Below are 127,870 nucleotides of genomic sequence, written 5' to 3' on the forward strand. Positions count from 1 at the left end.
CTAATGCTAGCTACCTTGTTTAGCAATCTTGCATCATAGACTGTACAGGTGATTCATAAACTATACGGGTTAATCATATCCGCATACATATCTGCTAATTAGCACTAGTTACATTTTTTTTAGACAGGCAGTAGCTCACAACAGTACCAATAGCACAAACACGGACGATATCAATGCCAGTCTATCCGGTCTGTAACTTTTTAACATGTTTTTAAAATGTTTTAATGTTTTGTATCTTGTTCTATTTAATCTCAACAAGCCCCTAAAAACAGTCAGTGATCACAGTTGGCTTCTCTTGGTATTTATTACTGCTAATCATTTTAAAGCTCAGTTTTTAAACCCTTACGATGCAACTACAGCCCAGCCCATGCAGCAGTATATGAATGACTAACCTCGTATTGTGGATGGATTATCTCAGTTGTTCTCCTGAATGAAGTTTGGTCCGTTTACAGCATCCTGCCATGCGATTGCATTTGTCCCCAACCATCGGGAACCCTCACGTTAACTTTTATCGAGTGGAAAAAAGTTAGCATCATCCTCCAGCTTTACTGTTTGTTATGCTAACGTAGTTGTGTGGCTAGCGATCACGTAGCACATCATTATATACCAGCTAGCCCAACTTCAGTAACCCTACAAACGTCACTGCTGTTTACTTTCCTGTCATCATTTACGTTGGAAGTGATAACAGAGCTGTACATTTGAATTTGTTTCATAAATCTCTCAGTCAGAACATGCTATATTATACTTAGAGGGAAGCTAGCGAGCTAACTCCCTGCTAACTTCTAACTCCGTTAAATGTCATAAATTCCATATTCATGGATGCCTGGATGTTAAACTTAATTGTTACACCTGGTAGAGCAGCCAAAGTGATCCTTTTATTACAGATGAAAGAATTTAGACAGTTTTTCAACTCTCAGTAATGCTGCAGTGATTATTTGAGTTTGGGCCCAGACATGGCTAATGACGTCCGACTTAAAGACCGGATAGGAGTTTACTTAGTTTGTAGCCATTCAAATAATCAAAGAGAAACACCCCAGCACTCAATAACTGCTGTGTAGACACACACTCAGGATCTCACAAGTGAAATGTCAGATTAAAAAGAACCACGTCTAACATTAACCTGCTGGACGTGTATTCCAACAAAGACACAAGTAGTAAAGAAAACAGCTCAAACTGCTTAAATCAGTTAGGCTCCTCTGTAATCTGAGGGAGATGCCCCAAGTTTAATTCTGTTACCACCTCTCTCTCAGATGTTACTCATGTTAAAAGCTTTGCAACTTGGCAGGAGGAAGATGAGATTTGCCCTTAAATCCAAGGCCTGGGTGCTTTTAGGTTGTGCTGTGTCTACACGGGCTGATGAAAAATAAAATGCAATTCAGAACTCCATCACAGGATATGTTCAGGTAAAATACCACTGTTTAGGTGAGGAGAATGTGAACTCCAAAATTACAGCAGAGTCACAGCAGGTCTCTTTAGAAGAATAAATCACTACATGATGGCTCAAAACCCAGGTGTAAATACGAAGGGAAGCGTTATAGACAGGCTGAAGTTGCTCCTATTAGATGATGTCTTATTAACACAATGTAAGTGCATCTGCCTCTGAATATGCACACATATTTGACAACTCTTCTCTGAGTGAAATTAACCACTAATTTCTATTTGTCAGCTTCCCAACACTTAAACTGTTGAGATATGGATATTTTAGGTACAAAATTCAAAACGTGTAAATCTGTGTAAAAATGTGTAAGAAAATACTGTAAATATGTTTAAAGACTGTTGACATAGTGCTTTTCACCTCGTGAAAGTATTGCCAGCGATTGTCCCACTGATGAACACTGCAGCGTTAAACCCGTCAAGTGCAAACGAGCTGTTCTGCCTGTAGCTTGTGGCTGACTGCAATCGGGTTGGAGCAGCCTAAACATTTCACAACAGATGAACTGACAAGGCTTTGTTTTCTGTTTTTGTAAGCAAGGCAATCAGAAACTGCTTCACGTTATTTGCAACAATGGACTAATTTTCTTCTTCCCGGGACTTTTGCCCTGCCATTGAAATGCCAGACACAAAGTACTGGAGGAGCTTTAGGCTCTGGAAAAATTTCTGGACAAAATTCAAAAGCTATGAAGTTTCTAAAGAAGCCGAGTAAAGTGAGTAAAGTTTCCAGCTTTCGAATCATCTTCGCAGTTCTTATGGAGGGATTTTAAAATACTACATGAGATGTAAACAATCATCAGATTAATTCAAAAAGTAAACGAACAATTCTGCTGGATAAACTGCTGATGAGTATAGAGGACTAAAAAATGTATCGGAATGAGTCCCTAGAGCAGTGGTTCTTAACCTTGTTGGAGGTACCGAACCCCACCAGTTTCATATGTGAATTCACTGAACCCCTCTTTAGTGAAAAATAAAATATGATTTTTTTCAAATTCAAAATGTAGATATGTTTTTTACTGGTGCACAAAATGAGCCGTGCATGTCACGGCGGAGGCTCTGCCCAAACCCCTGAGACCGAACCCCTAGGGTTTGATCGAACCCAGGTTAAGAACCACTGCCCTAGAGGAACATGAACCACATTTCTTGGTAATCCAGCCATCCTTTCATACTTGCTACCATGAAGTGGGATAGAAGTTAGTACCTCAAAGCTGTACCTCAAGAATTATTACCTCAAAGTTATCTGGAAAAAGAGCAGAATGAGTTTGAGAAGACGTTATTAATGAGCATCCTCTGAAGGGTCCTCTGAACTCGTCCTTGGATAAAGTGTGAGAGGATGAACTGCTTCGATCCGGAGGACGTGGTTTGAGTGTCTGACCAAGTTGCTTCCACAGCTTAGGTAATGTGTTTTGGGAGCGTCCATCTAGCAAGTGGTTAGGATATGCCTCAATGTCCACCCTGAAGAAATTTAGGCGATGGTTAGAGAGATCCACAGATGCCCAGACTGTCACAATTTTACATGAAAAAAATCACCCAAGAAAGTTTGAACCACAGTCCATCAAAACTTTCTTTCATTTGAGGCTTGACTGAAGACACTGCTCAATTGTCTGTAATATCTCTTCACCTACACAGCCACCACAGTCCTTAATAACTCTGTATATCGTTAAGTAAGTAAAAGTCTGTAAGTCAAGGTAAAAGATCTAACTTGATTTTTAATAAGGTAAGTTTCTACACTCTGAGTCATTTCTCAGAGCGTCTAATGTCTGATTGTGTCCACACAGGCTGACCTTCAGCTGTAGTGGCCTCATTAGACAAAACTCTTCAGGACTTTACCCAAAACAGCTCGGGAGACCTTCCGACTCTCAAACAGGAAGTTTAACAAGACATGGTAGCTTGCCTTCAGACTGGTTATGACAGATCCCCCGATGTGAACTTTGGCAGAGGGAAGAGGGAAGAGATGAAGCGGGGATTTGACATCTGGAACAGGTGTGTGTGCTGAGATCTGATACATCACCGGTGTGTGTGGCAGCTAACTGAGCGAGCGCGTCTGTCAGCAGATCAGCAGTTTGATCTCCTTCAGCTGTTGAGTCTGGGTGTAATAAGGCTCCATCAAACTGTCCAATATGTGACCTTTTTAATCGGAGGATCAGTGTCTGTGTGCACTTGTGTGTGTTTGTGTAATGAGGCTCTGGGAAACTGTTGACTGTACATTAGACGGGCTCTAATGGACCAGTTTAGACATGCTTGAAAGAATAACATCCTTTTCGCTGACTCTTATCAGCACCGAGGTTGTAGTATGTTAATGGGATCCACTGCTTTGACCTCGCTAATTTAAAATACGTCACTTGTGTTACAGCCAGAGAAGATGCAAAATTACCGGATATGCACCACGTGGGCATTATTGGGTCTACAGCTGTGGCTGAGATTCGGCATCTGCAATTGCTGTTTGCACAAATATAAGTCCTGACATCTCAGCCATATAAAATCACAACAAATCTAACTATATGTGAGGCGTTGCTGATACATTTTATACTGGTAATTAACTTTTTTTTTTTTTTTAGCAATAAACAATTAAATGATGATTGTTTACTGATCATTAGTAATGTTAACATTTACATTAGACAAGGAAGTCTTTGTGAAAACTGTCGGCCTCTGAAAGCTAAACTGATTAGGCTCCAACAATCTGAGGCTAAATCCAAAGCTCTGTTTTTGCTCTAGTGACACGCTATCATCTGAACCACTAAATTTGGGCTCTCTGATGAGCATTTTGAAACTGAACCCTCATTAATTTGATCTCTAGGCTTACAGAGACTTTGATGTTTGCCTTAGCAAGTTGGCCAACGGCTCATTTATTTCCTGTGCTTGAGTTTCCCGAGTCAGCTTTATTGACCAAGTATGTGTACACATACAAGGAACTAGGCTCTGATTTCTTCTTTCAGTACACTTCCTGGGAGACTGTGGCTTCTAAAAACCTCAATATCAGACGCAGTGATGTTGAGTGAGGTGAGCGTGGCAGTGGAGAGGAGCTCCACCTTAAGTCCACAGTTTTGACCATATTCAGCATGTTGTCATATTTCATGTTCAACTTCTTCCCTTACTATACCTGCTGCTTAGTCAGCATATTAGTAAATGCTAAGGTGTTTGGACCACACTCTTTGCCTAATTTTGAGATGTGCTGATATTTTTTCTGTCAGATTTAACCTGAATGTAACAGACGACCGTTTTTCAAGCTTCCTCTATGTGATACTGAGATTTTTAACCAGCCACCTTTCATTTGTGTCTCTGAACATCAAGATAGTGGAGAACACGTCCAATCCTAAACCTGTCTGTCTCAGAAAGTGTGTTTTTTTAGCCATTTAAATGTGGAGACTGTTCACTATCAGCAGATATGATGAAACTGTCCATATAAATGAAAACAGGGAGGGGTGATTGTGCCCACGAACTGCTGGGAGACAATGTTATGGTAAATGGTAAATGGCCTGTATTTATATAGCGCTTTTACTCGTCCCTAAGAACCACAAAGCACTTTACACATCCAGTCATCCACCCATTCACACACTGGTGATGGCAGCTACATTGTAGCCACAGCCACCCTGGGGCAGTGTTGCCAACTCCTCAGTAAGGAAAATCGCTATTGGTTGTCATAGAAGTCGCTAGAAGTCGCTAAATGACGTCATCACCTAATTTGCATAATTGGTCATGCTAATGTAATTGTAACCTATGTTGTTGGAGAGAGAAATAACATTGTGGAAGAGACATAAAGTGAGTAAAAAACGTCCTAAATGCAGTTAGAGTTTATTTAGAACTACAAATTAAATTTCTTTTAGCAATTATTGTTTTTAATTATGTCACAATTCCAACCCTGCTCCTTTATCCGGGCTTGGACCGGCAAAAGTGACCCGAAATAGGCAGTCTGGTGGAGTTACTTTGTGTGTGTGTGTTTATAAGTAGTTTTAAACCTTGTGATCCACAAAACAGCATAAGAGTAAAAGAGTAAAAGAAGAACTGACTGCGTTACAGCACCCGCTGCTTGTTGAGAGTAAAAGCGACTTTTTTGCTAGGGGGTCTGAAAACTCGCTAAATATAGCAACAAAGTCGCTAAGTTGGCAACACTGCCCTGGGGCGCACTGACAGAGGCGAGGCTGCTGGACACTGGCGCCACCGGGCCCTCTGACCACCACCAGTAGGCAACAGGTGAAGTGTCTTGTCCAAGGACACAACGACCAAGACTGTCCAAGCCGGGGCTCGAACCGGCAACCTTCCGATTACAAGGCGAACTCCCAACTCTTGAGCCACGATCACCACATGTTGGAGCATGCAAACACAAATAGAGAGGTATGAAGGACCTTCATCATAAGGTTTCAAATATATGTTAAATGATTCATATCATCTTTCTCTCCTACTTTGCTTTAATGTCACATTTTGCTGTTGTACTGTGTAAACCTCTGTCTGCTCAGCTGATTAAGCTCCAACTATCCGAGGTTAAATCCAAAGCTCTTTTTTCCACTTTAGTGAGTCATTATTATCTGAACCAGTAAATCTGGGCTGTCTAATAAGTGTGCCGGTGGTCATTTTGAAAATGAATCCTCATTAATTCGATCTGCAGGCTTACAGAGGCTTTGATATATGCTTCAGTAAGTGAAAACAGGCTGATTGTGTCCACGAACTGCTGAGAGACTTTGTTGGACCATAAACACACACAGAGACAAGCCTACTTGGTCAGGAAGGACCTTCACCCTGAGGTTTGTATACAAATGCAAATATGTGTTGCATAATTCATGAAACTCTAACACATACCAACTTTTTTCTCCTACTTTGCCTTCTGTGTCACATCTTGCTATTGTGCTCTGCTCACCATAGTATCAGCTCATACTGGAAATAATGCCTTGTCCTTTCCCAAAGCTCCGTCAGGCAGAAGCCAAAAAGAACTGAAAGGACTTTGCTGGCCTTAAGCTATAACTCCCAGTATAGTTTAAGTAAGGTAAATAAATGGTTTCGGAAATTAGGTCCACAACCTTGTTAATCTGCCGCTGCAGGTTATAAATCTCTGTGCTGAGAAACTGGAGGGCCTGAAACTGCAATCTCATCCGAACGCCTCCCTCTGTCTGTGGTCCAGTTGCTGTGGTCGTTAGATATGGAGGATTGTGGGTTCAATGACCACGGGCACTAACAACATAATGACCAACATATGGTGTGCAGGGACGGAGGGAAAGACGAGAGACAGATGGAGGGAGATTGGATGGATTCAGTGGCTCCAGACTGGGACACACCGAGCAACAATGAAAACCTGTCATCCTCCATTAACGCTGAAACACAAATTCATGATAATTGCAACAGTTTTGGTCCTCTTTGTATCAGCGGAGACATCATTTTACAGTTATTAAAAGACAATCATGTGCTGTGCCATAAAGTTTTATATGCATTAACTAGGAGGTAATAGTAGAGTAAATGAGATTTTGTTCATTTCTTAATATGTGATGATGTTGTTAATAAAAAACAATTTGATTTAATATCCATTTCAATAATCTGTTTTTTCTGTTTCCTGTTTTTTATTTAAAACACAAACACTTTGCAATGACGCCTACGAAGGCCACGAGCACGCTGGTCAGCTGATAAAGCCGCGTCGCTGGAGTCTAAATAATCTGTTCACTGACAGGATGTTTTCCCCCAGGATCCAGTCATGGAGCCAAAGTTCAGAGTAACTCGAGCCGAACCAACCAAGTGGCGGTTTTGAACAAGAACAACAGCGCGTGCAGGTGCAGCGACGCGTCTTTCGTGAGTTAACAAACGTGCAAAGAGATAATTATTAAGATATCGTGCCAGATGATCAGGAACCAGTCACAGACCAGTGGTTCCCAAACGCTGTGCGCTGTGAGGCATGTCCAGGTGTGTGATTTGTGTCAATCAGGCAACAAAAATGTTTTTATACCTTCTGTGAAAAGGAACTCGAGTCGGCTCTCTTAGCTGTGAAATGGTGGGAATTATTATAGCGTGATAAAAGTGTGCAACGAAGCGTTGAAAGCAGCCTTTGGCTCACAGGGAGCACCTGTAGCTGACCCTGTTATTTGAAACTCCAGCTATGTTTGATGTAAGTTCACAAATTATGTGAAAGCTGGTAAAGAAGATAAATAAGTTCACCTGAACACGACTGAGGAAACTGTTCAGTTGTGTAGAAACGTGTTTGAAGGTAACAGATTTAACAGAAGATTCATGCAACATGATGCAACAGCCTGCATGAGGTGAGAAGATTAACTGTGGCAGGGATGGTCGTCCTGTAATCAACAGATAAATAACATGAAGGTGTACAAAGTTTACTTTTCAACATCGTGTCTGCATATTTAACCCAACCTTTGTGTTTCATTTTAGCCTCGTGCTAAATTTTCAGGAAGTAGAAGATGGTAGATTTCCAATAAAGTTTGTTCCTGTTAGAGCTTTTTAACTTCAACGGTCCAAACAGGCACAAATTAAGAAAAAGGTGTTGATGTTAACTCCAACCTTAACTCAGTTTACAATGTTATGCTTTTGTGTCAGATTTAATATTTAATATCCTTTCAAGAGTTCGGCTAACAGCTAGTCCCGTTTGCATGCAGCTAGCCAATGACGTCGAGCCGCGTATGAGACGGAGCGCGACGGTGGAGCCTCGGTTTCTTAACATAAAACTCATTGTTGCACCCGGGGCGGCAACAAGGTGATGATTTTTAGTTTTAGTGTCCTTATTTTCCTCTCAGTTATGTCACTGGTTTGCTAACACAAGCTAATGTAAGTCTACAGCGGCAACCAATCAACCAACCAACCAACCAACCAACCAACCAACCATGTGACGTCACATTTCGTGTTGAACATGTTTTTAAAACTTTAACTTTAAGCACTTATATTTAATATCTAGCTTCACAGACAGAGTTACATCTATTTTTGAGCGCAGGGCTCCATGATGTAAATTATGGATATGTGCGTGTTACATGTCCCCTTTAAACGTGTGTCTGAATTTCCACACCTGAACATCTACCGGGGTCCACTGGAATCTAACTGATTTAAATTTTATTATTTATTTATTATTTAAATTTTATTTATGCTTTTGTGTCAGATTTAATTGGTTCTAATTATTCATATGGAAACTCAGACAGTTAACATGTTTCAAGTCCTGCGAGCGGTTACGTGGCTGCTGAATCTAATTTAACCTGGTCTGAAAACTGAACACAAATACACTGAAAATCAGGCAACACAGTCTTTGGCAAATGGACACACAGGAGCAGAAACACATAGGCAGTCTGTGTAGCCTGAAAATATTATCCTAATATAGATTTTTAAAGTGAAAATGCATCACTAAGAAAAAAACTGCATAATCATAAAACAGAATCAATCATTTTAACAGATGTGGAATCAATAAATTGGTTTTTAGGACAAACTAGCCTGAGACGTTTTATATCCAACAGTCTGAATTCATCACTTGCAACAGGTCCCCACAGGTAACAGGGTGTGTGTGTCTGCCTGTGTGTGTTGCCTGTGTGAGGGTGGGCGGTTAAGTCCAGGTTCACGGCACTCCCTGAATAACAAATCAATGTCTGCTGAGTCACCCGAAGCCCACGCACACCCTGCACAGCTCTGTGCATGTGTGCACAGCTTTGTGCCATTTGTGCGTGAGCCAAAGCACACCTGCCAGGACCCGACACCGGGGCAGACAAATAAAGCACAAGCACACACAGACAGACACACACAAACTGGAAAATATGTATCTGGAGATAAAAACAATGTCTTTGCAATTAAAATGACGAGCTATGCAAAATCATCGCTCCAGGCTTCTGAGTCAGAGCTGAGACTCGACACAAAATGACAAAACTTATATCGTTTTTATAAGTTTTTATCACAGCAACTTTTTAGTAGTTTCATTTTGAAGCTGAGATCATCATCTGAGCTCACCGGCTGTATCTGGCCACATGTGCTGAATCACAGAAGTACTGGGTGTTTGGATGCTACGAGTGCAAGACGGGGATTATGCTCTGTTGTTGACAGCGACACAGACAGCTGCAGACACCGTGGGTCAGCAGCCATTCTCGTTATACTTAATAATGAAAACCGCTTGAAGTCTGCCTGAAGGGGCATAGCTGGTGCATTTTAATGCAAAGTCTCCACAGATGAGTCTGATCTGACGGTAAAATATAAATCAGTTAGATTCCAGAGGACCCCGGTAGATGTTCAGGTGTGGAAATTCAGACACACGTTTAAAGGGGACATGTAACACGCACATATCCATAATTTACATCATGGAGCCCTGCGCTCAAAAATAGATGTAAAATAGATGTAACTCTGTCTGTGAAGCTAGATTTTAAATATAAGTGCTTAAAGTTAAAGTTTTAAAAACATGTTCAACACGAAATGTGACGTCACATGGTTGGTTGATTGGTTGGTTGGTTGGTTGGTTGGTTGCCGCTGTAGACTTACATTAGCTTATGTTAGCAAACTCGTGACATAACTGAGAGGAAAATAAGGACACTAAAACTAAAAATCATCACCTTTGTGCCGCCCCGGGTGCAACAATAAGTTTTATGTTAAGAAACCGAGGCTCCGCCGTCACGCTCCGTCTCATACGTGGCTCAACGTTATTGGCTAGCTGCATGCAAACGGGACTAGCTGTTAGCCGAACTCAGGCTCCTAATGGCTGAATGGTATCAAGTAGGAAGTGATAACAGGAACAACAAAGGAGTCTTGTCCCAATGTTCAGTGTGATTATTTTCACCCTCTTAGCTCATCTGTCATTTGTTTTGCGCGCTTGTTTCTCTTCATTTAAGTGCTTGGCTTAAGGCTCGTCTTTGACCTTGAAATAATTGTTTTACTGATTATAACGTTTCATCAGGCAGTCCAAAATATAAAGTCTCTAATTCTTACTTATTTTGCTTAATTATGGCACTTTGTGGAAAATATGTTGTTTCAGTAAACACAGCCCAAGTAATATTTATGCTGTGTTATTATTGCAGCCTGTTTTCACTTCAAAACATCCACAAATTAAGTCAGTGAGCGCTACCAAACTGAAGGCAGAGCTGCCTGACCTGAGGCTCTTTGGATCAGATACTACTGGGAGAATCTTTGAAATACATAAATCTCCTAATGCACAACATCACAGTGGAATGAGAAAACATTTCTGCCAGATGACATTTAACAGCTTTATAACAATGAGTCAGGAAAAGAGTTGTTATTTAACCAGTTTTCAGAAAGTTTACTGCAGCAGAAATCAAGTTCAACAAAAACTACATCCGTCGTCACATTTTATTTTATTCCTTTGAATCATTAAACATTCCTTTAATCTCACTAAATAAATATGGAAACAAACTATGTGGTAAATAAAGATCCTTCAACACAAAGTACCCGTGTTTAGGGCTTCAGTAGTCGTAGAAATTAACACGAGAAATGTTTTTGTGGGATGTTGTCCCCCTTTTGTGGGATACCATTGTGACACACAACCTTTGGCAATGGTCCCAAAATTGGTGGCAGCATCAGCTCCACAGACAAGCTAGCTTTAGCTCAGTTGGCAGAGAAGGTCACCTGCAAACCAGAAGGTTGGTGGTTTGATCCCATCTGCTCCAGTCTGCACCCTCAGGGAAGATACTACCTGCAAGTTTCTCGTATGAGTTAGGAAAGCGCTCTACACAAACCAGTCCATTTACACATAACGGAGCCATGCCAGTGGCTTTGACTAACATAACCTGAAGACTGGATTAAGTGATGCTAAATGAAATAGTTGCAGGGCTTTGCTATTCTGGTTTATTTACCTGTTCTGAATGCAGTATTGTTTGGTTTTCTGCATATAATCCATATTTCCATAAACAGTGCTGCTGCAGCATGCAGGCTAAGCTCAGTTGCTCATATGTTTGTTTTTCTCTTCACCACACTGGCTCTGATATTCTTCCAAAACCTGTTTGAAGATATTGATGAAGATAGAAAGAAACAAAGCAATCGAGCTCTTTGTTTTAGGGGATTGGAGCACCGTCTTATTAAAACCGATTAAACTGATGGCATTACTTGGAACTGGACTCAGTGATTTCTGCAGAATTACTCATATTACCTCACCCGTAAATAAGCCCCCGGAGCACAAACAGTGTCGGCATGAGTCAAATCACTAATGCAACCCGTAACAAACATTGTAAAATGAGTTTCTTCTGCTGCGTCTGTCCACCTAACCCGTCTACATCACCAGCCTCCTACCTGTGTGCTCACCTCTTTCAACGAGGCAGCTCTCTGCAGTCATTCAATAATAGATGAAGGTCTTTTCTTCTAAAGCCAGAACCTGAAAAAGCAGGAATGGACCAGCACAGCAGGAGGGAGTATTTTACATACACACACATACAGTCCTCAGAGCCAATGAACTAATGGCTTCCTCGGGGACCAGGCTTATCAATATCCCAGTGGATGCAAGAGAGAAAAGAAAGAGGATGAAAGGTCGAACAATTTAAGGTGCAGCGCAAACACAAGTGTGGAGCTAAAGTGTTTTCTGTCTGCATACAAACTGAAGCGCAGTCGAGCTGGAACTGAGTTTCCTGATTCACCGTTTTTGGGATGAAAACGTAGAAACAGGAATTTTACATTAAAAACGATGTCAGCTCTGCTCACCTTAGGGTGACTTTTTTATAATGGTGTAATTATGTATAACTGCAGAGACAGCCAGCGTCACTGCGACAGCAACACAAACGTCTACAAACCAGCAGAATGTTTCAGTTCCAAGTTGTTGAAGTATCAGGACACACACACTGTTTGTCTTGTCTGTGTCACAAAGACCCCGCCCACATTTTTATGGGTCTCACATTCTTTGTGTAGGGGGAACCACACGGGCATCTAACGTGAGGCCCACTTAGGTCCACACAGGACGATTCCACACACATGTGGGTTCTAGCTGGTTCATTACAGGAGACCTGCTACTTTTTGTCGTCATCTCCAAATGTTCATTCTTCAACTCTAAATAAATCTTTTTGGAATTTACAGTTGAGTTTGATCATATTTATCTTGAACTGTCCCTGCACTATGTAAGGCCAACTACTCTACTGTCCCAGTGGATCCACGATGGTGCCCACATTAAAACATGTCCCTGGTTTGATCCCTGCCGCAGACATAAATCACTTGGCTGTCTAAAAATTTGCCAAATTAAATATTTAGAGCTACCTGCTGTGGTGACCCCTTCTGAAAAGGGAGCAGCCAAAGGTAGCTTTTAAGCTACACGGGGCCTTTTTGCAGAGCCTCCTGCTTAATTGTTCTTTTTACCTCAAACGTGTGATAATATTGCGAGTGTGGTACAGCTTTAGCCTCTTCAGATTTGTTTGTGCACCTTGGTGTCAGGCAGAGTTGTGGACCCACAGTGCTGACTCGCAGGCTGCACTGTGCTCGGACATGGATTTATTGCTGGTTTTACAGAAACAACAAAACCTGAAGGCTAACTGGCAAACAGCAATAGACAGGTTCAAACAGAGAATTACTATCAAAGTAAAACAGGAAGTACTGGAAACACACACACTGAGACGCAGACTGACAAAACCCAGGGAACAGAGGGAGGATAGAGAAGGCGAGGGAGCGAGGGACAGAAAAACACACAGAGACGAGACAAAAACACGAACGGGACCGATTAACAACCAAGGAAACCTAAACCAGAAATACTGAAAAATTCAAGAGCCCAAGTGAACTGAACTAGAAAACGACACACAGAGAACCTAATAATGAATAAATAAGACTCAAAACTCAAAACACTCGGCCAACGATCCAGGTGACCCAACTATAGTTGTGTCTCCAAACTCTGTTTCTACAAAAGACTTGAAACTTGTGACTGAGGCCATAAACTCGTGAGGTAAGTGTTTACTGTGGTTATTAATGACTTGTACCAACAGTAACAGACGTCTATAAAACTAAAGGTCTTTGTAAACCACACGGTCGTCTCCTGCTGGCCATAAGAGAGATCGTAACTATGTTTATATACAGACTGAAGCACACATCTGTCGGTGAGTGTCAAAGGTCAGTGGTTGTAGAAGCTCGTGGAGGCTTTAGATGCTGGATGAACAACTGCCTGACAGTTTGTGCCTCTCCATCTGTTGTAGAAGAAAACTGCCGCTGCTATTGTCCCGTCCTCACGGCAGCTAAATGCTTTCATCCAACCAATAATCTCTGTATGTGTATCCCTCACAAGCAAGAGGAAAACGCAGAAGAAGGAACGCTTCTATGGAAGTTTGTTTTGTCCTTCGATGGAGAAGAATCTGTGTGCTGCTGACGGTCAGCAGTCCAGCAAACACCCACTCCAGCATCAAGCTGCTGTCTTGTTTTTATTGAATCTATTCATATAAAAAATATATTTGGGTGAAGATTTGAGGCTAGCATTCTAAGTGTTTCTGTCCTGACGGAGCTTTAACTTCATGTCAGAGCACTTCAAACTGTTCGGCTTCAAAGGCTTCCATTAGAAGTCGGCTTCAAATATTAATAACTGCAGCCAGCAGGCTCGCTTTTTAATCAATACCTCTGACTTGCACACGCACAAACACATCGATGCATCGCTACATGGCAACGAGGGCTACACAGTCACATCCACACGCACACACGAGTTGTTGTCCTCGCAGCTGCGCCGCTACACAACTGAGTCTAAATCAGCGTTTTTCTACCATTTACTTTGCTCCGAAGGGAAAATGTCAACACACGGTTTCTCCCTCTTATAGAAAACGTCCTGAGAGAACAAACTGTCCGTGGAGTCTGAATGTGATGCAGCACAATGTGCACATGATTCACTATTTGCTTCCTTTTGTTTGTTATTTCACAGTTAAAAAACGCAAACAGCAGCTTTAGAGCCGGCTGGTGTGCTTTAGGTACAGACCACATACTTCTCTCTCTAAATCTGCATTTAGATGCTTTCCACTGTCAAACTTCGAATATGTTTGACTTAAGATTTCCTCCAAAACAGTCTTTTTACTGTCCTGCAGTCATGCTTCAGATGAGAGGCGAGTGGAGCTGATAAAAATGTTGATATGCTCGTCGAGATCGATTTTAATGAGTGCAGCACTCACAGCAATTAAGCTTTATGAGTAGCACAAGACCTTCAGAGATGTTATTTGCCCCTGCCAATCTGCAGTAACACAAATAGTTGTTTAGCCAATCGAATGGCAACTGAGTGCATTTAGTCCTATAGACACAGTCAAGACGACCTGCTGCTGTTCAAACTGAGCATCAGACGAGGGAAGAAGGGTGATTTAATGGCTTTGAACATGTCGTGGTTGTTTCTACCTACAGAGAGGTCCAAAACAGAGAAACTATCCAGTGAGCAGCTGTTCTCTGACTGAAAATGTCGTGATGTGAGAGGAAATAGTAAAAAGTTTATTATAACCAAGGTATGCAGAAGCCCATCTTTGAAGACACAGCACGTCAAAGCTCAAAGCAGGTGGGTTCTGGCAGCAGAAGACCACTCCAGGTACCGCCTCTCTCAGCTAGCAGGAAACTCAGGCTACAATACACACAAGCAACAACAACAACAACAACAATCTTTATTTATAGAGCACATTTAAAAACCAGCGGTATACCAAAGTGCTTAACATAAGAGACAGAGAAGTAACACGAGTATTATAAGGCCTAGCAAAGTATCAAATATACTCACAGGTCAATGCCACTAATACACAGGGGTAATATAAAATGCATATAAAAACATAATAAAAGCACAAGCCATGAAAAATATGTATAAGGAAAAATAGAGTACGTCTAAGAGTGCGAGCATTAACAAGCAGGAAAGGCGAGATTAAATAGGTTTTTAACCGTGATTTAAAAGATCACAGTAGGAAGGTTATTCCACAGCTGTGGTGCAGCCAGACGCCCGGTCGCCTCTAGACTTCAGCCGAGATCTAGGCTGCACCAAGAGTAACTGAGGAGATGATCTTAATGCTCTGGCAGGAACCTATGATTTAAGGAGTTTAGTTACAAGTAACGCGTTACTGCCCATCTCTGGTCTGCAGTCTATGAAGGAGGGCAGAATGAAGACCAAAATAAAGTGAGTTGCAGTAATCCAGCCTTGAGGTCACAAAGGCGTGGATGAGCTTTTCCAGGTCCTTATGCAGAACATACTGCCTAGCCTTAGTCCTAGCCTTACCAAAGTAAGACAACAGTTCAGGCCGGTGGTGGTGGAACACACTTCAGCTCCTTAGTACCAACAGAGCATTGTTTAAACACCACCGCCAACCCGAATATTGTTGCTGACTACATTCATTACTCTGTTCTACAAAGACGTAAGGCAGGGCTCCAACCCTGTACTAGCAAGACGTAGCTAAGAAACTGAATCTAGATTTGCTCAATATTAAGATGCTAGTGGCCAAACCTAAATCAGACATGCAGGAGTGTAGAAATACACAAGGGCAGCTCAGCTGGTCAGTTCATACTTCATAATTAGGGTACCAGTATCCGGTGTTCTGACATAAACGGTAGTAACCAGACCGAAAAGCAGCGCACATTTCGGTGCTTTTTTTTCCTGAGCTGTGATACACTTTAGATTCTAGCCAATCATTTTACGTTTCCGAGGATAGTAGGCGGGTCCAGGTACGTACGTTCTTTTAGAGCAGAGCTACAGATTAAAAATGTCCAAGGAGAAGCGGTCAAAGTCTGGCTGTACTTCACAGCAAAAGATGCAAACTCAGCAGCTGCAGCAAGTGCTTTAAGCTGATACTGTGATACTGTCAAAGGAGGTAACACCTCAAATCCGATGAAACACCTGGCGACGCATAGCGTTTTTTTAAAAGCCGAGAAATGCGCCGTATTTGATAGCTTGCTGCGAGACCTCACACCAAGCACATCTACTGCGGGTGTGGTGCCTGTTATCGACCCGGAGTTAGCAACATCCCCCAAAAACCCGAAGAGGAGAGTCCTGGCCCCTAGCCCTGCCAGTGTAGCAGAAATGATGAGGATGATGATGCAGCAGCAGCCGTTCTTCTCTGCGTGAGTAGCTTCATGTTGTTCGTGTGTAATTTACGTTGAGTAGGCTAACCACGTTATTACATTAATGCATGTAAGGTGAACTAGCAAACATCATCATAGCTACATGCGGCTGTCTTCTTGTTTGATGGCAGATACTCCCTTCACCCTGGCCAAAAAGGCTAAAATGACCAAAGAAAAAGTGGAAAACAGTTAAACATGAGAGGTTTTTGGACAAAGTTTGTGTTTTTTCCATTGTTTAAGCTGCTTCCAGCCAAGAGTGATACCATATATGCCCCATAGCTGCAGAAAAGGCTAACATTGTTATCTTTTTACAAAAAAACAGCTGAACATGAGAAGTTTTTGGACCAATTTTGTGTTCTCCATTCTTTAAGCACCGGTTTGAGCACCGTTTAAGCACCGGCACCGTTTCAAAAGTACCGGTTTGGCACCGGTATCGGATAAAACCTAAACGATACCCATCCCTATTCATAATAAACAATATAATAGGAGTACTGCAATGAATACAACACACTGAATTTTTATTTTATCTGAAAGCCAAAAAGTCATTTACATAATAGTGTCTAAGATAAATAAATAGAAATACAGTCATTCAGAAACATGAGAATAACCGTGCTGTAATCAAGTATCAAATATATAAGGATTTTAAAGCAACTAACTTATATTGTGAACATGTTTTGAACCTTCGTGCCAGGGTTGGTTTGTTGAATGCATCTAATGGACTAATATTAGTTTATGTTCGCTAACTAGCACGACTGGAACCACAAACTCAGGACACTAGAAGCAGTCTAAGACAGTCACGGTTGTTCTGCCCGTGGATGCTGTGAGGCTAGCTGCTGTTTTTTATTCCTACACTATGCGGCGCTATTTAAGATGCATTTAAACTGTATGCACTTGTAATGTCTCTGGATTCACTTACTAGCATTAATACCTCACCTTCTTATCCCAATATGATCACTTCTGGTACAAAAGCCAAGGTGGTTGTTGCTAAATTACAGGGTTTAAAACAGGATTTAACAAACCAGTAGGTAATACAACCGTGACGACATTCACAGGGATTCAAACCAACCAGGGTGAGCTAAAGCTGTTATGGAAACAGTCCAATAAGCTCAACACGTCATTGTTTATACTCGTTGCATTAATAAGGTAGGAAGGAGGACACAGGAGCAAAAACAAGTCTCGGATCATATCTGTGACGGTTTCACGTCCATCACGAGTCCAACAGAGAGTTACAGCACAAACCGCCACCACAATAGCACAGTGTCCCGGCGCTGCCACGCCCGAGTGGAGCACAGCCATTATTAGCTACAGATGCCAAGTCAAAATGTTCACAGTGGGATGTGAATGGGACCGTTGTTGTTCCTGGGTTGGGCACAAAATTCCTTTGCTGACTTTTTTTGCCAAACCAAACAGAAAACGCAGGTTAGTGCAAGTTAAAGTAGTGAACACAAGTCTGCCCTCTAATTACACAGGGATTCACGGGAGGAGTGTATCTGTTGGTTTTCTGCCAACTGAGGACTTTATGCTGCATTTTCCCAGAATAAAACAAAGCCCAGATTAAACCTCGGACCTGATCATGGCTTCTCTTAAAATAACCGAATTTAATTCCTTCCACATTACTTAATCGCTCTGATTTTGGTGTCTGAGGAGGGAGGGAAAGAAGATATGACCACAACAACTGTCGTATAGAATATAACAGAATGCCTTCATTGGTCGTTCTACAGGTTTACAACAAAAACGTCATACTACTGCTGTTTGGCAGGTTTTTCATGCACGCAACTCACAAACTCTGCTGCTCAACTCTGGGGCCCATTTAAGGGGAAATGAACAACAATCAATCAACACAAATTTCTATATTTTTTTTGCAAAGTTTTTATGCAACACATGCACACAGGCAGGTCCTACAAAGGACATATGCACATATCGTTTCTACAGACCATAGTGATAGAGATAAACACTTTGATGGGATTTGAATACAGGTTCTGTAGTCTGGAGCAGTGTTGGTCAAGTTACTTGAAAAAAGTAATCAGTAACTAATTACCTATTACTTCCCCAAAAAAGTAATCCCGTTACTTTACTGATTATTTATTTTCAAAATTAATTAGTTACTTAGTTACTTTTTAAAAACACGATTTACAACCTGAATAGGTGATAAAGTGATAGATCTTTCAGCCCAATTCTACTTTTTCTACATAATCATCATACAAAATGTAATCAAATAGAAAAGTCTCTTTTTAAAACTTGTTTTATTAGTTTTAATCTTTTAACTTTATGCATCAAGCAAAAATTAAATTATCTGCAACATTCTCTGACTTGAAGAAATTAGTTTAACATTTAAACCTATTTTCTGCACATTCCAGCACATAAAATAAAATATTTTGTGTGTTTACACTCAGTCTTTCAAATAGATGCAAGTAAAACACAGCAGAAAATAAATAAAGTCAAAGACTAGCGGTCCTGTTGCTCTATTTTCACCTGTAAAGCAGGAGTGGGGTAGGCGGAGGGTTACCCTGGTGCAGGTGTGCAGCGGTCAGTGGAAGAATCCGCGAGTTTCTCTGTGAGTTTCCCATTACGTCGTAGCTACTCGGTGCTTGTTTGGAAGTTTAGGGGTTTTTTCACTGTAAAAAGAAGTTTTCTTCCCACGCACAGCGGACACTAATGTTTTTGTCACTTTTTATGGAATCAAACTCAAAGTAAGGTCAGTACTTCCACGCTTTAAACGCTGCACGCTCATACTCTCTCTGCACTCGATATATGATCCATTGTTGATCTGCACACAGCTGTTGTCACGAACGTCGCACTCGCTTACGTCACTGTCATGAGACATTCTCGCAAAAAATCACGGTTTTAGTAACGCAGTAACGCAGCGTTCCTACGGGAAAGTAACAGTAATCTAATTACCATTTTTGCAATAGTAATCCCTTACTTTACTCGTTACCTGAAAAAGGTAATCAGTAGCGCTACTGCCCATCTCTGGTCTGGAGGTACAGAGATGATCAATCTGTGGCACCTTTCCGAAGGCAAAGGAGTGAAAAGGTGGCAGTCAGGATGAGAAGAGGCCTTGATGTAGATCTGGTCAAGTGAAGGTAGCAGAGTGTTGGTGGTCCTCTGTGCTGGTTTGATGAATCCTCTGATGAAGAGCCTCAATGGAGTTAACATGCCACAGTCTCTTTAAGACGTAGAGCCACAATGTCTCTGCCTGTGTATGATGGAACATTTTTCTGTCTCCTGAAGCTGATCAGCTCTTTTGTCTTGGAGACATTGATTGCCAGGTTAATGATGGAGGACCATTGGGACGGTCAGCAGGCTTCCTCCCTGTAGGCAGACTCATCACCATGGTGCATTAATCCAATTACAGTGGTCCTATCTGCAAACTCGATGTCTAAGTTGGTGTTGTGGGTTTGTGTGCAGTCATTGGTTATTTTAGAGACTAGAGGGGAGCAAGTGCGATGGTGGAAGACTCGAGGCATTTAGGCCTGTGCAATGTGACAATGAAAGGTGAAACATCTCCTGAGCAGCCTCTCCATCAGGACCTGTAGCGTTCCCAGGGCTGCATGTTGGTAAGTGTCATTTTGCAGGTGAGTCTTCTTTCTAAGCTCCTGATTTCAGGACTTTTATACAGCAGAGTCACATAAAAACACCAGTTAGTTCAAATGATCAGACGTTCTGCCTTTTTTCATTTGTTTAACCCACAAATTCACAAAATATTTAAATCAATTGAATAACCTGTGTTGATAATGATCCATATTAATTTTCTCATTTGATATGCATCTGAATGCATCATTGTTACTCAGCAGTTTTCCCCTTTGTTACCACACTATGAGAATTATTGTTATAACTATTCGTCCTGGATTTTTGAGTCATGCATGGGCCACTGTGACTGACAGATCTAACTGATCTATGTCTACAACTATCTGACACATAATCTAATAATGTGTGCCGCAGCTCAACAAGTTTAAGGGTTGTGTGCTTCAGTTACGGTGGGTTATATTTTAGCATGTTATTACTTACACATACTGTCATATGTGTTTTTGTGCATTGCATCTGCAGTCTTGCTAAGTTAGCTGATAGCTTAGCTCGCTTCTCTTCAAAGCAAACACTAATGCTGCATCGTGGTGGCGACGTCTATCAGTCCAAACATTTTCAGTGCAGAACTTTATTTAATCTGTCTGAAAATAAAATACCATCCACAATTTACTGGTGGACACTAAAGTGCAGTCCTGGGTCTTTCTCATTTTGTGTTTTCTATTCCGGCTCATTTGCTGGGTGGACTGCTCCTGTAGCTGTAGGATGGAATATAACTCCGTCGTCTTCGAGTGCAGATGGCAAAGGGGGTCCCAGAGGCTGCAGCCATCTGCAGTCCAAGATTGTTGATTTGGGGTGCATCCAAAGGGCAAGAGGATCAGTGGAAAGGAAACTGATTACTACATTATGATTATTGCCAATAGCTTTGTTATAATGATTCTTTAAGAAAGTTTGTATCTATACACAGACTATCAGCAGAAAGTGTAGCGGTGTGTCTGAGTGAAATGCAATTAAACACAGATTGGAAGGTGTATAAGTGTCAATAATTTAAAAATAGCTGTGTGTCCTAGTGGCGCTATTTAAAGTCTAAATGAGGTTGTGCTGAATGACAGATTTGCACTGTGGGACTTGTAACATTCGCCTGAGGGAAGGAGATGATATCGTCAGAGGAGCCTGGGTGGAGATGGTGTGTTTAATGGCTCACTGTTCACACAACGGTTGAAGGGACTGATGTTCTTATCAACTCATGACCTTCATGAACCAGAGAAATGACCAAAGCGAGTCGATTGCACGTATTTGTCGTCACACTTTAATGCAAACATGAGTCTTATTTTTAAAGTTGCAACTTTTTGATTTCAATCCAAATTCCCTGAACTCGAGCCCACACACAGTGACCACAGTCACGTGCATGAGAGTTGAAAAGGGTTTCTGATAACTCAGAGCCAACATGACACGAGCCACTGATAAGTTTATTCAAGCCATTGTTACGGAAGGAAGGTTAAAAAGTTAATTTGGTGGAAAAAATCTGCTAGAATTCTGCAAAAGTGCGACATAAACCACCATCACCGGAGCAGACACGAGGTGGCTCCCTAATTTATGACTCAGTGAACAAAACATCCTGAAAAATGCACCATTTGGACTTTTTACAGTGCCAATAAAGTGAAACGAAACCTTATCAGAAATATGTCAACAGAAAAAGAAATATTAACATGAACGACAAGATAAAGAGAGTTTATGACCTCTGCTGCTACCAGGCAGCAACACCACATCAAACGATACCACTTCTCCACCTGAGCAACACCAATACAGCAACATCAGATCTATATATCATCTTTATCTATACAGATGTTCCTTATAGACGAGTCATCACAGGAGATACAGATGGGCTGAAAAATGTGACGTACTGAGTCAACCTGAGTATGAGGAAAACGTCATTAAGCTTTAACTCTTTAAGACCTACCATAGAACCAAGTCCAGAGCTTATATTATATGTTTACATGCTGTGGAGCCATTTTTGGGAGCATTTCAAGTTGATATACATCAATACAACCATTACAGCCTAAATTATAATAATATGTCTGCATTAAGTGCATAATAATTACATAAATTGCAAAAAAGTGCAATAAACTACAAAAAAAATTGAAAATCGTTTTTGTTTTTTTAACATATATTTCTAGTTAGAGAAATTTAAGAGGCTTATCCCTCAAAACTGTAAATACAAAAAAGTTGCACAAAATAGTTTCCCACCACAGGAAATTTATTTTGAGTGTCTTCATAGTTTTATTTTTGAAATACACCAATTTTTATACACTGCAGGAAAAACGAAAATAAATATTATAATGCAAATTTGCAAAAAAGCAGCATATGCATCAAAATAAACTATTTCCAGCAGTGCAATATGAGTCCTAAGCATCCCAGAAACCACACAGAAAGTCATAAAGTCAAAGATAACTTTTAAAAACACCAGTATAGGCTCATGAGGCTGGTAAAAAATGGTAAAAAACTATGGTAAAAAACTACATTTCTGCAAAATGACGTCACTTCCTGTTTCAGGCAGGTCATGGCGGACATGCGATAGTTCGCGCTGACGTCTAATCCAATGTAGGAAGTGTTATGAACAGCTGATCGGATCGGCAAAGCGTGTTTCTGGAATATTATGTTTTTGTTGCTGCAAGTGCTTTTTATGCAGTTTTTGCAAAGATATATGTGGAAGGAAACTGTGACCGAGGACAAGCTGATGGCATAAGATGTAAGTACAACTCCTCCGGTTTCATATGCAAAAAAAATTATTGCGCTAGCTCACGTGGTTGCAGAGCTACCGGGATTTAAAAATAGTTACGCAAAACAGAGCGTGCTGCTCTGACCGGTTTTAAAGGGTTAAACTACAACAGCTCGTCTCAAAAACCTGATGGCTGCGCTCTTATTCACCAGTAAGGACCAACGCAGGTGATTATAATCTCGTTTCCGTCCTTCCTCGAACACTCTAGATGAAAAATAACAAATCCAAGTTTCACATGTGTCTGAAAAGCCACCAGTTAAGAATGCACTCTCTTCCTCTGGTTTAATTTAAACCCAGACAGGAAAAATGTGCTCGTTACTTAAATGGCTTCAGCGCTGCTCGTTTTTATACTTAAGGTGGAAATGGACCCAGCATCCACAGGAAGAGGTTTTGTCAGCACAGAGAGAGAAAATAAATAGTTGGAAAAGAGGTTTCCTGAATGCATTCAGTTATATGCAGGCGTCAACGCTCGCCTCTGTGTCAAAGTTCAGGTTTAGAGCCAAACAAGAGCCGCAGGCAGGTGGGAAATTATGGAAGTGTAAGCAGACCAATTAATGCATTTTACCGTGTGGATATCAAAGGCTGCGGGGCTGCTGCGCAAGAAACAACATGTGATGAGAAATAAATTAACATGACTCACCGTCACATGAAATGAAGTAAATGACGGTGGGTAATTACCACCCCGAGGACGGCGCCTTCCCTCCGAAGCCGCAGCGTCTCTGAGAGGCTGCAGTTGGAGGGAAGTTTGATGTCGGAGTGTGCGCGTGGGAGCCGTGGGACAGTGTTTTCATGAATGTTAATGAGCCTTAAATTTTTGCCTCTCTCAGTCCTGGCAGCGGCGAATCTGCAGAAAGCGAGCGGCTCTGTGGGCGTTATCAGATTCAGGTTGTCTGATCAAACGCAGGGAGCAGCTGTTCCAGGTTTATAATGTGGACAGGAAGGACTGCGGGGACCGCACTCGAAACTCTCCGAGCTTCTCGCAGAGCAAAGAACAACTTGTTTTGTACCCGTGGGTCCCTAAAAAAGATCATTTAAATATGCATTTGAATGATTTACATCCTCTGAGGTGAGATGAGAGAGGATGAAAGAAACACCAGCATCAGTCTGTCCATCATCAGCACTCACAGGCCTCCTGTTTGTGACGTTACACGTACGAGAAGCTGTAAAACTATTTTCACCAAACCAGTTCAGCTGAGGTCTCATTCAGAGGAAATACAGGTCTCCAGAGGTGCAGCAGGCTTTTTAATATCACCTGCTTTGATTGGTAATCTTTCACCTCCTTCCCTACGACTAACATTACCTCTCATTTTTCAGCAAACTTGCTGCTTGTCCTTTAATTTAACCCGCACACAGAGACACGTTCTTGCATTTAAGAAAAAGAAAACGACATCTCTCCCTCCTCCGTTCTCGAGTGTGACCGTTTGTCTCGTGGAAACATGAGATTGGTAAACGACACATGCACCTCCAGGTCCTCTAACCGCTACTCGAAACCTGCTCCAAGAGCGAGACGGTCCCCGAAGGATCCCGTGTCCAAGTGCCAGTTCGTGCAGAAATAAACATGTTTACAGGCTGGTAGAAAATATTTTAAAGGTTTCCCTTGGCAGCCAGTGCTGATTGGTGCTCGCTTGGCCTAATGCGAGTCAGTGAACTGGACCTCTGCAACTGTGACTGTACTGCCTTTTAGAGCACTTTAATTCATTTACCTGACAAATATTGTTCATTTCCACGAGCTGCAGACTGTCTGAGAACTGGGGAGTTAAACCCAAATATTTTATTAGCGTGTTAATTATCACTAATCAGCAGGTGCCTGTGCACCCATAAATGTTATTAATGCAGCGTCTTTATTGCAGCTTGTGGCCATAAGCTGCTCGCTGATGTGCAGAGACATCCTGTGTTTCCTTTTCTGGAGAGTAGATGTGGGAGGGAAATATGAAACTGTGTAAAAATAGAATATCAGAGTTGTCTCCTCGATCTCAAGTTAAGCATCTATAAAAAATAAATCTCCAAAAGTTGATTCTGTTCATCTGGACGTAGCGTTTTGTGGGAGAAACAATTTGTCATCATCAGGTGACGTCTTCAGTCTCTGACTGCAGGTTTCCTCAATCTTATAAACATACATTTGCATAATGACTGAAACCAGCCCACTGAATGAACAGTGGGCTGTGAGGTCAGTTCCTTCATCATAATTATGCAAATTCTCATGACCATTGATCAATAACCACTGATCAATAACCATGAGTCCCATTCACAGAGAGTTGGGGAATGGCTGCAATCACAGCATGTAAGATGGTGACAGATGCACCCTTAGGCCCCTCCTCGATTCAGAGATGGTCTTTCCCTTTTCACGTAAATGGCCTCCTTGACTCCGCCCTCAAACCAGCGTTCCTCCCTGTCCAGGATGTTACATCCTCATCATTGAAAGAGTGTCCACTGGCCTGTAGGTGTAAACAGACTGCAGAGTCCTGGCCTGACGAAGTCGCTCTTCTACTGGATTCACTTCACCCACTCCTGCAGGACTTCCTCCTCAACACACTCCACCTTCACCCCCCAGCCGCTACTGCTTCCTTACGCATCCCGGCAGAGGATGTTTTGCACATCGGAGCCATCTGCGGGGAGGAAGCGACGATTGCGCCGCTGGCGCGTCATCCCATCCCCACAGCCAGTCGCACAGAAGGATTTTGGGACTTCTGTGCGACCGGCTGTGGGGAGTTTAAAGGACACTAGTGTTGTTTCTGGGACTGTTTATTCGGGGCTGTCTGTTGTATGGCGAGGGATAATAGCTGTAGCTTACCTACCTCCGTGGTAACAGACCTCACACAAGTGGGTATTTTTGAAACTCCCAAAAAAGCAACCGACTGCATTTCTTCCGCTCCTTCTGAACATGGTGACTCTGAGGCGGTTTATTCCGTGTTTGCCTCTCCTGAGACAGTTAAACCCCACTCTGCTCCACCTCCGCTAACGCCATCATTACACTCAGCCGTGAAGGCTTCCATTCAGTCACCAGCCCGGCCTGTTGCTCAGACAGCAGCTCTGTTACCAGCCCGGTCACTTGCCTTGTCCTTAGCCTCACCAGTCGCTCCGTTGTCAGTTCAGCTTCCTGCCTCCTCGCCTGTTCAGTTAAATGCTCACAATCTTCACCTGCGTGCGTTCAGGACGCTGTGTCTGTGTCGCCCATTTTGGACTATTTTTCTAGCGCTCACTCAGAGCAGCGAGACAAACGAGATATTTCCTCAAGAACAGTTTAGAGACTGTTACTCGCTCCAGGGCCTCCCCAGAGGCCGAGTTTCTGTCCCCAGCCGACTCTGGACCCCTGGAGGTTATGACGCCAGCTGAGGACTGCACCGCTGCCTGAGCAGGGTCAGAGGCCCCCGTGCCTGCTGGCTCTGTGACTGTTCTCGCTGGGGGGTCCGAGGAACCGCTTAAGCCTCCTGCTTCCGCTAGGGGGGGGGTTCGAGGAGCCTGCCCGGCCATCACCACCTGTGGCTTCCACGCTGTTGCCTGCAGCGCCAATTTCTGCAGCCATCACTCCACGTCCAGTACCTCAACATCGCTGGCCACTTTCCAGGCCGCTCGCTGGACACCATCACCGTCGTGGACGCCCTCCTGAACGGGATTGCCGCCGCCTTCTGTCCGGCCGGCTTCCGGATTTGTGTCGCCGCTGCCTTCTGCGCGGTTGGCATTTGGATTTGTTTTGCCCACGTCGTCGCCGTCTTCCACGCGGCCGGCCTCAGAGAGGGCTTTGTGACAAACTAGTGAACTAGTGACCTTCTGGTCGCCCCCCAGAACTGTTTCCACGCCGCCACTGCCCTCTGCGTGGCCGACCCCTGTTCCACTCTGGGCTCCTGTGCTGGCTTCCTCCGGGTCGGCCACCTGAATTGCATGGACTTCTGTGCTATAGGCCGTCCTACGTTTCGCCTGTTTGACAGGACCCAGTCTGTGCGTTATGTTGTGTTGGACTCTGGGGCCTCCGTTTTGGTTCTGGTCCAAACAATTTCTTTTCATATTTCATCGTATTCAAGTTTCATACTGGGTGGATGAACTTCATTCACACAAAACTGAATTAAGTTCATGTTTTGTTGGTGATGGTGGAACGTACCAACACCGTGACCTAAAATCTGCCACAGGCAGTGGGGAAGGTTGTGATTTGTCTTCATCAAACCTGAGAGCGAGTCCTCATCAAGAGTCCACTCCCATCAGAGATGCAAAGTTCACTACAGGTTCACCACGATGCACGAATAATAATCCAACACAAGCAGCAGGAAAAGGAAAAGCCCAAGCTCGAGTCAGGGGGAAGATCATTATCAACATATTAACTATGTTAATTAAGGTATTTTCTTTTTAAAATCACTACTTCTGCCTGGTTTTTCTGTTTAAATTGAATTTAAGATGAAAAGAACTCAAAACGAAGCTTTTTTTCTATTATTTTTCAGCATTTTCATCAACCAGGCCTGTACATAAATCCCAAAACAAGAACATAAATCACCAGGAGCCACATATTCCACCTCACATCCCTCTGAAATGTTAATCCTGTTTAAAAAGAGCTTTGTGAGGAGACTCCACTGATCACAGGTTTGTGTGAAAGATGGAGAATGACTTTATAACACGAAACACGAACTCGATTAAAACTAAGACCGAAGCCTTTATGGATCATTGTGGGAATTACTGTATTTAATATAAAGAGTTTGTTTGATCATGAATACGAGACGAACATCAAGTTTAAAGTTCTAGAAGTGTTTCATCAGTAACGCACTTCTGTCAGCTCACACTATTTATTTACTCGCCTCAGTTTTTACTTACTTGGATTATTTTTGCACAGTTTGGTTTGAACACAACACATCTTACTGCCGACTGACTTCAGGTCAGCTTCTTTAGTTTTCTATAAAACAACTCTAATGAAGTTCAGTGATCACTCGCTTCAGTGCTGGAAGGCAAAAGCAGGATTTCACCTGTGACGTGTCCACATGCACGACTCAGATCATCAGTAATCCTCTGCTTGCATCCTTCACAGTAAACAGCGTTAATGAGCCACAAATAAAGTTTGTTACCTCACTCGAGTCGATTTCTTTCAGGCTCGTCTCCTCTGTCCTCGTCTCAAATTCCAAAAATAAGGAAATAATGACGATTGTTTCATTGCACATTTCTTTATCGCGTACCTGCGTGTGTGACATCTCCCCTGTGGCTGCAACCGCCTGCGTGGACCACTTAACTCATAAACATGAGATTAATGCACAGCAACGATCAACGGGTGTCAGCTTAATCTATTGTAAGGACACACACACACACACAGACACACACACACACACACCGATCAGGCGGTATTGAACAGGGGACAGGAGGGTTTTTTACGCACGAGAAGCTCTCAGGAGAAAATCAATAAATCTACAAATCCCTCTGTTGTGTTTCGTGAACATCCGAGGCGGTAAAGCCCGACCCCGAACACATCGCGCTGTTGACACTGCAGATGGACAAAATCAATGTGGATAACACAACAGGCTGAGAGGAACCAATCTATTAAAAACACGCCTTTTGTTGGTGGTCGCCATGGGCGCAGGGCGGCCTGTGGTCCCTCGCAGATCACGCATTATTCAGTAAAACAATCAGATCACTTTTAAACACAAAGTGCATTAAAAATGTTTTAAAAGAAGCCGACAGAAAGAAAATGTATAAAAAGTTATTTTGCTCCCAAGACACCAAAATATAAAGACTAAACATGAAAACACAGAATAATAACGGTGGACCTCAGAGGCAATAGTCTGTAACATACTGTGGATCTCCAACATGTGAGATGCCTCCTGAGCTAATGCTCTGACATAACGGCCACATTAACAGATGTTAACAGATGTTCACAAAGGGGAAGTTGGAGGGGAGGCGGTGGCATCTCTTTGTCACCTGTTCTTCAGTGATCAGGTTTAGCCACGAGGACGCCTCATACGACGCCACGCCGGCAGCTTTGATGAAGCGTCGCCATCCAGGGCTGAGAGCAGGTTGGGATCTCGAGCATCTGAGCCGGAGTGATGGATGGTCTTTATCTATTCTTTCTAGCAGGGAGATCCAGAGTCCAGAAAGAGCTGTTTGTACGTCCTTTAAAAATAAAACTAAGATGATCTCGGATGTGAAATTTTAAATCAGGTCCAGCTTTCGGACCTGCTTACAGAACTTTTTGAGCTCATCTCGTATACCAAACACGCCTTCCTGTTTTAGTCGTTTAATTTCCTGCTCTGCCTCTGCAGGTCCGTGCACGCTGCTCTGGATACATGTCATCACTCACAGTTTCTATCTGCATCACGTTTGTGGGGACGGTAAACAATCTTCTCCTGTAATAAATCATTTCAAACTGAGGTGACTGCTCTTTGTTTTACATTACTGTGTATAATTCATTCACTCTGACCCACTTTAATCAGCACTGAGGCTTAAACTGAATGATTTGAATGTTTCACTATAAAAAGCATTCGTTTGTATTCTGTCATCACCTTTAAATCCTCACAAAGCCACAGAGATTAGACTGTTTGAATCAAAGTAACCTTTGATGAAACCTGTTGCTTTGTCACACCGAGCAACCAAAGTTCAACCATCTCCAATAAATATCTCATTAAAAAGGTGTGAAATTGGAGAATTTGTTTTTCACTTTAGAGCAAAACTGGATGTAATGGCCATGAGAACGTGCGGGACGAGTGTGACGTGGCCTCAGGAATCAGATTAACCTTCTTGTCCCGGTCACAAGTCGAAAGGAACAAAACAATAAAACAATACCGCGAGCACACCTCCCCCTCTCCCAAAACTGCATCATCCCCCACTGTGACAACCTGTTGCCACGAGTTACCGTGCCATCCTGTCAATCACCACGGTGGGAAACAATGCTGCGACTGGTGGGGGTCACCATGACAACACAAAGACCCGCTGATGACTCAATGGAGACCGAGACGGAGCGAGGCTGCCACGGAGCCCCTCGCCGCCTTTATGTGTCGGCGTTTAGCTCGGAGGGGATTATGAGCTCCTGTTAACAGCTGCTGATGTGACTGCGTGGACAGAAACGTTCACAGACAGAGAAGAAGAGGAGACGGGTGACAGAGAGGGGAAACGTACCTTCATGGTGTCATCAATAATAGGTGTCCGGGTTTGATTCAAGGAAAATCAAACTGAAAGAATCAGATTTTTATTTTGGTGAAAACAGAGTGAAATGGGAGGAGGAGGAGGAGGAGGAGGAGGAGGAGGAGGAGGAGGAGGTAAAGATGGAGGCAAATGTCTTTCATGGATAATAACAGTTGAAGAAAATAAATAGCTCTTAGAAAGTTTGTTTACATTTATTAAAAATAATAATTTACCAAAACATGCTGAACGCTGCCTCTCATTAAGGAGTCCATCTTTACGTGTGGGAGAAAGAAGGAGTTCCTGCGATCTGTGCTATGAAGGGAAAGCATCGCTGCCTCAACAGGATCAGACTCGGCAGCCCAAGCGAGGGAGTTTCTGCACGAGTGACGGTGGAGCGTCACAGTGATGCTGGCTTTATGAATCTGCAGAATTCATTGGTTGTACTGGACTGACAAAGGCTGTGATTATCAGTCAGGCCACGATCCTCATCTCTGATCATGAGCTCCGAGTAGTGATGCAAGAATGAGGATCTTCCTCTGTAGTCCAGCAGAGCTCATAAATGTAAGGAGCTCGCACACTTCCAGAAGCCTCCCCAGCACAGGTGGAGACCCCACAGTCAGGGGCTCCACTAGGGGCACCTCGGGTGGGGCACATTTGCCAGCCGGCCTTTTTCTCTTTTAAGTAACATATATCTGACAACAGCATAATAAAACTGGAAATTTTGTTTTTGGTGCCACACCCCAATATTTTTATTGGCCACTGCTTAAAAAGCTCCCGCCCACATTAGACCCAGAGCCAGCTTTGGAGATTGTATATCTCAGCTGTTTAGTCTGCTACTAACGCAACCTGAACCTTCAGATAAGCAGAAGAAAACGCTTCCATCTTTTCTCTTCCACTTATCTAATTCAGGGTCGCGGGGGGTGGAGCCTATCCTAGCTGCTGAGAGGCGGGATTCACCCTCGACAGGTCGCCGATCTGTCACAGACAATGAGCCTCAGAGAACTAATTTCCCCACATGCAGCACCGACACAAAGAAACTGGGAATACGGCTCAGTTACATTCTGCACACATTCTTCACCAGAATAGAAGAAAGAAAATCGTCTAATGAATCCACTTCATGCTCTGGGTAAATACGGCTGCTGACTGTTTGTGGCTGCTGTGAACAAGAACTCTACAGGAGTCGTAAAAATGAGCAGCAGGCACATTAGACCGACATCACATAGAAGGAGAAACAATAATTTCCTCCTGATTAGCTCTTGTTAGGAACAAGCGTAACCCTTGATTACTTAATAGCTTCCTCTAAAGTGAAAGTTGAATTAATGAAGCCTTATTGAGGCTCCCCTGTGGCGTAACACCACACTGAGAAATACTGAAGCTGGCCAACGATTCCTGCAGAGGTTTGAAGATCTGCTCAAATCAAAATATCCACAAAACCTGACAAATCCAAGCAGGCTGATGATCAGCTGTAAATATTCATGCTGTGGATGCTATAGATGATTCAAACCTTCACACCTGCCCCTGACTTTATGCTTCATTCATCTCTGTTCACATCAGCTGTTTTCTGTTTTCCTTCCATGATTTAATCTCAGGTCAAACTTTATTGTTCGAGCTGGTTTCAAACGTCAGCACTTCTTCTTTCTGCGTGTGAAGGGTCCACTGTGTTCAGACACACCGAGCTGACTAATCAGGATAATCACAGAAGTCATCTTTCTGCTTATCTATGAACAGATTTTGCTGCAATCACAAAGCTTAACAAAATGACAAGTGCCCAACGACACGAGCGACCCGAGCCTGTGCTGTAAAAATAGTCATGACTCAACTCAAATTTATTCATAAAGCACATTTAAAAACAACTCCCTTTGACCAAAGTGCTGCACAAAAAACAGAATGGATAAAAATATATAGAAATGAAATAAATAAAATACAAGTTAGCAGGTGCTAAACATGCACAGCAGTGGCTGAAAAGGACACAATAAGCAGATCAGACAGACGTAAATAACGATGGATAAAAAAATGTAACAGTTTTAAAATACAAAGATGTGTCCGTGAAGCTGTTTCCACAGACGGGGCAACGTCAGAAGGATCCAATCAGCTGACCCGAGGGTCTGGAGGCTGAGCAGGAGTTTGACAGGAGAGCTGTGAAGGGTTTAGTGGACAAACAGGAGGATCTCGAAATCAGTTAGTGGAGAGAAGCCAAAGCAGGTGCCTGTGAGGAGCCGAACAGCAGCATTTTAATAGAGAGGACCGGTCCGAGGCCAGTGTGGAGTGAACTGCAGTAGTCCAAGTGGGAGGAAACGAGGGCATGATTGATAATTTCGTGTTCTCTCAAAGAAAGAAAAGGCTTAATATTCGATACGGAGCACAGAAAAAGCTGCTTTCATCCACTGAAGAGAACAATTTCAGTTTCATCCTCATTCAGCTGAAGGACGTCATGTGCTCACCAGCTCTAATGCTCTGTGATGATGCCATCCAGCCCGGACTTGTTGGGACTGAAGAGGATGAAATATTTCAGTAGTGAAAGGAGGATTCATGAGTCAGGTAGTCACAGGTAACAGGTGTTAAAGCTGCTGCATGTATAAATGTGTGTGCATGTAGTCATATATTCTGTTTACAAGGGGAACCAATCAGAAGTAACTTGGCTTAAAGGGGCGTGGCTTCAGCATTGGCTATGCTTTGTTTTCATAGAGTTCTCGTCTACTGTCATGGCAGCAGCTGCGGTTCCAGAATTCACGAGACTTGCTTTAAATGTAACATCGTCTGGTTTCTGATATTCGTCTTCATCACACAGCTTAAACAAACCCAAACCTAATGGGCCACACGGGCACAGCACTGGGCTGAGATAAGGTTGGATCAGAGAGAGACGTCTCATCCACAAACTCAATTACAACACAAACTAATCAGAGTTCAGGAAATCCAATTTACTGTGAAGTGACTCAGTGTCTGAACAGAAGGAGGCAGAGCCCGAGGAGGAAAAACTTCAGAGGAGAGCCGGAGAGAACAAAGACACCGCTCACTGGCAGGAAGTGTTTCATGAACACGCATCGAGCGCCCCGCGTGACCTTCTCCGATGATCAATAAGATTCGAAGGCGCCGGATTTATCTGTTTATCTGGAGAAGTTTTGACAACTACACAGCTGACAAACAACTGATTAGGCGGAGAGGAAGGACGGTTAGCGAAGGGAGAGGGAGCTCGTTGTGAATAATGAATGAGCTGTTTGCTGTCTAAAAAAGGTCTGGACCACTGGAATCCATGCACACACACACACACACACACACGCACGCACACACACACACACACACACACACACACACACACACACACACACACGCACGCACACACACACACACACACTCCGGGAGCCTCCTTCTTTTTGTCTCCTCAGCTGGCAGATGATCCCAAATATACACATGTTTGTATAATCCTGAATCGCATCAGTGACGACTGGTGTCAGAGCAAACCTACAAGCTAGTGTGTGTGTGTGTGTGTGTGTGTGCATGTGTGTGTGTGTGTGTGTGTGTATTTTATTAGTCTTGTCCCAATTAGCCTCACACACACACACATTTCCCAGCATGAAATCTCTGTCAGCTGTGTCGCGTTACCTCTAAATCCTGTGAAATTGTTTCCTCTCATTTTTAAGTTAATTATTTTCTTCTTAATGAAAATCAAAACTAAACAAAAAATTTAAAAAATAAAAGGCAGCACCGTCCTCTTTTAGGTTTCTTCTTCCCCTCGCACTGTTTCCTGGCTGTCAGAGATAATTGGCTACTCTTGGTTTCACATCACTTCACAGTTTAAACAAAGAAGGATTTCAGTGCAAATTGCAGAAACGGGTTTTTATACATTTAGCACGACTCAGCATATGCAGAGTTCTTGTCATGGAAAGCAGATTAAAAGTTAGTATGAAGGTCACTGAAGAGGCTCTGTTACACAGTCTGCATCTTTACTATAAAGTGTTTAAATATCATCTGTGGAATAGTGACACATGGAAACTCCCATCTTTGAAGGCTCTCCGTTTTCAGTGTTAGTGACCTGTGTCTTTGCAGAGCAGCTTCATCGTCCATCTGGACACTAATCTGGACACTAATTCATAAATGAAGACCACGTTGTAGCATTTGAGCCTAGACGAATGAGGATCATGTGCATGTCATAGATAAAGTGGGCAGACTTTAAAACTACACGAGTCGCCCCCTGCTGGTCATTAAAAAGAATGCGGGTCGAGGTAAGTATGTTTCCCCCTTTAAAGCTGAACAGGAAAAAGGTTTTGAAAAGAAGCAGAGCTCATTTAAATCATCATGATTCTTCCACAGTGGTAAACTTCTGAGGCCTGAGGGTGACGAACCCCTGCAAAGCTCAAAGCTGCCACTAGCTGCCAATCCTGCTAACACTTCCATTAAATGACCCGCTGCATGTATTTAGCTTGAGACAGATTTTTCATTTGCATTCATTTAATTGTGTTAATATTAATAAAATAAAAAGTCAAATAAACAAAGTGGACTACACAGACGCCCTCTAAACGAAGCGCCAAAGCCAGTGCGGTCTCTATTTTATGAAAGAGCTAGTTCTATACAACGCTGTGCTGCGCTGTGCTGGGCAGCAGACTGAAGGTGGCAGATAACAACACTGACTGAACAAACAGATCCATACATCCAGCAACACTGAGGGTGAGAAGCTTGACTCTGATGGCGGTGTCATGTAGGAGGATGCTGTCCAAGTTACAGAGAGCATTAATCCTTCAAACCTTCTCCAGTCACACGAGCACGCTCAGTGAAAGACTCACTCCTCCTGTGACAGCTGACCAATTTTATCTTTGTTTAATTTATTTTAACTAATCCCTGCTCCAGGATTAATTAAATATGCAGATTTCTTTTTCCTGATGATTTCAGGTCTTGCCATGGGACGGGCAAGAAGCGATCTCTAAAGTCCCGTCCACATGTGAATCAATTCACGGGTAATTGATGCGCTCGCTGGCCTCAGACTTGAGAAAACTTTAACTCGGGATCAACCAGTTTGCATCACCAGCAGCTATTCTGCAATTTTTCTGGTTGACACATGTTTTAGTAGCTTCTGGTGTAAACATCCCTTAGCAACATGTGATGCTGATGAACAACCTTGAGGAGCAGGCGCGAGGCAGGATTGGGTGTGGAGCTGCTGAGATCTGTGGTTCTCTGCTGGGAAGTTGTAGATTGTTCCATCCAGGCCATTTGTTTGACTGATCTCCAAGTTGGTTTCAATATTAAATGTACAAATGAAGGTACAGGTGGACTGACCTGACAATGATGTTGTATTGAAGAGGGAACCAAGTCCGGAAAAAGACCCAGATTTACCACTTGATGTACATTCAACCTGAAATTCAGAACTTCAGTTTCCTCCACAGGGTATTTAGGCATAATGTTTTTGACAGGTAGCTGATTTATACCATTGTGTGGTGTCGAGAACATGTGACCCTTCCAGATATTTCCAAAGAAAGAAACACTGGTGCAGTTCTGCCAAATGACTTTGGGAGCGATAATTCACTGACGATTCACAGATACAGTCTAAATATTCTGCCTGACATTGTTTTCTTCCCAGAAAAAAACGACTCCACGTTCAGCCAGGTAACGTTCAGCTCTCAGACCTGTCTACATGCAGGATGATTCTCAGAAAGCACAAAGGCGGGACTGTAAACGAGTCAAGGGTGACACACTCAGGCATCGAGAGGGAACTTGGAGTAGAGCAGCTGCTGCTCAAACAGGAGGCGAGGTTATGATGGACGATCACAGAATAGCTTCTCTCTTTTCTGAGAAGCTTCATCCTGGGATTTCTGTACCTGTCAGAAATATTTTTAAAAAGGCTCAGCAGGAGAGAAACTGTTGAAGTGGTGTGTTCAATTCAATTCAATTCAATTCAATTTTATTTATATAGCGCCAAATCACAACAAATGTCGCCTCAAGGCGCTTCATAGATACAGAGAAAAGCCCAACAATCATATGACCCCCTATGAGCAAGCACTTTGGCGACAGTGGGAAGGAAAAACTCCCTTTTAACAGGAAGAAACCTCCGGCAGAACCAGGCTCAGGGAGGGGCGGCCATCTGCTGTGATTGGTTGGGGTGAGAGAAGGAAGACAGGATAAAGACATGCTGTGGAAGAGAGACAGAGATTAATAACAGATATGATTCAATACAGAGAGGTCTGTTAACACATAGTGAGTGAGAAAGGTGACTGGAAAGGAAAAACTCAATGCATCATGGGAATCCCCCGGCAGCCTACGTCTATTGCAGCATAACTAAGGGAGGATTCAGGGTCACCTGGTCCAGCCCTAACTATATGCTTTAGCAAAAAGGAAAGTTTTAAGCCTAATCTTAAAAGTAGAGATAGTGTCTGTCTCCCGAATCCAAACTGGAAGCTGGTTCCACAGAAGAGGGGCCTGAAAACTGAAGGCTCTGCCTCCCATTCTACTTTTAAATACTCTAGGAACAACAAGTAGGCCTGCAGAGCGAGAGCGAAGTGCTCTAATAGGGTGATATGGTACTACAAGGTCATTAAGATAAGATGGGGCCTGATTATTTAAGACCTTGTATGCGAGGAGCAGGATTTTGAATTCAATTCTGGATTTAACAGGAAGCCAATGAAGGGAAGCCAAAACAGGAGAAATATGCTCTCTCTTTCTAGTCCCTGTCAGGACTCTTGCTGCAGCATTTTGGATTAACTGAAGGCTTTTCAGTGAGTTTTTTGGACATCCTGATAATAATGAATTGCAGTAGTCCAGCCTGGAAGTAATAAATGCATGAACTAGTTTTTCAGCGTCACTCTGAGACAGGATATTTCTAATTTTAGAGATGTTGCGCAAATGGAAGAACACAGTCTTACATATTTGTTTAATATGTGCGTTGAAGGACATGTCCTGGTCAAAAATGACTCCAAGGTTCCTCACAGTGTTACTGGAGGCCAAGGTAATGCCATCCAGAGTAAGAATCTGGTTAGATACCATATTTCTAAGCTTTTCAGCGCCGAGTACAATGACCTCAGTTTTATCTGAGTTAAGAAGCAGAAAGTTAGTGGCCATCCAAGTCTTTATGTCTTTAAGACATTCCTGCAGTTTAACTAATTGGCGTGTGTTATCTGGCTTCATGGACAGATAGAGCTGGGTGTCATCTGCATAGCAGTGAAAATGTATGCTATGTCTTCTAATGATGCTGCCTAGGGGAAGCATGTATAATGTAAACAGAATTGGTCCTAGCACTGAACCCTGTGGAACTCCATAATTAACCTCAGTGTGTGAAGAGGACTCTCCATTTACATGCACAAATTGGAGTCTATTAGATAGATATGATACAAACCACTGCAGTGCAATACCTGTAATACCTACAGCATATTCTAATCGCTCTAACAGGATATTATGGTCAACAGTATCGAATGCTGCACTAAGGTCTAGAAGGACAAGCACAGAGATGAGTCCACTGTCAGAGGCCATAAGAAGATCATTTGTAACCTTCACTAAAGCTGTTTCTGTGCTGTGATGAACTCTGAAACCTGACTGAACCTCTTCAAATAAACCATTCCTCTGCAGATGATCTGTTAGCTGTTTGACAACTACTCTTTCAAGGATTTTTGATATGAAAGGAAGGTTGGAGATTGGCCTATAATTAGCTAAGACTGCTGGGTCTAGAGATGGCTTTTTGAGTAAAGGTTTAACTGCAGCCACCTTGAAGGCCTGTGGTACATAGCCGATTATTAGAGATAGGTTGATCATATATAAGATCGAAGAATTAATCAATGGCAGGACTTCTTTGAGCAGTTTTGTAGGAATGGGGTCTAAAAGACACGTTGATGGTTTGGAGGAAGTAATTATTGAAGTTAACTCAGAAAGATCGATTGGAAAAAAAGGGTCTAACTTAACATCAATGGAACTAAGAGTAGCTGTAGATAATATTACATCTGTGGGATGATTATTGGTAATTTTTTCTCTAATTATAAAAATTTTATTTGTGAAGAAGTTCAAGAAGTCATCACTAGTTAACGTTAAAGGGATGGTTGGCTCAAAAGAGCTCTGACTGTTTGTCAGCCTGGCTACAGTGCTGAAGAGAAACCTGGGGTTGTTCTTATTTTCTTCAATCAGTGATGAGTAGTAAGCTGTTCTGGCTTTGCGGAGGGCTTTCTTATAAAGCAACAAACTATTTCTCCAGGCTAAATGATGATCCTCTAAATTTGTGACACGCCATTTCCTCTCCAGATTACGAGTCATCTGCTTTAGGGTACGTGTTTGAGAATTATACCACGGGGTCAGGTACTTCTGATTAGAGACCTTAGTTTTCACTGGAGCTACAGTATCCAGAGTCGTACGTAGTGAGGAGGTGAAATTATTAACAAGATAATCGACCTCTGTTGGGGTAGCGTTCAGATAGCTGCTCTGCTCTGTGTTGGTACAGGGCATTGACGATGATAACAGTGGCTGGATTATATTCTTAAACTTAGTTACAGCGCTTTCAGAAAGACATCTACTGTGATAAAGTCCACTCTTCACTGCTGCGTAATCAATTATTGTAAATGTAAATGTTATCAGGAAATGATCAGACAGGAGAGGGTTTTCAGGAAACACTGTTAAATGTACAGTTTCTATGCCATATGTTAAAACAAGATCTAGAGTGTGATTAAAGTGGTGGGTGGGTTCTTTTACATTTTGAGAGAAACCAATTGAGTCTAACAACAGATTAAATGCCATGTTGAGGCTGTCATTTTTAGCATCAACATTGATGTTAAAATCACCCACAATAATTATTTTATCTGAGCTCAGAACTAAATCAGATATAAAGTCTGAGAAATCAGACAGAAACTCTGTGTAAGGCCCAGGTGGACGATAGATGATAACAAGTAAGACTGGTTTCTGAGTTTCACAGCTGGGGTGGACAATGTTAAGCATCAGGCTTTCAAATGAATTAAAAGTCTGTCTTGGTCTTTCATTAATTAATAGACTGGTGTGAAAAATTGCTGCCACACCGCCCCCTCGACCTGTGCTTCGAGATTTCTGGTAGTTAGAATGACTCGGGGGTGTTGATTCATTTAAACTAACATAATCATCCTGCTGCAACCAGGTTTCTGTAAGGCAGAGTAAATCAATTTGTTGATCAATTATTAAGTCATGTACTAACAGAGACTTGGAGGAGAGAGACCTAATATTTAATAATCCACATTTCACTGTTTTACTCTTTGGTTCAGATGTGGATACTGTATTGTTCTTTCTTTGTAAATGTTTAAGTTGTTTGTTGCTGGTTTTTAGTTTGTTTTTTGTCTTTTTGGAAGCAGACACAGTCTCTATGGAGATGGGTTTTTGGGGGGGTAGCAGGAGGAGAGAAGCTGCAGAGAGGCGTGTAAGACTGCAACTCTGCTTCCTGGTCCCAACTCTGGATAGTCATGTTTTGAGGGGTTTAATAAATTTGTCGATATTTCTAGAAATGAGAGCTGCTCCATCCAAAGTGGGATGGATGCCGTCTCTCCTAACAAGACCAGGTTTCCTCCAGAAGGTTTGCCAATTATCTATGAAGCCCACATCGTTTCTGGGACACCACTCAGACAGCCAGCAATTTAAGGAGAACATGCGGCTAAACATGTCACTCCTGGTCTGATTGGGGAGGGGACCAGAGAAAACTACAGAGTCCGACATTGTTTTGGCAAAGTTGCACACCGATTCAATATTGATTTTAGTGACCTCCGATTGGCGTAACCGGGTGTCATTACTGCCGACGTGAATTATGATTTTACTGAATTTACGTTTACCCTTAGCCAGCAGTTTTAAATTTCCTTCAATGTCGCCTGCTCTGGCCCCTGGAAGACAATTGACTATGGTTGCCGGTGTCTCTAGCTTCACATGTCTGAGAACAGAATCACCAATTACCAGAGTTTGACCCCCAGCGGGTGTGTCACCGAGTGGGGAAAAACGGTTAGACAAATGAACGGGTTGGTGGTGTACCTGGGGCTTCTGTTTAGGACTATGCTTCCTCCTCACCGTTACCCAGCCGTCTTTCCCCAGCTGCTTGGGATCTGCCGGGGAACAGCTAGCGGGGCCTACGCTATCTTCGGCTGCACCAGCTACAGGGGCCTGGCTAGCTGAGGGTGAGAGAAGGGTGCAAAGCCGGGTCTCCAGTTCAGTAATCCTGGCCTCCAGAGCTGCAAATATGCTACATTTGTTACAGATATCATTACTGCTAAAGGAGGCCGAGGAGTAACTAAACATCTGACACAATGAGCAAGAAAGTGCAGAAAGGACAGGTGAAGTAGCCATGGTGCTAACGGGTCGGCTACGAGCTAAGCTAGCGAAACAGTACAGAGACAGTGAGTGAATACTTTGGCTATAAATTAGGTAGTGAGTACACAGAAAGTGTGCTTCGGATGAAGCACGTGAAGATTATACTGTGAAAAAAGAATGTATTTAAAAGTTGTTAATTAAACTGCTAAGCAAATAAGCTACTCAGAAACACCACTGTGTTTGAGCAGGAACAGGAAGCGATACTATACCACAGAGCGAGCGAGCGAACACCATGATGATGATGTTGATGATGAGATACGAAGGTCTTCACCGTCCTTGTTGACAATTCTTTATTCAAAGCCAGATGCTTTCTTAGTTCGTGACAGTTTCATGTTCTAAGGTCATGTTAACATTTTTACACCTTCTTCTCTGATCTGTGACTGATTAAACAGATGTTATACTCTTGGATTTATTATGGGACTGTCCCTGAATTTATCCACTCTGGTCTTTTTCTTCACGATAGGATATGGAGGTACACATCTCCGCTGCATGCCCTTAGATACTGCATATTGCATGTCCTCAGGTTTGAGAACACCTTCAAAGCTTCGGGATGAAGTGGAAGACTCGGATTATGAAGACGTACATCGTCCCATTTGTAAACTGAGAGAACATATTTGCAAAAGACACCAACAAATCCTAAACAGACGAGATTCTGCAGCTGTATGCACTGACGGTGATGATGATGGGACTTATCTTAGTGAAGACAAAAAACAGTCCCCAGACCAAGCAGAAGCACAGCAGAACCAAGCAGAAGCACAGCAGAAGCACAGCAGAAGCAAGCAGAACCACAGCAGAACCACCGCAGAACCAAGAAGAACCACAGCAGAACCACTGCAGAACCAAGAAGAACCACAGCAAAACCAAGCAGAAGCACAGCAGAAGCACAGCAGAACCAAGCGAAACCAAGCAGAAGCACAGCAGAAGCACAGCAAAAGCACAGCAGAACCAAGAAGAACCACAGCAAAACCAAGCAGAAGCACAGCAGAACCAAGCGAAACCAAGCAGAACCACAGCAGAAGCACAGCAGAACCAAGCAGAACCAAGCAGAACCACAGCAGAAGCACAGCAGAAGCACCGCAGAACCAAGAAGAACCACAGCAAAACCAAGCAGAACCACAGCAGAACCAAGCAGAAGCACAGCAGAACCAAGCGAAACCAAGCAGAACCACAGCAGAAGCACAGCAGAAGCACAGTAGAACCAAGCAAAATCAAGCAGAACCACAGCAGAAGCACAGCAGAAGCACAGTAGAACCAAGCGAAACCAAGCAGAACCACAGCAGAAGCACAGCAGAAGCACAGCAGAACCAAGCAGAAGCACAGCAGAACCAAGCGAAACCAAGCAGAACCACAGCAGAAGCACAGAAGAACCACCGCAGAACCAAGCAGAAGCACAGCAGAAGCACAGCAGAACCACATCAGAACCAAGCAGAAGCACAGCAGAACCAAGCGAAACCAAGCAGAACCACAGCAGAAGCACAGCAGAACCACCGAAGAACCAAGCAGAACCAAGCAGAAGCACAGCAAAACCAAGCAGAACCACAGCAGAAGCACAGCAGAAGCACAGCAGAACCACCGAAGAACCAAGCAGAACCAAGCAGAACCACAGCAGAACCTAGCAGAACCAAGCAGAAGCACAGCAGAACCAAGCAGAACCAAGCAGAAGCACAGTCATTCTCATGAGAGGGAGTCTTTGCAAAGCTCTGTACTTCTTCCCGTCATGTTCCATGTTGAATTCATCAAAGTCTCATAAACACAGAAGCTTTGTTGCTTGTTTCGGCTTCATTAATAATGGTAGTTAAGTGTGTCAAATTAGTTCCTGGAAAAACTACAATTAGTCCAGAATAACTAGCTGACAGAGATCCAAATGAATAAATGTTGATTTGCTCCATTTGCCTGCAAGTTTTCGTTGAGAAAAAGTCAATGAGAGAAGAAAAGGAAATTTGTGCAGAGCTTCGAGCCCCACTGATGCAATCAGCACTGAAAAACACTCATTTAGCAGTAAGGGTCCTGCTGGAGGGTCTGACAGGAAAGAAAATAGAAAATATTAATAGAGTGTCTGCGTGGTGACAGAAATCAATGAATAATCATTAAGTTGATGCAAAATGGTTCATGAATTAGACAGGAGGGAACGTGAGCCAGAAGCAAAAGAGAAACCTGACAATCAGTCTGCAGCAGGGCGCTGGTCACTGCAACAATGCGACGTTTCCTGCTGTTCTTTTATCAGCACACATGGCTGCTGTTCACACACGGCTGCAGCTTTTCAGCCGTCAGCCGAACACAACGCCAACAACAATAATAGGAGTGCGTCCACACTTTAAGCCGACCAGGCGTGATTGCAGGTGCCTCCTGCAGCGGCACCGCAGACCACGCCCACTTTCTCATGACCAATGTGTTATTAAGCTTTTCCACATATTCCTGTTCATGTTTGTTTCCTCTTTGGCTGCTTTACGTTTATTAAAATGTCGGAGGTTTCTTCCTGTTAAAAGAGTTTTTCCTTCCCACTGTCGCCACAGTGCTCGCTCGCTGGGGTCATGTGATTGTTGGGTTTTCTCTGTATTATTTTAAGGTCCTTAGCAGATAAAGCCCCTCGAGGTGACTGTTCTTGTGATTTGCTGGTATGGAAAACAAATTGAACTGAAATGTTGTTGATCAGCTGTCGCTGCTCTGACATCACGTCAATAAGCTCCTCCTCCATTCCTGGTTGTCATCAATCCTGTCTTATGTGTTTTTATGATGCAGCATCAAGCAAATGTTTTGCCAAAGTACAAATATTATAATTTTATTTTAGAGCCTCTGTTTGTGCCACACATTCGAGTCAGTTTGTCTCACTGCAGAAACTACATCAGTTTATCGTTTCATTTGGGTTTTGGAAAGTTCGTACCCTCTGTCATCCCGACTGTGACTCACAGATCAATTTCAGTGTCACATTAAAGGATGTCTTAATTCATAAAATATATCTGGAGAGGGGGGGATGCTGCAGGATGCACAGCCTTGCACTTTTCAGAAGTACTTCACATCAATTACGTTTTATTTATCTGGTGCTCTTTCGCAGACACTTTGCAAGGTAAAGACCATAAAATATCTGAGCGAGCCCCAGTGATCCTTTATGAACAAGCACGAGGCTACCTCTCGTTTTAACAGGAAGAACTCCCACAGCATCAAGCTCAGGCAGCCACCAGTTGGAGGTTGAGGGAAAATAGAAAAGAAGAAATGAGAGCATGAAGAGTCAAGCAGTAGCATATAATGCACGGGAAGCACAGTGAGTGCTCGGTGCATCATGGGACGCCCGTTCTTTACACTCAAGGAACCACAAATAAGCTGCAAAGTGGGATCATATGATGCTATAATGCAAAATATTAGGCTCACTGCAAGAATATGAAACATGTGAGCTGAGAGATGCTGAGTGACGAACATCTGAAGGTCGAAATGTAGAAATTATTTCATCAGAGGTTCAAACTGGAGCAGACAGAGTCCTTTACCATCGGCACACATGCACATACGTATATATCCACTCTTATATATGTAAAACCAGCAAATGAGCTGCTTGGCACATTTCTGTGTAAACTACCAGTCAGTGCACACACACACACACACACACACACACACACACACACAAACAGTCTTTGTAATCATCACACGCTACACAACAGGAGGCCTGGGACCCCCGAGTATGTGTGTGTGAGAGTGTGTGTGTGTGTGTGTGTGTGTGTGTGTGAGTGTGTGTGTGTGTGTGTGTGTGAGTGTGAGAGAGCCTGAGGTTTGATTAAAAAGCTCTTTTGTGGTTTTGAGATGCTAATCGTTGTATTATCAGCTGGATAAAAGAGAGTTTAGCTGCTTAAAGACAAACAAATGACTTCTGGCACACATACACCATACATGGCTAATGAGCACGTTGTGTGTGTGTGTGTGTGTGTGTGTGTGTGTGTGTGTGTGTGTGTGTGTGTGTGTGTGTGTGTGTGTGTGTTTTAAACAAACTGACAGAGGTACATCTAAATCGGTCTCAGCTCTCAGGCTTCGAACACTAACTCTAACACTTGAGGGAGAAATCCCATCATGTCAGCGACAGGAAGCATTCATGACATCACTTCTCATGTCAGCTTACACACAGTGGCCAACTGTGATGTCACAGTGCGAGCTGAAAGGCCGCACTGGTCTCAGGTCCAAACTCATCAGAGAGTCCGAAGAGCCTTCAGCGACTTGGATTCGGTTTCTGAGCTGCTCATCGAGTCACTCACAGCTCTGCTTTTAACCCTCAGCGTTACTCAGCCTTTCAGCTAACTTCATGTAACAGATAGGGATGGGTACCGGTATGTTCTGACATAAACGGTAGTAACCAGACCGAAGAGCAGCGCACATTTCGGTGCTTTATTTTCCTGAGCTGTGATACACTTTAGATTCTAGCCAATCATTTTACGTTTCCGAGGATAGTAGGCGGGTCCAGGTACGTACGTTCTTTTAGAGCAGAGCTACAGATTAAAAACGCCCAAGGCGAAGCGGTCAAAGTCTGGCTGTACTTCACAGCAAAAGATGCAAACTCAGCAGCTGCAACAAGTGCTTTAAGCTGATACTGTGATACTGTCAAAGGAGGTAACACCTCGAATCTGATGAAACACCTGGCGACGCATAGCGTTTTTTTAAAAGCAGAGAAATGCGCCGTATTTGATAGCTTGCTGCGAGACCTCACACCGAGCACATCTACTGCGGGTGTGGTGCCTGTTATCGACCCGGAGTTAGCAACATCCCCCAAAAACCCGAAGAGGAGAGTCCTGGCCCCTAGCCCTGCCAGTGTAGCAGAAATGATGAGGATGATGATGCAGCAGCAGCCGTTCTTCTCTGCGTGAGTAGCTTAATGTTGTTCGTGTGTAATTTACGTTGAGTAGGCTAACCACGTTATTACATTAATGCATGTAAGGTGAACTAGCAAACATCATCATAGCTACATGAGGCTGTCTTCTTGTTTGATGGCAGATACTCCCTTCACCCTGGACAAAAAGGCTAAAATGACCAAAGAAAAAGTGGAAAACAGTTAAACATGAGAGGTTTTTGGACAAAGTTTGTGTTTTTTCCATTGTTTAAGCTGCTTCCAGCCAAGAGTGATACCATATATGCCCCATAGCTGCAGAAAAGACTAACATTGTTATCTTTTTACAAAAAAACAGCTGAACATGAGAGGTTTTTGGACCAATGTTGTGTTCTCCATTCTTTAAGCACCGGTTTGAGCACCGTTTAAGCACCGGCACCGTTTCAAAAGTACCGGTTTGGCACCGGTATCGGATAAAACCTAAACGATACCCATCCCTAGTAATAGATGAAGAAACATTCCTCAGAGATTTCATTGTCGTGTTTAAGACACCAGCTTGAGATGATCTTTATGACGTGGTGTGTTATCCTCTTGAAAGCAGCCATCAGACGCTGACGTACATGGTCAGCAACAACACTCAGGTAGGCCGTGGTGTCCAGGAAATGTCGTCTGCACCAGCGATCACTGCTTTCATCTATTCTGACCTGATCAATGATCAATGTTAATAACTACCAGTAACACCTGCTGCTTCCTCTGTGGTCGCTGTGAGATGAAGGCGCAGGTTCACCGAAGCACATCTGTGAACAGTCTCGGCTCCTCAGCCCGACCTAACAAAAGGCTTTGATGTTAACATTTACAAAGATTACTATGATAGTTTGACAGGCAACAGTTTGACAAACAAAAGCTTCAGACATGCAGAGAAAATGAAAATCAACCCGGTGAAAGAAGAAAAGTGCAAAAGCAGAAAGAGCGAGAGAAGAGAGAGAGGGGTGAGAGAAAATGTCATTTTTCCACAGCTCTGTGGCGTGGGAGTTTCTCTGCTTCCTTTCTTCACACGTTTTGCCTGAACACACACTCATTCGCACATCATCATTATTAAAACCTTCTATGAATGTGATAACAAATAAAAAGTACATGAGAGAGCAACGCCAGCAATCTGTGAGGCGGAGAAAACGAACTTCCTGTTTCCTCTCGGGCTGGGATTTCTGACAGCGTCCACTCAGGTGTGGAACCTGGCTGGAGCTGCGCTAACATTACAATCAAAAGACTGGTGCAGCACAAAGAAACAGACTCTTTCAGCTCCCAGGTTTTCGTGTGCTTCCACAGCAGCCGGGCTAATCAAATGCACTGATTCAATGATCAGCAGCAGCTTAACGAAAAGCTATAAAGTCATTAAAACAATCTGAAGTCCATCGTTCTAAAATATTCAATTATTCACAACTGAAAAACATCCAACTGTCTTCCTGGAAGTGGACGTCCCGGCAAATCCCTCCAACGCTCGCAGAAACAGGAAACTGCCCCAGAGCTTCATCTCAGACTCGACCTCACTCAGCATGTTAAATGTTCGAGTTCAGCACAGTTAGAAACAGACTGAGTGTCGGCTTGTTTGGCAGGGATGCAGAGAGCTCGATAAACTGGTTCTTATAGAGCGCTTTGTAATTCTACTTGAGCACTCAAAGCGCTTCATACAGCAGGCCTCATTCACCCAGCATTCCCACATGTTCATACTGCAGTGAATGCACCGCAGAGCGACTGGCGGTTGGTATCTTGCCCTAAATGGTAAATTGGCACAGAGACTGGAGCAGCCAAGGATCAAACCACCAACAGACGACCTTCTCTCCTGAGCTACAGCTGCTCTCTCTAAGAGCATCGCAGCATGGTGCAGCTCTGCATAGCTGCATCTGAACAAACCACCTCCACAATGTGCACAAATATAGCCAATCACTCAGAACACACGTCTAAGCATCAGCAGGGAGGTGGCGATGATTTGCACCTTGCAGTCATGAAGTCAACCATGAACAGTGTTGGTCAAGTTACTTGAAAAAAGTAATCAGTAACTAATTACTGATTACTTCCCCAAAAAAGTAATCCCGTTACTTTACTGATTACTTATTTTCAAAAGTAATTAATTACTTAGTCACTTAGTTACTTTTTAACAACACGATTTACAACCTGAATAGGTGATAAAGTGATAGATCTTTCAGCCCAATTCTACTTTTTCTACATAATCATCATACAAAATGTAATCAAATGGAAAAGTCTCTTTTTAAAACTTGTTTTATTAGTTTTAATCTTTTAACTTTATGCATCAAGCAAAAATTTAATTATCTGCAACATTCTCTGACTGGAAGAAATTAGTTTAATATTTAAACCTATTTTCTGCACATTCCAGCACATAAAATAATATTTTGTGTGTGTTTACACTCAGTCTTTCAAATAGATGCAAGTAAAACACAGCAGAAAATAAATAAAGTCAAAGACTAGCGGTCCTGTTGCTCTATTTTCACCTGTAAAGCAGGAGTGGGGCAGGCGGAGGTTTACCCTGGTGCAGGTGTGCAGCGGTCAGTGGAAGAATCCGCAAGTTTCTCTGCGAGTTTCCCATTACGTCGTAGCTACTCGGTGCTTGTTTGGAAGTTTAGGGTTTTTTTCGCTGTAAAAAGAAGTTTTCTTCCCACGCACAACGGACACTAATGTTTTTGTCACTTTTTATGGAATCAAACTCAAAGTAAGGTCAGTACTTCCACGCTTTAAACGCTGCACGCTCATACTCTCTCTGCACTCGATATATGATCCATTGTTGATCTGCACACAGCTGTTGTCACGAACGTCGCACTCGCTTACGTCACTGTCATGAGACATTCTCACAAAAAATCACGGTTTTAGTAACGTAGTAACGCAGCGTTCCTACGGGAAAGTAACGGTAATCTAATTACTGTTTTTGCAATAGTAATCCCTTACTTTACTCGTTACTTGAAAAAAGTAATCAGATTACAGTAACGCGTTACAAGTAACGTGTTACTGCCCATCTCTGACCGTGAACTCCTCAAACGTGAGGCCACAACTTGGCTGAAGTTGGATCATACAACAGGACAGCGACTCCCAGCACAGCAGCCGATCTCCAACAGGATGGCTGAATAAGAATCAAAGTCCATAAACACAGAGCTGCGTGAAAACGGCGCTGCAGAGAATCTACGACCACGTGGCGGCTGATTACTTCAAGTTATTGCTGCTAATGCTGGCTCTGCAAACTGCTGACTCATGACATAGTTAGTACTTTTCCTCACACCGCTTCATCGTGTTGGCTTCATGTTTGTTAATTAAATAATGACACAATCTGATATTTCATGTTTTTCATTTCTCTGAGGTTGCGTTTAGCTAATTTCACTGAATCCCTACATGAAGGCAGTGGAGCTCAGCTGCGTTCAACACGACAAGTTTCAACAAATAAAAAGTAAACAGAATTTGTTTCATTCGCCTCTCTGCTCGGTTAAGTTCATTTGCAGCTCGGTTCAGACGGTCAGTGCGCGGCTAGACTCTCTAAAGGCCGGCGTTACATAATGTTTACAGTGGAGGCATTTAGCACAGAGTGTTACTGTAAGTGTGCAGCCATGTGCCGAGTGTCAGGCTGACTGCGCTCCCAGCGCGATCAGCGTGAGGGTCACTGAACTCATCACCAGTAAGACTTCATATTTAACAATAAGCTTTTCTTTCACCCTCACTGAAGCTTTAGTTTGAGCACAAATTAAATCAACACTCAGACTAAAGGTCAGGTCAGCGCTCTCACTTTAAGCTGTTTAATGTCGGTTTGATGTAAAAATGAAGCAATGCTGAATCACACCATAGATCCAAAAGCTGCAGTTCCTCTAATGACCACCAGAGGCAGTCAACCCTCCCATGGTAAAATTAGGGGTGGGTTTTAAAAATCCATTCATCGATTAAAATCGATTCTGTCTTGGATAACGTGATATCAATTCATTAAAATCCTGAATTGATTTTTTATATAAATGTATTTTGCCCAAAATTCCAGAATCTCAGGTGAAACGTCACAAAATTTCAACAACCACCAAACATTTAAAGCAGTAACTGAGAGCAGGAACACGGCTTCTGCACAAAGACGTGAACACAAAGCTCGGACCTGCGGATCAGAATCAGTGAGATGTCGCCTTTCTTACCCGACGGCACGGACACGGTCGGGGCTGAAAGCCGACAGCTCGCTGACTCTGATGTTTCGGCGGGTCGAGCTTTGTGTTTACGGCCTTTTTGTGCTGATTCTGAAGCTGTTAGTTTGATCTCTCTCCAAACAATATTGACCGAACCAGCAGCAAAAGAAGATCCAAACTACGCTTCACGTAAACATCGTCATGGATTCACTCTGACTTTTTCTGTTTTGCTTCCACCAGGATAAAATCACACTTCATGCACAGCTCTCTCTCTCTCTCTGTATACTTCAAGAACAGTTTCCCATCTATCCCCGAAATCTGTTTTCTGCATTATTCGCTTGCTTGTTACGCACATGTCTACCGTTGTTTACAGGCTGTCGGCCGATGTTTTTTTCCTTTTATTTACTTCCGAAAAGAAAACCTAATTTCTGCCGTTCAATACTGAACAAATTTAAACTTTTTAAACTTTTTAAAATTATGCAAAATGCAAAACGCTCAGCTGTGTCTCTAATAAAACCGCTGTAACTTCAGAGGTAACGTTCATGTGTTGATTAATGGTTTTCTTTCTTTTTTGATCTACTGCAGAATATTTTTATAAAATCGCAGACCAGGAAAATCGCCTTTATGTTTTTCGGTGTTTTATCCTCAGCTACTTTTGACACAAAGGCCTCTGCTGTGACGCTCACACCTTTGATAAAGTCTGCAAAGTGTCAGCTTCCTTTTTATAGATACAAAAATATGTCAACGTACTGATCTGAATTATAATATTTCTAACTGTCTGAAGCAAAATTTCCCAGATTCAAATCGAATTGAATCAAATCGTGGATCGAATCGATTCTAGAAATCAGTGACGATACCCAGCCCTAGTTAAAATGTCCAGTTTCTCCACCATGTCTGAGCTGCTGGTGCTGTTGTTGGTCCATCAAAGGTAAAATCTAGTTTTATAATAGTCTGATACTCAGCAGTAATCCAAATATGGTCTGGCTCTGGGTGTGTCCATCTTTTAAATACAGTCTGTGTGCTAACATAAGTGCTGTTATGTAATTTAAGTCCAGGCTTTAAGCTTATAGAAATCCAATGATGTGACTAAATGTGACTTCACAAACCGATGAGTGATCGTTCGTGCCACTGGTGTTATCTGTGTGTTGCTTCCTTTCTGCTGCAGTGAATGGACACTGAAGATAAGCAGGGATATCCTCAACTATTTCTGTTTGCAAGGCCAAACGTCGCGTGTCAGTTCTCAGAGATGATACGAAGATGGAACAGAGGATACTCTCACAGTACAGAGATCGGCACAGGAGATGGATTCAGTCCGAGAAGAAAAGGATTCATTTGCTACTCGTCCACTGTGTCGGTGTTCAATCTCTGCCCCGAGGAGAAAAAACACCCACTTCAAAAAGTTTTCTGCAGTGAAGAGAGAACGGAGACAGAGTAGCCTTGGCATCTTGTTTTCTTCAGTCCTGTTTATTTCCATTATCTGGATTTTATTTAGTTTAATATGTGTGCAAATCAAAGAAAATCAGAGATATTCATCTTCTTACTGGAGCTGACAGGAGCTGGAGGTCATTTGCCACGCTGTCTTTCATCTTCCTCCACATCGCCGTAAACAGGAGGTGAGGGCAGAGGGTTCGTGGAGCCGAGGGGAGCTGGTAACGCTCCACGATGGCCTGACTGGAATATGAAGTCCTAAGTAAGAGCGCTAATGTCCCTGAGGGAACCAGCATGGGGAATAATTTATGACTTTATACGTTATTTCGCACTCGGGTTCTGTCTCTGGCTTCTCAGAGGACGAGGACTCCTTCCCTTTTCATCTCCCATCACTTTCTCCTCCAGTTTCTGTTCGGCTCCCAGTCACGGTCTCACTCTCTTGTCTCTGATTGGTTGGGAAAGATGCACGTCCACTTCAAAGACTACAAAGACATTGCTATTCTGCAGGAGAGGAGGACGAGTGGACAGAGTTGGATGGAGGAGACGGAAATAGATGTTGAGAGGGGAGAAGGGAGGATGTGAAGGTGGAGGTGCGGTGCTGGTGCTTCAGATGAGACTCAGCACGTCTCGGTCGAGCTGGAAAAACTCTGCTGCTGCAGGAAGGCTGAACGTTGATGGCGCTCCGGGTCGACATCACACGCACTCATTCACACGAGTTGAGAGAAATCAACAAGGACGAGTTCTCTGACTCTAAGTTTGCACTCAGGGAGCCGTTTAGGCTTCAAAGTGAGAGCTGAGAACAGAGAAATGATGCAGAATCCTCATCTGTCACACGACTCCAATAAAGCACTTCTCCCTTCGGCTTATTAGTGCTTCCTTGATAAAAGTCCACGCTTGTCTTTGTGGACGCCATGTGCTTGTATGTCATTAACTTGCGTCTCTGCGGTTGTTTGTTTTGGCCTCTGTGGTGTCCCTGGGTCTGACTGTCGACACTTCCTGTCTGATCGTTTAGACGATCGATTCATTACTTACCAATAAAATCTTTTATATAAAGAAGCTTGAAACACTTCTGACAGTTTTCAGGCGCACAAAGATTGTGTGTCACACCCGTGGTAAATGATGAGGGTGAATTTCATCAGATCATGTCCGAGCAGCTCTGTTGGATCATGTTTCAGCACAAAAACAACACGAGAGCTCTAATATTCAGGTTTCAGGCTCTTTGTGCCTGTTTGTTACAGAAGAAGCTTTCTGATGATTTCAGTGACCAACACTGAGTTTGACCCCGCTCTCGACCTTATCTCCAAAGAATCAGGTGCAGTGTGTGTGTGTGTGTGTGTGTGTGTGTGTGTGTGTATTCATATCTTTGTGGGGACCAAAATCCAGGTCCTCACAAGCTTGAAGCATTTTTGAGAGTCAAAATGTGGTTTTAGTGTCAGGGTTAGGTCATGGTTAGGTTTGGGGTCAGGGTTAGGGGGAGGGGCTAGGGAAAGCATTATGTCAATTTGATGTCCCCACAAGATATGAATACCCAACGTGTGTGTGTGTGTGTGTGTTTAATGGTTGACCAGTAGGACCTGTGTGTGTCTGAATACGCCTACTTACTTGTTTACATAATCCAATATGAATAAACATGAGATGATTTATGAATAAACATGTCCGAGGCAGCAGTGTGAGCACACACACACACACACACACACACACACACACACACTGCTGGGAAATCTCAGTGGTTCATGAATATTCAGGCGGCGGTTCTGTCGTTCGTTCTCACACTCACTCGTTCTGTTTTCCTCTCAGACTGACGGCTCTCTCAGGCTGGATTGACACTCGTCCCACTAAGCCTCTCCTCTCTCCTCCTTCACTTCTTTCTTCACTCTCTTCTGTTCCTCTACCTTTACCCACACACACACACACACACACACACACACACACACACACACACACACACACACACACACACACACACACACACACACACACCGGGCAGCCATCGCTTCCTCACTTGCCACACTTTCCTCTCCACCTTTTCATGTCTTCTTTGGTCGCCTCTCAAAGAGGTCATCCACTCTTTGACCTCTCTCTCCTCCTTCCTCGTCTCCTTTCCTTGCTCCTCAGGTTTTCCAAACATTTCCACAGTGGCTTTGTTGTTTTTGTTCATCAGACGTAGTGAATATTCAGTGTTTTATGTTTTAAGCTGTTCACTTTGGTCTTCGAAGCTTTACGACTAAAATCTGGATATTTTGTAACAGTTTAGAGGTTTCATGATGATGCTTCATCAGATCTTCTTGAACATTACGGCCCAGCTCCAACACGTCCAGCTCCAACACGTCCAGCTTCAACACGTCCAGCTCCAACACGTCCAGCTCCAACACGTCCAGCTTTGTCGTGCGGAGGCTCTGCTGTTCCAGATTAATGCGTTTTAAGTGGAGGTGAGTTATAAAGGCCTCCAGCTCAGAGTCAGGATTATTAACAGCCGTCTGTGGGTCCAAGATGGAGGAAAGTCAATGTTTCGTGAGTGCGACTTTATTTTGAAGGCGTTATGCTTTTAAAAACAATATTATTACCAATATGAACAAACAAGAAAGAAGAAAAGATCACAAACACGTCAGGTCAGACATGCTGTTAGAATTTGGTTTTCCAGTCAGTGGACTTAATACATAAATGTGACAGCAGGTTAAAATGCTGCAGACTGTTTGTGTTGCAGAAAGCCGAGGCAGTCCCGGAGCTTCCTGCTGTATTTTTGAAGTTTGACTCCACAGAGTTCAGCGTGTTATGGAGCAGGTGAGTTAGCAGCCAGATCAGAAATGGCCTTTAGTGGTTAATGATCTGGCGGCCGGGTGTAACCGATGAGGCGACTGACAGCTACGACACATGATCCGACTGCTGTGAGATAAAGACGTGATGGTTTTTATGAACATAATGTATTTCTATTGTAACACATGTACTTTACGGTGAAAGATGAGAACAATATTTAAATTGATCCGTTCGGCTCATTTCCAGCTCCGTGTTTTAGTGCTTGGACTGTGCTAGAGCAGCTTTGCATGATTCAGAGGTCAGAATAATCCTAATTTATCTCATTCTGTCTGAAACAAGCTCCTCCCATTTAATCAGAATCAGATACTTTATTAATCCCTAAGGAAATTATGTGGGTTGCAGTTGCTCCAAGACAGTAACAGTAACAGACTGAACTAAAAATACAACATGTTACACAACTGACAAATTTAAGAAATAGCACCAATTCTAAATATCAAGAATGTCCATCAGAACATGAGAAGATCAAGATTTAAGCCAGCTTTCTTCTACCTGTGGTCATCATGACCATATAAGGATAACTGCTCATGATGACATCATACAGAAGAGTAGGGAAAAAACTGTCTGAAACTGAGTGTTTGGAACAGTCTGATTATTTTCAGTCTTTAATATGAACAGCTACAGAAACAGGAGAGACAAAGAAAATGAAAAGTCTCATTAAAAAATAAAAAGCTTTGCAAACTTTAGAATGACAGATTACTATTTAAATGTTTTATGATAGGCTCGTGAAACAACACTGAACTCAGACTCTTCGTACCTCGGTGCTCGGCATGAAAGAAAAAACCTGTAAGTGCAGTTTTCACGTAGTTATCATTAAACACAGACGCGTTTTACATCCTCCCATCAAAGTGTCTGCAGAGACACTCACTTCAAACTAAAGCCCCAGAGAGACCGACAGCAACACCTCCATTTACCACACAGTCAGAATCTAATGAGCTGCACAGCAAACACACACACACACAGGTAGATCGGCCAGGTGTGTCTGACTCACCTTGCTGAAGCTTTTCTTTTGTTCCCTTCATGAACTGCTCCGTATTCACAACCACTGATCTTCATCACTGGTAGTCAAAACTCGTCCTCCTCAGCTTTCCGTTGCTGCTGAGCTGATTCCAGTAGAAACAGTAGAACACAAATTTACTGTTTCCTGCGTTTAATTTAAAAACCCGCCGTTAACTTCAGCTTCAGCTCGTGCACATTAGAGTCCACTGACAGCTTCACACACACCTGTTTAAAGACCATCAGCTTCACCTGGCCTACGGAAGCCCACTGCTGCCAAAAAAACAACATTATTATTTATAAATAATTAAATTGATTATTCAGAATAATTTGAATGTAGACTTATTGTCAAAATGTTTATCTTATATGTTTAAACTTTTTCTTCTTTTTAACTTAATTTTGTGTTTTATAATGTGCGGTGAGTGATGCAGCGCTCTGGAGGGCCTCCTCCAGCGCTCCTCGTGTCACGGTCGGCCTCCTGGAGCCTCCTCAGCTCAGAGACTGTGCTGGGAGACGCAGCAAACCTTCTTGTAATGACACAGATGGATGATCCATCCTGGACGACCTGTGGAGCCTGAATGGACTGCACATCCTGTCACGCTGTGGACATGGATGGCGGTCACTTACACTCACAACATGTGATTGAGTGATCATATTATAAATGTCTTTACCCTGGCCTTCGACACCACGTGAGATGTTGGTTTTTAGTTTTGAGTTGTCTTTAGTTGATTCTATGGTGTTTTATCTCGTTTTTGTTTTAATTTTTATGTTTTATTTATTTATTGTTGCTGTTTTCTGTTATTCTTTTGTGTTTAACTTATTTTCTGTGTAGCACTTTGGTCCTGTGCTGCGTATTTTACAGTGTTTTATAAATAAAATTGGATTGGAGGAAGGAGGAGATCTGCTTTGTGTCTTGAGCCACAAAATGCGACGTGTTCAGCTGCTCGGTGGTTCAGCACGTCAGCGTCCTTCTGATGATGAGACCTGACAGACACAGGGACATCCAGGCCTCACGTATACGTCACCTTCACCTGGACCGAGCTTAGCGAGCTCACAGATCTGGAAACAATAACTGGTTTAAGTCATCGTTGAAGGAACGTCTGACCCTTCTCCAACTATAATTCAGAGAAACACAAACCTGATATTTTGGAAGAAAATGTGAATAGCTGTTGATTTGTGTCGGCTGGAATAATTAATTCCTTTGTTCTGTGATTGCCAAGAGAAGTGGGAGAAGTCTTGGCAATCAGAGAAATGACATATTCTTATTGGCTGTCAGGGGCGGGGTCGACACTGGTGACTTAGACCTCAGAGAGCTCGATCTTAACGATATTTCCACAGGTGATGAAATATTCCAGCAATCAGTGTTTTCACATCATGCAAACATCAAACATCATCTTACTTTGTGTTTGCACAGTTGCTGTTATGTTCCTGCTGCAGCTATGCTGGAAGTTCAGGGCTTGTTTTGTGCTGCCATGATCAAAGTATCTTAAAGCTTGGTAGACGCTTGGTTTCTTCATGTCTGCCTCTTCCTCAGCCTGTCATGCAGGGGCTTGATGGTCCACGCTCGTTCCTCATCACGTCTGTCTTCAGCTGCCTGAGGCTTTCTTGGAGCAGCGTGTCTCGGGAGGCTCTCATGCTGATGTACTAAGCTCAGTGTTTCCCACACACGTTGGTTTTATTTGGTCTGCAGCACCTGGAGACGTGTCTCACAGTCGAGGAGTTGCTGCATAAAAACTGAGACTAAATAAAAACTAAAAGCAGACAAAAGCAGCTTTTCTGAGCAGAAAGAAGGAAAGTCGCAGAGAGTCGATGAAAGGTGACGTCGTGCGGTGCTCAGACCTTTAGAGAGTTTGTTTACAGCCGGAGACCTTTCGGTGACCTTTCCCTCTCCGACAGACACGGATCGTTTCAAATCCACCGTCTTGTTTACTTTTACATTATTTAGCTTGATCATTTGCGGGTCTCACAAAGTACGAAGACGCAGAAAACTCCTAAAAAGCTGGAATTCTGCAGAAAATGACGTTTTACAAAATGCATTGACGATCTCATGACTTCATTATCTCTTCACAATGACATGTCCTCCCCGCTAAGAAAACAGAACAAATCTACGAGAAAAGAGCGAAAAATTACACACTGTCTTCTTAGCCCTAAATCTTTAAAATACAAACGTTTTGCTGCTAGCAGTGTGCTAGCTTGCACGCTAATCCTAATGAAAGCTGCTGCCTGACCTTTGAGTTTTCAGGTGCTTCTGAGGCGGGTTCATAAAACCCAGCTGTGGAGCATTTAAACATCTACATTTCTACCTGCTGTTAGCAGCATCATGCACATCATGCTCCCAAACACAAGAAGCAAAAGCAGCTTTTGTCACACACGAGTTGGCTTTGAGTTTTTCTTCCCATAAATAAAAACATTTGCACCAAGAAATGAAGCAGAGAAAGAAGCAGCAGGTCCAGAAAGTTCCTCTCCAGAGTTTTCCACGAGCAGCTTGCATGAGGATGCAGAGGGAAGCTGGGGAGGTGCTGCCCCCTCTGGTCCTCACCGGTCCTGCAGTAACTGCTACACTGCCCGGTGACGAGAACATGAACAGGACCACAGACGGACGGCGGCTCAGTGCAAGTACTCAAGTACTGCACTTGTACTTTATTGAAGTATTTTTCATTTGGATATTTTGGATACATTAAATGTTTTATGTTTTGTGTATGATGCATATGTGTCATCATCCGCAGCTGCAGCTGTGATTTACACATTAATGAATGAAACATGACCCAGTGGACCACAGCCTGCAGATTTTAATACCGAGACTTTTGCACTGTTGCTGTCTGAAGTAAAGGACGTGTTTCCCTTTGGAGAAGACTTTTCTACCTTTCATGCAGAGGCACAGGCCTGCACACGAGCATCAAATCATACACAATATCTTTGATCAAATATTCTAATATTAAACAGCAAACATCTCATAAAAATCTAAAAATAAGTCCAGAAATTTGTTTTGAATTTTCCCGTCATCTCATAACTCGCTCAGACTTATTTAGAGCAGAGGCATCAAACTCACTTTACTTCATGAGCTGGTTCGTCAGTGGCCCGGAGCAGCAGCATCGCACCAGCTTTACTTACACGATCATTTCCATACGCAGGAGCCACAACACAAACACAACATTCATGTTGGTGAGTCGCAGTAAGAGCCACAGGCCTGAGTTTGCTCCACTGATATCAGGATGGCAGACAAACAACTGGTACTGATTTTGTACCTGAACATGTTTCACTGAGCAGCACAGCTGCTGACATCTGCAGGGGGAGGTCGCCCCCTTGTGTCTGCATGAGCACACTGCAGCTTAAACAGCCGAGGCTGTAACAGCAGCAGTAATACTGACGTGTTTGTGTTGTTTCTGCAATTATCTTCAAAGGTCGTACTTTCCTAACTTTCTATTGACGACAGTACAGGACAGAACAAAAACAGGTTTATGTCCAGTGTTGATGATGTCACAGCGTCTCACACAGAGGCTGTTTGTCATTAATAGTCTCAATGAGACTTTCACTGCTGCAGCAGAAAGAAGATGCAGACGTCGTTTAATGACACAAATCAGTGGTGCACATTTAAAATAGACTTTAAGTACTTTATCATTTTACTTTGGTAGGTTGAAGCTCCTTTGCCTTAAGCTGCTGCCTCAGTGCTGCCGAGCAGGCGACGAGCTCAAGGCTGCTGCAGCGTCTCTGAAGCCCAGGATGTTTAATTCAATTCAATTAAATTTTATTTATATAGCGCCAAATCACAACAAAAGTCGCCTCAAGGCGCTTCATAGATACAGAGAAAACCCAACAATCATATGACCCCCTATGAGCAGCACTTTGGTGACAGTGGGAAGGAAAAACTCCCTTTTAACAGGAAGAAACCTCCGGCAGAACCAGGCTCAGGGAGGGGCGGGGCCATCTGCTGCGACCGGTTGGGGTGAGAGAAATAAGACAGGATAAAGACATGCTGTGGAAGAGAGACAGAGGTTAATAACAGATATGATTCAATACAGAGAGGTCTGTTAATACATAGTGAGTGAGAAAGGTGACTGGAAAGGAAAAGCTCAGTGCATCATGGGAATCCCCCGGCAGCCTACATCTATTGCAGCATAACTAAGGGAGGATTCAGGGTCACCTGGTCCAGCCCTAACTATATGCTTTAGCAAAAAGGAAAGTTTGAAGCCTAATCTTGAAAGTAGAGATAGTGTCTGTCTCCTGAATCCAAACTGGAAGCTGGTTCCACAGAAGAGGGGCCTGAAAACTGAAGGCTCTGCCTCCCATTCTACTTTTAAATACTCTAGGAACAACAAGTAGGCCTGCAGAGCGAGAGCGAAGTGCTCTAATAGGGTGATATGGTACTACAAGGTCATTAAGATAAGATGGGGCCTGATCATTTAAGACCTTGTATGTGAGGAGCAGGATTTTGAATTCAATTCTGGATTTAACAGGAAGCCAATGAAGGGAAGCCAAAACAGGAGAAATATGCTCTCTCTTTCTAGTCCCTGTCAGGACTCTTGCTGCAGCATTTTGGATTAACTGAAGGCTTTTCAGGGAGTTTTTAGGACTTCCTGATAATAATGAATTACAGTCGTCCAGCCTGGAAGTAATAAATGCATGAACTAGTTTTTCAGCGTCACTCTGAGACAGGATATTTCTAATTTTAGAGATGTTGCGCAAATGGAAGAAAGCAGTCTTACATATTTGTTTAATATGTGCGTTGAAGGACATATCCTGGTCAAAAATGACTCCAAGGTTCCTCACAGTGTTACTGGAGGCCAAGGTAATGCCATCCAGAGGAAGAATCTGCTTAGATACCATATTTCTAAGCTTTTCAGCGCCGAGTACAATGACCTCAGTTTACACAGCGACCTTCAGCTCGTCTGTTTTTGGATCACATCTTTCACACCTCGTTCTGAACACTGCAGAGACTCTGTGGGGTTAAAACTGTGCTCTTCAAAACATTTGGTACAAGTTTTAGCAGCAGGGCTGGAGAACGAGACGGTGGCTTCGGATGTGAAGAAGCACAGCGGACCAACCACACGAGCAGACGACACCACGAATCATCAGATTTTCACAAACAAGAAACATTTTACTTTCACCTGAGAGGACGACTTTGGACCTTTGAGCAACCGTCCTGGGCGTCAGACGCTCTGCTCTGACCTCTCAAGTCAAAATGAAATATTCCAACACTGAGTTACTGGAGCTCTGATTCTTATGAGCAGTAAAGAGGCTTAAATTATTTTACTTATGATTAACATAGATGTCTCATTTTTAGGTGCACTACATCAGTGTTAGCCCTCAGCCTCCTGGCAGCTGCAGTTATGCTCTTAATTTGAAAATCCTACGTCGTCTCGTTCTCGAGTTATCGCCTTCACAAACTCGGCGTCCACGCCACCCAGCGAGGCGATGACGTGCCCCGTGAGTTTTTACGGCTGAGGCGCAAAAATGACACGATTTAGAATATTTGTATTAATTACAGACGTTGTGAAGCTTTGATGTGAACAGTCTGGAAACTTCACATTAAAGGTCGACGGCTTTATTTAAAACAAAACAAACGTGGAGTTAAAAGAGGGGCAGAAGTTTTAATGTTTCCAACATTCAGCTCTTTACAAACATTTGTGCAGGAAGACGATGAATGACGGGAGACTCGGGTTCAGCTTCAATGACACAAACAGCTGTTTTCAGCTCATCAGCAGCCATAAATTAACACACCCCAAAAATACTTAAAGGGAACATTTGATTCTCGTGGTCTCCAGACTTCAGGCCACAAAACAACAAAAACTAAATACACAGAAGACACATTTTCAAATGACACAAATGAAACCGAAGCAAACGAAGATTAAAAAACATAACTGGAATCACTCGGAGCTGCTCGCGTCCTCACACAGAAACAAACAACATGCTGCGACGTCCAGGTCAGAGAGAAACACGATTATTGCAGTTTCAGATGATCAGAAACTAAAAACAGTCACCACAGCCAACATGACCTCCTGTCACATTAAACCACCGCTCTAAGCAGATGATCATCAGAACACAAAACAGACTCAATTATTTTTATCTTACACGCTGTGAGAAGATGGCGTGCACTCTGATCGCACGTGCACGCTGGAATATTCACTTCTACTCTCGTTTCTACTGAAGCGAAAAGAGCGTAAAGGTTGGAAACCTCCTCACCCGGCTCCTTCGCTCCTCTGTACAACCGAGAAAGTTTAAATGAAAATGGAGGAAAGCTGGAGCGTTCTTCCACTTCCTGCTTCACTACCAGGTGAAACGGCTTTAAAAAGGTAAAAGAAAAGGCGGGAAACAACAACGGGACATTAACTGTAGCAGAGTTTACGATGATGTGCTCAATACTCCTGGGTGGCGTCTTCGTAGCCTGACAGGCAAAACTCGGGGCAAATCCAACCTTTAAAAACAATAAGACAACACACGCCGCTCACGCTGCGGTCGGGTCAGCCGTCTGCACGCTAAAAACGCTCCAGAGGCGCTTCCAGACGTGTCGCTTCCTCCCACTGTAATCACACGATGAGATGAAGGCACGGGTGCCGGGTGACAGGTGGCGAGCAGCCAATCAGAGAGCAGCCACAGAGGGGGCGACTGTAAGAGGACAGAGAGCGCTTAGACGACCTCGCTCCAGGATTACACGACACAAAGCTCGCAAGCTCGGCTTCTGCGACGGCGGCAGCTCCTTCACCTCCTCCGCGCTCCTCCGTCTCTGTCCGTCCCCCGCTCAGGTGCGCCTCCTCTTGGCTCCTCCCGGACTCGCCGGGTTGGAAGACGACAGGAGCTTCTCGGCCGCTCGACTCCTCTTCCTCTTCTCCGCCTCCTTCCCTCCGCTACCGCTTCCTCCGCCTCCTCCCGTCGCCGCTGACGACGATCCTCCGTCACTTCCTCCCTTCTCCTTGTCTCGCTCTCTCTCCTTATCCCGACTGCTGCTTGTTCGCTCCGACATCTTCACAGAGGAGTTACTCCCTGAAGCAGAGAGACGGAGGATCACATTAAAACCTGCACAGAACGCTGGTGTGGTCTAAACTCTGCAGCACAAACTTCACCTTTTCTGACTGATAGATTTACACTTGGCTAGTGTCGGTGTCACTACTGGCAGCATGAGGCGACACCAGCAGAACGTTTGCTGTGGCTCACAGCACAAACTCAGGAGCATGGAGGATCCTCCAGGCCCGTATCTGCTCCTTTATCCCAGGAGGAAAAGGACGAGTGCAGCTACAACATGACCTCCAGCAGGACACTGGTGAGAACGTCTCTGATGTCTCTGACCAAACAATCAGAAACATCACGAGGGTCGCCCCATGGCCAGACGTCCTCTAGTGGGCGCTGTGCTCTGACCAAAGTCTGACTTTACAAACTTCTGCAAGTGTCACAATCATCTGCTGAGAGCGAGCAGAAGCAGCTGGAGGGTATTTCAAACTGTTTGATTTTGAAATCAGAGCATAACTTGCAAAGTTGCTGTTTTAAAAAACTGTTACATATGAGGAGGTGAAGAGAGGAATAGTGCCGCTCTAATAGGTGCACATTAGCCTCCTCTGCAGTCCTGCCCAGCGGCGATGCCTCAGGGTGTGATGGAACGACTGGACTACAGAGTGGATCGACCAACTCTAGCAGCTCCCAATGAAACCTCCAAGCCTTAAACATGGCTGACGCTCTGAGTCGGTTGTGACGACAATATATGGCAGAGCACCCTGGAGTCGGTTTAACCTTTTCAGACTTCACATGCTATCAAAATGTATCAAAATGCTTCTTTAAGCAGACAAACTTCTCTCCATGAGGACAGGAAAGGTCAGAAATATGTGTTTGATTATATGAAGCTGTGTATTATTTGTTTAAACCCAGTGGATCACATGCACATGTGTCTGAAAGCGAGCAGCTAACTCTGGTGCCAGGACGCCCCAGACACAGTCTGGTACCTTCTTCATGTGTAGCTGGAGGTTCTCTCTCCATCCTGAACTCCTCTTTGGACTCCTCCTCTGAGCCCAGCTTCCCTACAAACGCACAAATTAGCGTCCGTTAACACAAAGAAACGATGTTACCTTTTTGGTGTAAACAATTTAAAAAAGCTGAATTTCTGACGCCAGTTCCCTCACCTTCCTTCACCTCCTGGATGATGTCGTCGGGCAGGGAGAAGCTCTTCTCGTTGTTTGGGAACGGCAGGATCTCCGACTCGTGCTGCGTCACAGATAAATGACAGTCTCAGGGGTGATGACCGCGTTCAGCATGTAACAAACACTCATGTATGTGTGCGTCCTCACCAGCGCCTGCATGTCGTACATCGTTCCCAGGTGGTCCCAGATGACGGAGGAGGAGACCTGCCGTCCAATGTTCTGACTGAACTTGTCTCTGATGCAGATCATGTGGAAGTGACGGTTCACGCCTGCAGACAGAGACACACAGCATGCAATGCATCGTGGTCACTGTTTTCCCAGGAAACACATTAACGCATCAGCGCGTCGGCTCTTTTGCCTTCCTGCAGTCTGACGGAGCCACCTACAGGCCAGCTGAGCCAGATCAGTGCATTTATTGGACCATAACTTTTCATATTAGCTGTATTTTATATAGGAACCCAAATCCTTTATAATCCTCCTCCCTCAGTTAGAGGGACTTTGAACTTAGCTTCTCTACTTTATACACCTTTCTTCTTTTTTGTAGAGTTTTCTTTCTTGACAATACTGAGTCACTCTGTTTACACATAAATCCAAAATTGGATTTTTAAATGACTTCGTTAAACTTTTTTGCTCTTACAAAACTGCAGGAGCAAAAATAAAAAAAATGAAGTGAAACTGTAACTGTACTGGAACTTAAACAGCTCTTTTCCACATTTACTGAGCACTCAAAGCATGTTCAACTGCACACTACATTCAACCATTCACACAGCGAAGAACCAGGCTGGACACGCACAAGAAAAGTGGTGTAGTTTTCCAAACACCTGGACTTTATTTTACCCGGAAATAGAATAGAATTCAACAGAATAGAATTCAACGTTATTGTCATTGCACATGTCACAAGTACAAGGCAACTAAATGCAGTTTGCATCCATCCAGAATAGGGCTGCCACGATTAGTCGACTAGTCACGATTACGTCGACTATCAAAATCGTCGACGGCTGATTTAATAGTCGACGCGTCGTTTGAAGCTTTGTAAGATCCCAAAAGACGCAGGAATAAGTAGTAGGATTTAAGAGTGTAATAACGGACTGAAACAGAAGATGGCAGCACTGCATGTACAAGGATGCCAGCTGCCGTTAAACCCCGAAGAAGAAGAAGAAGCTGTGTCCCAGAATTCATAGCGCAGCCCAGCTCAGTTTCCAACAATGGCGGCAGCTAGTTAGTTTTAATATTACTCTTATTATTCTTTCTGGGTCACAAAATAAACGTTTAACATATTTTCAGGTGAGAATGTAGCTGTGTAAACCTCAAATATCTGCTCAGTTTATCAAGACACCACATATTTTCAAAAGCGCTCCGACGTTTTCGGAGACGTCTGTTACCCACTAGCTCGATAGCTAGCTGGGGGCTAGGCTCACTAGAGCCGTGAAAACACCGGACTCCCGGCAAATCGTTTTCAAACCCACCGCCGTCTTTCGCTACTCAGGTTAAACATGATATATAAGTCACTTAGATAACTTAAAATGTTATTGTTTGGCTTTTTTAGTATTTTTATTTGTTCCTGAGTAAATCGGTTTGGCTGAGATTAAAGTTATAGTTTTTACACAGCTGAATAAACATCAAGCAGACAGCTGATTATCAGAAGTGTGAGATGCTCGAGAATTTACTCCGGTGTCCTGTTATATTTTAGATAGCAAGGAGTTTATTTAACTTCACCGAAACAATCTGCAAATTTCATTAAAATTTAATAAACTATCATCTTGTCTTTATTTTTAGTTAGCACATACCTTAAACACTTAAAGCTGTAAGCTAATGATAGTTATATAAGAGCAGATGCTGCTGGTGCAATAAGCTGTAGTTTTAAGTCCAATGAATGATGATCTGATTAGTTGACTAATCGCAAAAATAATCGGTGACTAGTCGACTATCAAAATAATCGTTTGTGGCAGCCCTAATCCAGAATGCAATATTATAGCTCTATTACAAAAATGGGTCTATTATGGGTATGTTATGAAGGTATTTTATGCATAAATAAATAAATACAAAAACAATATTAGAAAAGTTAAAAGCAACAGTGGTGGGCCCTTAAAAGAAGTCAAGTAAATTGAGTTGGACTGTAACAGCAGTAAGAGTCCAAAGTAACATAAGGATCAAGATCTGTTCCAACAAAGAGGAACACACGACCTCATTAAAGGAAACAAAGGCAGCAGTTGGTTAAATCTGATTGTGGTGTTGGTGAGCACTGTTAGGTTTGGTCAAAGGTATCAGTGTAATATGAGTTAGGTTAGGCTTCCTTAGTACTGGCCATGGGTTGGATGCAGTGAAGTAAACAAACAAAGAGCAGTAAACCTCAGAGTCCGCACAGCTCAGCTGTGCTCACGATTTTTATTCAACTTATCTCGAAGTCAGCGTGTAATTCCCTCTTTGGGTCCTTTGTCCTGCCAAACACAATTAACAATCGTTTTTCTCCTTAGAATCAGTTCCACTCTTGACCTGCTAACCTAAGTGTCTCACCTGCAAGGCGAAATCTCTGGGTTTTAACTTTTCAAATGAGCATCTTCCATTAAACACCTGTTATTGCAATAAACTGAAATGAACGGTTTCCTAGTGTTTACATATTGGTTCAGAGGCTCCTGAAAGCAGTCCAAGTTAAACTGGTTTAACTAGAGGAGATGCTCCAGCTAGCCGCATGCTAACGTTAGCTCTGGTCTTACCGACAGGTTTATGTCCGATCATCGCGTGGAACAGGCACACCTCCACCTCGTGGCTCCACACCACCGAGTCCTCCCCGGGAGCCAACGCCGAATCCGGCGGCTTCTCGTCGGTCTGGTTCAGCGTCACATCAGCTTCTCCCATTATTAAGGCAAAACCTAAAACTGGCCAGAAGCAAACGACCGTGCTCCGTTTGCATCGGCAACCGGAAACGTAGTAAGACTTCCGGGTATCGGATTTCAAGATAAAACGACAAAACATAGCCAGAGTGGAAAAAAGTTTTAAAACCGAATTTTGAGGTAAATTCATTTATTTATTTTTAACAAATTCCAATAATAATCCTGCACTTACAGTTTCAGTGACCGTCGAAGTTAAAGTTAAATTATAACTTTATATATTTATTTAGAAAAGCATTTGATTAATTTCTTCTTATGCTGTTTTTATAGTTTTGTTTTACATTGTTTTATTTACTGTTATATTGTTTTTATATTCCCATTTCCTGTGTTGTAAAGCACTTTGTGATTTTTATCTGTGAAAAGCGCTATATAAATAAATTTTACTTACTTACGGTCCGTTAAAACGCCACATAAAGATGGCTCTAGAATTTTCTCTATGTGTTTGGCACAGAGACACCTCAGAAAAGTGAAGTTTGTTCCCCAAATCTAGTAAATAATTCAATAAAACTAAGTAAAAGTGTCTAGGGACCTAAAAGACCTTAAAACTGCTTTCGTTTGAGGAAGTCGCAAAGAAAGCGACTGGACTTAAGTTTCTTTCCAAGCCAGACACTTTATTGTTTTAATTTTACTAGAAAGCAGCATCAGAGATAGGATTATTTGTATTTTTGGCATCAACATTCAAATTTATGTTAAACATTTTTATTTTCTATGATATTTCCATATTTTTAAAGCCTCAAAAGACAAATTTAAAACCAATTTATCAGTGAGTTTACCATTGTCAGACATCAGATTTAAATCAAATTACAAGTCTCAAATATATTGCCTCCCCAAATTAGGAGTTCCTCAGGGATCTATTGTAGCTCCTCCATGGTTCTCAAAACAAGACAATGTAGTTTAGAAAACTATGTATAAATGCCCAAACAAACAAACTTTGTCGTGATAATAAAAAATGCACTTTTTCAGGTGCTATTTTGCCAAGTAGTTAAATTGTTAAGCACCAAATCTCTAAAGGTGAACACACAAGCAGTGGATGAGGAGTCATAGAAGCAGCCAGACTCAAAGGTTATGCTTCTCTATACGGTGATCAAAACACCAAAAGTTTTATTGCAAATAAAACGGATACAGTTGGCGCCGTAAAACGGCCGCCACCACAAATACAACCAGAGAGGAAGAAAAAAAAAAAACAATTTCAGGTACATCATATTTAAAATTAAGTGGCTACTGAACTTCACTGAGCTGAATATGAGCATTTTGTTTTTACATTGATACAAAAACTGTGCACCTCTTAATAAAGCATCCATAACAATCAATAACATTGACAGTATTAACGTGAGGCCGATTATGTCCAGTTAGGCAGGGTTTGTCCAAGCATCCAAAAACTTTAATTATCTGCAACTGCATTTGATTTTATTTAAAAACAAGTTAGGACCGTTTTCCGTTTAAACCTTTACTTTGAAACTCTGAATTACATTAAATTGCAGTTGTACTTGCATTAGGTTAAGCTTACTGGCGTATCCCGTGGAAACGGTTGTAGGATATGTTGACATTATGGGAAATGCAGTTTCAAGCAGCAGATTTTGGAAATGAACCTGTAACACAGGCCAACAGTCACGACGTCTCCAATTCTGCTGAATTTTATTGGCTATTTTTCTCAGTTTGATCCTAGTTTGAGGAGGCTTTTGTAAAACATCCTGTGACACTTTGCCTCCTGGGCTCATTCTCACTGCTTATCAAACGAAGAAGCCATGGAGCTCCGCCCCCTTGCACCTTTTTACCAATAAGTTGTGAGAACAATGCCTCTTGCTGGGCAGTGAAGGCAGGTCAGTCTGCCGCCGCCTCCTTTTGCTCTTCTCTCACAGGCCAGAACTTTAAGACTGAAAAGCAAGAATCCAGTTTTTATTTATCCAGACAGGAAAAAGTTCACCTGTGCAGCTGATTAGATTCCAGACACTCCAACTGAAAGAGACAGCAAGGAGCGAGATTGAGGGAAAATATTTTGTACCTTTAGTTTCTAACTACAGCTGTTTTTGTCATCATTATTTATTAGGAGTGGCTGCACTGCAGTATTCACACCTGGAGCTATAACTAATTATCTCACTGAACTAAAGAACCACAGTTGGAGTTCAAGTCGCCGCCTCGTTTTCCAAACTGTGCTTTTGGTTTCTAAACATTTTCCACAAAAACCACACTGGCATTTTTCTGTCACCACAAAAAGTGAATCTGTTACACGTCTGCTCAATAAAGCTCCAGAACCTTCACAAGAGACTGTAAATAAAAGACGGACAGTCACTGTGGCATCAGTGAGGGCAGGTCTGACGTGCTCACTGATGCCACAGACGTGTCAAACCTGCTGTCTCACATTTAAACTAAGCTAGTGACTGACGCCGTAGACCAATGATTGCTAACGTGTGGGCTGCAGTGATAACAGCAACTCAGTCTTACTCAAGTAAGTTAAATATTTATATAAATTTATATCCATTCATCCTCTTCTGCTTATTGTCAGGTTCACAGGCAGGTTGGAGTCTATCCCAGCTACCGTTGGGCGAGAGGTGGTTGGATTGTTATTACTGAGCTAAATTTGCTGCTCTTGTATTCAGTTTTGTGTCCCAGTGGCAGCTGGTCACACATTGGCCTCAACACTTTATAGCAAACAACCTGCTTTTTTGATGTTTTTTGAAGAAAATTGAAGAAAAAACAAAACTAAATTAATACTTTCTCTTGAATTTCAGAGGGAAACTTTTAAGACTGGATGAGCCTCGTGGGACTTTGTTGCAGCTCTCTTGACTTTGGGAAGAGCCATAAACTATTGATCTAACTAATCCAACACATACAACTGGAACTCTTTCATCTTTTATAGACATGTCTACAATATTAGCTCTCATCTGTGCACCAATTCACCTTTAATTTCCTAATTCCAAAACAAACCAACTGCTTGATCCTCGTCAGGAACAGGAACCATATTTTAGGTTAAAAACCTGTAACACTTGGACTGTTTCTACTTCCTTTCTGCGCCTCAGCTGTACGGCCCTCCGACCTACAGCTGAGGGTTTAACTTGAAGCCACGTTAGCACCACAGGCCTGATTGGAAAGCAGATTTATTCTCTGGCAAACAGCCGGACAGACAGGGAGAACTCACATGTACAGTCACAGCATGGAGACAAGTGGATGTAAACACAACACAGCTTTAACAAATGACAACATAACTGTATACCTAAAAAACTGAAACTGTTAGCCGGGGTTTCCCTCTTAAAATTCTGGCCTATTATAAGAAACAAATACAGATAAAACCAGTTGAAGATGATGATGATGATGAGCAGAAGGCAGTGTGAGCAGCGCCTGGTGAGCGGAGACGCCCGGAAACAAAGAACCACATCATTCCCACGCCTCCAGACTTTTTACAGGATCAGATTCTGGGGATCGTCACAATCATCAGCGGTTCTTTGTTTGAGGGTTTCAGAAAAAAAAAGGAACAAACAAGAAAGAAAATGGCAGCAGTGCTCGCTTTTCCGTCCGACTCGTCCACGCTCGGGGCCGTGTAAAGGCTAAAACAAGCGCTCCTTCTCGTTTCCCTGCCTATCTGAGCGGCGAGCTGCAAACACATGATGAGATCCGATTGGACAGGTGTTCCCTGACACGCCACTTCGTGGTCCTGTGTGAGGATTCGTGGTAGGCACCGGGTCCCAAAACGACTTTTAATAATTACAAACATCATCGTTGGCAGCGCGACGGCAGTCGTAACCACGGGTAACAGTCGGCGGCCGCTCCCGTGGTTATCAGAGACAAACGCGTTGGCAACATGAGCCCCGTTTCCCCTGGCTGACAAGCTGGAGAGACTGGAGGGGGCGGGGCTTCAGTGAAATGTGGTGGCAGCAGGCTGATGATGAAAAGTATTTGAAGGAGGGAGGGCAGGGGGCGGGGGCGACATGGATATTATTGGTCCTTCTTCTCTGACTCTGTCGCTTCCTCTTTAGTCTCCTCAGATGACTCCTCATACCTGAAGAAGAAGAAAAGGACGATGTTAGTGTGTTTCACGGATATGAATCCAATGCTGCAGTTCCTCTAACGGCCTCTGGAGGCTGGCTCCAAGAGCGAGTCGGTCTGCTCAAACACGCCGATTCAAACAGTTTGGATTCTCGCCAATTTCCACCTTAAACCTACTGAAAGGTGAGCGATCACTTTTTTAATAAATCACCCATTTGGATTTTCTCGAGGCCTAAAGTTACGGGTGCAGCTGCTTTGCAGCGTTTGTAAAGATCGGTGGAACAAACAGTATCATCGTATTTTATTTCTCGGTTAATTAGCAGCGACCTGAGTCTGTGCACTGCACCTGTCTGCTCTACCAGTGCTAATCAAGCTAGCGACACCCCACCTTTGGATCAGCTGAATCTTTCCTCCTTCATGATTTTATTAATGTTATGAAGGTGAATCTGATGATGGTTTCATGTCAGCAGGTTAATGGGCTCATTAATGGGCTTTTTACCTGCCCAGGTGAGAGAGAAGGGGACAGTAAAGATAGAGGGGCGGGGCTTCTACATCGAGGTGGGTTGTAATCTGCGGTGGCGCGGGGAGGAGCCTGTCGCCACAGAGACGGCATCCATGGAGCTAGCCAGGCTTGCGGGAGAGCCGCTGACGGTTGGAAAGGAAGTAAGTCTGGGAGAGGCGGGAAGAACTTCCTCTGAAGACTCATAGCTAACCACGGGGGGGGACACGGGGGGCAGAGGAAGGAAATGGAGACACAGAGGAGATAAAGAAAAAGAAAAGAAAGAAAAAGGAGATGATAAAAGTAGTGAGAAAGAAAGGAGGCAACGACAGAATGAAATCATCTTAAACTCTAAAGGTCTAAGTTTCTATAGAGCTCTACTGCCGCAACAAACGAGGAGGACGGAGGATAAAGACCGACCGGAGAGGTGAAAACAGAAGATGGGAGCGAAGAAGAGAGGTGGGAAAAATGTAAGAGAAAGTACGAAACAGACATGGGAGTGAAATGATGAGGTCGATGAGCAGGAGACCTTCAGTCTGCTGACAGAAGCACTTGAACATACAAAGACTCGGCATTTAACATGGAAACTGCTGCTCGGAGAACCTCGGCGGGTTCTGCAGCGCAGACTAAACTCCAGACAGAGATCCTTTAAAAACTGAGCAGCTGCTCCCGTTTTTAAAACACCATCATTCAATCAGGCCCCGAGGTTTCAGCCTCTCCTCCTGCACTGGAGTGTCTGTGCTGAAGTCAAATAAATCTTATTTATTCTTAAATGAAACAAAGAAATGTGGTTTAGCAGACGTGCACTTTGGTGCATTAATAACAGAAATGCTTCAGTGTCATTGGTCGATAGATCACACTTTTAAATTTGACATTATACCCGACAGCAGCGGTTTGGCTCGCCGGGGCAGTATTTGTTTGTCTGGCATAAAAAAGAAAAGAAAGAAATCTGTCCAATCACAGAGCTTCATTCTGGAATAAACAGCCAATAGGGTTTCAGTGCGCCATGCATGAGATTCTGAACCTTTAATCCACTAAACAAAGAATCCTCATGAGTCTAACTTCAGTAATTACAAATAAATCTCTCAGTTTGTTAATTTTAGTGCAAACGTGTGTTCAGACTTCAGAAACATGTTTTCCTGCTAAAACAAGCTCGGCCCTGCTGCCTCATCATGTGGTCACCGTGGTTACTCACCTGAACATCTCTGTGAGCTCTCCTTTGAACAGCGCTATGATGACGGGGAAGCCGACGCAGGCGGGCACCAGGTACAGCAGGGCGGGCTGGACACAGACGCCAGAGATTAAACAATCAAACCAGCATTTAACAGCTTTTAACGTCCTCAATCATTAAAACTGAGACGGGCAACATCATCGGGTCTTTTTTAAATAAATGATAACTGTAAATACTAAACACAGCAGCAGAGCATTTAATGGTTTCTTTCCCTTGTTTGGATGTTGGTCTGTAAATAAATAAACTGCACAACAACAAACAGCCGTGAGCGGCGAGTAAATCCTTAAAGTTTTATTGGCTGCGGCTTCTTAAACACACCCTGTGCAAATTTAATACCTACAGCAGATTTTCCAGAAAATTAAAACTTCAGACTTTTCACTTAATAAGCTGCTCACAAAATCAGACTTCATGTTTGTCCCAGTTTGTTAATAAAGCCGACGTTTAGTCCGCCTCCAGGAAACATCAGACTCCACGTTAAAGCAAAGGACGGACGCTGAAGTTAAAGGTCCCGACCAGCGAGAACACAGAGTCACTGCAGCAATTCAGCCATTTCATCAACCTCATGTTCTTGGCAACTAATTATCAGTTGTTTAAATTATGCCGGGCTCACACTGTGCGATTTTTGGCCCATTTTGAGCCGATTTTTGAGTCATGCGACCGTTTTGGCGATCGGGCCGATTTTGGCCTTCATCGTGCATCGTGTAGTATACGTGGGGTAACGAGAAGCGATTAACACCTCACGACCAGCTCCCGATCATCAATCGCTTGGTTGTGAGGGTGTCACTGCAGTTTCTCACACTGCGCACGCGCAAACACAAATGTCAGCGAAAAAGACGGCGCAGCACGGCAGTGCAGCGTGTGATCTGGACACAAGCGATGGAGGCACAACTTGTAGAACTTTGGAAAGCTCATCCGAGCCTTTTCGATGTGGCCTCACAAAATTATCACGACCACAACAACTGTGAAAATAGTTGGATCTACATCGCTGCTCAATCAGCTGCCTGATCATGTTTTTCATCAGCAATTTAACAAAGTTGATGGTGGTGTGTCTGTGTGAGTGAAAGACAGAGAGGGAGAGCGAGCGACCGATTTTCTGTTATAACCTTCATTTTATGGACGCACAGTGTGAGCACTCGGGTCGCATAGTGTGAGACCTGCATCATGACCTGTGAACTCTAACCCCTGCGAGTCAATCGTACAGTTTGAGCAGGAGCTGAATCGCGCGACTGACAAAATCGCAGTGTGAGCCCGGCTTAAGAGGAAAAGAGAGCAGATTAGCTGACTGTAACTCTGGTCGGTATGACAGGATGTGGTTTTCATCGTCTTCACATGGGGGAGCTTCAGGGTCCCAGAGGTGGTTTAAACTGGAAATTCGAAGCTTTACTGCACTGATGATAAAAGGAATAACAAAGGTCCCAACCCTTAAATCGGAGCCTCTCTCCTATTCAAAGCTCTCTGGAAATCTCCCGACAACCTTCAGCCTGGCTCAAGAGCAGTTCAGTAAACTAAAGTCTGTACTCTGCTTGAATAAATTAGACTGAAAGGAAGAACACCAAACAGAATGCAGGAAGAACTGGGGGATACACAATGAATCGAATTTTAATCTCGATCATGATTTAGACTAAATTATCAAACGATGCGGCGTTTGCTAACGTGAATCGTCCAACATGAACTCAAACGCCCGTAACTGCGAGTCCTCAAAATGAGCTGATGTGACTGGCTGCAAAGAGGCTGTTTTGAGAAGACACTGACCAATTACTGCAGTTTCATTACAAAAACAAAGTTGAGAAGAATGATGGTGCTTTAAGCCTCGTACCTGTGCATGCTTGAAGGTGTGCATGACAAAGATGGTGAGGCCCAGTCCAAAGATGTAGGCCAGGAAGCTGGAGTAGAAATACGTCCTGCTGTTTTTATTCAAGCTGCAGGTAGAAGACGGTTTCACATGAAAGGGAATCAAGAACATTCGTCTTATTTAAATTCCACCAATGAGAGAAAACAAAGGAAACGAGGCAGCTGAGAGGAAAGAGGGCCGAGTGTTACCTGACATCGAAGCGCAGCAGCAGAGCGATGAAGATACCCGGGATGACGATGTCTCCCAGTCCCAGCATGGCAAAGTTACTGGCCTCCAGACCTTTCTCCAACAAGTCCTGTGGAAACACCACTGGAGTGGAGCACAGACGGGTGGGGGAGATCACAGCAGGACAGGAGGTCAGCTGGTGAAGTCTATGAAGAGCAGGAGCTAAAACTGACACGGTCATACACAGCACTTACATTTGATTGGTGCTTCAAATGACTTGGCAACAGTCACCATGACGTTGGTCCCAAACACCTGGAGACACACAGAATAAGAATTCATTGTTGGAACATCTGGATTGTGTCAAAGTGCTGAAACTGAACATCTGGACATGACAGAGCTGAGCTGGGACGTTTCCGTACGACTACCTGAGCCGGACACGTGATCTACTCACCCAGAAGACGTCGTAGACGAACAGCCCCCCCAGCAGGATACAGCCGGTGCTGACGTTGTTCAGGTGGAGCAGCTCCACTCCATTCAGGGCGAACGCCAGCCCGAACAGGTTATTGGCTATCCAGTGCTGTGATGTCACAATACACACGCACACGTGAGCACAAAATGACGCATCTGACCGGCTGAGACGAACACATTTACATAAAGCATTTTGTTTTTGAATCCTTTATACAGATGTTGACCAGAGGTTCTTTAGTCTCAGTTAAATAAACGAGTTGGATTCAGAGGTTTTATCCTCATTATTCTTTAAATAATAATGTGAAGCTGACAGCAGGCTTCGACCACGTTACAGGTTTCAGCTCTATGTCACAGCGTGGAACATTATTTCTAATGGAAATAATTAGAGCTTACATTTTATATCATCTGTCAGAAAAACAGGAAACATTTTAAAATCTGTCGATTTTCTTTGTTTCACACCGGACGTCTCAGAAATCACAAAAGGAATCAAACATAAGCACTAAAAACTATTTACTCAGTAAATAACTGATTTGGCATCTTGATGAAAAAACAATAATAACGTGCTTCACTGTTTTTTACTGCTTTTATGTAAAAGAGTAAACTAAACTTGCACATATTTGTGGATTGACCATTACAGAAACATCAGCACTGTCATTTAGGGCTTCATAAATAATTCATTACCCCACAGATCTGAGCTCAGTCACGTCGGAGCTCACACACGTGTAACTTTTACCTTTTTGAGCAGGTACCAGACTCCCACCACGGTGCTGATGAGCAGACACACCAGGTTCTTAGTGTCAAACTCATAATTGACTATTTCTGTAGAGACATGGAGAGATGCAGGTCAGACATGAATCAGGTTCAAAAGGCCGTTCAATAAACCACATTTATACAGAGATGCTTACAGTTCTGACAGATTCAACCTGATAAACTTTGTTGCTTCCTCAGTAAACACGATTCAACGAGAAGATTTACTCCAAAACTTTACTCGTACTTTCTTTACAGTTTGCTCTGCAGATGAACCTGTACAGCAACATTGTCGTCTTTACAAAGAGAAACAACATTCACTGTTCTAAGGTTTTATACATCAGGACATAATAAACAGATCATGTGGCCCACGGCTCGTTCTTTACTGCTTCAAACGGACCTCAGAGGGTAAGTGGCAGCCAGGCGCTGACAGTTAAATGCACTTCATTAAGTGATCATCAGCAACAAAGTCCATCGTTCTAAAATTTAAAAATACTGACGGCTGCTAGTGCCATCTGTCAGCCTTCTCCTAGATCAGGGATGGGGAACTGCAGGCCTCGAGGGCTTGGTAATGAACTGGTCATTTGCTTCAGGTGTGCTGACCCGGGGTGATCTCTAAAACCTGCAGGATGCCGGCCCTCGAGGCCTGGAGTTCGACAGCCCGTCCTAGATTCACCTTTGGTATCATTTTGAAATCTACGTTCAGAAATTATTGTGTTCACAAGATTTTCAGACCTCTGAGGTCACTGAGATTCTAACTCATTCGACATTAGCAGATGCACCTGTGGTATGAATTTAAAAATACTGCGTTGCCTCGTTCCTGAGTTATCGCATTCAAACTCGGGTCGTCACCTCGGCCCATCCACCCGTAAAAATACCTTTTTACAGGCGAGGAGGGCAACAATTATTCATCTGAAAACTTTCCATGTCAGACTCTACAGGCCCCAGTTAGCATGTTAAAGGTGAAAGTTCATGACAGCACAGTTAGAAAAAGAAAGCACAGCTTAGGTTAGTGAAGCTTCATCTGAAGGAACGATGACATAATCCACAGCAGCACAAACATCTCACACCAACGATTTAATCATCGAGCTGACCGTGAGGTCCTCTCTATACCAAAGTATTCTGGGGTCAAGCGTGAGGTCGTCTGTCTCATAGCTAATGCTTGAGCTAACATTTGGTCCAGAGGAGGATCCAAGCACAGCAGCAAATGTCCAACAGAATAAGAAAAGAATCACCGTGCAGCAGTGACCCAGTCAAAGTCCAGACCTGAGTCTGAATGAAACTCTGCAGCAGGACTTCAGAGAGCCGCGCATTCACGAAACTCCACAAACCTCAACCTGAAGCAACATTTGACAGAAGACGACTAAAATTCCTTCAAAGCGATATGCAAAACAATTCACTTCCTCTGGCATCTTTGCCATGCAATATTTTAAATCGGAGCAATAAACTGTTTGAACATGTTTTGGGTTTTTTTGGGTGAAACAAAAACATTTGCCTGCTCTTTTTAGGAATCTGGGTCTTTTAAACTCTGTATTTTTAAATGGTGTTTGTTCCCGTGGTTGGTGGGACGGGCAGCAGGTCTCACCTTCTTTGGACTCTCCGGAGCCCTGAGTGAAGAGCAGCTGGTACTGTTTGTTTGGGAAAGAAGCTGGGAAGACTCTGGACATCAGAGGACTGAGAGACAGAACCAAGAACAGAGTAGAGTCACCTCCAACATCAGTTAAACCAAAGCGATTTACTCGCACACACATTCATGTTCTCTGACGTACCTCATAGTGTGAGACAGAGCCAGGACGCCCAGGACGAAGAAGTAGACCGACAGCAGCAGGTTGATGTACTCTTGAGAGAAAACCTGCGTCACAGCACACGTCCAGTGTCAGAAACAAGCCTCATCTGACAAAATGCACCGTCGCAGCTCTCCCCGAGGTAAGAGACGCCGACTTACCTTGAAGAAGAGGTAGAGCCCGAATAGAGTGCAGCTGGCGATGATGGGGAACCTCGCTGCGTCCCGACTGGTGATGGTCTCGGGCATGTCGGCTGCATTCTGGGAGAAACGGAGCGGAGACAGAAATATGAGCAGGTAAGGTGAAGGTTCACCAGAAGACAGGGATGTGCACACCAATCCAAACGCCAGGTGAGACCACACCAAGTTAAAGCCTCCCATCACAAATTTAACCTGAAAGAAGATGAACTAGTCTCCAGACAGAAACCAGTGACGTTTTAAATTAAGATCATAGATTTTAAATTAGAGTTATATGGACCACAGATTATGTGTTGTAATGTAACTGTTACTGTCAGCGTTTAACGCCTAAACTAACCCAAATACCAGGATTAACCCTGAAGCACCTGTGAGGCGCTGTGTGAGGCGCTGTGTGAGGCGCTGTGTGAGGCGCTGTGTGCCAACACTGCAATAAGCAGTTGCTTCACTCTGCAACCACAAACTAATCTGAGGCGCCGCCTGCTGCTCGTGAAATGAGGCAACACAGGCACCACAAACCTGCCTGCACAGCTGTCATGCTGGGGGTCAAATACTCAGTTTTGCTTAGAAAGCCTGAAGTAACTGCAGCTGTAATCAGAGCTGAGCCAATCTCTAAATACTAGAATAACGTGCTGCAGTGCGTCCTCCTCTGTGGAGGTGACAGTGGAGCATCGCTGAAGAAAGGAAGGAGCAAACTGTCCAACAAGTGCTCACCGGGACTGATGGCAGGCACACGGGCACAAATCAGGTAAATATTAAATATTAGTGTGTTTTTCACTTCATGCTACAAACTGATACGAGTTTAACCTTCAGTGACAGCCTGAGTTAGACCCACAGACGAACACTGAACACTATGCTTCTGTAATAAAATCTGATTCTTATCGAGGCGTCGCTCGTGTGGATATTCACCATTTAGCAACAAAGCTTCTCAAAGCTGGGACTTCCTGCTGGTATAAAAGGCTTTGGAGGATACAGCCATCACACCAGCGTGGGTTTGAGAGCTGCAATAATTACACAATGGCAGAAATGTGTGTTTCCACAGACATGCCAGAGGGCACCTCCCTGTCCTCCTCCCGATCAGGCCGTCCTTCCACACTCGGGTCGGATCGCTGCAGCTACCAAAACTAACAGAAAAGAAGAGCTACTGTAGACTGACAGTAGCCCTGAGAGAGAAGCCTGAGAGTCACCTCCATCTATATTCTCCTCCATCTACTCACCCGAGACAGAAACTGGGACAGAGGAGGATGTAGAGGGATAAGGAGAGGAATCCTACACAAACCAAAGCTCAAGTTTACAGTAAATGCAGTATTAATATTACAAACATTTTCTAAATGGTAACATCCTGTCTTTCCTGAAACTAGAGATGTTTTTAAAGCAACATGAGCTTCTATAGAAACCAGTAAATCTGCAGGTGACTGAGTTACATGTACCACAAACACACAGCTGTTAGCAAACAGGCTGAAGTAACACCATGTTAGTGCGAGTTAGACGCTGCTAAGATCTACATCAGGACGAGGTTAGTCGCAGGAACTGTACAGTTAATATTCTAAAAATGAACCTCAGTACTGTGAGGTTTGCGTTTTATGTACCAGTGTTTGGGCTCCACTGAGTCCAGTCATTTTTTACTCCCTTAGCTTTCAGAAGTATTTTCTACTTTAAGCCGTTTTTCTATTTGCAGGCTGTGTTTGTGGTTTTGGCTTCTTCAACGAGTCTTCTGTGCATGAAACTGGTTCCTGGGATTGCTGCAGGACTTACTGCCAACATCCCCCCGGTCTGTGTTATGTGCTGCTTTGAATTTGTTTTTGTTAAAGTCTGGCTTACAATTTGCATGAACCTGAATCAGACTAAGTGATCAGTGCAGTCGGGACGCAGGTGAAGCTTCAGTGGAACTTTGCACGTAATCCAGACGCCACAGTCTGTGTGCGACTGCCGAACCAAAGAGGCCGTTTAAAGTCATCAAGTTCACGTAACGTTATCAATTCCTTACGTCACCCATGAAATGGGTGGTTTTAGACAATTTCCTGGGAAATCCTGCAGCAGAATCTTGAACCTGTTTCAAAAACGTGTTTATACTTTTGGCACCGCGTTTCATTTTCTCTAACTCCTACAGAGCGTGTGAGCAGCTAGCAGTACCCATTAAGACACACTAAAGTTGAATATATCAGGCAGGAATAAGCTGGGATTATCAGCCACAGCAGATTATCTCTCTTTTTAACTTATCAGTGCAGAAAAACAGAAAACAATTTAATCTGATTGGTTCTTGACCCTCTTCTTCTCTGTTGCAGGTGTTTCTTTTATTCACATGTCTGTTTGTTTTTGGACAGCACACACACTGAAACAAGCGTGAGCTGATGAGCAGTTTGTTGTTCCGGCTCCACCCAACACCTCCGCGTTCATGCAATCCCTGCTGTGTCAGTGCTGGAAACCAACAGTGTCTGGGTGTATTGGTGCACACAGCGGCTCTCATACTCACTCTGAACCCAGAATCGTAATCATTTTCTCCGAGCTCCTACAGATAGACAGACAAACAGAATGGGTGGACAGACAGATGTGCACACAGACAGACAGGGAGAGAGAGGATCAGATCGGCAATCAGGAGCAGGGCTGGAAGCAGGGCCCAAAATTAAAGCAAGCAAACAGGTGTCCAATGCAGGAAACAGATCATCATTGCTGGAATTACACAGGGCAACAGCTTCAATGAATCTGAACTCATATTCATATTATAGGATGGCTGACAGAGGAGAAACAGCGAGAAAGAGGAAGAACGGAGGAAGAGAGGACGGATGCCATGGACGCCGATTTTAAACTGAACATCACCCGAGGCTCAGGCAGAGACTTTCTGTCAGATTTACCAACGCCAGCACAAAACCCTGTTTTGCCGTTTAAAACCCTCCCCACACACACATCTTTGCTACAGAGGTACGACCCGAGTCGTCACCCAGAGGGTTTACAGCCCAGCTCCAGGTATTTCTCATCTCCAGTGTTGCTATCCCGATGTCACAGGGCAGAGCGTGTGATGCTGAGGAGAAGGAAACACTCTGAGGAGCCACAAAGAGCCATACAAGTCACAGATGTATTAAAATGAGACAAGTATCTCCGTACAGTGAGCAGAGTGGTGTGTGGAGGGTTATAGTCAAACTTATAGTTCACAGATCATCAAGAAAACCTCCATTGGTAAGTGCACACACACAGAGCTCTGCAACATCACAAATCCCTGTCATGTGTTTCGCAATAACTGTTAAAGGCTCCGTCCCATAATAATATTTGAATTAATTATTCAATACTGTATTTCAATTTTCTAGCATCATTTAATGCCAAATACAGATCGTATCTCTAATGCTTTAATAAACAACTAATTTGAATGAAGTCAACACAGTCAGGCTGATTTTCATACCTTGTTTTTTCCGTTTCCAACTAAATGTGAACAAAGACCCAGTTTGTAGATTTTAATTATTTTGTGAAGAACTATAAAATATTTAAATTCTCAGCATTACTGAAGATTCTCCCAATGAGGTGCTTTATTTATGCATAACACAAATTACAATCAAAACAAAGCCTATAATGTTAAAAAACCCACATATTTGAAACTATTTTCCATCTTCCTCACAACGGAGGGAAGAAACTGAGCAGATGGAGAATTAGCAAACTGACAATTTCACAGTAGTACGTATAAATGTAGGGTTAAGATAGTTAACTTAAGGTGGCATCGAACACCGCAACAATTGTATAAATGGAACCTGGACGAATGTTGGAGATGTGATGGTCACAATGCTTCGATTTTACATATCTTATGGAGCTGTTCGGCACTTCGGGATTGGTGGGAAAATATAATGGAGGTAGTTTTCAGTGTTTTAAAAAGGAGATTTGGTATCTCACCAAAACTGTCCATACTTGGTATAACCACAGAACTTTCTGATGGAGATTTTTCCAGTTATACAAAAAGATGATTCTGGCTCTTACTACGGCCAAACGGGTCCTGCTAAGACATTGGCGGAAAAAGAACCCCCCTCCCTATGAAGAGTGGCTAAAGTCACTTTTTTGTAAGTTGGCGTCTTACGAAAAAGTGACTTATGGTTTATTAGACAAATTGCATCAATATGATTGTATTTGGTCCTTTACAAGCTGGCTTTCTGTAACTTGAAGAACAGAAGAGTAATGACAGAGTGGTGGTGTGGGGATTGGTGTGCGAAGAAAGAATAGGATAACTTTCCTTTGTTTTGGGTTTTTTTTGGGTTTTTTTGTTTTTTGTTTTTTTGTTTTTTGTTTTGTTGTTGTTGTTATTTTTGTTTGTTTGTTTTTTAAACTATTTATTTATGTAGTTATCCTTAAGTTCTGTTATTGAAGTTTAAAATGAAATAAATAAAAATTGTTGATGACAAAAATAAATGTAGGGTTGGGGTCAAAATGACCCACTGGAAAATTAATCCACAACTAAAAATAGTCCCCCGAAAGAAGACTGCTGTTTTCAACATCTAACCAGCTGACGTTTTAATGGTTACTTTGTTCTTTAAATTTCCAAACTGAACATAAAATTAAACATTTAGTTTTGAAATTTCATGTCAAATTATCATTTCAACTTTGTAATGATAAATGTATTTTACTAACTTAAACATATATTTTATCTCTAAATATTTAATACTTTTCTCTCTTTATCATTATCACTCCTGCTATTTTCTTCTTAATATAACTGCACACTTTCTATATGCTCGTGTAAAGCTGAGGAGCACGAGCCAAAGAATGTCATTATGGGTAAACGTGGCTACACTGTTTCTCTGTACGTGACAATAAAACTTGACACTCTTATACTTGCCTTGTAAATCAGCTGTGTAATAGTTTCATGTAAGAAAAGACAAACTGCGTCCTTTCGTAAAATTATTTCCATTCTGATCTCGATCCATCTCATTTCCACCGAGTACGATCCTGTTTTGTGAAACGCCTGCCTCAGGCCACTGAGCCGATTCTCTCCTTCCTCGCGAGATTTCATTTGCTTCCTGTTTTTGCAAATGTGTTAAGCAGCCGCTGATATTAAAGAGACCAAAGGAACACCCGTGGTTATGATTTCTGCCTAGTTACTGCTGTTTACGTCTCATTTCAATTAATTTTGCAATTCCTCCTGCGTGACACGTCTGCCTCGGTTTGTGGATGCCTTACATGCGAGTGACAGGATCCGCTGTGACTCGGTGAGATAAAACAGAGTCTACGTTAACTATAACCATCAGTGAAGGCAAACGTCAAAAACCAAAGAAACGAGCGACAGAAAATGAGAAACATGACAGAGAGCAGCGTGAAGCGTTCAGGCTGAAGTCATTTCTGAGACGGGTGAAGCTTTCTGGCATTACAATAACTGAGCAGCTCATGTCAAACCAAAATTCATCAAAAGTGATTTTAGTCTTGTGCTGTAATCAGGGGAAAGGTACATTTGTCCCTAACGTGACAAGAATCCATCTAGTTTGTTTTGTCTTTAGCCAATTAAAACATCTTGAGGGGAACTGAATATTTCTCTCTGCTCGGAAATCCGTTTTTATGCTTTCTGTATATAAACAGAAGAAAACAACATCTAAAGTCATTCTCTTCAGTCTCATTGTCACGTGTAAATCTGAAAATTTAAATACCTATAGTAGCCAACAAAGTTTAATCAGACTTAAAGTTTCTGAATTTGTCTGATCTCTCGACGCTTCTCACGGTTACAGATCAGGTTCTGGGTCAAACTGATATTGCTCCTTCACTTGGACAGTCACACAGATATCACCCACTCTGAGAATTCAGTCTAGACATTACTCTGTTTCATGCCCAGACTTTTCCCTCTTAAATCCAAACGTTGTGCATCAGAGCATGGGGAGTTTTCCCCGTTTCACCTGATCCTACACTTGCTGCAGGACAGGTAGTTTTAACATGAATCCCCAGACAGTGCGCCCATAAAGGCAGAGCACCGTTAGAGCAGGGTGTCTGTCTCTGCTGGTGATACCTGAAACAGCAGCCGGTTTCATGTCACAGCTGTTATTAGCAGCTTCCGTTTATGCAGATTAACGTGATCTGCCAGCTGTGTTGCGTCCTCAGAGTCACTAATAAAAACCTCCATCACCTCCACCCGGCTGTTCAAAGGATGTGGGAGGTTTTTTCTCCTTTAAGCTAACTGCGCATGTCTGCAAAAACCCCAAAACGAGAACAAACAGAAACAGTACACGTCTCTCTCCATCACCTGGTGATGCGTTCACGACCACGAGGCTAGCTTGGCGTTTTCTGACAGTCGGTTTAACCTCGTATTCATGTCACGACTCCGTTCAGCACAGTCTGTTTTCGGCTCACTGTACATCTTTTACTACAACTTTAAGTTACTACTCCCCTCCCGGATGGCAGCGGTCCCTGTTACTCAGCCAGGTAAAAGTCCGTTAGGAGAAATGTAAATAAACATCTGGGCACACATCCTTTCCATCACACGCCAAACAAGCACAAGTTGAGAAAAAAAAAAAAAAAGAGTTTAAACAGACACACACCAGAGGACCCGACACCCACCACGCAGCGTTATGAGTGCAACAAGTGCAGATAACGACTTTAAAAGCCTAATTAGCATCTGGAAATAACCGGTAAAATCAAACAGCTGGATCTTTAAACCTCCACTCGGAGTCTGGACGCGTATTTCACAACTTTATCGATAATTTCAGCACATCATTCTTCAATTAACTCTATCGCGACCCCCACTTCTGTATTTGCTTTGGAAAAATATTATTTTTAGCGTCCTGGTGAGCCAGCCGCTAGCTGTAGCAGCTAGCCGCTGAAGGCTAACGACAGGCGGGCTGAAGTCAAACCTAAACGCCGGGGTCCACTGACAGTTACCTTGGATTTTGAGCAGGTGACGGACCGCAGGGCTCCGAAGAAGATGGGCAGGAGCGCCATGAAGACCAGGCTGCCGTACGCCAGAGCCGTGCCCTCCGGGGTGGCCACAAATTTGGCCGTGGCGTTGAGCGCCTCGGTCCCGTTGGAGTCCGTGGCGTTCAGGGCGTCCAGGACGGCCGATGCGGCGGCCTCCGAAGCAGAGGCCGGGATTTGTTCAGCCTCAGACATTGTTCTTCACACAGAGAGAGGCTTCGGGGTCTGTTGAGGCTGTGGCGTTAACTGACAGGCGGATAGAAGTGGAAGCTGAAGCGGGGAGTCTGTCATTCATCTACCGCTGTGCTGCTGGAGTCCTGATAAGGCCACGTTTCCTAAAGCAGTGAGCGGAGAGCAGGCAGGAAGAGGAGGGCTCAACCCGCTGCTGTTTCCGGGGACACTGACAAGCCGTGCACGGCAAAAGAGGAGGTACCACGGGAGTAAAAAGGCAGGTAGTCACCATCTCTTTGTTTCTACTTTCAAAACTATCAGACTCATATATTATCTATGTAGATAATATATGCATATGCTGAGAAGCCACTAGATACAAACAGCAAGAAAACATAAATTAATAAGTTGCACACAAATAGCAGGCTATCTATATTAATGCAACTGAATTGTAAAACAACAACAACAAACCCCCAAAAAAAGTTTTTAAAAAGCGCGAGCAATGGGATTTTTTTTACAGTAATAATGAAAGTTTGTGATGCATGAAGTGTGTTGTGCTTGCAGTATGACGACACGCACAAGCACCAGATGCTTATTTTTTACTGTTCCCTCATTCACAAAGAGTCGTCGCAAGGAAATGATCAGTGGGTGGATCGATTCAAATATCAGCAGTAACCTTAACAACGCTGGGATCGATCACCTAAGTCCACAAAGTTGCTCCCGTATCAGAGAGGAGACAGGTCTGTGCAAACACCGCTCCTCTCCTGCAGGAACACTTTGCTCCTCATTCCTCCTGTGCTGTTTAGTAGTTCCACAGTCACGTGACTCAGTGGGCCATGTATCTAGCAGGGCTGGCTCAGTGGTTGAGAAGGGGCGGAGCAAAGTGTGTCAGCATGAGAGGAGCGGTGTTTACATGCTTCCTTTCTGATGACCAAGAGCAAAGTATTGAACTTACAGCAGAGATGCAAAGTCCAGCATTGATCCTGTAATAATATCAATATCCAACTACTAACCTCTGTATATTTTATTTTATTGTTTACCCTATTTAATTTGTAAAATATGTATACACACACACACACACACACGTAGATATACATATTTAGTATACACATTCAGTAATATGCATACACTCTTATATCGTACATATATTTATTCATATAATTCTCAGATTTAGCCATTCTTATATTTTGCTTGTTCTTATGTTATTGTATTTTTGCACACCTCTGTTGCTTGTGAAGCTCGCACACAACAATTTCACTCACATGTACTGTACCAGTGTACCTGCACATGCGATGTGACAATAAAAGTGATCTGATTTTAACACTATCATAGATCCAATGCCGATATAAACGCTGATATTGATACTATCAGTGTTTGGATCAATCCCCCGAGCCCAAAGCACTGATCTATGCAGGTTGCAGTCAGGAAAAAGTGAAGTGTGGTGGAAAGGTATTATGCCACGACACTCACTAGTCTCATTGATGCTCATGAGATTAGGGAGTGTTATAAAAATAAAATGTCTCCATAATCCCAATCAACAGATTAGTTTTGTGATATACAAATAATCAAAGGTGATAGGATCAGCAAATCAATTTGAAATGCATCCTTAAAAACTTTGTGGTGGATGAAGTGTTTTCTTACTGCAGTAAGAAGAAATGCAGGATGAGACGCGTTCTGCTCAGTTTTAATTCCAATTCACAACAACAGTCGCTTCAAGGTAAAAACAGGAGAGAAGGTTCAACACCTGTCTGCTGCCATCAGGAGGAAAACCTGACCGATGACCAGACAACAGCAGATATGAACATTTATCTTTGTTCCCCTATGTATGCAAACTCTCTGCATTAACTGCAGACGATCTAGACGGCAATTCTTGTCCTGATGGAAACACTGAGGCAAGTTATTGTCAGCTCGACTCTGTGGATATTTACACTAAACAGGTGAAGAATTTTTAAATCACTGTACAAGAATTTATACAACCGAGCAGCAAGTCAAGAGGATTTGTTCATGTGTGACACATGAACAAGGAACGATCTTTACAATGAGGAAGTAGCTTGTCTTCCTCGTTGGTGGAGCAGCTTGCTCTGACAGATTGCAGCTGCAGCACCTGCAGGAGGACTGATGGCGAGTCACCATGTCTGAAGAACAGGATCATCTGCTTTTGCTTTTTAAATCATTTATTGAAAAGTAGATTTTTTTCCTCTCTCTCTGGCTGTGCTGCATGTATTTCTGATTATCTGATGACCCTTGTGTGTTTCTCATTTAGTAATCGATCCATCCCTGTGGTGTTTTCAGGTGAACCTGTATCAATGCAGGCAGCTCGTCACAAAATAACAACATCTTAAGAATGTTTTTTTTTAAATTTTATTTTACTATTAAAAAAACTTTACTGAATTTTATAAAACTCTCAAACAATGAAAATCTTAACATTTTCAGAGGAATTCTAAATATTTACATCAGTTTCTGTACAGACCCGAGGGGGACATATCAAGAAAAAGATGGAAGGAAGAAGAAAACACATTAAGAACTCCTAAAAAATAAAATCAGATTACATTTTCACCTCAGAACAAACAAGACTGTTGGATGCGCTTTCGTCTTGATGCAAAAACCTTAATTTAAAATATTTTAAAATCAGCACCAAAAATCCTGAAAGTCTCATATTTGAATTTTTGTTTTAAATTTTGCACATTTTTCTGTTGCTGGAGCTGCCTCGCTGCTCACTTCACTTTGGTCTAAGAGCAGTAGAGCTGGGACTATAAAATAAACCCGTGTTAAAAGAACGGACAGCGCCGAGTGATCCTGGCACGGCTACAAGGTGAACTGGTTTTGGAATAAAAAAGACAAACGAGTATATAAAGCATTCAGAGCCCGGGACGATCACAGGGCGGAGAGGAAGGACCAGACGATCACAGAGGCACTTATTAGGCTCAGGAGGGGCGTGGCCTGAAGGAAGAGGGCGGAGCTCTTTAATACCACTTCTACTGGGTAATGGTCGCTCAGCTGCACCACCTGGCAGACAGAAGCAATGGAAGTCAGAGTCAGACATCATCAAACAGTGTTTACATCAGGCTAGTTTAACCTGACACTCAGGAAAAGGTGACAGATATTTAAGGTGACCTGACACCCGGCCTGGGAATGAGGATAAAAGCCGATCACTTAAAAATGACATTTATTTTTTTAAAAAGGAGGAAATCCAAAACTATGTTGTGCAGCTTTCTATATTTTGGATTTAAATACTGTTTTTTCAGACGCTGTATTATTATAGATAAAGCTACCCAGCAACAGATCAGTGCTTACAATATTAAAGTAGTATACACTCATTATTCTACATGTATCATATTGACATATTGCATCGGTGTGTGGTTCTCCAGCTGCACCACAGCACACAGAAAGGCACTCCAGAGGGTCATCAATATGGCCCAAAAAAAAAAATCATTGGACATCCTCTTCCCTCCCTGAAGGACCTGTACAGCACTCGCTGTCTCAAGAGGGCACGTAGCATCCTACGGGACGGTACACACCCAGGACACTGGCTGTTTAAGCTGCTGCCGTCCGGCAGGAGGTTCAGGCTGCTGAGGTCCCGAACAAATAGACTCAAGGACAGCTTTTACAACAGGGCAACAGCCCTGATCAGTGCAAACAGCTGACCTGATTGGCTCCCTCCCTGGACTTTTTTAGGGGGGAGGTAACAATGTTTAAAACAGTAATAATAATAATATTTATATTTATAACAAGGTGCAATAATAACAGTGTGCAATACAAATACACTTATTCTTCTTTTTTATTACTAAGTTATTATACTGTGTTGTGTTGTTCGTGTTGCGTTGTGATGTGTCGTATCATGTCGTGTTGTGTTATATGTAGTGCCGACGTAGGACAGTTTTCCAATTTCATTGTACTACTGTACTATGTATGACTGTGCAATGACAATAAAGAGTTATCCTATCTTATCTAATTAATCTTACGAATCAGTATTTATGATCAAATAATATAATTTCTACATAATGAGTGGCCACTTTATTAGGTATACCTAGCAAAGTGTTGAGCTGCTTGTTCACACAGATGTGATCAGTCACACGGCAGCAGCTCAAACCGAGCATCAGGATGAGTGAGGAAGGGGCTTTAAGTGACGTTGAAACCTGCTGTGGTTGTTGGTGCCACACGGACTGGTCTGAATATTTCAGAATGGTAAATAGACCGGTTCTTAAATAGGCTTTTCTGCTCCGAGTACTCAAAGCTGACGTAGTGGAATTTTCCCACACAAACATCTGTTTACAGAGAATGATCTGTGCAGATGTGTTACAGCACGCTCTTGTCAGCTAAAAACAGTAAAACCATCAGACTCCTTTATCATGTAATGTAACTGTTTGAGGGCTCAGGCTTCGCACGTACTCTTATTACAGCTCAAGAAACTATTTTCACCAATGTGCCGTCATCCTAAAATACACAAATTACTCATAACTTTAAAATAAACATGTAGATAAATTGAACCCACTAAGATGTTCTAATTTATCAAACTTCCTTTTCAGACGTGTACCAAATTAATGCAAATCCAAATGATTCAGAGTTAAATTTGATATGTTTGATATGATAAAACTTTAATTTACAGACATTTAATGAGTAAACAAACTGTCTATGTCTGCACACTAGAGGGCGCTGCAGAGGATTCTTAAATATCAATTTCATGCTTTCAGACATAATGCCGTGCCAAAAAAAATTATGTCAATAAGACTACAAGCAGCCAGATGTCAGCATAATCAGCAGATGATCATAACCCACACTGAAGACAGACAGCAGTGTTTGTCCTGCTGGGCAGGAACTAAAACTATATAACGACTGTAACACTCTGACGCTTCCAAATGATTGTGTTTTATTAGACCTATTAAATGTGACCAGTATATATGTGGTGTCATGTGATCAGTTACCTCGCTCCTGGACATTTTGAACTCCGCTCCGAGATCAAAGACTTTTGCAGAGAATGGCTTGATTGCCCTCAGGAAGGGTTCTCCATGCACAACAATCCTGCGCACACACACACACTTATTTTCTGCTCAAACACACACAAACTAAACCATTAAAATTAAATGCAAGAACATAAAATTCATCCACACATGAACCTTTAAAGTTAGATTGATAACAACAAGATTAACTGTAGCTGACACTTTGTTCGCTGACATCCAGCAGGTCACTCTCTACATTCACCAGCTGTTATATGTTAATCCACAGTTCTGTCAGCACACACCTGTCGTATGCACAGCTGGTCGCGTCGGTGACAGTGGTGTCCTCTCGGTTTCTGATCAGCCAGGAGAACTCTGACTTCATGAACAGCCGTATGTTTCTCCTGTCACTTCGTTTCACATACGCACAGCTGGCATGGAAATCTCCCAGGAACATCACGTTCTGCACACACAACAAAGCGAGAAGTGAGTCAGCCTCCAAAGTATCCCACAGTAAAACTTCAGTTTTTTAAATCCTGCTGTGAAGGCCGGTGCTGCCCCTCAGCCTCCCAGCAGATGCACCTGTGGTTTCAATCTGAAACTCCTACATCGCCTTGTTTTCAAGTTATCACATTCACAAACTCGCGTGTTCGTCCTGATGACAGTACACCATTTACAGCCCAGGGGTAAAAATGTTTACATTTAAAAGAAATGCATAAATGCTTTTAGTCTCTATAAATATCTGCATCTTGATGGAGTCAGTGCTTCTATTTATTTTTATGTTTCCAAGTTAAAGCTCGCTGATAAACCTGACGTCTCCTGTCTAAATATGGACACTTTTGCCTGCAAAACAATTATCCAAAAACATTGCAGATGGCAAAATGCTGATACTGAGGCTTCAAAATCCTGAGTGCAGAGTCAGGCTATGGTTTCAAAGTCAGTGGTTTTTGACTTGTGTGTATAAAGTGACCTTGGATTCCTTGAAAGGCTCCATGTGAATAAAGTCATTTTCCATTTTAAAGCAGACCTTTACAAACACGGATTATGTGAAAATCAGAACAAAGTTCTCTGTCACATCTGTTCTGATCAGCCTGTTATCAGATGAGCTTTCGCACCATGTTGTTCCATTTCTTGCTGACTTCCACAAAGACGTCGTAAAGCTTGTTGATCTCCTGGACGGCCTTGCTGGGCTCACTGTGGAGAGGGACCAAGATAAACTCCCCGATTGCTGCCGGGTCGAAAGAGAAAAGGAAAAACAAGAAGAGAAGAATGAAGGGCAGCGTTTTAGTTTAAATCTGAAACTAAGAAGAAAAGCATTCAAATGTTTTCTTATGCACTAACATGCATTCCTGCTTTGGAAGCGAACCACAAAAGGCTCTCTGACAAACGACTGCTGGCTCCTGTACTGGTATTGACCCGTCACGTTCACCGTCTGCACCCTGTTTGGAGAAGAAAAGATTAAATGCTGTTTAATCGTGGCTCAAGAGTTGGGTGGTCGCTTTGTAATCGGAAGGTTGCCGGTTCGAGCCCCAGCTTGAACAGTCTCGGTCGTTGTGTCCTTGGGTCCTGGTGGTGGTCAGAGGGCCCGGTGGCGCCAGTGTCCGGCAGCCTCGCCTCTGTCAGTGTGCCCCAGGGCAGCTGTGGCTACAATGTAGCTGCCATCACCAGTGTGTGGATGTGTGGATGAATGGGTGGATGACTGGATGTGTAAAGCGCAATACAAATACAAGCCATTTACCATACAGTCCAATATATATAGAGAGACAAGACGACGAGGCTCCAGTTAAGTAAACAAACAATAAATATAAGAAGAGTAAGAAAATAAATATACACTTTAGGACCAGGGGTAAAGGGATCAATAACAATTTAAAATGTATATTTTATAGTTTGATGATTTAAAGTCTCACACACAACCCGTCGAAAGGGGAGGGGCTGCTTCCAAATAAAGCACATTTCATTCATAATGTTATAAATCCAAGCCCCATTATGTATTCATGATTTGAATCCTGGGTTGTGTGAAATCCCAGAAATACACCTTAGACAAAGTGAATCTGTGAACTAGGGTGTAGATCTGTTAGGTTATGTTGTGGTGATCCAAGAGTTGGTGGATTTGTGTTCATACTGGAAAATACTGCAAAATTAAAACCAATGGAAGATGGACAAGAAAAGTTGAAAGCCATCAGGTGCTCAGTTTAGAAATAATAGAAAAGAAGCGAAGAGAAACGAGCAAAAGATGCAGGCAAAACAGGCCAGAGGGAGTGTTCGCCCGGGGCGCCAAACAGGCTAGGACCGCCACTGACCACAGCCATGTCTTACCTGTAGATGAAAACATACTTCTGCTTGTCGTCAGGAGAGTTTCCCAAACTCTCACTGGCCACTGCCTCGTAGTCGTACTCTTCATACCTCAACGCAGAGAAGGAGACAAGAATGTGAAAAACGCAGCAGAGAAAGGAGCTGCACGTCACACAGTACGCAACACACGAGCCCGCCAAAACATCAATGTGAACAGAGGAGCACGAGGACCGCTGGGGCTTATGAAGCCATCAGGTGAGCATTACAGAGCAGTCGTCATCGTTCTTTCAGAGAAACAAGGAAGCTAAAGCCAGATTTATCCCGGTGATCTGCTCTGCTGGAGTTCACGCCTCGATGAACGCTCCCTCGTGCACCTCTCTTCACATTGTTCAAGCAAATTTATACCAACATTCCTACAATTTAAACAAATTGCATTTTTTAGGTAACCAGTGCCCTAGTCACTAAAATGTCATTTTTTTAATGGTCTTTTTATTTACACTTTCAAAATAAACCTGAATGTAAAAAAAAACCCCAAAAAACAAGATTGTGCATGTGTGTTTGTGGTGGGAAGTCATACATGCATGTAATACATGTAAATCTGCATGTAACCACATTATCGTGCTTTAGAAACACATTAATGCTTTTTGTGCCTGAAATGCTAAATAATATGCTAACATGACTAAAGCTAATGTAGCCCAGTCCCGTGATTTTTACTACACCTAAATATAGTATCCAAGTACTTGGAGTATTTTTTTTAATTTTAGCTCTGTTTAGCTGCTTTTGAGCATTTTAGCATTTCCCCTCGCCTTCTATTTCTTCATTTTAATCAAATGTTTGTTTTATGAGACCACTGTGGTTTCATTCTCTGTGTGTTTTTTAACTCATGTAGCCATTTTTCTCGTTACATTGTAACTCCTAATGTCGCTTAGCAACTATTTCATGCCCAGTTACATTAGAAGCTTTTAAAATTATTCTGTTGTAATGCTACTAAAATTAATACTGAAACTCGGCACTTTAATCTACTGTAGTCTTATTAAAATGTTGTATGGACTTTTATTATGGGGTTTTGGTTAAATATGACGGTAAGATTTCTTGAGATGAAGTCTTAATACTAGAAAAAGCACATGAAAACAGTCCAGCGCGATAGTCCCAGAAGTGGAGCTCCCCAGGGCTTAGCACCCGGCCTACTAAGCTTTATACATGTACAGAAAGGATTTCAGTCACGCTGTCAGAAATATGAGACATATTTCAGCACGGGAAATTTGTAGTTTGGGATATTTACATCTAGCTAAATAAAAGTAAAATTTACAAAAAAAAAAACAAACAAACATGAAAATGTTTATTCTTCAACTTGAACCCACAGCATGTTTTTTTTTTGTACAGCGCCCGCCCAAAGCTTGGACACACTGCACTGATGGGTAACACTTTATTTTGTTAAGTCAAAAGTACCTTTCACAGTAACCACTTAGTTGAGAAATATTTTTGCAATTTAAACAGTCAGCAGTCCATAAACACATCACATATTTACATTTGGTTATGTGCTTTCACATGTGTGCTCATCTGCGTTTCCTACAGCTTTGATCCTCGGCTGCTCAGGTCTCCATGCTACGTCATCATTGTGAGTATAAATGTGTTCATGTTAGATAGAAAGCACTTACATGGGAAAAGCATAGAAACAAGTGCTTGTGTGAATGTGGCAAGTGTTTTGAGTCCTCACTCAGACTAAAAAGCGCTACATTATTACCAAATGTAACAATAATAATAATAATAATAATAATAATAATAATAATAATCAGGGTTGTAGTGAACGTTACTTGAGTTGGCATTTAGATTGATATTAGTTTCTGTGTTTCTATTCTAGTTTCTATTCTTCTCCCCATAAAGACTGCATTTTACCACCTCCCCGTAACCATAACAACAAGTTTTGACATCTCCGTGCATGAGGTTTGATGACCATTAGAATAGTTTCCAGGTTTTTCCGGCGGTAAGTGCACGAGCAGACACCACCCTCACTAACTTCTAACGTGTCGCTCTATAAGCAGACATGAAAATAACAGAAACAGCTCAGCTCATGAGGGTTACTAGTGGCCCTCGAACCTCTTTTTAAGGCTCTGCTACTGACTAGGAGGCTTTCAAGTTGTTCAGAGTTAAATCAGAATCGTTCAGTTCACGCTTTTCCCTTTAACAAATACTGGACTGATAAACCTGTCCGACACATTTCCATCCCGATTTTCTCTAATAGTGACTTTCCAAAGTAAAGTGTTACCATTTCAGGCATTTTGGTTAGTAAAGGGTGTAAATTTAGGTTATTAGGATTAATGAATATGATTAGATGATACTTCACATGCTCATTAAATCCAGTGTACCTGTCAGATCCCCTGTTGAAGGCAGACAGCAGACACATAATGACCATCATTATGCACATATTGTGGTTAAGCAGTGTTAGAATACTAGTCGAGTATATTAAAAGATCGAGCAGTTTACCGTCTTGTGTGTCAGCAACATGCCCACACACTCTTTAGCAATAAATCAATCTCTTTGCATCGTTATCATAAAACACTGACTGGTAGTGAACTGCAGCTTTGTCAGTACAAACATAAAACAGGAGTAAGCCACAGCCATATTCACTGAATCATGCTGACACCTGTGCTGTATTTTCATAGAGCTCACAGCTGCTGTATTAGAAAGGGTCAGACTTCCCTTTTGCTCTCACAGTCTCGCTTCATGCTGAAGATTTTGGAAAATGCTTTTCCTGCTTATACTTTTTCTTGTCAAATACATGAAGTGTAATCAAAATGTTCTGGGAAAAATCTAATACCCTAAATGATGTAAGTGATGTGAGGCAAGGTAATCTGATGGAGCGCTGCACTATTATATGGCTGGTTTTATTTGAGAAGAGAGAACAAAGTTGCCAGGTCAGGTGAGTGAGCGCAAAATGGGACAACTACAAATAATCAATAATAGTGAATAATGACATCATCATATGATTATTTCAAGCACACGCTGTCTCTGTCCACAGAAGTCCCACCTACCTAATGGTCAAACTTTCTCTTTATGATTAGCAACCAATGAGCACTGAGTACAATAAGTCCTCTTTAGGGGCAGAAATAAACTCAGCTGACGAGATTTTCATGCTGATAGTTTAAAGCCAGAGTTTCCAGCGAATGTTTACCTGTTGAGCACAGACAGCAACTTTTGAATGGCTTGACCGTCTGGATCCACCACGTGCTGTAAGAGGCTGATATCACAACGAGTCAGGACCTGGACACACACACGGGCACACAGAAAAAAGGTCATAGGTCGAGTCATAACTACAGCACCAGATCCAATTCTGCCAATAATTCATTCATAACGGCAGCAGGAAAAAATAAAATAAAATAAAATAGATAATAAAGTGTGTTACCAGTTTGAGAAAGTGCATCAGTCGCCCGTTTGATGCTTTCGCAGAGTCAAAATTCTGCACGTTGTAGGCACAGATCCTGAGTTCAGTTGCTGACTTCAAGACAAAAATGGAGAGCAAAAGGAAGAGAGAAAGACCAGAAGAGCGCCACCTCATGGTTGGATCTGTGAAGGAATAAAAGACGCACTGTCACTGATGCAAAGCACACAGTGTCCAAAATGCACAGCTCTCACTGATGTGGGATAAGCTACCAGAAACCAACATGTGGAATGTCTTCACAATGCTTTGAGTTTGGAAATTTGATATAATAGTGAGAATAAAAGATTCCAATGACGATCAACCGTCCTGCAGGTCTGACCTGCGCGCAGCCATGAATCCCCCCAAAAAGCCAAGACGACAGAGCAAGGCCTGACAGTGACTGTGGTATCACTACAGATTAATAACCACACTTCCTGTCTGCACGTGCAGAAACATAGAAGCAATTTACAACCATCACACAAAGACGGTGCAGCAGCAACGCCACTCACGGCACAACCACACCGCCCACAGACTCCATTTCTATCGATACTCTTACACAAGTTCTGTTTCCTGTTCGCAGCCTCTGGCTCACATTAGTGTAAATGTTACACAAATTAATAACCTATATATGAAATGACTACATTTTTAACTTGAATGCAAATATGCAAAAGCACAATCCCATTACAGGACACACAGCAGGGTGATCCTTGTTCTACAGTTACTTTCTACACTGAGCCAAGTTCTTGTCACATTGTTACAGATATCAGGTCATAATGGAAACAAAAGCTGCTCAGAAACCTTCAGGGAGCAGCTGAACATCACAGTCAGTCAAACTTGAGGAATATCAGTCTGTCCGGTCGGGAAGCATGAGGTGCACTGGAGAGGCAACAACAAGAGAACGTCCCAAAAGCAAATGTGTTAGCAGGCGGTGTTCATAGATGACTCTCCTCTTCCTTCCTCCCTAGTTTTGTGTTTTGTTAGTGAGCGTCAGATGTTACCTGCACCAGCGACTCAAGGATGGCATGTCCATTCATTGCATCGCAAGAAGGCCTGTGTGCCTCCCAGCACAGTCTCAAGAGTGAGGAAGAAATACCATGACATGACCGTTAGAGAAGACAGACACACAAAAGTCAGCAGCAGGACCAATATCTGCTCCTTTGTGAGGAGGGAAAAGAAGCATGGCCAGGAAAATCACTTCAACCTGTCAGAAACTGAACTGAAGAGGTCCCAAAAGGTTGATTCTGGTTAACTCGATGTAACGTTTTCACTGGGAGAAATGTTTTCTTACTCATCCAACTGACTTCTTCAGTCTCAGCTGACTGCATCTCTGAGTCGAGGAGGGGGCCGAAGGGTACATCTGTCACCACCTTACAGTGTCTGCAGCCATTCCCCGACTCTCTGTGAATGGTACTCATGACCATTGATCGGTAACTAGTTATTATGCCAAAACCAGGAATGCATTACTCGTTACTGGGATTTAGATAGGCTCGTTATTCGTTACTTCGTGTGGAGGCATCGCGGAGCTTCCACAGATTCAGTAACATTAGCAAGTGGTGGAGGCAGCAGGTGGAGGAGGGAAAGGGGAGGCAGGAGGAGGAGAGACCCGAGGCGGTGAACTGAACTTCAGGTAAGAAGTTATGAGCTGCAGTCTATCTGGTCAGATATAAACCAAGTTTAGGTGGAGTTTATTTTCATTGTGCTGACTTTTTACAGTCAGTTACAATAACTCGTACTGCTACTAGCTAGCATGACGGAGTTTCTATACAGCTGGGTGGTGCTATGATGTTACTGATAGTGAACTTTATTTTGTTCATAAGGTTTGTTAGTAGAGTTTCCAACCGTCCCCTAAAAAACGGAGTCATCTGGTATTCAGAGAAAATATTTCACGTTGAGCTGAAAAGGAACAGTTTGTCCCGGACGTCAGCTACAATGAAGAAAAGGCACAAAGCTGGATTTATTCTGTGTCTTTACGCTGCAGCTGCCTCTTCTTCTCTCATTCTCCCCCCTCCCTCTCCCGTTTCTACTTCAATCATGAAACTGATCAATGATCAGCTGATCGTCTCTCTTGTTTGTTTATCGCCCACTTTGCGCCAGAAAGAGGAAACCAGTGGATGTCGCGTTAAACAACAGCAGCACGTTTGATCAGCTGTTGTTAATATTAATTTAATATTAATTTCTAGTATCAGCTGATGTTTGCTGGAGCCACAGCTGTAAAGCTGCTGGTCATGATGTGGGTTTGGATATGTGGTGAGAGGGAAACATGAAGATGAAACCAGGAGATGTCCTTACTGAATCATCAGAGCTGTGATGGAGAAACAGGTTTACCTTTTAGGTGACATGGATGAGTTGAAGTTATGAACTGTTTCTGAGAGACAAATAACACCAGGATCCTTTTCTAAGTAGCTGACAGCTGGTAACTGTGCAGGGGCGGGTCTAGCAAAGTGTTGCCAGGGGGGCAGGTAGGGCATTAACAGGGAGAGGGGGGCACAAAGAAATACTTTCTTATTCTCATTTAAAATGTCTCGCTTTTAATAAATAATTATCTGAATCTTACAACAAACGATTGATAGATTGATGCATATATACCATCAGAACAGTGAACATCACTGTCACAACAGCGTCTGTTTTCATTCAAAGGCTTTATGATTTTTCCTATAATGGCGGCCGGTCTCTAGTCAAAATGCCCGGGACGATTTTTTGTCCCAGTCCAGCCCTGTATGCAGCTCATCTGCAGTCTGCTGTTACCTACATCTTCCTATTCAGGAGGCAGAATTTCTGAGTTCTGAGTACAATCAAAGCACCACGACTGCAGTTTTTGTGTTGGATGTAAAAGGCGCACATGACGCTGTGACGCAGGCTAGAATCATGGCGGCGGTCAACGACGGTCCAGGCGTGGGATTTCTCTCGTGGAAATATGCACATTATCTTTTCCTTTCTGTTGGTAGGTGGCACAGTGCACTGTGGCAAGTAAGCAAGCTAGAAGACTGGCAAAGTTATGGAAGCAACACATTAACAAGAGAATTCTGAGTAAAACCAAAGTTACTTTCCCGAGTAACTAGTTACTTTGAAAGTAACTGAATTACTTTTGATAGAAGTAACTAGTAATGTACTAAGTTACTAATTTAAAGTAACTTACCCAACACTGGCTGAGACTGATGGATGAGTGAAGAAACGTTTCTCCCACTGAAAACATCCAGATGAACAGAATCAACTTTTGGGATTTACTTACCTGATGATTGAGCAACAATTCAGGAGCGTCACAGGAGATTGCAGCATCTGTGAGTTTGACCTGTGCTTATAGCCCAGCTTTAATGGCATTCACCAGCGATCAACAGGACCGGCAGGTCTGACACATGTGGAAGACGTGAGTCTGGAGGCGTCGAGGCAAGTTTTATGCATCATCCAGCGTCAGTGGAGGCCTGAGGAGGCACGTCCTTATCCTGCATGTTCTCGGAAGATCAGACAGATCCTGACTGCTTTTAGATGCGGGGATGACATCATTACCCTTCTGCTAACGCAGTGCACTCTGGGTTCCTCCACTGCCTCATATTCCCCAGATCTGAAACCAACCAGGAACCTCTGGGTGCCACAAACGGTCCACGAGGTCACTGATGCCCTGATCCAGATGTGGGAGGAGGTCCTGAGGGCAGCCTTCACTGTCTCATCCAGAGGTTGCTCACAGATTGTTGGGAGTGTACACTCCTGAACAACTAATGTAGTTTTACTTTAAACATTCATATAGTTCTACCTCACTACATCTTGGATGAAAACACTACTCTTTGTACACTTTTTTAAACCTTTAGTTTTTTCCTCATTTTTAATATTTCAAAGATTCTGACGTAAAAATAAATGCAGCAGAAGTAGCTGGTGGAGTAAATATTGTCTTTTTTAAATGTTTGAGCATCTTTTTGGTAGTAAAACTTGTTTATGACATGTGACTGTTCTGGGCCACTCAAGGGCAGTGAGCCAAGCTGTGAAGGCATCATCATGATAACCATACATCACACAGACAGGTGCTTCTGTTATTTAGTCTGATCCTCATCGTCTTAATGACGATGAGCGAGGCCCTGCTGCAAAGCAAATGTGTTCCCAGATTGAATGACTACACAGGTGAGTCAGTGATGCTTAACCGACACACCAGCGTCAGCTCACAGGAGCAACAAATGGAGAAAGAGGACGAGAGAGCGAGGCTGCTGGGACAGAGAGAAACTCCACATGAGCCTCATGACTGCAGAGGAAAAGAGGAAATGTTTGACAGTCTTCAGGGGAGGAGACGCAAAAGCTTGTACAGCTGAGAACGAGAGCAGGAAGTGTGCCGTTTGATTTTAAACACCAGCTTAATTTCAGCCCGTAAACATCCTTTCATAACTCATGAGTGTGACGGAGAAACAGTGTGAGTGTGGAGGAGTCGTTTGCCAGCAGAGCTGACTGGTCTGACTGGTCTGACGGATGAGTGACAGCATGCTCAGGCCTGTGGGCAGAAAAGCTCTTTGTTTGCTGACACACTTTAAATCATTTTATTGTTGCACATTTTCAATAGTTTTGATCATGAAAATTCTGTTTTTTGTTTGATCCATAAAGAAAAAAACCTGCTGCCGTGTTTAATACTGCTGTTCCTCGAGAGTGCCGAGCTACTGCAGCTCTTTGTGACACAGCGTATCCTTGTGCAACACGATTTTCATCTCACTCTGATGCTGCTTTTTCATACGCTGACAGCAGAACTATCCAGTTAACATTTACAGTCACGAGATTACTCGAAATCAGCCGCAGGTGTAAATGTGAGCGTCTCCATACAAACAGAAGATCTGACCGTTTGAGTGTCAGCGTCACAGTCATCCAGGATTCAGTCCAAGGTCAGACGTGCAGCACTCAGAGATGGGCCTCAGTTAACATGTTAAACGTTCAAAGGTGCAAATGCAAATCTGAACAAACAACAAGACCTTTGGAACAGACGAGACCAAAGTGCAGAAGTTCGGTCATCATGGAAAAACCAAACCGAGCACATCAGCACAAACACCAGCCGTGAGCACGGTGGTGGAGGGATGATGATGATTTAGGCCCTGGACACCTCATTGAGCAGACCGTGAACTCCTGTATACCGAAGTACTCTAGAGTCAAATGTCAGCTCTGTCTGACTGACAGTAAAGCTTGGCTGTAACTAGATCATGTAATAGCAGAGCAGCAAATCTCTAACAGAATGACTGCACAAGAAAAGAATAGAGGTGCTGCAATCACCCCGACCAGCCTGCAGTGTGATTGAAATACAGCTGTGCATAAATCACTGCTCAGAAACGCCAGTGAACTGGAGCAAGGCCGTAAAGACGAGTAGGTGAAAATTCCTTCAGTGACGCGAGAGCCTGAGTCGTAGGTCGTACTTTCAGTTTCCCATGATTGGAGAGCACATGCACATCTGTATCTGAAACATTTGATCAAACTGTTTTTAATGCAGCCTTTTTAAAGTTGAACCCATAAATACACAAACACACTCTGTCCATGACTTCTCACTATAACATGACCTTATGAGGCACAAACAGAGCGAGCAGAGATGTATATGCAGCCTGCTGCTAATAATAAAATGAGGAACTTGCAGGAGTTAAAGTGAAGTGGTTCCTCGCTGTGGTCGGGTTAGTTAACAGTCAGTCAGCCCAGCTGTGACTCTTCACTCCGCCCCTCCCAGGCGTAAATGCGGTGCGACCGGTCGAGTGACTCCCTCAGTACACCAGATTTCCACACACCGACCTACCTGACTGACGACAACAACCCTCACTGTACCCTGCACAATACGGGATTACAGCACAAAGCGAGCAACAGTTTACAAGTTGCTTTGCCAAGTTGAGCACTTTGAGGGTTCAATTCAGACTCTTGGGGTTTTTTTAGGCTGTGGATGTTTTTGTATCAGAGTACATGAGGCCTTAAAATCCTGTGTTGGCAAACAAACAGTATCATATTGCAGCCACCACCCCAACACCTTTCACAACTAGGGAAACTTTGTGGAATTAAGCTTCTGGCTACACAGTCGTCGAGCTGCTTTCGAGTACAAACAACACAGTTTGATTTAAAACTGTAAACTAATCAGCCTCAGCTTTCAGACTGAACATAGAATTAAAACACTCGCGTCACCGTTTCTGACACTTGGTTGAAAGACTCATTCGGCCTGTCACAGTGAGTGACAGCACAGAGTTGATTTTGATGTTATTTAACCAGGAAGTCCTGCAGGGTTAACAGCATTTTGCAGGGAAAGGAGGAGGGGCTTACTTTGTAGTCACTGTCACAAAAGTTCTAGAAACAAGTGTCGCCGCTCGGCAGGTGTTTTGAAAAGCCTTATTTCAGGTGTTATTTTAAAGTATCACCTATATTTACTTTAACTTGTATGGTTACCAGGAAAGAGTCTCACGTGGCCGTCTTTGTTATTTACGGTTGTCGTCTTTCTGTCCCACAGCTTTGAGGTCAGGACTCTTTGAGCGCCACGTCTCTCTCTGCTCTGACCGAATCAGTAAAACATCCAGAACTGACTTTAAATTCTGTGAATGGCTCCAAACTTCTGAGAATAAACCGTTGGGTAAACGGGCAGCACAGTTCATGTGTAGTGTGGCCTGCTTCATTGTTCTTTCTGTTTATGAGTTTTAAGAAAGGATCTGTGTGAGTGCTGCGCTCTGGTAGGACAGACCTGCATTTAAGGGGTTTTTGAATTCAAGGACACAAAGTCCGACATCTGATGTGTTTGAAGCATCTAATCTTAGAAGATCAATGCTAAGAGCTAGCTGCTATGGCGGCTACCTGCCCCTCCCTGATATGCACCACTGGAGTTTTATGGGTTGCCAGTAAATAACGGTGCATTTCAGAGACTTTCAATGTCTGTTAGGAAGGTCGAGGCGTGCAGGAGGTGCAGGCTAACATTTCATCTACTAATGGGTTTAATTTTTTACTCACTTGTTAGATTTAAGCATAAAAATACTCGTGAGTTTGATAAAACACTATGAAACGTTCAGTTAAGGTTATAAAAGATTACAAGTAGCAATAGAAAACCAACAGATGCCACCCCGACCTCCTCTCCACCTCGACAGATAGTTCGACTTCCTCCTGCCATCATCACTGCCGCCACAGAGAGTCCTGTCACCAGAACAGGAACTCTACTCATTACCATTCACCGCATCAGAGAGAAACACATAAGATTTGTCTTCATAGTTTCTTCCACATATTTATACACATCCAGATTCATCATGACTCTAAAATGGAAATTCATAAATCGTTCCTGTTTTTAAGGCTCCGTCAACAGTCCCAGTTAGAGAGCTCAAGACACCAACCTCACTGTACCATTGCTGGTTTCTCACTTTGTTCAGGCGTGAAGCAGCAGACATGGTTAGCCGGTGACTCGGCTCTGAATGTTTCAGCTGGTGAGGTCAAATTCACTAATTATTAACAAGTTAATGCTTAACACTGGTCGAAAAGCACAAATCACACGACTTTAAAGCCTCTTTCATCCAGAAAGAGACACAATGAAACCAAAATAAGCTCCCAAACAGGTCTGTTAATGATAAATAGACTGAATGCCAGTTTGGCACAAACTGACCTGAAAGGCGGACAAAAGATTAAAAATGGTTGAAAATATGAATCAAGGAGGGAACAAAGACACGGCCGACTTCAAAATGAGGAAGCAGGCAGAAAAACAGAGAAATCAGTGCATTTTACACACCTGGTTTTTACGAACCAGTGCTGAAGCTCATCTGCAAAACTTTCACTTTCAACATGTTCTAAATAAACACCAAATATGTTTCCTGAATAAAGTCTTTCAGCTCAGCTGGACCATTAATAAGTGTGAGTCCAATCACTTTTCCAACTCAGCACACTTGAATTTGGAATATTTTCATGGAAATAATCCAAGGATCTTGGAAAGAAAAGTGTCTGGACTTCTTTAAGTTTCCTTTAAGACGTTTCTTCAGTTCTAAGACCAGCTGGTGAAGAGTCAGACAGATTTCCTCAGAGACAATCCCTTCATTTTCCTGTTAAAACACCAAAGAGGCTGAATTCTGAGCTAGTATTTATGCTCCTGTTTACACAGCGTGCGTGAAAATATCTGTTTTAAATATTTAATCTGGAGTAAAGATTCTGTTTAAAGTCTTGCTGCATAATTTGAATACCTCCTGCTTCTTTCTACATCCTACTGTGACCGCCTCTGTTTTACATTCCTGCTTTTTCACCTGCTTTATGTGGTTTTTCTTTTTTTACGGCCACGCAGTGAAATACCAACACAGATTCCTCCGACGTGACTCTGAAAACATCCGAATTTAAGTTGGGAAAATTAAAAGATGTTAAAAACTAATACCATCCTCACAAAGGCACGAAAACACTTAAACATTGACAGAGTCCGTTCACACAGCCTACACACCCACGGCCACTTCAGTTTAAGCACTCACACACTGAGCAGACCCAGTAACCGGTACTGGTCTCGTCCCAGTAACGGCTGCTGGATCAGTTGTGGTTTTCGTACCTGTTCAGGTGAGTCAACTCACGACCGTCTGCTGCTAAATCTCTGAGCGTGTCCCGCTGGGTGTGGACGCTGTGTCAGCCTGGCGCAGGTAAAGCCGTCCAGGTTGTTCTCGCCCTGTAGAAATGCAGCATTCAGGGTCTGTGGTAAAGACGGGACGTTTTTTACATCGTGACATCTGTGACACCCATTTTATGTCACATGATCAACCAACTTACCTATCAGCTGCAGCCCTCGAGCAGGTGTGAGCCACAGATGAGCATGACGTAGTCTGGTGAAATCTGATTTCCTTACTGCAGCCACATAACGCTCCCACAGCGCTGTGCAAAAAAGTATCATCGTCATAAGAATTATTTCATATTCAACACATAAAGTGACTTGAAATGACTTGAAATGTCCAAAAGTTTGGTTAGGCAGTGAAAGCATGCTGGACTGGAGTCAGTGAGAATCTAAGATTAGTTAGAAATGTCATCTCTGGATATTTAAGTGTGTTTTTACAGTAAAATCAAAACCTTTGAGTATTTCCTCATCACATGCTCCACAGTAAAAGGTGTGACTGATCATGTGTGATGATGAAATCCCGTGGCTTCTCGGTTATGTTCACACTGGAGTTTAATAGCTGTGAGAAAATGTTGAGCAACGCAATTATTTCCTGTTACTCCACTCATACCAGAGCCACGCTCATCTGATGCAGCTGTGAGCTCAGCTGGGAGCTCGATGCTTCCTGCTGAATTCTGGGTAGAGGAAGCGGATCTGTGGGAGCAGAGCTGTGAGTCCGGAGAGGGCTGCAGGAACTCTACTGCTGCCCTCCAATCAGGCTGCTCAGCCACAGGCCTGGCAGGAAGAAGGACGCTGAAAAAAGACTTGTGAGCTGAGCTGTACAGCTCCAAGGTGGTGTGTGTGGGTATCCTGTTCCTATTGCACTCTTCCAGTTTGGGAGTTCACAGTTCCTGGTGCTCCTATTACCACTGAGACATTTTGTGCTTTATTCCTACACGTTCGCTCCACTTCTTCCTTCAGTGCCCTGTACTTCTCCTTTACCCCATCCTCCTTATTTCTGATGTTACTGTCTGCTGGGATTGCCACATCTATCACAGCTGTGGCTTTCCGTTCCCTGTCAGTCACCACTGTGTGGTGGTTGGCCAACAGGACCTCAGCCTGCTATTCTTTCTCAGCTGCCTTCTGATGTGTCTCCTATCAGGCCTTCTGCAGCCCTGATGCTCGTGCACACTATCCCAGCCACTTGGTTGTGCCTCTCGGCGTCTGCTGTTTCAGCTCTTACAGCCTGCTACTGTGAGCTGGACTCTCTCTGGGTCACTGTTGCACAGCATGCAGCTTGCATCCTGTGGGAGCTTGTGCTGTGGTAGACTCCTGTCTCAGTTTATCTGGTGCATAGGGGCCACGGTCAGAGCCTCAACGATGTCCTTCAGGCCGGCTTATTTTAGCCACTTCCACTGTCTCTCATTATCCATCGATCATCATCTAACATCAGAATTTCACAAAGAATCCCAACTTTTAGAGACTTGGAGTTTTATTACTAAACTGCCTGTTTTATTTCCATCAAACTGCTGCAGGGCTTTTGAGTTCAGTTTCATAAACACAAAGTTCAAACAAGTCATTCAACTTTCATAATGATCAAGATAGCGTTTACAGTTATTCTGGTCTCTGGTGTGTCTTAGCATCAGGAAGAATGAAAACAGTGTTAGTGAGCAGGTTAGGAGGTTAATATCAGTCCTGTATACTTCATTCATACTTCATTCTAGGAGAAGTTCATACAGTTATATGACCACAGACTCATCTCTACAGATTGTTGTGTACTGTTCTTGTAGTTGGTTGTCCAAACCAACTTTGTCCCTCTGACATACTAATATTCTAACCTTGTCATTGAATGCCTGAACATCTCCACCTCAGCCTCCTGTCTTTTTATCAGTGCCACCATCTCTAAACCACACATCACAGCAGGCCTCACTACTGTCTTTTAAAACTTCCCTTTCACTCTTGCTCTTGCCTTGACACTCACTCCACCCTGCCTGCCCACACTCTCTGTTTCAGCTCTCTTGTGGACTTGCAGTTTAAATGATCAGCTCAAATAGCTGCTGCAGCCCTGGATAGATGCACTGTGACCCCTGTGAACAGAACGCTTCCAGTGTTGTGCCAAAAAGTGATTAAAGGTTAGTGGTAATTAATATAGAACCTGTCAGACACATCTCAAACATATCTCGCATAAATGATACGACTTTAAGTATATTAGACATAAAAGCACACAGAAATCTGTTTTTGGTAGTCCATCGCTTTGATCTCACTAATTGTGATGACTCAGTGAGCATGTAGCCCCCTCTGCTGGTCGGACCCGAAGAGTGCATGTCCTTATATGGCAGCTGCCCGATATCCAACCCCGGGCCGCCTCCTCCTGTAGGCTGCGGCGGGTGGACAGCCCCAGGAATAAGGATACGGCCAGTCAGCTGTGTGCGTGTGCGGAGCCCACAAACCCCGACAGGATCGTGCGGCTCCCGGATCCCGACCCGTTGGGCTTCAAACTTTACTCTGGAGGAGCTGGTATGGAGTAAAAGGAGCGGAGGGAGTGCGGGTGAGTCCCGCGGAGCTCGGAGTTAATGAATCGGAGGTGGAGGAGCAGCTCGTGGAGTGTAAACAAAGTTTTCTGGGGTAGCTTGTTAGCTAGTTAGCCGTTAGCGCCACAGCCCAGTTGATGCAGTCATAAACAGGAATGTCAGCTTCAAATTAGAGGGCGGAGACTTAAACTTCTAATCCGCGGTGCTCGGATAGATTAGCAGGAGCTGTGGGAGTTTTTCCGCTTCAGCTGCGGGGTGAGTTCGTCCAACCTCCGGAGAGCTAAACGCGTTTATCGTGTGATGCTCAGTAACTTTGAACCCCCCGACAAGCAAAGCTGTTAGCTGGTTTGCTAACGTCACACTGCTGTGCGTGTTAGCCTCCACCTCTACAAAATACACATTTTATTACTGGTGTCCACAGCTGATACATACTTGTGTATTTAACGTTGTTTCTGGTGTTGACTACATAATAATTATCTGAGGCTTTCACGGACGTCACGTAAATTCGCTTTCCTCGTGCTTAATAGTTGTAAAGCGTATTCAAACTTGTTTATATTGTTAATAGTAATTGTTATAATTGTTTGTTTAGCATTTTATTTTGCGTAAAGATACAGCCTAAAAGAATAGTAAAAGTAAAACAAACAAAAAGAATGAAAGAAGTAGAAAAAAGATTTGATCAAACAAAAATTAATTAAAAAGAAAACTGATGGAGTCCCCCCCACCCAATAAATCAATAAATAAACAAATAAATAAAAGTCCAATTTAAATACAATTAAAATGAAAAGTGAGTAGCAGAAGAACAGATGTTAATCAGGATTCACTGTTGCTGTCACTCAACCAGCTGTCTGCTGAGTTGCTGACTCCCAGCTCTACAGATTAAAGCTGTTTGTTCTTGTTTTGGTGGTTTGGAATACTTTTAGAAGAACACCAAAACGGATAAATCCTAAAATCTTGTTAAACTCCTTTCACGAACAGCCCAGATATACATGTTACAGAATGCAGTCTGTAGCAGTGCATATGACTCAGTTTACACAGCCCATCCTTTTTATGTGACATTTTATAGTCCATCGACCTTTATTCAGCTGTAACTTTGTGTTTAGCACTTTACTTTTACAATTCTTGTCTAAACTTTTTATTCTCTCTGTATGAAGATAAACACACCAAAGTAACAAGCCAGTCTAATTTTCCATACGCTCTAATGCAGCTCGCTGGATGGCTTAGATAAAATGCATTACAGTTGATGTAATGCAAGCACAGGAGAATGCAAATGAAAAAGTATTTTTAGATCTAGATAAACTATTTGAATCATACTGTTGTTCAGCTGGAACAGGGAAGGGTTTGTGGCTTTATGGATCCACTATGATCACTAATGTTTCATCACTAGAGGTCAAATTGTTTATGAGCAGAGTCCATCTGCTGGTTGTTTTGTAGGTGATGTGGCTCTTTTGACTTCATCAGACGGCGACTTCCAGCTTCTACTGAAAGTAGCATTAGGATTAGTACTTCAGAGTCTAAGGCCATGGTTCTCAGAGTGCAGTGAGTCATCAGATGTGTTGAAAATGCAGAATTGGTGAGCGAGGGATCCTGAGGAAGTTCAGCAGGCCAAAGCCTGGCTGCAGGCTGACTCAGCAAATCGGTGCATTATTAATGTGTGACACGGTTTCCATTGAGAGGAGCTGCCAGCTCTGTAACTGGAGCCAGCTCAGCGGGTTTGTTTCACATGTGGATCAGTGTGTCTGCAGTCTCTTCCTGACCTGGATTCTAAAAGTGAGTGAATTTTATTTTTCCCTGTGGTGCTGATTCACAGCCCCAGACACAGAATAGAGTCATTTGCAAAGCAATTCAAGACTGCGTTATAGAAAAATACCACAGAAAATAGTGCTGTCAAATAAATGCACTTTTGGAATTTGACGGCTGGTAACTGTGCAGGGGCGGATCTAGCAAAGTTTAGCCAGGGGGGCCGATAGGGCATGAACAGGGAAAAGGGGGCACAAAGACATACTTTTCTTTCTTATTCTCATTTAAAATGTTGAGCTTTTAATAAATAATTATCTGAATCTGACACCCAAAGTTTTAATATGATGTAAAATATATAGAAGTCCATTACTGTATATAGTAACTGTTAAGTCTAATATACCCTAGTAAGCTATACTACTTTTTCCTTTGGGAAAGTACCATCTGTGCAGTTCTGTAGAAGAAAGATGTTGAATCTATTTAATTATTCTTGAAAAATAATTTATTTCTGTGCATTTTTCCCCCTGCATCAAATTAAAGTTGATTATGTCGATTAAGCATCATGAGGTGGAGGTGGTTCCCTATTTTTTTTTATTTTTTGCTGGGAGTTTGCAACCCTATTAGTTAGGTTGCTTAATATTTCTGCTAAGTACTCTTTAAAATACCAGAATAGGGAGGATGGAGCAGGTTTAACTTTATTAGATTGATCAGTTTTGCTGAACTATGAAATATTTTGTTGTATTTTTTACATACAGGTATAACAGAATAGCTTTAGTGTTGTTGTTTATTTAAACTTGAGTATAAACTTATACAAAATGCAGCAAGATATTAAGAAACAGTTTTATTGATTAAAAAACACTATATTGGATTCATATCGGTATCGGACATAAAAAGGTGGTATCATGCTTCTCTACTGCTTACTGAAATCGGTTTGTTGGCATGTGATTTGAACAGGCTTACCTAATGAAGTGGCAGGTGAGTGTGTTTCTAAGTACAGCTTCGTTATCAATGCTACATATACATTTACATGCATGTAGATAGTTCATGCAAATGTATACAAATTACATGCAATAAAAACCTGTGCAAAACTAGAATGGAAAAACAAATGAAGCTTTAATAAGTAATAGATAAAATGACCTTGTAATCTTCTATTTCTTTAGGCTCCTCCCCCTGTGGTGGCCTGGCAACATCATGGCGTCTCGGCTGTTGGACCGCCTGAAGCGCTCGCTGTTTAAAGATGGTCAGGGGCTGGAACCTGAGCAGGAAGAAGGTGGCGGGCCGGAAGAGGAGGCGTTCAACCAGGATCGCTGGGAGGACGAGCTGGCGGAGGATGAGGAGTGTGTAACCGATCGGCTCGGAGGGATGCTGTGCTTCGACGGCACAGACGGCGGTCTGGAGGATGGAGCCGAGGGTGAAGGGTCAGGACAGGACAGCGACTCTGACTTCCTGGGAGAGTCGATGGAGGACGGTCCCAGCAGCATGGGTGAAGTGCTGTTCTCTCTTTTCACTCGATGGACCTCGAGCAAAAACATTTTAATGTCTGAATCTGATTGAAATCAGTGCAGATCAGCACGGATTCAACATCTGTTGAAATTCCTACGTACAAGAATGACCCGAAAGAGTGTTCTTCAATACAAATTCAAATTCAAATTCAAATTTTTTTATTTGTCACATACACAGTCATACACAGTACGATATGCAGTGAAATGCTTAGACAACTGCTCGTGACCTAAAGAAAAAAAGAAAAGGCCATGAATAAGACAGGAAATAAATATGAAAATTAAAAAGGGTCAATTTAACCAGGAAGGAATAAAATAAAAATATAAAAATTAAGTTAAGAATGAGATAACTGTACAACACAAATTGGAATGAAGGGTAAATTTAACTGGGAAAGAATAAGATAAAATATATAAATTAAAGTTGAAAATAAAATAACTGTACAACAAAATACACAATACACAGTATAGAAATATATAAGAATGTATGAAGAAAATATAAATATATATATACACACAATAACAGCAGCTGTACAAGTATTAACTGGAAATGAGGAATATAATGTCCAGTGTTGTGCAATCCACATTATTTAGTGTCTTGTGCAGTGCAAATATGCTTAAAGTGGTTTAAGTGATGAAGTGAAAACAATGTCCAGAACGTCCAGTGTGTGTGTAAGATCATATGTGTGGGTCAGTCCTGTGTGGTGGTGTGATTGAGAGACCGTATCGCCTGCGGGAAGACGCTCCTCCTCAGTCTCTCTGTGTTGGTCTTCAGGGAGCAGAATCGCTTTCCTGACCTCAACAGAGAGAACAGTCCGTTGTTGGGATGGCTGAGGTCCTTCACGATCTTCCTGGCCTTGGTCCAGCACCGCCTGTTGTAGATTGAGTGCAGGTCAGGGAGCTCGGAGCGGATGGTGCGCTCAGCTGAACGCACAACCCTCTGTAGAGCTCGTCTGTCCTGCATGGTGCTGTTCCCGAACCAGGTTAAGATGTTTCCCGTCAGGATGCTCTCTGTGGTGCAGGAGTAAAAGTTCCTGAGCACCTTGGAGGGCAGTTGGAAGTCTCTCAAGCGTCTGAGGTGGTAGAGACGCCGACAGGCCTTTTTCACCACGGTGTTGATGTGACAGGACCATGACAGGTCCTGCGTGATGTGAACTCCGAGGTATTTGAAGCTGTCCACTCTCTCCACTGGGCACTCGTTGATGACGGGGGTCTGGTAGTTCCTCTCCTGCTTAGTGCTGAAGTCCACTATCAACAACTTTGTCTTACTGACGTTTAGAAGGAGGCGGGGCGATCGTTGGGAGTCCGTCTTGTAATCGGAAGGTTGCCAGTTCGAGCCCCTCTCGGTCGTTGTGTCCTTGGGCGAGACACTTGACCCGGTGCCTACTGGTGGTGGTCAGAGGGCCCGGTGGCGCCAGTGTCCGGCAGCCTCGCCTCTGTCAGTGCGCCCCAGGGCAGCAATGTAGCTGCCATCACCAGTGTGTGAGTGAATGTGTAAAGCGCTGTACAAATACAGGCCATTTACCAATACTGTTGTTTGGTTCAAACACTTAGCAGACATTGATTAATGATCAGCAACAAAGTCAGACTGGGTGGCTGTGACAGAGTTTATTTATCAGCTATCGATACAAAGTAACAAAGTTTACCCAGCGATGGAGCACACAACAACTCACAACCTAACAGCCTGCAGCTAATTACGGGGATGTTGTTCACAGTTGTACTAATGCTTTAGAGATGTTTTTATAGCTAAAACCAATTAACAGAAACTATAATGTAATGTGTTAGCCAGCTCCATGGTTACAGCTCAGCAGTGTTGATCTCCAGCAGTTTAGCTTCAGTCCACTGAACTACACTCGAGGAAACCAGGGCATGTTGTACTCCCTGGTCACCTGACCTGGCTTTCACCTGTCTTTTGTAGACACCAGTCCTGTGGGTATTTCCCCAGTGGGCCACTCCTCCTCTTCCTCCTCCTCCCTGCTGACTCGGCAGCTTCAGGAGAGCTGGAGGAGTTTGCGCGGACTCAGTGGAGGAAGCTCGGTGTCCTCTGTGAGGTGGCAGACGGACAGCTTGTTGTTCGAGGTGACCGACGCCAGCGTGGTGCAGGACGGCTCCTCAAAATATGTGGTGAGTTGGCAAAGAGAAAAAAACTGTAACATTATAACCAAAACAGACATAAAAGCTTCCAAATCCAGGCACTCTAGATTTGACGAAGGCCTTTAATTTATTGGTCTTAGACAAACAAATACACCGACAGGTATCAGCTTGTCCCTTCTTCAGGCTGCTGAAATACGAAGATGCCTACAGAGCAATTTGAGCTTCAGGGCCAGAGAGAGCCCCTGACTCTTGTATCTTCTCTGTGTGCTGGTGCACATCCATAGATTGGATTTGGATGCTCTGATAAGAGTCACGTATACGTAATAGTCTCTGTCCAGAGGTGATGTTTTAAATGTGGGACAGATCTGTGCTCAAACTCTGCTCTGTTTCTCTCCAGCTGTACACGATCCATGTGATCCAGTCTGGCGCGAGCGATAAGATTCCTGCCATCATCACGCGTCGGTACTCTGACTTTCGGCGCCTCCATGCCACTCTTCGCCGTAAACACGGCGAGCACATGGAGCGTTTCTGTTTCCCACGTGAGTAAACCTCATGTACGCTGTCTTACCTTGATGCTGTGGTTGTTACGGTGGTACAGGGAAGTAAGAACTTCATAAAACATGAACGTTTGGTTTGAAACTCCGCAGGAAGAAAACTCAGGAGGAACTTCACAGCAGAGACGATTGCTAAGCGGAGCCGGGCGTTTGAGCAGTACCTGTCTCACCTGTGTTCCCTGCATGCCCTGCGGGGGGCGCTGTGTGTCCGTCAGTTCTTCTACTTAACCGACCTGGAGACTGGACAGCTGCTCATCAGGTAACTCTCATAAACCTCTGTCTCCTCACCTTTATCCGTCAGTGTCGTGTAAGAAAACTTAACAGGAACAAAGTGAAATGATCAAAATGCTCTCAGTGCTGAAATGTTACTGTTTCTATTACGCAGATAGTGAAACAGGCTAAAAAACAAAGAAGGTATTTAATAGATTAATAAAACTTTGAGTTAAACAATTGAGTCATAGCTACAATATTTGTGCAAATTAATTACGCTGTGTGGTCAAATATTAGAGGAAATATGTCCAACATGCACTCTTTGTTGATCAGTGTTGGGTCACTACTCAAAAAAGTAACATATTACACATATTACAAATAACTAGGGATGGGTATCGTTTAGGTTTTATCCGATACCAGTACCAAACCGGTACTTTTGAAACGGTGCCGGTGCTTAAACGGTGCTCAAACCGGTGCTGAAAGAATGGAGAATACAACACTGGTCCAAAAACCTCTCATGTTCAGCTGTTTTTTTGTAAAAAGATAACAATGTTAGCCTTTTCTGCAGCTATAGGGCATATATGGTATCACTCTTGGCTGGAAGCAACTTAAACAATGGAAAAAACACAAACATGATTTCCACTTTTTCTTTGGTCATTTTAGCCTTTTTGTCCAGGGTGAAGGGAGTATCTGCCATCAAACAAGAAGACAGCCGCATGTAGCTATGATGATGTTTGCTAGTTCACCTTACATGCATTAATGTAATAACGTGGTTAGCCTACTCAACGTACATTACACACGAACAACATTAAGCTACTCACGCAGAGAAGAACGGCTGCTGCTGCATCATCATCCTCATCATTTCTGCTACACTGGCAGGGCTAGGGGCCAGGACTCTCCTCTTCGGGTTTTTGGGGGATGTTGCTAACTCCGGGTCGATAACAGGCACCACACCCGCAGTAGATGTGCTCGGTGTGAGGTCTCGCAGCAAGCTATCAAATACGGCGCATTTCTCGGCTTTTAACAAAACGCTATGCGTCGCCAGGTGTTTCATCAGATTTGAGGTGTTACCTCCTTTGACAGTATCACAGTATCAGCTTAAAGCACTTGTTGCAGCTGCTGAGTTTGCATCTTTTGCTGTGAAGTACAGCCAGACTTTGACCGCTTCGCCTTGGGCATTTTTAATCTGTAGCTCTGCTCTAAAAGAACGTACGTACCTGGACCCGCCTACTATCCTCGGAAGCGTAAAATGATTGGCTAGAATTCAAAGTGTATCACAGCTCAGGGGAAAAAAGCACTGAAATGTGCGCTGCTTTTCGGTCTGGTTACTACCGTTTATGTCAGAACAGGTACCCATCCCTACAAATAGCACTTTAATATAAAGTAATGCAGTACGTTACTTGGTTACTAAAGGGAGATGATAATTCATCACATTTATAACATTACTTTCAGTTTACTCTGTAAAACAGCCTGAAACACATTGTGTCATATTTACCATTTAACAGTATAAACCTGAGGCTACAGCCCCCCACACCAACACAAACCCCTAATGTATTTAGTTATGAACAAAAAGCCGACAACACAAAACAAAGATGAAAACCAACACGAAGAGACTTTAAAGCCGTCGTCACGGTAATTCAGGTAGAAACGAAGGCTGCAGCCTGTCCTGGGTCTGCCCCAGGACCTCCTCCCGGCCTGGAACACCTCGCCCAGGAGGTGCCCATCCTTGTCAGATGCCCGAACCACCTCAGCTGGCTCCTTTCGACTTGGAGGAGCAGCGGCTCTACTCTGAGCCCCTCCCGGATGGCCGAACTTCTCACCCTATCTCTAAGGGAGAGGCCAGCCACCCTTCGGAGGAAGCTCATTTCTGCCGCTTGTATACGCGATCTCGTTCTTTCGGTCACTACCCACAGCTCGTGACCATAGGTGAGGGTAAGGACGTAGATCAACCGGTAAATTGAGAGCTTCGCTTTTACACTCAGCTCCCTCTTCACCACGACAGACCGGTACAGCGTCCAAATCACTCCAGCTGCAGCACCAATCCGTCTGTCGATCTCCCATTGGCTCCCTTCTCCCATCACTCGTGAACAAGACCCGAGATACTTAAATTCCTCCACTTGGGGCAGGAACTCGTCCCTGACCCAGAGTGGGCACTCTTTGAGAAACTGCCCTCGCTGGTATTTGGTAATTTGAATGCCAGCAAACAACTTTGTGCTTGATTCTTGGATGGCACTTTGTCGGCTAAAAATGTTTTGCTGATTCTGCAAACTAGCTGCCGACCCCGTTCTTGCATTGACCGGTTGTTAGCATTATTAGCATGCTTGGTGGAAATGTGACAGCTGATGTTGTATTCACATCTAGACATACAGCCTTTGACTGGGCTGAAAAAGTATAAACACTCACACTCGATGTTTCTTTTCTTTTCTTTGGCCCGCTCATTGTTGCAGATGGGCTCTGAGCATTAGACCAAATCACTGCGCCTAATGCGCCATCTGGTGGAACGCCAGGCATTACAGGACAAGGTCAAATGAATGCAGTCATAATTATGATCTGATTTGATTTGGGCAATTCTGTGCTAATCTTCGGCAGGCCAGATTAAAAAGACCAGGATGTGGCCCGCAGGCCGTAGGTAGCCCATCCTGGTTTAAGCAGAACTCTGTTAGTCCAGGACAGAACAGCGCACCTCAACATCTCCTTAGCTTGATGCTTCTTTCTAAATGTACTGTAAGAGTAATATTAGATTTTCTTGTGCATTTCCTGAGTTTCGTTATTTATTGAGCGGTTTCCACTGTGAGTGTTTCACTGTTCAGTTTGTCTTGTTTCGTTGAGGGCGGGACGTTACCAGGATGCCTTGGGTCCTCTGCTCAATGCCAAGAGACTGCAGCAGAAACTGGGATGGGCAAGTTACTATGACAACCAGACTCAGGCCCCTCCTCCAACCTCCTCCCATTGGTTCTTCACCCTGGTGGGACTGTCGAGCTGTTTCCAGCAGGTGGACCAGCTGGAGGAGGCCCGAGATCACTGTGACCACGCCCTGCGTGTTCTCACCCCCACCGAAACTCAGACTAACACAGAGGATAAGCCCCTCCCACCTGACAATAAGCCCTTCCAACCGTCGGAGACGTCGCGTCTGGACGACGACAGGCCACACCCCCTGCTGTTGCCGCTGTTACGAGTGATGGTTCGGCTGTCGTGGCAGATGGGAAAAGACAAGCGACAGTGGGAGGAGCTTCTGCAGCATCTGGAGGAGCGGTGGGTGGGGCTAGACAATCATCCAACCATCAAAGAATTTCTGGTTAAACACAACCTGCAGGATGGCGAGGGTGAGGGCTAAAGAGCGCGCACGCTGCAATCAGTGCGGTACGGGTCGAGTGTTAGAGCCACTGCAGGGGAAACAAAGCCGAGATTTTCAAAATAAAATCTGAATGTTTTCACTAATTTTAGTTTTATTTCTAGTAAAAATGTTATTGAAGGGAAAAAAGTTTCACCTATAAAACCTGCTTTTTAATGTTGTGACGTTTTAAGGTGGGATTGGAGGCTGCCTCAAGTGGCCGTTAGAGGAACTGCAGCTGTTCACACGAGTTTGGTTTGAGTAATAAAACCAAAAACATTGTTCTGAAAAAGAGTGATGTTAATGTAATGAAAGAGTAGGCCTCAGTAAACACAGAAGCTTGATTACAAAATGACGGAGCTGATGAGGCTGAAGGACAGTTGAGGCCGTCACCTGAAACTCGGCCAGTTCAAAATCTCAGTTTTTATTCCCCCTGACAGCGGCTGTAATACTCGGAGTACTAATGGGTCAGTCAAGGGTTCAGTCGTAATTTCAAAGCCTTAAACTAGTTCAGTGGTCTTTGTAGGTCCGATGCTTCACGTGAGTTTTGTTCTTAACTGTGACTCCTCACAGGATTTCTAAAACAACAGCCTGTTATTCTACTTCAAGAGGAACTTCTACAATATTTAACTTGTTTTCTTTTTCAAATAAGTTTATTTTGAAAACTTGATCCAGTCGAAGAAAAAAGTGTCCACATCACATATTCAGAGTTACAATCAATGAAACTGCAGAAATGTTTCATAGAAACGTGAGGAGCACAGATTAAGAACAAAGCTCCAAGAAGGAAGCAGAGGAAGGAGAAAAGGATGCCTCAACAAATCACAGGTCATGTTTCACTCTGACTCTGAGGAGGAAGTCCTTTTAAAAGTCCTCTGACTTCCTACTAAAAGGTTTACTGATGATTAACAGTGTTACATATTGCAGCATTTAAAAGGGAGCAAACGGGGCAGAATGTAGAGACTCCTTGAATCTTGATGCACGACGGGTTAAAGGCGCCTTTAAATGTTTCACAGCAGAAAACTGCTTGTATTTGAGCTCTGATGAAAACAAGAAGAGCGACACACGTGCAGAGACCTGCAAAAACAAATGACAGTCAGACTTTAGTATCCATCTATAAATCGATATCGGTAAGTGGGGCGGGGCTTTCTGCTCATGGTGAGCACTCAGAGCCTCATTCACCCAGCCACACACACACGCAGTGCTTTTATTTAACACTCAGCCATCCCATAATACTCTGCTTATCCACTCACTCTTGTTGTGTTCGGCTGTTGATCCGACTGCCTGTAAATAGCAGTAATGTGGTGCTCTGAGCTGCAGTAAATGACTAGAATAGGTCTTTAGGTCATTTTAAATATATTTATATTCTTAAATGTTTTGTTTGTCATGTTTTATTTCACATGGAGCCTTTCGGGTTCCTCACACTGAGGAATTCAGCGTCAGACGCCATCACACCTGCTAATATAAACGCCTGTTTCTCTTATTCCTGCATATAAATCAGTCACCTTCACCATATTATCAAACTGTGTCCGGTGTGGGTGAAGCTCACAGGGCTGAGCAGGTGGATCATATGGCTTAAGGCTGTTGCAGAGGCCTGGGCTTTAATCCGTCCAGAGGCCTTTCACGGTTCCCCGTCCTTTCTCTGTTGTTGCAACACAATAAAAACAAAAAAAACCCCAAAAATATACTTAAAAAAACCCCTTTTTTGGTTGCAGGGTTAAAAATATAAGCACCACGTTATCTGAAGGTTCTGTTAATTGATGGCTGAACTTGACAGTTGAGCTGGATCCATGATCAGTGTCTCAAGTCAATTAAAAAATATTAAAACAAGATCTGTGGCACACTAACTGTACATTATTCAGACAGTGCTGCAGGTGAGCTTCCTGCTAACTCATTTTAGTGCTTTAAAAGGTTGTTTGAATGATTTTGATAACATGTAAGGGCTTTTTTATTTATTTATTTTTTTAGAAAGAGTGAAATTATTCAGTGCCTTTCTAGATTTTAACGAGGTTGTGATGCACCTGTGCACCAGGAATAAAGGGAATCGTGAGTGCAGGTGAAACAGGAGCTGCAGAAACTCCACAGAGCACCTGTAAAGACCTGAGCTGTGACACAGTCGCGCTCACACTGAGCCTGATCTGTGTGTGTCTGCGTTATTTGTGAGAGAGATTTCATTTCCCAGCTGAGGAGTAAAGCGATTTACTTGCACGTGTTTTCCTCCACCTGCACCGTTTCCACCTGCAGTGGAAAATTTCAGTGGAAAGCTTTGCGTGCGTCACATATTCAGCGGTTAAAGAGGCGTTAAATGAGAAACGCTGTTTATCTGGAGGAACACTTAGCGCCTCTCCTCCCCCCACGCAGCTCTCACAGCTTCGCAGTCATTCGAGGTAAAATCTGCGTGCTTTTTACGTGGATGCGGTTACTGTGGAGACCGGCCCGAGTGGACGGCCACACGAGACAAAAATAGATGCGAGGAGCTGGGTTTACATCAGCAGGAGAAATGTCAGACGGGACTGATGGATGGAGGAAAACAGGTGATTAATAATGAGGGACTAAGCAAAGTTGTCAGCGCTGTGATTTTGGGGCTGAAGGTTGGACACCATGCACACGTAGAGATTTATGCACTTACTGTGTCACCTGTCATGTAGAAAAGCTGCTGATTTGTCAGATGTGAGCGCTGCAGGATCACAGTACATGTTCTGTTATATCCAGCTGTTCTGCTGCACTACAGAAACCCTGCAACGCGTTCAGCTTCACTTTCTCATCTAATCTGGTAAATGTCTGTCTGTGTGCAGCACTTTGTGCTTCTCATTCACACTCACCAGTCAGGACCGTCAACCCTGTGATGAGCAGTGTTGGTCAAGTTACTTGAAAAAAGTAATCAGTAATTAATTACTGATTACTTCCCCAAAAAAGTAATCCCGTTACTTTACTGATTACTTATTTTCAAAAGTAATTAATTACTTAGTTACTTAGTTACTTTTTAAAAACATGATTTACAACCTGAATAGGTGATAAAGCGATAGATCTTTCAGCCCAATTCTACTTTTTCTACATAATCCATCATACAAAATGTAATCAAATGGAAAAGTCTCTTTTTAAAACTTGTTTTGTTAGTTTTAATCTTTTAACTTTATGCATGAAGCAAAATTTTAATTATATGCACCATTATCTGACTGGAAGAAATTAGTTTAACATTTAAACCTATTTTCTGCACATTCCAGCACATAATATAAATATATATATATATATATATATATATATAATTTTTTTTATTTTTTTTTATTTTTTTGTGTTTACACTCACTCTTTCAGATGCAAGTAAAACACAGCAGAAAATAAATAAAGTCAAAGACTAGCGGTCCTTTTGCTCTATTTTCACCTGTAAAGCAGGAGTAGAGTAGGCGGAGGTTTATCCTGGTGCAGGTGTGCTGCAGCGGTCAGTGGAAGGATACCGCAGTTTCTCTGTGAGTTTCCCATTACGTCGTAGCTACTCGGTGCTTGCTTGGAAGTTTAGGGGTTTTTTTTCGCTGTAAAAAGAAGTTTTCTTCCCACGCACAGCGGACACTAATGTTTTTGTCACTTTTTACGGAATCAAACTCAAAGTAAGGTCAGTACTTCCACGCTTTAAACGCTGCACGCTCATACTCTCTCCGCACTCGATATATGATCCATTGTTGATCTGCACACAGCTGTTGTCACGAACATCACACTCGCTTACGTCACTGTCATGAGACATTCTCGCAAGAAAATCACGGTTTTAGTAACGCAGTAACGCAGCGTTCCTACGGGAAAGTAACGGTAATCTAATTACCGTTTTTGCAATAGTAATCCCTTACTTTACTCGTTACTTGAAAAAAGTAATCGGATTACAGTAACGCGTTACAAGTAACGCGTTACTGCCCATCTCTGGTGATGAGTGCACGAGCAGCTCTGGCTCCTGAGCTCCCTCTATACTGAAAGTAGAGTCAGAGGCCACTGCAGAGGGAGCGTGTATACTGGAGACTATGCACAGGCAGTTTCTCACTTCTGGGTTCAGTGACAGTTGTGTTAGCTGTGACCGTTACACAGTAACTGTCAGCCTGCTCTGGTTTCATACAGACCACAGTAATCACAGGGCATCGAGGGGGGTCGGCGCATTCACACCCCGACTGTGAAATACTGTCAGATAGGGCTGCCACAAACGATTATTTTGATAGTCGACTAGTCACCGATTATTTTTGCGATTAGTCGACTAATCAGATCATCATCCATTGGACTTAAAACCTACAGCTTATTGCACCAGCAGCATTTGCTCTTATATAACTATCATTAGCTTACAGCTTTAAGTGTTTAAGGTCTGTGCTAACTAAAAATAAAGACAAGATGATAGTTTATTAAATTTTAATGAAATTTGCAGATTGTTTCGGTGAAGTTTAATAAACTCCTTGCTAAAATATAACAGGACACCGGAGTAAATTCTCCAGCATCTCACACTTCTGATAATCAGCTGTCTGCTTGATGTTTATTCAGCTGTGTAAAAACTATAACTTTAATCTCAGCCAAACCGATTTACTCAGGAACAAATAAAATACTAAAAAAAAGTCAAACAATAACATTTTTAAGTTATCTAAGTGACTTATATATCATGTTTAACCTGAGTAGCGAAAGACGGCGGTGGGTTTGAAAACGATTTGCCGGGAGTCCGGAGCTCTCACGGCTCTAGTTAGCCTAGCCCCCGGCTAGCTATCGAGCTAGTGGCTAACAGACGTCTCCGAAAACGTCGGAGCGCTTTTGAAAATATGTGGTGTCTTGATAAACTGAGCAGATATTTGAGGTTTACACAGCTACATTCTCGCCTGAAAATATGTTAAACGTTTATTTTGTGACCCAGAAAGAATAATAAGAGTAATATTAAAACTAACTAGCTGCCGCCATTGTTGGAAACTGAGCTGGGACACAGCTTCTTCTTCTTCGGGGTTTAACAGCAGCTGGCATCCTTGTACATGCAGTGCTGCCATCTTCTGTTTCAGTCCGTTATTACACTCTTAAATCCTACTACTTATTCCTGCATCTTTTGGGATCTTACAAAGCTTCAAACGACGCGTCGACTATTAAATCAGTCGTCGACGATTTTGATAGTCGACTAATCGTGACTAGTCGACTAATCGTGGCAGCCCTAATGTCAGACGATGCTAGTGCTACAGAAGCATGTGCAGGGTGTCCTTCGGTCTCAGCGTGTCTTTGAACGTAGGGCCGCTCCTGCAACTAATGATGAGCTGAGTAAACCTGAACCTAAGTGACTCATCAAAAAGCAAGAAAACACTTGGAACAGTTAAATCTGGTTTGATGTCCACACAGCTGAGCCGAGTGTTTTAGTGCATCGCTCTCTGATATTTCAGTTTGAGGAAATGAGCGGCAGTGTGTCAGAATAAAGTCCTGCAGGATGCTCGTGGGGCTGTTGTCTGCCTCACATGGGTGCAGTTTCCCAGCACAGGAGAAGAGTGGGTTGAACCAACTAATAATTCTAGTGCCGGACGTCCTTATTTTGAAGAGCTGTTCAGGGACGGCAGAGGAGTAAGTGATTTTAAGCCACTTCTTACTTTCAGTTTAAGCAAAAATGACTTTCTGAGAGGTTCAGCTGAGATTGTGGTTTGGGTTCAAATATGCTTCTTTGCTGCATTGAGGCTGCGCAGTGCTTTAGATGAACACTGTGTGCAGCTGCAGGTTCTGCAGGATCTGACAGCTTCAGGGCATTACACAAAGCACCAGCTGATCTCACAGCTGATTGGTTTAGACCAAAATGTGGAAGTTTCCCCTCTCAGCCTCTGCAGCTCTCCATGGCTGCCAGCTGTCTGTTAATAACAGATGACATTATCATTATTTTTATTTTTACATTACAAAGCCAGTCTGTGCAACAAATATGAAAGTCACCACCCGGAGTACTAGTTTCTGGAAGGTCACAGTTTGCAGTTTGCAGTGAGAGTGTTTCTGTGTTTTGTGACACTGACATGAAAATGAAAACAATCATTTGAGCTGTTAAGCGGATGAAATGTGAAAAACTGCAGTTACTCTAAATGTGTCTCCTGCTCCTCGGCCAGCTTGATGAATTTTTATTTTTACGGTGTTATTTGGGCTAAAGCTGAGCGCAGACACGTCACTGATGTTTCTAATGGTTTGAAAATGCACTTGTTGTGTCAGATGTGCAGTTTTCAGTGTCGACTGTGTGTATCCCACTTTATGCAAGCGCAGCAACACGTGGAAGAAATCAGTGCGTGGGAGGCTTAGCGTGGATCTTTTGGCATTTGCTGCAACACTTCATCGTAGAGCTTTGTTCAAGTTTATCTTCTGGAATATGTTTGTTACAAACTGCAGATCATGCCTCTGTTTTTCTTGCATCTCTGAGATGAGGGCTGTGATTCTATTCTATTCTACTTTATTATAGTAAGAAATGTGGAGATCTTGACAGTTGTATAAAATTATAATAAATATATATTTTTCTTTTACTAAATGATGTGTCTTGTTTTTATCTATATGCCCTGAAAGCAAAGTGATGATGTTACCTACTGACCGAGTCTCCTACCAATCATTTCTTTAGGTGACCTAAAGAAATGAGCTTGTTGTCATATAACAAATGTTTAGCTTCATCAGTTTGCTCGGGCACCCATAAATTTTCAGCGGGGTCAGGGGTCAGGTGACAGTCAGCACTCCTTTTGCTTCTTTGGGGTTCATTAGCTTTTCCTAGATGAGGTGTTTTAGGCTCCTTATGCTGGTGGTTAAGAATCCTCCACAAAGATGTAAACCAGCGAGAGAAAGTATCCAGGAGTGATGGACAGGACGTGAAATCTGGAGCCAAATAAACTTTTTAAACAACAATTTAACTTGGACAAAATTTCATTTGTTAAATGTTAAAGTTAGACAAGAGAATTTCCACTGTTGATAAAAGGAGTTCAAGTGGATCAAAAACACTCGTTCGTGTGGAAAACAACACTGCTGCCAAATCAAAGACACTCCGGGCAACAAGAGCCTGGAAAGAAGGCTGTTACCTGAGGAGCAACAAGCGAGTGTAGGTCTGCAGGGAGGTGGCGCAGAGGGTGGAGCAAGTCTCTGAAGGGTGTGGTTGATGTCCTTTACCTGTAGAAACCTTCAGTCGAGCCTCGATCTCACATCGATGGAGCCTCTGTGACGCTTCACTCAGGTCTCCACAGTCAGCAGTTTGTCCTGATAACAGGTGAGCAACGGCTGCAGGCTCTGAGTCAGGTAAATCCATTAGTTTCATAGGGGCGTGGCCAAACCATCGCTCCTTCCAGAAGTTTTGTTGCAGTGGCCGCTTTGTCTCCTAATGCAGGTGAGTTTAATTCAGGTGGCGTTTGGATCGTGCTGTAGGATTTCTTCTTGATTTCTTTGTTATCTAAGCCAGAGCTGTTGAATGCAGATCGCTGACACTAACATCTTTGAAATTACAAAGTAACACATTTTGCTGTGGCTGTCGTCGTCGACGACTCTACAGTGTGACGGGATGCGAGCAGGTGGGAGGTTTTCTGAGAACCTGAGATGCGTTTGTGTTTGGCAAAACGAGATTCAAAGGCAATGACAGAGGTCACAATAGGAGCCTGACTGTGTGCTGAGATCATCCTTGTGTGGTCCAGGTGAGTGATTAGACGATGAAGAGCTAATCACTCACTCGCAGCTGAGGATCCAGCTGGAATTGGTAAGCAGCCACACCTCTGAGAGGACGCTCAAACAGGAAACCCGTCCACCGACACAGAGGTGGGGGGACAGCATCGAAGACATGCAGGGTCTTCTGTTTCCTTTGGGAGCTGATGGAGAGCACTTTAACAAAGATCTCTGCCTCTGACGCACTTATTGCAGGATTCAATCATACGTTACTTTAACAGCGCGGTGTTAGCTTTATCAGTGCCCCAGTCTGCATACTCAGACACTCATGTTTTATTAGCCATAAACAAAATAAGTGAAATAAGGTCGGGGCTTGAAATTGTGAAACATTTTTCCAAAACAAACAACATATTTAAATTTTAACCTATTGTCTCCCATATCTCCTCAAATATATCCAAAGTTTCCCGTAACGGTATGGAGAGTGTATGTAACCCATATGTGCAAAAAGTTTATTCTGCTGTTGGACCTTTGTGATGTCATCAGACACACAATATTTAAGGCCGTGACCACAGAAACCTTACACGCCTGATATTTAAACCTTGTGTCTGTGAGGGGCAGCCAATCAGAAGAAAGCTGTTTTAGGCAGATGAACTGAAAGGATGCACCAAAGCTGCTTGGTTAGAGTCCAGGAGTAAATACGCCCCTTTAACGATGGCGGCAGCGATGCCTCCTGATGACCAGCAGAGGTCGCCCTCTCTCAGCACATTTAGTCATGATGACGCAGTTGGCTTTGAGATTCCTCAGATCCTCTGATGGAGGAGTTTGCTCAGTGTGAAGTAAATCGCGGGCAGTTGTGTGGCAGCTGTGCGGGGGTGAAACAGACGAGCAGGAAACGGAGCCGCTCTCAGATTCAGCCCAGGTGGCTCGCTGCTGCTTTTCTCTGTGTGACGACTGTAAGCTGTAAATCAGGCCTGTGCGAAACATTACCATGGTGACAAGGCCAAGAGCTGAGAGATCAGCTTCTGTGGAAACACCAGTTGCTATGGCAACGGTCACGGAGCAGGAAAGAAGCGCCAACATGGCCGTCGATGGAAAGCGTCACGTCCGAACTCGGAGCGCGCGGTCACAGTAATGAAACAGCTTTTTTTCTCGCCTCGCAACGAATGAGGGGAAATGAAAGAAATCTCAGTGACACCTGTGACTGAGCCGAGCGCTGGCTGTCATGGAAATAACTCATTTGGTACAGAAAGGTTTCACTGGTCTGCTTCAGACTAAAGAGGCTCTGTGGTCAGTTTCCAATCCTTATGTTTGTCCCGGGACGAGAGCTGCGGATCCTCAGTGGAAACAAATTATTTTAGCTTCCTTCCAGCTCCTGTAGTTCTACTCTGTTTCTGATTGGTTGCCCTTCATAAACGGAAGGTTTGAACAACAGGTCTGTGGGGCTTCTTCGCTCAAAGCTTTATATTTTCATTCTAGAAATTCACAATGTGGCTTTGCATTACTCACCGTTGGAAGAATCATCCTGTGAGCTGTGCTTGAAGACGGCACAAAGAAACGAGCTCATCATGTTCAGCAAAGCTTTCCTGTAAAGCCTTGAGCTGAGCGTTTTCACCTTTGTCACTAACAGAGATGGGCTGTAACGCATAACGCGTTACTGTAATCCGATTACTTTTTCAAGTAATGAGTAAAGTAAGGGATTACTAATGCAAAAAGGTAATTAGATTATGTTACTTTCCCGTAGGAACGCTGCGTTACTGCGTTACTAAAACCGTGAGTGTTTTGCGAGAATGTCTCATGACAGTGACGTAAGCGAGTGCGACGTTCGTGACAACAGCTGTGTGCAGATCAACAATGGATCATATATCGAGTGCAGAGAGAGTATGAGCGTGCAGCGTTTAAAGCGTGGAAGTACTGACCTTACTTTGAGTTTGATTTCGTAAAAAGTGACAAAAACATTAGTGTCCGTTGTTCGAAGAAAACGTCTTTTTACAGCGAAAACACCCCTAAACTTCACTGACATGATGGCTGCGACACATCTGCACCAGGGTAAACCTCCGCCTACCCCACTCCTGCTTTACAGGTGAAAATAGAGCAACAGGACCGCTAGTCTTTGACTTTATTTATTTTCTGCTGTGTTTTACTTGCATCTATTTGAAAGACTGAGTGTAAACACAAAAAATATTTTATTTTATGTGCTGGAATGTGCAGAAAATAGGTTTAAACGTTAAACAAATTCCTTCCAGTCAGAGAATGTTGCATATAATTAAATTTTTGCTTGATGCATAAAGTTAAAAGATTAAAACTAATAAAACAAGTTTTAAAAAGAGACTTTTCCATTTGATTACATTTTGTATGATGGATTATGCAGAAAAAGTAGAATTGGGATTGAAGCGATTGAAGATCTGTCGCTTCATTACCTATTCAGGGTGTAAATCGTGTTGTTAAAAAGTAACTAATTACTTTCAAAAATAAGTAATCAGTTAAGTAATTGGATTACTTTGGGGGGGAGTAATCAGTAATTAGTTACTGATTACTTTTTCAAGTAACTTGACCAACACTGGTCACTAAAACCAGGTGTTACAGGTGAGACAGATCTGACAAACTACAGATCCCTGCTTGGTAATCACATGTTAAATACCCAGACATCGGGTCTTTGGTGCTGCTGTAGCAGGTTATGCTAAGGTCATTCCCATAGTGACAAAGAGGGCCATCATAGGGTCTGACGCTGGGTCCGAGCCCTGATGCAGTCAGGGTGCTGTTGCCTGTCCTGTAGAGGTCTGTACATCCCTCCATGGTTTCCTCCATCCTCTTGAGACTCTGCTATGAGACAAAGCAGACTTATCTATCTGTGTCAGAAAATAAGGAAAAGAGGAACAGGATGGAATCCAGTCTTTAAGTCTGACATCATTAGCCATGCCTGGGCCCAAACTCTGCTGCAGGACCCCAAGTCTAACGATCACGGCGGCATCACAGAATTAAAAACTGTCTAAATCATTTCATCTGTAATAAAAGGATCAGCGCTGCTGCTTTACCAGGTGTAACAATTAAGTTTAACATCCATGAAAACAGAATTTATGAAATTTAATGGAGTTAGAAGTTAGCAGGAAGTTAGCTCGCTAGTTTGCATCTAAACAAGATATAGCATGTTCTGACTGAGAGATTTCTGAAACAAATTCAAACGTACAGCTCTGTTATCACTTCCAACATAAATGAAGACAGAAAACTAAACAGCAGTGATGTTTGTAGGGTTACTGAAGTTGGGCTAGCTGGTAGATAATGACGTGCTATGTGATTGCTAGCGACACAGCTACGTTAGCATAAACAGTGAAGCTGGAGGACGAAAACTAACTTTTTCCCACTTGATAAAAGTTAACGTGACGGTTCCCGATGGTTCGGGACAAATGCAATCGCATGGCAGGATGCTGTAAACGGACCAAACTTCAGTCGGGAGAACAACTGAGATAATCCATCCACAATACGAGGTTAGTTATTAATATACTGCTGCTGGGCTGTAGTTACATCGTAAGGTTTTAAAAACTAAGCTTTAAAATGATTAGCAGTAATAAAAACCTAGAGAGGCCGACTGTGATCACTGACTGTTTTTAGGGGCTTGTTGAGATTAAATAGAACAAGATACAAAACATTAAAACATGTTAAGAACACAACAACAATATTAAATGCAGACTACTTTGGGCCCGGAAGCAGGGTTCATCACGTCATCACTTAAAGACCGGATAGGCTCCCATTTAGGGAGAATTGGAAAACTAGTAACTCCTCCCACCTGCAACTCATCATAAGAAATTAGTTGTTTCTGTATTTGACTGCAAACATAAAGATGGGCAGCAGAGAGCAGAGAGCTCATCAATGTATCGTCTAAACCTGGTTTGCCCCAGAGGAAAAGGCCACGTCCAAAACATTTGTCCACACTCTTCACTTAAACCTTAAAGACACACAACTCACAACACGCATGTTTAAATGTTCACAGTTTACTGACATTTCTTTACAGGAGTTCTGGGTGATCGATCAAACCAGCAGAAATCTCTCACAGCTGCAACAGTTTCACAGACATCATGATTCAGATTTTCTGTCACATTTGTGAGGTCACAGGGTTCATGAAAACACAATCTGAAAAAATAATCGACACCGTCTCGTCAGTAGTTCATCACACATAAACGTGCTTCCTGACGTCACGCAGACACGACCTGAGCGCCAGGCGTTACAGTGCAGTTGTGCAGAAGGATGCAGTCGCTCAGAATCGACCTGCCACAGGCTGCAGTGAGAAGTTTGGCAACACGACCTCAGATTATTGCACACAAAATCGGCGAAGATGCATGAACAGATTCGCACAACCTGAAGAACATGAAGGGTCATTTACTCTCTAACCGCAATCCTCAAAATGTGCTGAAGCATACTTTGTGTTTAAAAGAATTCACCAATAGCCACGAAATAAACGGTCAAACATTTGTGGAAATTTGCTCATTTCTCTTTTCTTTTGAGACTGGAACCAGGACAACCCTGAAACTACCTCTAAAGTTACCGCGCTCATGGTTTCTTGATGGAACTACTTTTTGTTCAGCGGTGACTGCGCGCTGCCTGTGGCACCATGGCGTCTGATCTAAAACCTGTCCTCGGTGACAAACATGGCTGACACTACGCGGAAGAGAAAAGAATTAAAACCACAAATTTCTAATTCACATGCTCATCTGTGTTTGGAGTTTTCTAGTAACTCCTAACTTCTAATCTAGAAGCTTAAAGTGTCCGATCATCCCATGCTGAAAACAGATGGCTCAACGTCTGTGTTCATTTTGACAAAAACTAGAATGAAATGTATCGACACTTTTGTTGATGAATAGTGACTACATGTGCAGCGGAGTTAGACGTGCACAGTTTGATCTGGGGGGCGGGATTACGCTCACATGCTCCGACAACATGTCAAAGCTTGGGAGGAAGAGAAGAGTAAATTTAACGTGTTGTAAACTGTGTGCAGCAACTTTTACATTTTTACACTTTATATTTTAGTCAACTTCAGATTTAGTCTACGATGATCTAATAATGTTTAGTCAACTAAAACTAGACTAAGTAAAGGACAAGTCTTCACTGTCAAAGGTAAGTACAAAGCAGGAATATTTATTTCTGTTATTTATTTCTGTTATTTGCCACTTTGTTACATATGTATGTAACAAAGTTACATACTTTGTTACATACATATGTAACAAAGTATGTAACAAAGTTACATACTTTGTTACATATGTATGTAACAAAGTTACATATGTATGTAACAATCTTACATACTTTGTTACATATGTATGTAACTTTGTTACATACATACATATGTAACAAAGTTACATATGTATGTAACAATCTTACATACTTTGTTACATATGTATGTAACTTTGTTACAAAGTTACATATGTATGTATGTACATATATTTTCATGTATAAAATATATTTTTGTACTTTGACAGTGAAGAATTGTCCTTTACTTAGTCTCGTTTCAGGAGGACCTGGCAGGGTCAGAGAAACGTGTTCATGACTTTACTGACTGAACAGCCGTTTGGTATTTCAGCCCAACAAACGTGGCAAAAATAAATGGCACTCTTTGCAAAGTAACTTGTTTTGACCTCCCGAGAGTTTTTCAAGGATGCAACATCTTTTGAAAACGATGAAATCTCCATGAATTGCACACAGCCATGATAAGCACTATGAAGGTAGAAGTAAATATACCAGTGGAGACCAGACTTGGCTTCTCTTTACTTTTCCGTGCTAAGATAGGCTTCCACACTGATGATCATCTGAACCCAAGAAAAAAAAGGAAAGAGCAAATTTCCTTGAAAGTTGTTCATGTTCAAAGCAAAAGCTCAGCTGACTGGAGTTGACAAACTCTCAAGAAGCTTTAAGGAATCACAGTTAGCAAACTTATTTTCCCTTTTTAGAATTCTCTTTGGTCTGGAAGAAGTTTGGAGA

The 127,870-nt window shown here is 43.0% G+C and overlaps 4 protein-coding genes across 7 annotated transcripts; 1 reads left to right on the plus strand and 3 right to left on the minus strand.

Moving 5' to 3' along the window:
- Positions 1-59,797: 59,797 nt before the first annotated feature.
- On the minus strand, positions 59,798-65,291 carry mrgbp (MRG/MORF4L binding protein). The gene is made up of 5 exons (XM_006806282.3): positions 65,067-65,291; positions 62,500-62,621; positions 62,335-62,416; positions 62,158-62,232; positions 59,798-61,207 (listed from the first exon to the last, which is right to left on the minus strand). The coding sequence occupies exons 1-5, from the start codon at positions 65,206-65,208 to the stop codon at positions 60,966-60,968; spliced, it is 663 nt and encodes a 220-aa protein (XP_006806345.2). The 5' UTR covers positions 65,209-65,291; the 3' UTR covers positions 59,798-60,965.
- A 1,012-nt stretch (positions 65,292-66,303) lies between these two features.
- On the minus strand, positions 66,304-83,413 carry hm13 (histocompatibility (minor) 13). Of its 3 annotated transcripts, none has more exons than XM_006806284.3 (12): positions 82,996-83,411; positions 78,635-78,670; positions 76,129-76,227; positions 75,953-76,035; positions 75,769-75,857; positions 74,170-74,255; positions 73,420-73,545; positions 73,223-73,280; positions 72,992-73,112; positions 72,768-72,870; positions 70,916-71,001; positions 66,304-69,234 (listed from the first exon to the last, which is right to left on the minus strand). In XM_006806284.3, exons 1-12 carry the CDS (start codon positions 83,221-83,223, stop codon positions 69,171-69,173), a joined length of 1,179 nt encoding a protein of 392 aa, XP_006806347.1. In that variant the 5' UTR covers positions 83,224-83,411; the 3' UTR covers positions 66,304-69,170. The 3 variants fall into 3 exon arrangements, with proteins under 3 accessions (XP_006806347.1, XP_006806348.1, XP_087690310.1); XM_087834184.1 differs by lacking the exon at positions 66,304-69,234 and adding an exon at positions 69,747-69,929 and having other exon boundaries at positions 82,996-83,413; XM_006806285.3 differs by lacking the exon at positions 78,635-78,670 and having other exon boundaries at positions 82,996-83,410.
- A 2,130-nt stretch (positions 83,414-85,543) lies between these two features.
- LOC102792726 (deoxyribonuclease-1-like) lies at positions 85,544-102,469 on the minus strand. Of its 2 annotated transcripts, XM_087834185.1 has the most exons (10): positions 102,329-102,469; positions 93,826-93,986; positions 93,595-93,683; positions 92,789-92,800; positions 90,447-90,533; positions 89,472-89,569; positions 89,246-89,358; positions 88,436-88,593; positions 88,119-88,215; positions 85,544-86,202 (listed from the first exon to the last, which is right to left on the minus strand). In XM_087834185.1, exons 2-10 carry the CDS (start codon positions 93,976-93,978, stop codon positions 86,071-86,073), a joined length of 939 nt encoding a protein of 312 aa, XP_087690311.1. In that variant the 5' UTR covers positions 93,979-93,986; positions 102,329-102,469; the 3' UTR covers positions 85,544-86,070. The 2 variants fall into 2 exon arrangements, with proteins under 2 accessions (XP_087690311.1, XP_087690312.1); XM_087834186.1 differs by lacking the exon at positions 92,789-92,800.
- Positions 102,470-104,692: 2,223 nt separating this feature from the next.
- snx21 (sorting nexin family member 21) lies at positions 104,693-117,155 on the plus strand. The gene is made up of 6 exons (XM_087834187.1): positions 104,693-104,912; positions 107,790-108,112; positions 110,044-110,249; positions 110,617-110,758; positions 110,867-111,032; positions 113,813-117,155. The coding sequence occupies exons 2-6, from the start codon at positions 107,821-107,823 to the stop codon at positions 114,315-114,317; spliced, it is 1,311 nt and encodes a 436-aa protein (XP_087690313.1). The 5' UTR covers positions 104,693-104,912; positions 107,790-107,820; the 3' UTR covers positions 114,318-117,155.
- The last annotated feature ends 10,715 nt before the right edge of the window (positions 117,156-127,870 follow it).

The sequence above is a fragment of the Neolamprologus brichardi genome, chromosome 20, assembly GCF_056152115.1.
Source record: "Neolamprologus brichardi isolate AB-2024 chromosome 20, ASM5615211v1, whole genome shotgun sequence".
In the NCBI taxonomy this organism is placed as follows: Eukaryota; Metazoa; Chordata; class Actinopteri; order Cichliformes; family Cichlidae; genus Neolamprologus; species Neolamprologus brichardi.

Bases quoted from the DNA above. Each gene is read 5' to 3' on its own strand.
- mrgbp (XM_006806282.3), bottom strand. From the start codon at position 65,208: ATGGGAGAAGCTGATGTGACGCTGAACCAGACCGACGAGAAGCCGCCG. The intron at 62,417-62,499 runs GTGAGGACGCAC...TCTGTGACGCAG, and splicing joins TGTACGACATGCAGGCGCTG to CACGAGTCGGAGATCCTGCC. The intron at 62,233-62,334 runs GTGAGGGAACTG...GTGCGTTTGTAG, and splicing joins CATCCAGGAGGTGAAGGAAG to GGAAGCTGGGCTCAGAGGAG.
- hm13 (XM_087834184.1), bottom strand. From the start codon at position 83,223: ATGTCTGAGGCTGAACAAATCCCGGCCTCTGCTTCGGAGGCCGCCGCA. The intron at 76,228-78,634 runs GTGAGTATGAGA...CGTTTCTCCCAG, and splicing joins ATTACGATTCTGGGTTCAGA to AATGCAGCCGACATGCCCGA. The intron at 74,256-75,768 runs GTGAGACCTGCT...ATGTCTCTACAG, and splicing joins CTCCGGAGAGTCCAAAGAAG to AAATAGTCAATTATGAGTTT.
- LOC102792726 (XM_087834185.1), bottom strand. From the start codon at position 93,978: ATGAGGTGGCGCTCTTCTGGTCTTTCTCTCTTCCTTTTGCTCTCCATT. The intron at 89,359-89,471 runs GTTAGTGCATAA...TCGACCCGGCAG, and splicing joins CTTCCAAAGCAGGAATGCAT to CAATCGGGGAGTTTATCTTG. The intron at 86,203-88,118 runs GTAACTGATCAC...TCTGTCTGCCAG, and splicing joins TCAAAATGTCCAGGAGCGAG to GTGGTGCAGCTGAGCGACCA.
- snx21 (XM_087834187.1), top strand. From the start codon at position 107,821: ATGGCGTCTCGGCTGTTGGACCGCCTGAAGCGCTCGCTGTTTAAAGAT. The intron at 108,113-110,043 runs GTGAAGTGCTGT...TGTCTTTTGTAG, and splicing joins GGACGGTCCCAGCAGCATGG to ACACCAGTCCTGTGGGTATT. The intron at 110,759-110,866 runs GTGAGTAAACCT...GAAACTCCGCAG, and splicing joins GGAGCGTTTCTGTTTCCCAC to GAAGAAAACTCAGGAGGAAC.